The 113,162-nt window shown below is 39.4% G+C and overlaps 6 protein-coding genes across 17 annotated transcripts; 5 read left to right on the plus strand and 1 right to left on the minus strand.

Annotated features, from left to right (window-relative positions):
* Nucleotides 1–8,313: 8,313 nt before the first annotated feature.
* Nucleotides 8,314–15,356, plus strand: susd3 (sushi domain containing 3). The gene is made up of 5 exons (XM_008414074.2): nucleotides 8,314–8,813; nucleotides 12,330–12,524; nucleotides 13,100–13,247; nucleotides 14,345–14,512; nucleotides 14,603–15,356. Exons 1-5 carry the CDS (start codon nucleotides 8,738–8,740, stop codon nucleotides 14,913–14,915), a joined length of 900 nt encoding a protein of 299 aa, XP_008412296.1. The 5' UTR covers nucleotides 8,314–8,737; the 3' UTR covers nucleotides 14,916–15,356.
* Nucleotides 15,357–15,414: 58 nt separating this feature from the next.
* Nucleotides 15,415–20,957, plus strand: LOC103467570 (caspase recruitment domain-containing protein 19). Of its 2 annotated transcripts, none has more exons than XM_008414075.2 (6): nucleotides 15,415–15,600; nucleotides 16,769–16,914; nucleotides 17,625–17,781; nucleotides 18,143–18,211; nucleotides 19,709–19,774; nucleotides 19,858–20,957. In XM_008414075.2, the coding sequence occupies exons 2-6, from the start codon at nucleotides 16,771–16,773 to the stop codon at nucleotides 19,962–19,964; spliced, it is 543 nt and encodes a 180-aa protein (XP_008412297.1). In that variant the 5' UTR covers nucleotides 15,415–15,600; nucleotides 16,769–16,770; the 3' UTR covers nucleotides 19,965–20,957. The 2 variants fall into 2 exon arrangements, with proteins under 2 accessions (XP_008412297.1, XP_008412298.1); XM_008414076.2 differs by having other exon boundaries at nucleotides 15,511–15,600; nucleotides 17,630–17,781.
* Nucleotides 20,958–22,069: 1,112 nt separating this feature from the next.
* LOC103467568 (ninjurin-1) lies at nucleotides 22,070–33,252 on the minus strand. The gene is given in 4 exon segments (XM_008414073.2): nucleotides 22,070–23,615; nucleotides 27,694–27,783; nucleotides 27,786–27,930; nucleotides 33,191–33,252. Coding segments are annotated over 4 exon segments (417 nt in total). The 5' UTR covers nucleotides 33,230–33,252; the 3' UTR covers nucleotides 22,070–23,472.
* Nucleotides 33,253–34,325: 1,073 nt separating this feature from the next.
* Nucleotides 34,326–83,416, plus strand: LOC103467567 (serine/threonine-protein kinase WNK2). 8 transcript variants are annotated; one of them, XM_017305712.1, is made up of 30 exons: nucleotides 34,326–34,910; nucleotides 35,242–36,055; nucleotides 53,010–53,182; nucleotides 53,278–53,498; nucleotides 53,589–53,746; nucleotides 55,820–55,908; nucleotides 56,481–56,700; nucleotides 58,894–59,173; nucleotides 59,291–59,409; nucleotides 60,104–61,021; nucleotides 62,328–63,347; nucleotides 64,190–64,384; nucleotides 64,559–64,957; nucleotides 65,680–66,006; nucleotides 66,190–66,233; nucleotides 67,406–67,562; nucleotides 67,647–67,763; nucleotides 68,296–68,466; nucleotides 69,103–69,145; nucleotides 69,292–69,390; nucleotides 69,783–70,552; nucleotides 71,047–71,101; nucleotides 71,184–71,260; nucleotides 71,395–72,047; nucleotides 73,631–73,860; nucleotides 74,057–74,281; nucleotides 76,625–76,723; nucleotides 79,033–79,077; nucleotides 79,525–79,821; nucleotides 80,907–81,080. In XM_017305712.1, the coding sequence occupies exons 2-30, from the start codon at nucleotides 35,426–35,428 to the stop codon at nucleotides 80,978–80,980; spliced, it is 7,905 nt and encodes a 2,634-aa protein (XP_017161201.1). In that variant the 5' UTR covers nucleotides 34,326–34,910; nucleotides 35,242–35,425; the 3' UTR covers nucleotides 80,981–81,080. The 8 variants fall into 8 exon arrangements, with proteins under 8 accessions (XP_017161201.1, XP_008412287.1, XP_008412293.1 ...); XM_008414065.2 differs by having other exon boundaries at nucleotides 34,328–34,910; nucleotides 79,525–79,826; nucleotides 80,907–83,416; XM_008414071.2 differs by having other exon boundaries at nucleotides 34,328–34,910; nucleotides 59,294–59,409; nucleotides 79,525–79,826; nucleotides 80,907–83,416.
* A 1,504-nt stretch (nucleotides 83,417–84,920) lies between these two features.
* Nucleotides 84,921–97,010, plus strand: brpf1 (bromodomain and PHD finger containing, 1). 4 transcript variants are annotated; one of them, XM_008414061.1, is made up of 16 exons: nucleotides 84,921–85,161; nucleotides 87,034–87,821; nucleotides 88,484–88,673; nucleotides 88,756–89,043; nucleotides 89,133–89,650; nucleotides 90,272–90,461; nucleotides 90,581–90,712; nucleotides 90,824–90,952; nucleotides 91,143–91,524; nucleotides 92,027–92,329; nucleotides 92,441–92,686; nucleotides 92,778–92,925; nucleotides 93,144–93,277; nucleotides 94,558–94,673; nucleotides 94,785–94,939; nucleotides 96,570–97,010. In XM_008414061.1, exons 2-16 carry the CDS (start codon nucleotides 87,079–87,081, stop codon nucleotides 96,751–96,753), a joined length of 3,858 nt encoding a protein of 1,285 aa, XP_008412283.1. In that variant the 5' UTR covers nucleotides 84,921–85,161; nucleotides 87,034–87,078; the 3' UTR covers nucleotides 96,754–97,010. The 4 variants fall into 4 exon arrangements, with proteins under 4 accessions (XP_008412283.1, XP_008412285.1, XP_008412284.1 ...); XM_008414063.2 differs by lacking the exon at nucleotides 84,921–85,161 and adding an exon at nucleotides 85,391–85,534; XM_008414062.2 differs by lacking the exon at nucleotides 84,921–85,161 and adding an exon at nucleotides 85,391–85,529.
* A 4,917-nt stretch (nucleotides 97,011–101,927) lies between these two features.
* On the plus strand, nucleotides 101,928–111,775 carry LOC103467564 (interleukin-17 receptor E). The gene is made up of 17 exons (XM_008414060.2): nucleotides 101,928–102,162; nucleotides 102,357–102,372; nucleotides 103,387–103,509; nucleotides 103,642–103,712; nucleotides 103,813–103,866; nucleotides 103,979–104,078; nucleotides 104,276–104,418; nucleotides 104,507–104,560; nucleotides 104,667–104,733; nucleotides 106,795–106,973; nucleotides 107,068–107,115; nucleotides 107,191–107,236; nucleotides 107,322–107,473; nucleotides 108,999–109,067; nucleotides 109,151–109,202; nucleotides 109,314–109,421; nucleotides 109,519–111,775. The coding sequence occupies exons 1-17, from the start codon at nucleotides 102,088–102,090 to the stop codon at nucleotides 110,418–110,420; spliced, it is 2,259 nt and encodes a 752-aa protein (XP_008412282.1). The 5' UTR covers nucleotides 101,928–102,087; the 3' UTR covers nucleotides 110,421–111,775.
* The last annotated feature ends 1,387 nt before the right edge of the window (nucleotides 111,776–113,162 follow it).

The following is a 113,162-nucleotide window of genomic DNA, read 5'->3' on the forward strand; positions in this document are numbered from 1 at the left end:
TTTTTTTTTACCTATTTTATTTTAATGTAATTCACTGAACACACAGATAATTTTTTCCAGTTGTTTTTGTTCCTCTGTTCTATTGTTGGTTTGGCCACTGACATGACAAACTTCTCCAGGTCAGCCTGAAGCTGCTTTGTTTGTAACACAACCCATCACGAAATGTCACAGAATTCCCTTTTTTTTTTCTTGACATCATTTGTCAAAAAGGGGGATTTCTATAGATTCACAAACTGATCAGTAGTTTAGTGATGTTGGGACTGCCTTCAGTTGTACTCAGTAGAGAGTTTAGTTTTGCCCGTTTACAAGGTGTGTAAAACGAGCTCCGATGTAAAGCCAGGAAGCCTTTACAACTAAAAAGCTGATATTTTCAGAAGGCATATTTATTAAACTCGAACCGACATTTAGTTTTTCTGTGTAGCAGCTAACAAACATGTTAGTATACTAATTCAGACTTGCAGCTCAGCTATGTGGTCACATTAAATCAGGAAGTTGTACAGTTTATGGTAATCCACCCAGCAGTTTATGTCTCAGCTAAGACATCTGAGACATAAAGCAGAAATTTAGTGCAGAGCAAGCTCTCCCAAAAGAAGCATGTTTGTGTTTTCTTTTCTTTAATCTGTCACATAGAATAAAATAGATCTCCGTTAGCTTTTTAAGCAAAAGTGAAAATTGGAATGTAGAGCTCTGTGTACCTGTGGTGTACAACCATATAAAAAGCTTTGACATTCTTTGCTCTGAGCGTGAGGAAACCTGTGATGATCTGATCAAAAGCAAGACAAGGGACTTGCTGAAAAGACTCTGATCAGTGACCTAATGAATTATGTCTTCTGAGGTCAACAAAAGAGACCTGGAAGCTTGTTTTGGGGAGAAGAATTTTTATTCTGAATAAATTTACAACAACGTAGCAAAACAAATAGAAAATTGGGAATTAAAGGAAAATAAAATTACAGCTTGAAAGTGAAAAGTATTAATAGTGGGAAAAGCTAACAGAGTTGAAAGCTGCCTGATTTTCACCTCTCAGATGTGTGTGTGTGTGGAGTTGTGTATTCGCTGCAGAAAAGTTGTTACAGCTAGTTTATGTTCATTTTTTTGGCACCTCTTAGTCTATTTTTCTGCCAATTAATTGTTTTAATATAATGGAGATTTATTTAATGTGCATACGTAGATAAATCATGCACAATGCCCTGCAAAAGTATTCATAATGAACAGAAATGTAAATATTTATATATTTAAATCTGTTGTGACAGTTTTAATAGTTTGTTCTACAGTTTTAATTGAATCCACTTTCACACCACACTTTCCGGGTTGCTGTGGGGTTTTTGTGTGTTTTCTGTAGAGAATTTGAAAGCCACATAGCCATTTCACTTAACAGAGAGAGACCGAAAGAGGAGAGCTTTCATAGATAACATTTTTATTTTCAAAAGTTAACATAAAGTTTTAGAAAGATGACGTGCTTCGCCGGTGTCTGCTGGTGCTGCTATGAGCTATGGTGCAACATCAGAGCAAAATGCTGACCGCTTCCTTCTGTTCAATGTGCTGTACATTCAGAGAGAAGTGGAGCAGGGAGGAAACTGTGTTCGAAGCTGATTGAGGAGCAAACTACTTGCAGAAAACTCCTATTTTGTTTCACTTCTTTGAGAACAAATCTGAGTGGCTTTTCTCTCATCTTCAAAGCTGAAACTTTAGCTAAAAAAAAACTCAGCTTCGCTGTGTTAGCCGTCTGCAGAAGTTCAAAAGGCACCTCTGTATCTTTTGATTTTTCTTTTCCTCTGTAATAGTTGTGAAAATGGGTTGTCCAAAAGTAGCTGACTCTACAAAGGTATTGCTAGAACTGAAAATAGCCGAACTGTCCTCTGCCAGAGGCCCCAAGGCGTTTCTCAGTGGCTTTACAAAACAACATTGACCGCTTTGAGACAGCACAAAAGACAGGGCTGGTTGATTTGAACCAGGTTTGCAAAAGCACATTAAAAGGTCTGAAGAAAATAAGAAAAAACTCAGCTGAAGATGTGTTTTCCGTTTCGTGTTGCAAACGTAATTTGCTGCTGCTCTCACACAACAGCTGAGCAGAACAGATTGAAAGGAGAAGCTGGAGAATAAGCCTCTTAGCAGCTGTTTGTGTGTGATAGTGCACATGCATGTGTGTATTCCAGATATTTCCGTGCTCTGCAGAAAAAGACAAACTTATTTCTCATTCTCTGACATTAAGTCAGACTCAACTTTTCCTGTCTTGGTCAGTTAGAATTAGAAACGTTTTTTGTGCAACTTGCGACATCTCGGCAAACTTGACATGCGTTTTTTTTTTTTTTTTAGGGCATCACCTTCAAAAATTAATGCAAATCTGACAAGATAAAAAGAAGAGAATTGCAGATCTTCACAACTGCCCATCATCCTTTTGTTTAATTTCCAGATGCCTGAAGGTGCAAAGTTTATCTGTCAAACAATAGTTAAGAAGTATGTATAAACACCCATTATATCGTTCAGCATGTAAAAAGGTTCCATGTTCCAGAAATAAACGAATGTAGGTGTGAAAATGTTTATATTGGTTCCAAAACAAAACTGAAAGGCTTTGAAGATGCTGGTTCAAACTGATATTAATCTCATTATTTACTTGGACAGCCAGCGCTTCAAAAGCAATGTAAAAGCTCAACTATAATCTTGAAATACTCGTAGTAACATAAGGTAATGATAATTGGAGATATGTTCTGATAAAACAAAAATTTAAGCGTCCTGCCATGGTGGCCGTTGTTACATTTGAAGGAAAAGCGATGCTTGCAAACCTGAGAAGACCATCCCATCTATGACGTACAGGAGTGGCAGCATCTTGTTGTTTGCTGGGGTTGCTTACTGTAAGAGGAGCTGGTGCACTTCAAAAAATAGATGGTATCATGAGGAAAAAACATTATGTGGAAATATTGAAGCAACATCTACAGACGTCAGCCAGGAAGTTAAAGCTCAGTCACTAATGACGACTGTAGACAGAACCTGAAGTATATCACCAGATTTGTAACAATGTGACAAAATCGCATTGTTTTTGGACTGGCTATTTTCGAAAGGCAAATTCTATTAAATACTAAAGAATGTATGTAAACTTCTGAATTTGAAAGTAGCAGTAAAGAACTCAATTAGCCTGGCATTTAGCAAATAAAAATGTTTTTCCTGGCTGACCTAATCCAAGAAGCGATAAAGTCGGGTAATGTCCGTCAATTTATATCTAAATACAGACACTATTTATGAATATGCATGAAACGGAATCACTTGCATTTTTGCAAGTTAGCAGAATGACTGAGGGACCGCATGCCCTTCTCCTCTGCTGGTTTGTATCCATCTCTATTTAAAGACAGCTATTTGAATCTATTTGCTAAAGAGAAAGGAGAATGTCACTTTTATAATCTACTTCCCTTTAGCACATTATTTGGTTATCTATCTCACGCCAAAAGCAGGGTTTTCTGAGTTTTTTTTTTCTTTGTTTTTATGCTGATGATCATGTGCCGTTTACAGTTCTCTCTCAAAACTTTTCCAGCTGTTACACACATTTTGATAATTTTGTGTGACATCATGTTGTACTTTATCAACACCCACATACAAGTGCAAATGGGGGATGGGGGAAACTCATTTGCATTCTTCTGGTGAAACAGCGAGACAATTCTCCATTCCTGAACAGGAAGTGGTTGTAACTGTTTCCTGTCACTTTCATGTCTCAAGCTGGTATTGTCAGACCATTTCTGAGTTTCATTACCTCTCAATGTGTTGTTGTTGCTTTCAAAACTCTTTGCAACAGAAAAAATATATTCATGTGGGGTTGCTGCTTAAACTGATACACCTTTAGTCGGATGATTTCATCAACCCACAACCAACTGGAGGTCAGACGTACGTGAGATAGTCTGAAATACAAAACCAAAACATGTGTGCTCACAGGAAATACACCGCTATGTCCTTAGGCAGTTCATTTAAAGTCACAGTCACTTGAAAGGTTTGATTGCCATGGTATCTTATTGTTAATAAAAGTCTTTGATATCAATTTAAAGATGATGATTAAATATTAAAACAAAACATATCCAGAACAGATTCGGACTTGCTGTATTTTCAGTCTCCATAGGCTTTCCTCTCCTTCAATTTCTCCTTCTGGTAATCAAAGATGTCATTTTTGTCAGGTTGAGGAAGACTTATACATGGGGATGACGCAGGCAAGATCATAACAAAATGGAAACTTAATGAAAACTTGCAGCCTGAGATGACACAGAGGGAAGGGCGCAATGAGAGGTGAACCAGCAAAAGTAGTACTACAGTTTGGTTCTGGAAAGGATTGAAAGCAAACCAGGATAATAAATCCACGGAGAGTGATTACAAAAAGCAAGACATCAAGCCACTTGAACCCCTCTGCTTGAGGCAGAGACTGACCCTCAGCCGAGAAGGACAGTACATCTATTTTCTGTAGGAAAAAGACGCGTTAGAGTAGATGAGTCTTACTCTGACCGCCTAAATGATTTTATTGCACAGTGAAGGTCATGGTCTTAAGACGTCAATGTTGATTATAAAATACTCTGCGCACTTGCCTCTTTCTGAAAGAAGAGAGAGAAGAGTTCACATTGTAACAACAATGAAACCTAAAAATCCACCCATGGCATCCATACTTATATTATATTCATGCACTCCACCATGCAGTGTCATTGGTGACACGTCATCAGCCTTCTCTTGATAAGAGATCCGTAACCTTTACGATAGAAAGAAACGTTTTTGTCCTCCATCCAGCTAAATAAAAATTGTTTAGAATTGCTAATGTGAAAGAAGCTTGTTCCCTTTGTTAAAACTCCACTTGGAAAGACTATCTATAGGAAGCTGGTTGGCATTTTTAAAGAACCACAATTTTGAGAAACAGTTTCCATGAGAAGAAAATGAGATAAAAAGAAATGATAGAATTTTAGTGTAGGAAATTCAATGCATTTATTCAATAAAAAAAAATAAAACCATTAACAATTTTCAATACATCTATATTTAAAGAGTTGGTTATTTATCAATTTTTTGCCAAAAATATTAAGAGGAAGGTCCAAAAAGCCAGTTCATCCAATTTTAAACCAGCAATCTATTTTTTCACCATCGACCGATCTATTTTCTACTAAAACACGCAAAAGCTTGACTGAGCATGAAGAAAACTGAATATAAAATTTATAAAAGTAAAAAATTTGTTTCAGGCCATGGACACAAAATTATGTAAAACTCCAGGTGAGACATAACAGCCAAGCTTATCGTCAGCCTTTAGGTCACACTGTAAAATGAAAACAAGACGCTTCTGAAGCAGATTGAAGGACATTTGGCAGCAGCTCCTAGTTAAAAAAGTAATATTACTTATGGCGCAGTAGAACAAAATGACCATGTGTAAGTTGCTAAAAGTAACATAAAAGAGCGTTGTAATCTGATATATTATTCTGAAATACACTGATGGAGCAACTCAGTTGCCCTTAAAAAGGAGGGACTCTAGTTTTCACAATGAAAAGGAAAGATTTCTCATCTGCAGAATCAGGTGGCAGGCAAGCAGTGAGTCCCTGAAACCATGTGAGACAAAACAAAACTACTACAGAAGCAAACAACAAGGAACGATCAAGCAGTAGTAACTAATGAAACAAATTACCATTAATGTATCTTTAGAAGCATTAGCCACTTTATAAGAAAGAGTTAATGTATGAATGTGTACATAATTAATTACCTTACATGATTAAATCTAAACAAAAACGTCATTTTTACAGTAGTAAATTTCTTATCCTGCTTCTGTCACAGGAGGATTGTCTGTGTCCACCTTACAAGCTGAGTACATCTGAGGCAGCTCTGCATTTCAAGAAAAGCTTGATCAACCAAACTTCCTCGTGGAATTTCATATTTCATTCTCCGTCAGTGAGTACGTACAGATTGATGGCACAGTCCCATCACACAGTCCAGCCTAAAAAACCAATTCTTTTATAGATTGCAGACATAGACAACAGAAACAGAACCATTAATGAGGCTGTAAAAGGACCATCACTGTGTGAAATGCACACAGAGAGAGAGTGAGAAATAACTGGCATCCTTTCTGAAGTATTCTCCTCTGCCTTTGAGAGGGTTGGTCTGACGCATGCACCACTCAGCGGCAAACAGAGACGGCTCATCTTTAATGAGGCTCTGGCTTCAAGATTAAATGGTTCCTTGGAATACTTCAACGTTCCAGAAAATTCAGTTCATCTAAAAGAAAGTTTGTTTTATGATTCATACTTTTAATCAGAAATCTCTCACTGACACATCAATTCATCTCTTACAAAGAAAAAGACATAAAGGCCATATATTTTATATTTTATAGCCAAAAAAAAGAAAGAAACTTAAATATATCCCAGTTGACTTTTCCATCATTTTTGTAGAAGTGATGTTTAAAATGCTGTTTTCAGACACGAAAAGGGCCTTTTGAGTTGTAACCCTAAACTGGTTATGCGTATTTACATACTGATGACGGAGATTATGTGCATGGTAATATCACAACAGATTGTGAAGATAATATAAATGCATAAAGATACCTTTATGTATTCATATGTTGAATATATGTTGGTGTTCATTGTTGCTTTAATGTATTTTTTGTGAAAGTGTGAATCTGTCTGCATAGAGGATCTCTGTTTGAGAGCATAGCCAACCTGCAGCACACAGACTCTTCACCTGACGGTTCATCTTACTGGCTCTGCATGCGGTTCCTCAAAACATAGCAAAAAGCTTATTGTGCAATTTTGCCAAAAAGTATTTGTAATAAAGATAATAAAGGTTCATTGGTGCTTATAAGTCTCTCAGTAGGATGCCAGTTTGTTGGATCTCCAAACTCCTGTTTGTCTCTCAGACGTCATATGAATACACTGTCAGAATTTAGCATTGTAACATCATGTCTCTTTGGCATCTTTCATCTGCCTTGTACTTCCTTAGTATTTTTTTTACAAAGTCATCAACAAAAACAATAACGTATCACCGTAGTGCTTTATAACAGAGAGAAGCTCAGTATTTGGTATTGTTTAATAGAAAATTGTTGTACAAGGATGGTGTTATGCAACATCATTACTCGAGTGCAGGTATCATAAGCAACCTTTTCTTGTTTTCTAAAAAGTCTGCTCATGACAGACTATACAAATGTAACTTTCCTGAGGTAAAACTAAATTTTTCTACTTTAGCTATTTGAAATCTGGTATTATTTTGTTTACTGACACCATAACATGTTATTTTATCTCTTATCTTATTGCAGCAGGTGGAATGCACTCACAAAATCTTGTTCTAACATGCTGATACCCTCTGTCAAAAGCTGTATCGAAAAACAGTTTCGATACAGTGAGAAAAAGAAAGGGAAGTGACAAAGTTAATACGATAAAATGGTGCATAAACTCATTAACAAAGTAATCTTTGGAGGGAATAGTAGCTTGACACTTCTACTTATTTTCATCAAGCACAATACTTTACAAGATAATTTCTGAAAAAAAACTATTCTGAGGCTAACGTGGTAAAATTTGTGATATACAGCAGCACACTACAGTTTCTAAAAAAAGTATTCATGTTCACTTGTAGTCTCATTTCAACAACAAATTTTATCAATTCATTCATTAATTTCATTTTATTAGGACTTTATGTGATGGTCAAAACAAGAGTGAATAATATGAAGTTGAGTGAAAATGATGTGTGATTTTCTAAATATTTCAAAAAATAAAAATCCTCCATATTTTGTAAACTAAGATGAGCTTAAGGCCTGCTGGAAGGTGAGACTCCACACTTCTGAGCTTCACTGTACTAAAGAGAAGCATCCCTTCACAGCATGATACTACCACCATTATGTTTCACAGTGTGGATGATGTACTCAGTTTATCTTTCTCCACACATTTTTGCACTCTAACCAAAAACCTCTATTTTGTTCTCATCAGACAGTAGCAGGCTTGTGGAAACCTGTTCACTTAGCTTATCACCTTCTTTGATTTCCTGTTGCTCTTTCACTTTTTTGGATAGAAATCTAAGAGTTCTCCTGTCATCTTTGTATTCTGCCTAAGAATACATTTCTTCAGCTCCTCATCATGAGCTTTTTTTTAATTTTAATTTTTTTATTTTAGCTGTTTCTCTTCTTGCCTGGTCTGCCCATTTAGCTTGTGGGTACTGTTTTGTAAGGGGTGGTGTTGTGAAATCTTTATATTTTCAAAGAACAGATTAGAGTTCTTGATCTTTGTGATGCTCATTGTTCACTGATGAACAATGAGGACAGCTGGATTTAGCTTAAAGCAAAAAATACACGTTGGTTAATCATTTTTATTAATCAGGTGACGTCTGAAGGCTGCACTTATTTCAATAAAATGCCGAGGGTGAAGCTCACCTTAAAAGTAGTTCCAGAAATGCAGACAAGAAATGTGTCTTGACTGATATTCTGCTCACTCACGTCCCAACCTGACATAATCCACAGTCTGTACTACTCTGGTTGACAAGGTCTCGACTGTTCATCCGCTCGCGCGACAGCAGTTCCGCAGCCGCGCGCCACCCAGTCTGAAGTTACAACGAGGCGGAGCGGCTCGCAGGGAGGACGCTGTGGCTGAAGAGCTTTATCACCTTCGGGGAAACCGAGGACACTGAAGCTAAAACGCCTCACAAGCAGCGAGTAATTTATTTACTTTGCACCTGAGACAGACGGAGTTCAGGAGCGTTGCCTTTACGCGCGTCAAAAAAGGAGAGCGGAGTGTGGGCACATCTGCCTGCTAGCAACATGTCCGCAGCCACAGCCTCAGTAGCAGATGTGAGGCTAGAGAATAAAGAAGACATCCGTACCCGGAGCAAACAAGGTAAGACAAACTGAAGAGCGCCTTTATGTTTGTAGGATCAAGCCTTTTTGGATTTATTGGAGACTACAGGAGAGGGTTTGGTACTTTGGTGTCAGTTTCTTTCTCATGCTTCTTGATCACAAGTTTCACCCCAAAAAAATGTCTGCTTGCGTGTCAGAGAGAGATAATGAGTTTAAAAGTGAACCTGCATGTTCAATATCCTCAAAACCATCTAGTGTAACTGCATTAGAATTAAAAGAAAGGGAGAAAATTAGAAAGAAAGACAGGAAGAAAGAACTAGGAAGTAAAGGGGTATGAAAAATGATGCACAGCTGGAAATCCTTTACAAAACATCCGTCACAGATGTAACATGAAACCCATACACTTTCTAATTAGGGGCATGCCATAGCAATGCATAAGGAGAGCAGTACTGACTTGCGAAGCAAGTCAGTACTGCCTCCATGCATTGCATGGCAGGCACCTATTGTTCTACACCCAATAGAACGCCTCTTTATTATTTATTATTCTTCCATCACCGTTAATGCGGCTCGTACCGCTGCGTGCCCACCCACAAAAGTGGTATCAAATCGTGCGGCTCGAGGCCGGCATTATTGCTATTATTTTTATTGGGGATCGGAGTTAAAATGATTACATAAATTAATAAAAACGAAAAAATTTGAGATTTTGTGTCTCACAGAATCAGTAATCTTTCTCTATGAAACACACACACAGGACTGTTTATGGCTGACTCAAAAACCCTTTTTAAATCCCCCTCACAGGCATAAATATCGCCCTATTGGTCTGAAAGTTGGTCATAACATAGATACACATGCATGCTCATGTACAATGTTTACAAAAATTTGCTAGGGCTTATGCTTTTTGTCAGGGTCCTTCAGACTGACGCCTGGTGTCTCCCAAGTATAGAAACTGTGTCTGAAGAGGATTTTCCCGCTCTTTGGCTCTCACAGCTGCAGGGGATTAATTACCATAGCAACAGAACAGCGTCTGGAACTGCAGCTCCCCAGGACTGCACTGTAGGGTTTACTGGTATTTACAACTTCTTGTGTTTTCAGCATTATACTACTGATTCAAGACTATAACCATTACACATATGTCCCCCCATGTTAAAATCTGACATAAATAAGAATAAATAGTTGATTAAAAGTCTATGGACAGAAAATAACGTCGCTGCTCCTTTAAGGAACCAGCGGCACAGACGCAGCGCCTGCGATGCTACAGATCACAAACCTGACAGAGAGAGCAGAAGAGGATTCGTAGGAAAAGAGCGGTGATGCTCAGCAAGGCAGGTCATTAGCATTTGTACAAAAGTTAGCATTTCACTGTCTATGACTAGTGCACTAGCACTTTTACCTAAAGTTAGCTTTTACCTAATTTTCTCATTAATTAGACATGTTTAGTATACTGAATAGAGTAGTAAAATTAAAACAACATGGTCGTGTTGCTCCACATGCTACTCCCAGCATTTAAGCTAACATTAGCATATTGGCTAATTTTAGCTTATGCATCAATTCTAACATAATGAATGGTACAACTACAGTTTATTAAACATGCTTCTGCCTCTCCAAAGGTTATTGACTACGTTGCAGCTTTCTTTAGCATTAATGCTAATTTTTAACATCATAGCGCTGCGTCAAAGCCGACGGGCACACTTTGGCATGCCCCTTTAAAATTTCTGCAGGAATTTTCTAGTTTGATCTAAAATGTGTCCATGTGTTGCATAAATGTGGTTGTGATTAGGTAATACTGACAGTGAACATGGGAGTAGCCTTGTTTTGTTTTATCCCAGTTGTCCCATTTTAAGATCTGGTCAGGGGGAGAAAATATGTTCTCGGTTTGTTTCTTACTGTCTTTTCTTTTCTGTTGTTTCCTGACAGTAAATTCAGTTTTTGTGATCAGGTGCACCGCATAATGAGTGCTGCCTAAGTTTTTATACCTCTAGAAACTGTTTACACACAAACTGTAGTGCTTTATTTGGATTTCATGTAATGGAAAACACAAGAACATAAAAAAAAGTGCATAATTGTGCAGTAGGACAATAAAGATGCATCTTTTTTTGTTTTGTTTTTTTACATTGTTTTTCTAAATATTTATGTTTAGTCTCCTTTACCCTGATACCCTTAAAGAAATCCAGGGTACCTGCCACCTGAAGTTATTTAGTAACTGAATAAAGTCAACCTATCTAATGTCATCTCAATATAAATCCAGTTGTGCTTTGTAGGGCTCACAATTTTATTGTAGAACAGAACAAAAAGCATCATAAAGACAAAGGATCTCAACAGGAAGTGGTGAAGTTTGTAGGTTTTGGTTAAAACAAATACTGTTTCACATTATAAATTAGTATGAGCTTGAAACTTCCTGGCCTACATGCTAAATGCAATCTGGAGGAAACTAACACCCCACGTCACCTTTAGCACACCAAGGATCCCCCCCGTCCCCCTGGACCCTTTTCTTCAGGAGCGTCTGGGAAGCTGGTCAGAGTTGATAATGCTAAATCCAGGAAAATTCTGGGGGGAAAAACAAAAAAAAATGTAAGAGGCGTGAAAAAACTAGCTTTGGGTGGACGTTCACCTTTCAGTACGAGAATGACACATATTAGCAAGAACTATAACAAAATGGTTTAAATCATTGCATGTTTATGTCTTAGAATGCACCTGTCAAAGTCCAGGCAAGAGTTAATGTTCATATATTCTACCCATTCGATCTGACACATTAGGAGAATGGGGATTTTTTTTTTCTGGCTCACAGGTGCTAGTTGTTTTCAGTAAAACGAAACCTTAAAACATATGAATAACGTCCTTCCACTTCACCACTATGCAGTATTTATATTGGACTGTCACAGAAGTTTCCAATTAAAATTGATGAAAGTTTGGGGTTTTATTGAGATAAAATGTGGAAAAGGTTGATAGGCTTTCAAAAAAAAAACTCTATTTGTTAGCTGAAAACCGGTTCTTCGCAATAAATAAGATGACTGCTGAAACGAATCCTCCTGCTGTGACATCACTGTTTACCGCTCATAAGCTTGTTTCATGATGAAGTCATACAGTAGGTGGCTCATCATAGCGAATGCCTCGGCAGTCTGCTGAACACCGTGATGTTTGGTATGACATCCAGTTGTTTAGGTTCCAGATGGTGTGTGAGTTTCCATCAACCTCGGGGGCCATGTGTTCAATGATTTATCACACTTCCTGCTTTGATACAGTTGCAGTCGATGCAGCATGCACGAGGCTGCTGGAAGGGGGGCTGCGGTTTTGTCACGTACCACTGTGTCGCCCTGCAGGGCTTCGGTGCTGATCCCGTTCTCCTCTCCAGCGCTTCCTTGTCAGTTTTTGACCATCTGTTTCACCCTGAGTCGTTGTTGTGCAAAGAGAATGAATCATGAATCATTCCTGTCCCTTCCACAGCTATCTAACTTTTGAGTGAACTTCAAGCCCATTTCACATTAGGTTAACATGACCATATCAGAAGCTGCGTCTGTTATTAGTTCCTTACCGACTGACCTCCAACTCTCTTCTCTAGGCCGTCCACAGGCTCAGTGCACACCGAGGCCCCTGCCGGCTGTGGGTACCCAACGGATCATTCGGGGCAATGGGACCAATGTGGGCACAGTCATTTCCCTGCAGTGCCCAGCTAAACACAAGCTGGTGGGCAAAGATTTGACATGTGTCATGGGCACCAACAGCACCCAATGGGACGGGGAGACCTTCTGTCAGCGTAAGTAGAAACAGAGAAGTTAAAATAAAGGCCTAATATGGCAGCTGATGCAGACAGAAAAGGGCTAATAGTTCCCTAAAGATGCAGCCTGCAATATTAGACACGTTTTTAAGGCTACAAGTGAAGCTATGTGATGTTGCAAAAGATTTTTGTGGACAAAAAATAATAAATTAACTCTAGAGTTGCAACAACTTTGTTGCTTCTGTATTATGCTTAGCAGTACTTGTTTTAGGCTGAATTAGCAGAGAGGAAGAGATATGAAAGAGACTCTGATATCACACAGAAAATAAAACTTGAAAATGTGCTTTTAGTTTGTTTTCCCGGTTGATAAACTAGCCTAAACATGGCCTGAAAACGTGTTTAAACCTGCCAGTCTGCAGCTGTAAAAGAATAATGATGTTTACATTTGTAAACGTGTGCAGATTGTGCCTGTTTAGGCAGGCACAATCTGCACACCAAAGACAGGGTGGTGGTGCATGTCAGATTTTTCTCATTCTGAAACTGATCATTTGATTTTCTAAGTGAACAAAACAAACCAAAGTGATAAACTGCTTCAATCTTTTGTCACTGTGCAGCTCTGGCCCCCTATGAGGACTATGGTTACCGTGTGGCTGTCCTGGCATCCATTATAAGCTCGGGAATAATAATGCTCATGTCCGTGGCCTTCATCACCTGCTGTTTGCTTGAATGCATCGAAAAGGATAAACATAAAAAGCAAAGGAGGTAAGATGATTAATTAACATTTTCATCTAGTCCTGCTGTAATAAATGTGTGTAAGTAGTCCACTAAATGCACCTTGGACAAGGTGAAGGTTTTTAAATGGTCACCAATGATACAATGTTTACTTAAAAAGAAAAAGAAAACTGATGAGTGTCGCATGCATTTAAAATGTAATCCAGTGCTGTCAGAAGGCATGCTATTTAGGAAATAGCATGTTTAAGGTTCACCATAACACATGCAGGGAACACAACAGATATTCGGAAGAAGGTGTGTAGCAATCATCAGTGTAATAATGAGCAATAATGTGATACCTGCCATTAACAGCATCATTTTAGCTATTTTAACTTTAATAAAGTGACTAATACAATGACGTTATTTGGGTAGCATATAGAAAATTCTGTGAAGATATAACAGCAGTCAATAATAATATGGTACTTTAATGGGAATTTCAATCAAATAAAAGACTTGTTTTGCTTTTCTGTGAAGTTTATCCATCAAAAATCTTCTATCATTGATGCCATAGACATTCATTCAGGAATACTTTCTATACAACAGTCTCTCTCCGTAAATATGTTTGTAAGACCCAATATGACAACAATCTATGGCACTTTATTTTTTACATATTATTACATTGTCATCTTTTTTTTAATCAGTGCTGCATTAATAATGTAATAACAACCCAAATAACATTACTTCTTCCACTAATAGCAAAAAATTATTTCTTTATGTACTCAAAAATATTTTCATTATTGACTTTAGTGTATTAAAATAAGAATTAGGTTATTGGTTGCTCTTAAATGACTGCTTACCAAATGCCCTGGTTAGATGAGACCAAACTAACTGCATATAGTTAGTTTGAATACTTGAATGCATCTTACACATCATTCTACATAAACCACTCCCAATGCGAAGCTTGATGGTGGCAGTATCTTGCCATAGATATGCATTTTTGTTATTGTAAGACATAATGCTCATGTTAGATTGGCCTAGACAAAGTCCAACCTCGATGTTCCCTGCTTCTGATCTAACTACCAGGGTGTTGTTTAAAAGATTAAAGGTAAAGATCTGACGTTTAAGTCTCAATTCATTTTTGATACCAGAGAGGGTGATGATCTTCCATGGGAGGGTCAGGACCAGCACCAGGAGGACAGCAGGTCTCATTACAGTCATAAAGGCCGGAACAACAACAACAACAACGCAGAGGAGAAGATGCTGCCTTTGTGGGAACCAGCAAACTCAGCACCGTGTAACAGCTTTCCACCCTGCAGGTAAAAGTACATTTCTAGCAAAAATAAATAAAAATCAACCCTAATTTGCTTGACAGCATCAAAGAAACATGAGCATCTCCTCCTTCACAGATGTCAGCAGCAGTACACCCACGGACCCCCTCCACCATCACTTGCAGCTCTTCCTGGACAGGACTACGATCAGCCTCTCTTACCCGAAAACCCGCCAACTCGTCCCCCTGAGTACCCAGGACCTCCTCTCTCCTTCTGTCCAGCTGCCAGCTCCGGACTGGTTCACTTCTCAGCGGCGGGGTCGGGACTGGTGTGGCAGTATGGAGGACAACACTATGATATATCTGACGTCAACCCATCAGTCACGAGGAGTATAAACACAAACGGCAATATAAACCCCAAAGAAGTTTCCATCAGGATCATATCGGTGTGAGAATGCTTTGCTGACAGAGCCATTTTGAGATCTTGTGTGATGTTCACTCATGTTTAACATCATCAGCTCAGATTTTGAGTGAAATCACGTCAGCATGTAATGTGAAAAAAAATAAAAATAAAACCTGGATGTCTGTGGTGCTATGGTCGTTTACAAAACGAACACTGTGCTCTGAAAGGCATTCGGCAAATCAAACTGCGATGGCACACTGCCCCCTGGTGGAAACTCGGAGCTAATACGCTTTTAATACACCTGGTATGTTGTAAATGCAAACTCCTGACACTGAAGAAGAATCTTCTTACCCTTGTGTGTAAGGTTAAAGGTGTGCTTACTGGAAAAAAAAAAAAGTCAACATACTGGAATCAAGTTTGCAAGTGTTCTGATTTTTAATGGATGCAGCCAACATGTAAATAATTCTAATAAATTAAATACTTTTAAGAAGGAGTTGTGCGCTTAAGTATGTGGGGCTTTGATTGTATATTAGATTAACAGTCTGGGTGCCTGGGTGAGTCCGTGTTTGCTGCTGAAAGCGGCAGCCTCCCCGCTGCTTGTCCGGGTGTAATCTACCGTTATCCTGCCGTGGAGGTCAGTCAGGTCGCGGCGTGCGACAGAGACAGTCTCTCCGAGGAATTTAAAGTGAATCCCACATGCCGTTTGTTTGGTGTGGCACAACTGACAATCAAAGGTAAGGTGCTTGGACGTGTGGTTACTTTTTATTAGGTGATTTTATCCGCACGTAGCGCGATCAAACTAGCTGATCACGATCACTTGTTGAGCTGTGTTGCAGGGATGTAATTGTAGAAGGAGAAAATGTTAGCGGTAATATCTGTGTAAACAGTTTAAAAATGGTTCTGAAATGCATTTTTCATGAATTCCTATAAAAAACGATTTGATATTTTTGCCCATAGATAGATAGATAGATAGATAGACAGACAGACAGACAGACAGACAGACAGACAGATAGATAGATAGATAGATAGATAGATAGATAGATAGATAGATAGATAGGTTGGTGAAACTGAAACAAAAGCTATATTTGTTGCATCTGTATTCACTTTGCTAAATGTGGTAATAAACCTCTTAGTAATTTATTTCCAGAGCAGGGATAATGCCAGGCCAGATTAACTATTTAAGTTGAGACATAAAATCTGCACTATCCAGTTAGCTGCACGCTATCAATGGATGGGAATCTAGTATTTTTAGTTTAGAGCAGTAGTTCTCAAGCACTTCACACTGTGGACCACTAATACGACAAGCAATAAAGTGTGCAAATTACTTAACACGGCTGACATTAAAGGGAAACGGTTATGCAAATTGGGATAGATCCATGGGTTGCTAGCAGTACCCACTGACTGTGACTTAATAATCGGGGGATTTTGGAAACGGCTCGTTTTCTTTGTGTCTGCAAACAGTTTCTATTATTTCTAGGAGCTGTAGGGAGCCACACGGAAGTACAAAAACCTGCTAAATGGAATTTTGCATAACATGCCTCCTTTAGGAAGTAAACCAATAAGATCTGTGGGTGAAAACAGTGTTTTTTTCTCTTTTTTATAAGTGTTGAAAGTGTTTACTTAGCAAAGCCGCGTAAAATATAAGTAAATGCAGGTTGCAACACGACCTAAAAATAGCTAAACCTTAATGTATAATAATTAATATAAGAAAGTGGTTTAGAATCAGTCACTTTTGTAGAATTAACCTTCAACAAAATACTGAAAGAGGAGAAGCACAGAGTTCAGTTTCTGAATTACAGACTGGAACTGAGCTTTGTAAACCTGTTAAAGCACAAAGTTAGCCTTGCTCTGCTTTCATGTTGAATAAATTATATTTATGTTTTCTTAATCTGTGCTGTCTAGACATGGAGGGCTATGAAGAGCAGCTCCAGAGCGACACCCAGTTTCTGTGCTCTAGCCAGAGGATGGACACTGAACTGGTTGACAGTCTGGTGCTGCAACTCAACAGGATCTACCCCCAGATACTCAGTGACAAGGAAGCCTGCAAGGTCACTATATTTATTGTTAAGCACAAATAAACATTCAGAAGTCTTTGCACTTAAATTACAAAATCCAACTGTTTTAGGTTTTGCACGATTCATCTGGTTTTAGGCAAATACATTTGTAAAAAAACACTGACGGTGTTAATGTGCTGTGGTGGCCACCAAGTGATTCAAATCTTACAAATGACAAATATTGATATAATACTCAGGTATTTCAAAGCCTCCGTTGTGTTGTACACTTTCAAGGTACAATAGCAGGCTTTTAAAAGTAAAAAGCCCGTAGCATCACAGATCTTCCACCATACAATGAGCATTAGGTACTTTTCTGCACTTTTTGCTAGTAATTTCTCTAATCCATTGTTCAAATCATCTGCACCTACCTGTGGCCAACACTTGGGTCCTTCCTTATAAATGCCATTATGACAGAAAAGCTCAATCTTTGTCAGTTTAGAAAACTTTTAATGGTAAGATAAAAAAGGCTTTTTCCTGGTACGCCAGTTGAGCAACAACTAGCTCCTGGATAGCTTCTAAAGTTAGTTACAGAGATTTAGTGACCATGAAGAGGCATTCAGAAATCTTACTTCCATAATACATTGACATAGAAGTAGCAGACATATTTATTTTTGCCTCAAAAGAAATGCATTATTAACAGTGCGGGAGTTCTGCCACCTCAAAGAGGTCACAGATATTTCCTCTGATTGTCTGCCTCTCTGCAGTTCAGAAGCCTGAGAGTCCCCACAACGGAGCGGCTACGTGAGCTGCTGCAGCACCTGCGTGAGAAAGGAGACGATGCATGCTACGAGTTCTACAGAGCACTCCACATCCAAGCGGAGGATGTTTACTTCAGTCTGCCCACTAGAATTAGGCAAAGAGGTAAAGCACTGAGCTTGAGTGAGAATCCTTCTCAAAGTTGTGGCTTTATCAAATCAGACACTGCGTTTTTTATAAACTGGAGCAGACATGTTGCAGCAGAATGTGGCTGTGACATCAGTTTCCTGACAAAGCCAAATGTCCTGTGCGTCACAGCGATGTGTTCAGACACATCATCTTGTGACTTTTAAAGGCTGACTGTTTGAAAAGAAATGCTTCTGTGCTGTAGTAAGGTCCATGTTTATTTCTGTAGGCGGATCGTGTTTAAGATACACACCAGAGTCAGAGAGCTGTCGCCTTCAGCTTGAAGTTTCTAGCTGAAGCGTGGCTGGTGCCGTTTAACCTTTATGATCCTTTGTTTCAGAGATGACTGAGTCAAGAAGTGCAATCAATGTGGCTGTCATCCCAGAGCGATGTGTGCTTAACGACAGAGGTGAATCCAGTTACAAGCTTTATGCTAATTGCAGGAGGTGTTTTATACAGAATCATGCAACAGAACCTTGAACTTTTTTACATTTGTTACATTACAACCACAAACTAGAATATACTGCACACAGCTAAATGGCAGGCAGTTTTTTTTACCTAACCTGTTGCAAAACAATGTCCCAGTCTTTGAAGATTTCATAGGAAACTTTTCATTCACCTGCCAGTTTACCAAGACATGGCAGCCCACTTAGTCTGGCAAGCTGGACATGGAAAGCATTACTCAAAAATGCAGCCAAGAAGCCGGTAACTCTGGAGGAACTGCAGAGGTTGGGGAATTGGCACTTATTATTATTATTCTAAAGTTTATTTGATAGGGACAGACACACATCAACATAGACAAACTGAATAAAACAGTTTGCATCATGGTGCAATAGCAACAGCTAATTCGCAGCACTTGTCCCTAGTTGGGCTTTAAAAAAGTAACTCTAAAAATTGAAGCGATAATCATTTAATCATTTAAAATAGCACAACATAATGTATCCATTATTAGTCATGCACTTCAAAATCTGACCTTTATCGAAATCTGGCAGGATAAAGACATTGTTGCAGAAACCATTCAGACTCTTTCCAGTCTGACCTATTTTACAAAAAAACAAGTTAACTTTCATTCTCGTTATCTGAAAAGCTAGTAGACATACCTGAAAGGACCTGCAGTCATACCTGTAGTGAACACCACGTCTTAGATTTGTTTTTTGAAAAACGGTAATTCATGTATGCTGCTTTCTTTCACTTTATAAATTTGCACTACTTGACCTGTCACACAAAATCTCAAATGCATCAAAGTTTGTCCTTGTAACTTTACAAAATGAGTAGTTCTGAGGTGTAAATACTCTTACAAAGGTTTGCATCCTGGCGATTAATAATAAATGAACCAATACTGAATTTTATTCCTGTTATTCACTGAGATTAACTCAATCCAGAAGTACAGGAGCTCCAAAAATAGACAGGCACAGCACAGACTCCTGGTAGACTTAAAAACAAGACATTACTGTTAATTAGCCAAGAAAATACTTTAAATCTGTCTTTGGACTCCTGCTGTGGGAATAAAACTCGACTACTTGCCTGATGGCATGTTTTGTTAAAGTAATGTCCTTACAGTTTGTGTTGGTGTGGATTCTGCTTCACTTCATTGATGCACACTTAAGCTCTGTGAGCTCCTGAACCCTTTAACCCCTGAAGTATTAGAATGTGGGGCCCACTGCACTATTCTGCCCCACCATTCATCATCCTATTACATCCAGGGCTCTGGTTTTGTGGGTGAGTTAAGTTCATGTTTAAAGGGGGCTTCCTCTGCCCTGCAATGTCTCAGTCATCATAAACAGTTCAAATGTGGCTCTGAAAACAATGATGGCGCTCCCACCTCGTGATATCTTTTTTTTACCCTTGTAATTGAAATATTTTTTTGTAAAAGCTGAGTAATTTTTTCTTTCTTTCCTTTGTGAAGGATCAATTTTCTTTCTGAGCTGTTTTAGCGTTGCGGTTGGCATTGCATTTTTCTATTATTACGGAGGTGAGTCATGCAACATGAAAACTTATTTCCACTCACTTTATGTATATGTCTGTAACCCTTTTCTCCTTTCTTTCTGCTAACAGAGGGTCAGAGAGTCAGATGCACGGAAGCATTCCTTCACTGCTCTGCGGTGAGACTTAGTAAAGATGCCAAGGACGTGTTCGTTTCCTATGTGGAGGTCGGGAAATAACAAGACTGAAATATTTCAGAAGAACAAGCTGTGCTACTTTACTCTACTGTGCCAAATCAGTTTTACATCTCCCTCTGTAGAGAACTCTTGCGTCGTTTCTGCATGTATTTGTATTTATTTATTTTTTTTAAATGCCTTGGTCTTATCACAGGCATCTTTGTTCTGCTCATTGTCTATGTCCAGTGATATGGTGCTGCTATTGTCCTAGTGTGGAAAACTTTTTCAGGGAGAAACCCAGTAATTTACTTGAGACGTAACAATAAGCCAATATTACCTTTGACTTGATCAGATATCAGCGTGATAAGTACCTGAGAAAAAGAAGCCTGTTTATTAAAACCATCAAGTCTACGAACTTTCACAATTTCCTGGATCGCATCAACCAACAGCATGTACCTTGATCATTTTTATATTTTATTTTACTAAAAGGTTGGGGACATGTCATTCAAAACTACTACTAGCCTGCAGCACATCTATAGTTTATTTGTTATTGTCCCAGGATCAGAACAGATTCAGCACGTCAGACGCCAAAGAAAATCAGAAAGATATTGGCCAGGACATGCATGATCGCTGCATCTCTAGATCTTACAAAATACTTTTAGATTTCTTTGTGCGCACCTATAAAATCCCATTCTTTAGGTTAAACATAGCATAACCATATCAACATACAGCTGCACATCTTCAAAACTGTTTTCGGTTCTTCTCATTCAATAGTGCCAAACTCCAGTGCTTGTGAAAGGCTCTGCAACTTCAAGATTTTTCCTTCCAGATGTTATTTTCCAGTCTTAAAAGTGGAAGACACCCATCAACCTCATTGGGCAGGAGTTTGACAGCCATGCTGTAATTTGTTTCATTTAGACTCAGACTACCAGATTGTTTGGTTGATTGTCCGTTTTCTTGAATGCACAATATCTGGCCTGTTAATAGTAGTGCCTTTTAATGACGTTGGAACATGCTTAAAATTAGGAAATAAAATAAAAAGAAGCAAAAACCATTGATTTTTATTTATTTATTTATCAGCAATTACATAACTGTTTCTGTACTGAGCCTAAAACAAGTGTGGTATTTTAGGAGGCTACGGTTATGTATGTTTCCACTAGAGGGCGCTCCTTTTTCATTCATAACCTTTTGTGAGACAATGTTCTAGTCTTCCATATTGATGACAATAAAAAGCAGCAAACAGCTCTCATGAATTAATAATAACAAAGTGGATGAGTAAAGTTAAGTTAATGTAAGGTAGCATTAAATACATTCACTTGCAAGCACAAGAGAGTTCTGTGTGCATGACACAAGCATATAAAGCTGGATTTAAACATTTATAAATAAATTCTGCAGAAATATTGCTACATCAGGGGTGTGGAAGGCTATTTATCTGCAAGCAGTGTTGATGTGTTGCTTAAAATAAATAGTTAATTCAGTTCAGTTCCTGTATTGTCCACAGAGGGGGAAATTTGGTCTATAGCCACAAATTTCAAACATACAAACAAACTTCTAAGCACCACAAATCTGGAACAAACTTCCATAAAACTGCAAAACAGCTGAAACACTGAGCTCCTTTAAATCAAGCTCTAAAAACCCACCTGTTTAGAGCTTATTTTGAAACCTAATCATGAAACATTAATCAATAATCTGATGGGCAAAATGCACATCAGATTAAAATGACTGTGTGTTCTACGATTTTGTATTTTTGTGTTTTTATGATGTAAAGCACTTTGAAATACCTTGTTGCTGAAAGGTGCTATACAAATAAAATTTGATTGATTGATTGATTGCCTGTTGCCTTGCAGCAAGAAGGTTCTGGGTTCGATTCCCGGCCCCGGTCTTTCTGCATGGAGTTTGCATGTTCTCCCTGTGCATGCGTGGGTTTTCTCTGGGTACTCCGGTTTCCTCCCACAGTCCAAAAACATGACCGTCAGGTTAATTAGCCTCTCCAAATTGTCCCTAGGTGTGAGTGTGTGTGTGCATGGTTGTGTGTCTCTGTGTTGCCCTGCGACAGACTGGCGACCTGTCCAGGGTGTACCCTGCCTCTCGCCCAGAACGTTAGCTGGAGATAGGCACCAGCAACCCTCCTGACCCCACTAAGGGACAAGGGAGTAAAGAAAATGGATGATTGATTGATTGATTGATTGAAAATGGCATAAAAATGGAATAGTAGAGACAGAGGGCTGCCTCTAAATTTTTCAGCTTCTCTTCAAATCAACAGATAGATGCTGACACTTGGACGTAGTTTAGTGTTTGAAGAGAAAAATGACACCATAAATAAATTGAAATTGTTTTTGGAAATATTAAGACCCCCACTAGGAAACCAGTCAATTTAAACAGGTGTTATTTGGTCTGATAAGACGTGTGGTCAAATAAACTACCAGACCTTTAGAAGAAGTATACTTTTTGGGCCAAATAATGTCTTAAAGTGTAACATGTAATCAAATATTCAACAATGTTTGTATCTGTTTATAAAGTGTCCGCCTTGTGCTCCATAAAGAAAATCAACAACACATAATCATTGCACTCAACAGCTGAAAGATTCCAATCCAAAAATACTTTATCGATCCCAAAGGGAAATTAAATAACATGAAAGTCATTTGATTAACGAGCTATGTACAAGAAAAACTGTGCATAACTATTATTCAGATAATGATGTAGAAAATATGCAAAATTGATTATTCCTCTCTGTTTCAGTCTCCGCAGTGCATAAAATGGACTCTGACTTGGTCACTTATTGTGCTGTTGGTGACATAGATGAAACAACCTAATTAGAGCCTCCACTTTAACAAGCAGTTCTGCTGGGGTCTGATTCGTGTTGACTGTGACTCACCAGCTGCTGCCGGCCCAGAGAACCACACACACACAGTCCATCTTTGATCACAGCAGATGGATTCTGGGTAAAGCCAAATATTTGTTTCGACTGAATATTTTGGCCAAATGACTGTTGGACAACAACATAATGATGAAGGTGAGTCTGAACTTTGATGCATATCAGACACACTCTGCACAGATGTCTTTATTTTATTGATCGTACTTCTGGATCTGAGCCATAAGCTCAATTAAAATTGAAATCTGTTCAGTTTTTGGGGTTTGAGAGGGTTCATCGGCTCTGCGTGGGTCACTGCAGGACAGGTGGGGAGACAGACAGAGCACAGTCACATGTGCCTTACTGTTGTTGTGTTCACTTTTCTGTTTGTCCACCAGCAACAAATATGTTGTTGATGCACCAGCCCACCTTTGCCACCATGGTCGTTTCTGTTTGGTTCGCTGTTCTCTCGCTGTGCTTGCAGCAGGGCAGGACAATGATTTTCTGGTAAACGACCAGAGGCTGAATTTTGTTTTGGTTTGTTGGTGGAAACTTCCACAGCAGTCTGGAGGGATTGGTATGTATTTAGGTCAGGTAGACTGGTGGAAGTTAGTTCAGAGGAGCAGAAGACCAAAAATATGCTGACAGTTTGGGTGTAATGACCATACAGGCTTAACGTGACAATAATGTGATCAAACAAACATACTTATGTGTTCTTGGTCAGCTGCTGTGGTTTGGTTGATGGACTCCCAGGGCAGTGATAAAGATGTTGACAACCACGATGATAAAAACCAGGCCAGTGGCCAGGTTCTCCATTAAGTTGAGCCTCCAGTGTTTTTGCTCATCGTCGAGGTTCCATCGTACTGCAGACAAAGTCAGGACACAGAAACACTCACAAGCTACTTATTCAGGGAGTAAAGCCAAGTCATTAGGAGAATTTACTGTAAGTCATTAATAAATGTATGCTTCTGTTTTAGCACTCTACGGACTTTCTTTCTTTAAATGACAACAAAATGATTAATGATTAAAGTTTTACTTACATCTGAGAAAAATAACATCGTCTCTGAGCTAAAACAAAAATAATATGTCTAACTTGACTTTTATGTAAGTTATATATCACTTCTTGTTTCAGTTTTTGCTGCTTATCTCACCTGAAGGACCTCGCAAATGTATTTGCGAGGTCCTTCAGGTGTACAAATGTATTTGTAACATTGAAATTTGTCAAAATGTTACAAAATGTAACGTCATTTTGTAATATTGCATAGCATTTATGCATGGCATTCAGCTCTATGATTAGCAACATTTGCTATCAGAATTGTGTTATCCTCAGCAAATATATGTGCTGGATATGTTCTATGAATTTGTACATCATAAGAAACAGTCAAAAAAGAACACCTTCTTTTAACTGTCAGGTGATATGCAAAACAATCTGCAATTTATCAGGTCTGCAATAGGCTTTAAAGACAGATGGACAACGAAACATGACAAAGTTTATTATGCATTTAGCAATACGATTTTAAAAACTTGCTCTAAGTGCAGAAGGTGTGATAGAAAAGCTAAATACAGGTTATGATTCAACAGCTTGCAGAACCACTTTTACCAGTAAGAACTTGAATTGTCTCCAGCAGGATCTTATCTGTGTCTTACATCGGCAGGGAGGAATTCTGGCCCCCTCGTCTTCAGAAAGTTACTTTAGTTCAGTAGAGAAATTGGTTTGTGCACAGTTTTAGTCATTTTAATTTGGACACACTGATTCTATTGTTTTACAGACATAGTTTGATTCAACTTCATCAGTCTGACTGACGCCCTCACATTTGATTCTAGTGGCACTAAGATGAGTTGAGGATTGGCTCAATGAGAACAAAGTGCTTAAGGAAAAAGGCCACTATTACTGTGCTTAGGAGTGAGATGTGCTTTCAGAGCCTTGCAGCAGAATCCAAACTCTTTAAACTTTTCTATTTTGTCATGTCACAACAACTTTATTGCATGATATTAATAATATTAAATCATCAAACTCAGTTGCTGAATCCACCTCTCTGTGTTTGGGTCCACACCATAACAACCACAAATTATGACAGCAGTCAGTTCTGATCATCTAGGGATAGATTTTTTTTTTATCCATTCTTCTTTGCAACATGGTAGATGGTTTCTCACTTGGGTAATGACCCTCCTTACATTTAATATCTATGCACAAATTCAAGTATGTAACAAACATTTTGTGAAAGATTCAGGAGCCTTTGCAAAACATTGTTTTTGTCACTAAAGTTAGCAGGTGACTCTTTTGGTCAAAGAAAATTCCTCCAGAATTGTTCTGGGTTGATAAGATGAAAACGTGTAAACCTTAAATATGGTATTTTATGAGGAGGAAAAAAACACAATTCTTTAAAAAAAAAAAAGGGAATGATACGTCACATTTTGGTATACAAGTTTCAAGTGCTAGTATGGACCAAATAACTTGTGATGTACCCTACCAGATAAAATCTAGCTCTTGATGAAGGCTGCATTACACCTTAAGTGACTGTAAATGTGATGTTCGCAATGCAGCTATTGAGATACTCTTTGTACATGTAGCAGAGGCAGAACCGTGGAACCAATTATGTCAATCGTGCAAATAAAACAAGATTCACTTTTATGATGCACAGGCAGAACAATGCAGAGGAAGAACAGAAACCGGCTATGGGAAGCTTGCATTTCCTATCTCACAAATATTCTTTCATGGTTGTTTTTGAGGACCTTGAATGAGCCTGTAAAACTTAAACTATGTTACAATGACGTAGCAGCATTGTTATCTTTCTCCTCACAGGGAAAGATAACAGGCTTGTGAATAATGCTGAAATTAATGAGAAATGAATCTGCCCATAGATAAAGACGGAGTGAGCATGCATTTGTAATATGTTACTGACCGTCAAAGGTCAAGCGGTGCACAAACCCTGCTTGACTGTGTTCTGTCTGATGCAACTGGGAGGAGGCAGACAGGGGCTGTGGGAGCGGTATGTAGGCCACTCATATCATGCACCGCTGGCTCTATTAGTCTGGCTTTACACATGGGTAAAAGAGGGGAAGGATGGAAAGGGAAGGCATGCCAGGGTTCAGAATAGTTAAGGTAAAGGAAAAAGAAAAGAAATAAAAAAAGATCTGAATGGGCAAAGCATAAGGATCAAAGCATCAAAAAACATCTGATAATTCTCATGTGCCAACATTTTTCCCCATTTAGACTTCAGTTTTACGATATAGATCAACAGTTTCTGTCACTCTAAATATTGAGCAAATTCTAAACCTAAAAATAAAGTATAGTGTCTGAGGTTCGCAGAAATTCAATAAAAGAGTCAACTGCATCTGCCCTACTACTATTTTTAGGTCATCACAGACTCAGAGGGAGGAAGATAAAGTAGTTTTTCTTATATGGAAAATGACAGCATGCCTCCCTTTATGAGCTCATTCTGGTGGAGCTGAGGTGATTCAGTGTGACCTCACGAAAGTTCATCAACCTGCAGTTTGATTTGGTGGAGCCTGTCAAGTCTAACCTGTAATCCAATGACTTTTCTTTATTTTATCTAGCCTATAAATGCCAACTATTGAGTTGTGGTTGTTAAAAGCAAACAATGCCAAAATACCTCAATGAATGTCTCTTACAGGTGCATATCAACTGTGTTAAGTAAGTAAAATTGCAAAGGCAATTTATCTTAGTAATTCAGAAGTATATATATATATATACATCAATATTTCGACGCATATTGATGAATATGAGTCGTCGCTAATGAAAATTCCTAAGATTCCTTCTCAGAAAATTAGGTTGTGGCAAAAGATGAAAAAATTACTCTTTTTCATTAGACTTTACAAAATGATGGAAAACTGGCTTAACACTTGTACAGTTTGTCATTCACACCCTTCACAAGGAGGGTAAGCCACAAAGGTCAAGTCTAATGAAGGTGACCAATCACAGATTGATTTATCCAAGCATATTAAAAGTATGTTAGGTTGAAGGAAGAAGTGCAATTAAGGAATCAACACTGACATCTGGGATAATAGCCACCTCGAAACGATTGTGAAGCAATGCCCATTAGCATTTAGAGGAGATTTCAAAGCAGGCAACTCCAGATGAAGTCAGTTCTTCAAGAAGAGCCATAGAACATGGGTGGTCGCTGACTACATGCCCTTGGTGTTGGTTGTTTAAAAGCAAATTACGGATATGTATTTTTGATGTGCATCATAGCATTAAGTGAACTAAAATGAGGAACTTTTAGAGCACTTCTTGCTTTTCTCTAGAAAATAGCCTTTTGCAGATGCTGATTTGATTTCATAGCAGGAGTGGTTCATGTCCTGGTAAAACGGTAAAGTACTGATCCCAGCTGTGCTCCTCCGCACTGAAATTTCCCCCAAACTCTCAAATGGTCTTTGCTTCACAATCCTTTCAAGGATTGGCACTTTTATTAAATTATATGCGATGTCCTAACTCTTGCAGCAAATGAAAACCTAAATTTTCTCCTTCACTATCATCAAAATTAACAGTAATAAATACCTGAAATATCTGATTGTGGTTAATTAATCTATATAATAAATGTTTTCTATGCAGATGATAGTGTATGCTATGTTTTCTTATGGTAAATTCTGTTGATTTCAGCTCATTTCCACACAATTATTGACACATTTTAACACATATCCCAAAAGGAACAGAAGCGACCTCGCTCCTTTGACTCCCACATTTGCTGACAGACTAAAAACCTTGTGAACCCTGACTTGGTTACCATGGTCACGACAAAAGACTGGTTGCTAATGGGTTATTTGTCAGTCACTGTGGACTTGATGTTGATGCGGGGCAAAAACCAGTAAAATAATAGGCATTGATTTTGCTGAGGTGTACAATAAAGACCATATAAAGCGGAGGAATGTAGAAAAAACAAAAACACCTCCGAAAAGCTCAGGCTTTATCTGTTTTCTTACCTGTGAAGATTAATAGGATCCCAACCGTGACTTGCAGACAAAGAGATATGGTGATTAGGGTGACGACGGGGGTGTAAAAGGTACTTTTTGCCCCTGCTCCATCACGGCTTTCAGCTGGGAGGCGTTGGCCATCAGTAGAGCCAAATCCAGCATGCTCTCAGCTGCACTCTTCTTATTGGCATAGTGGTTCATGTTCAGGAGGGGTGGTCCACCGGGCTGAGCATCAGGACGGGTGACCTAATAATGAAACCAAAGCAGAAATGACTTGGATATGACGAATCTGAAAAGAATGCGTGGAAATGAACGGAAAAGCAAACTTTGATGTTTTGCTCAATCAACAGAGGAAAACTGCGCGGCGATGGGACAAGCAGTAATGCTGCGCTTCCTGGGCATGGACGTCAGGGGATCTTGTTGCTGTTCTGAACTAATTGGAAAAACAAGCAGCCATTATTGAAGAGTGACTCTTAAAAACAGAGCCATTAGTGTAGCAAGAAGGGTAAATCTTGTTCACAAGCAGTTTAAGCATCCGAGGATTTAAAAAAATCAGTTCTACTTCAACATTTCTCCATTTCTCTATCTTATTTTCTTTCTTTCTTTCTTTCTTTCTTTCTTTCTTTCTTTCTTTCTTTCTTTCTTTCTTTCTTTCTTTCTTTCTTTCTTTCTTTCTTTCTTTCTTTNTCTTTCTTTCTTTCTTTCTTTCTTTCTTTCTTTCTTTCTTTCTTTCTTTCTTTCTTTCTTTCTTTCTTTCTTTCTTTCTTTCTTTCTTTCTTTCTCTTTCTTTCTTTCTTTCTTTCGATCTCTATTTTTTTCCTGTTTCTGTTACCCTGAGTTGAACTATTCTGTTCCGTAATCTGTTGACTTTACAAATCAAAGCAATGATGACTGACTGTCCTGTGCCTCTAATTAAGATGGTAGCGTGAAGACACATACTGACCTTTCAGTCATAAACCACTCTAACTGAATATAATTACAGAGTTAAGAGTCTGGACTGAATAAAACATGGAACTATATTTTAAGGAAAATACATAATTTTAAATATTTTAGTTGTACTTAATACAAAGGAGAAAAATTGTGGTATTAAACAAAACTTTTTATGCCATAATAAATATATACAGTGCCACAATAACCACTTCACAATTTGTCCCATATTAACCACAAACGTAATTGTGAGCATTTTGTGTGACTCTCCAACAGAAATTGGTGCAAAATTGTTGAGTGACAGGAAAACAATACTTGCATGTTGAAACACCTTTAATAAATAAAATCAGAGATCATCTATCTCAGCTGACTAGTTTATAATACCTCAAGCTTTGCTATGAATATCTCAAAGAGCACTGATCAGGCCACCCCCTGAAAATGGCAAGAGCAGAGAGTTGATTGGAAGATGGATGGAGTTGAATGTAGGACAAAGGTGGGCGAAAACCCTGGGGTTCACCTTCCAGCAGGACAACCACCCTGAACATACAAACAGAGATATAGAGTCAAAGTCCAGATCTGAATCCAATTAAGAATCTGAGGCAGGACTAAAAGATTCCTGAAGATCTAATCTGATTTAGTTTGACCTATTTTGAAAAAAACAGAATGGGTGAGAGGCTTACGCAGAAAGACTTGCAGCTGTAAATACAGCAAAATGCCACACTTTTTCCAAATACCTGTTCTTAAAAAACCCCCAAAGCAAACATGTATCATCTTCCCTCCACTTCATGATAACTCACTATTTTATTTAGCTGTATCATATTAAATATAATAATAAATATAAATAATAAATATATATAAATATATAATATATATATAAATATAATATTCTGATATTTGCGGTTTCTGTGTGACAAATGATGTGAAAAGGTTTATGGGGTATGAATACTTCTGCTAGGCCCTCATCCTCTCTATGAATGATCAGCATGTATCCTGAGATATGTTAAGTTTCCACTGAATTGATTCTTGTGTGGGCAGTGATTATGTAACAGATGATTAGCTTGCCTTTTGTTGTGAGTCCACTCCATCCTAGTGGACTTTGCACTCCAAAGAAGAAAATGTACTGAGTCGGCAGGCCTGGATTAGCTTGTTTATTAGCTGAAAGCTCAAAAATTATCTTCCTTCTTAAAACAGTAAAAATGAAGCAGAGTTTCTTGAAAAATTTCCAGTAAGATCCTCTGTTTGCTGACATATAGCTGACCCCAATCCAACCACTCTGCAGATTGGAGATTCAACACTTTCAAGGCACAGGCCTTTCAGTAATTAGCAGCCTCTTCCGGACCGCCAAACCACCCGCATTCTTTTTTCCCATAACAAACCCCTGCAGCTGCAGAATGATCATCTTGTCAGAGATTAGCCAAACCACTGCACTGGAACAACTATCTTCCCTCTGCTCCAAGGACAAAGAGACAAGAAGAGCAGCACCCTCTAATTTGCCACAGATCAGGCTACAGCTGAATAACAGTGCCTTCCAGATATTCACAATAATCAGCTTGCACTGGTTGAGTTGATGTCTGAGTGGAGACTACAAACTAAGAGGTGGTTGGATTTTTGGAGCTGGAGAAAACATCGTGCTACATTTGCGATCAAGTTTTACCCTGGTCCTTAAATAGGCCATCAAGTTTTTATTGCTTTATCCTTCAAACCATCACATCACCCACAGAATGTTTCCCTGCATTCAACTGGAAACAGTGGGAGGCAGTGTGGAGTGCTTGTTACTGTGAATTTAGGGCAAATGCCACAAACGGCTTGCTGTCGTGACGCGTCAGGGTCAGCCATTCTGCTCTAAAACACTGACACAGGTTTTTCAAAGACAGGGCTTTATCCCAGAGTCAACAGACCACTGGTTGATAATACCTGTTGTGAGACCAGAGCTAAGAAAACATGGAGCCAATGTGTCTAAAAGCACAGTAGCAAAGGGGTTTTTTTCTCAGAAAATACAAATAAAGCCACGTCCCTGTTACCATTCTCTTTTTGTTTTACATTTGAACGTTAAAGACCGAGAGAGAGGCATGTTCTCACGAGCTGTTAGTCGTAGGGGTTTTTTTTCTTTCTCAAAACAGCATTTAAAGATTCTAACTAACTGAAACCATATTGTGATGAAGGCAGTTTGACATTGCATTGAATAAGCATTTCATATTTTGTAATAGTACCCTATCTGTTTTATATTTTTTTCTGTTTTATATTTCTTTTGACAGTCCCAAGACCGTCAAAGGTTGGCCCTCAATAAGGACAGCAAGCCCAAATGTACAATGAAAAACTTCATCTTCATGTGTGTATGTATGGCCCAGTCAAAGTCTACTCAAAACTTTGTTGCTTGACAACACTCTCTAAACTTATGTTTTCATAGAAGAATGGGCAAAAACCTAAACTCCACATGTACAGAGTCGTGCGGCAATAATTTGACACCTTTATCTAAAAAAAAGAGAGAAAATATGCATTGTTTTCCTTCTACTTCACTTTGATACAATACTTTGTGTTGTTCTAACCCCTAATATCCAACATAAAGAAACTGAAGTTTCACTTCTGATTAAATTAAGCTGCGTAAAGTCATAAATCTGAAACTGAGACAATAATTCAGAGTGCACAATAGTGGGGAAGGTTGAAGCATTTAAATTCCAGAAACTGAGCCCAAACCCTAAATTTAATGAAACAACTTCTTCTTTGTTTGTTGAGATCCCACCCAGGTTTTGGCTGACTTCCCCTCAATAGAGCTGAACTCACAAACTTACACACTTGATCCCAAACTTTTTTTTACCTTTTCCCATGTTGTCACACAGATTAACACGGTCTGACCTAAATACCTGCATGTCGAACTCTCAGAAACTATATGCTTCAGGTATTACTTTGTACCACTAAGCTGTGCTTGACGTGCAAGAACAATATCCATCACTTTAGACACTGTAAGACCCCTGAATTTATTATTTAGTTAATTCAACCAGCTGCTGAAAGACCAAATTAACCTAACTGTTCTGTTGTGTCTTCCCCTCACTTTTCCCTCATGCATAAGCACTTCTTTGGTTTCCATCCATCATGTTGCGTCAGCAGCCCTCTCTTTTCACTCACCTCAAGCTCTGGCCTGTCTCCAGAAGAAGATCGACCCAGCTGTAAATCTAATTTCCATGATTCTCTGTAGAGCTTTTATTTTTACAGCCTCGCACAGAGCAAAGCAAACATGGCCTTCTCAAAATGTGACCCATCCAGCTACTGTTAGAGTAAAATATGAACTTATTCCAGAGGATGCATGAAATAAAAAAAATAAAAAAAGCATTTGGGGGCGATAAGACAAAAGCCTTTGTGTCTGCTTGCTCTGACTCAGAATGTGATTGGTATTAGATTTCAGTGCAAAACAGTCCCGGATATTAAAAGCCTGTGGAAAGTCCGCATGTAGGATCTCCGCCCCAGAAAACAGCCACGGATTTGTTCTTTCTTTCTAGATCAATGCGGGTGGGAGACACTTTATAAATGAGATCAGTTGTTCATTTTCTCGAGCGCAAGGGTATTACATTTTTGCATCTGCTGGCTGAGCTCTGACAGACAGACGGAAGTATCTCTGGCAACCAGGGTCTTCCTCCTGCCTTGTTCCTCAATCAAAAGTGCACAGAGCAACACACACACACACACGCACACACGCACACACACAAACACACACGCAGACACACATCCATATGAAATTAAATTGACCCACAGAGATTGAGTCTGCAGAGATGGCATAGAGAAGTCTGTTTCCCTGCCTTGTCAAATTGGATGCAGCTTTGGACTTCAGCGCATTGTTATTACTTGTCAAATGGACGCTTTAATTGCCTTATAAACCATAAGGCTAATAAACATTTTGTTAGATGCACAGTTTTACTACCACGTCCAAGTGTGGCTGGAGGAATCACGGCCTTTTAAAGTGAGTGTGTGAGCCTTTTTTATGTGTGCATTTAGGTCAATGAAGTGGTAACAAAGCAGGGTGCTCATTATTTATAAGGTCACTTAGTGTCGCAATGACCATGAATGTCACCTGAGCTATCACGCTTGCAGATCTCAGGTGAATTGCTTCAGGGATGGACTCATGTGGGGACATGAGTCCATATACGCCATTGCATACGTACGTCACGGTTATATACTGTAGCTTGCAGAACGTTGGCTAATATAGAGAAAGGAACAAAGTATATTCAAATAACAGAGGCCACATGTAGCGGATACCTTTTCATTGCAATCTAATAATAGAAGGCAAAAGAAGAAAAACTATGGTTAAAAAGGTGAACTGACAATCTTGCTTGCATTAAGCAAGATTGCATACTGCTGCAATTACTTTAGCCCCATTTCCTCACAATCTAAGCATTGGTTCAGTTCTTTTATATATTTTATTATTTTATGCGTCATTAAATCTACAGAGTCTAACATTGCTTTTGTCTTTATTTTGCAATTGTGCAGTTTGCAAGAAAGACCAATACTTATGTACAGCCTGAAAACGAAGCTCAGTGCAGGATAATCTGGGATCTTTTCTTATGAAAAATGATTTCAGATATCTTACCTCGGCTCCACTTCCCCTGCTGCTGTTGTCGTTCATCATGTTCCAGCGAGCAAGCTGCTGCAAACTGAACTGTAAACTATCCTGTTAAAAGAGAGGAGAGGACCGTACCTGTAACCATATCCTTGGCAGGGCAAACAGCTGCACATTTAGTTTTACTGATATAGTGACACAGCATCGTAAATTTGTGTAAATACACCCTCTACAATAGTCTGTCTCTATGATGGGGGTAGGAAATATTTCACAACTATTAGCCTTTTGCAACAAACCTTTGTGAGGATATTATAATCAGACCTGCCTACAAAACGGGCTAACTATTATGTTAGAAGCATAAGAAACTTGTGCTAAAACCACACAAAATGTTATTTTTCAATGGTCAATGATATAGGTTAATAAAAAAAAAACATCAAGTACAATGCTTTGGAAAGTATTTACATCCCTACCAGTAGGTGGACTCTTTTTACTAAGTCTTCAGATGGCATTGGTAAGATTAGATCTTTATAGAAGAAACGAGATCTATTATTTTTGACATACAGTTGCCTGAGGTTTGTGCCATTTGTTTTTCTTGATTCCCAATTGCTGCCCCAATTTAGTTGCAAAAGTATATAAGCAAGAAAAAGATATGGGAATTTAAAAGTTGCTTGATGTCACTGCATACACATGTGAGTTGAAACCTGGCTTTAACTTTATTAATTCTGCTTTTCAACAAAGCAAGGAAACAAACAGGACAACTGACTATCACGTGTGGTGCTATAAGTTGATAAATTATAGTGAGCTTGATGAGTTTACAAAACGTCTGTCTAGAAGCTTTTAATTACATCTATTGTCATTAAATTCACATTTTACTGCTTTTTTTATGTCTGAACTTTCACGCTGTCCTTTAACAAACAAAATCAGTAGTTTTTGACTGTTTTTTTGTGCTTACTTTCTGTCTCTATAGAGCTTAATTCGCTTTTATACGAATGAGATAGGCTTGCATCGCGTTATAGTTAGTATTTCAAATTCAAAATGAATTTCACTGTCTCCCAGCCAACCAGTCGTTGTCCTTTCTCGTCAAATTTGTGTCTGTCTCTGCTGGAAGGTGCAACAATGTGATGAGTCGGCTGTCTCTGTGGTAGTCCCAGCGTGCTGCGTGATTGGACCGTTCCTGCGGTCGTTACTAGGGGCGTGGAGCCAAGCAAAGTGAATGGGAAACACATTTTTACTGCCTCAGCAGCGCTTGAACCCAACGTTGAACAGAGGCGATGACAAGGGAATACAGTTGCGTGCTGAAATTACCTGCCGGGGAGATTACAGAAGAGCTGAAAAAAATCCCGTGGCGTGAACCGAGCTGTGTGTTAATTCACCCACAGCCTCAGCGTGCAGCAGCTACAGACAAACAGTCGGTCGGTGAGCTCTCCAAATATTAAAGGATGCGAGGACTTGTCATTTGATAAATACATCACATTCGTCATTTTTCCACCCTCGGCAGTGGGGAGGGAATGTGCTGCCCGGACTGAATCTGGATTTGCTGGTGTTTCGGTGTGACTCCCGTGCGTGAAAATGGGCTTAATATTGAGATAGGGCGTTCAGAAAGTCCACCCTCTTCTCGCCGTGGACAGTCGGCTAACGTTAGCGAGGTTTTTCTAACTGCGGACCTGACAGGTTCGGTTCGGACTGTTGTGTAAGGTGTAGTACCGGTGCTGTGTTCGCCTTTCAGCGTTTTCTTTTTCTTCTTAAAGAGGTAAGCTATTTAGTTTTCGTGTACATATTTGCTTGTGTCGGTTCAAGGGGTTCATATGATGCGTGGGGTGAGTATATTCAGCGCGTGTAAACGGTTAGCTTGGTTAAACTTAAGTTGTAGCTTGCTAGTTTTGCTGCACCTGAACGAAGATGGCCTCTGCAAACAATATGGTTTTGTTTAAATAATTTGCTTATATTTGAATCAGACCTGCAGACTTTGTCTCGAGTTTTTTTTAAAGGTAAAATGCAGGAGATGGCTTAATTTTTTTTAGTTGGTTTAAATATATTTTTTTGTATTTTTACTTTACTAAGTGTCAGTATTTCTTTTGCAGCTCTTTATCTGATGAAATCTCGCCTGTGTCATCCATCCCAGCGCTGTTTAGGGCCTCTGCTGACAAACTGCGTCACCGGGTGGGCGCTGCAGGTATTCATCTGCAAAAAAAGATCTGCATTTGGAAATTGAAGCCATGCCTGGAAGAACCTGGAAACCAAAGTGACTGAACTTTTTAAGTCACCATGGAGCCGGAGGCTAGCTGTGGGACTCTCCAAGAGCCTAAACATTCATCTGTACCCAATTCTCAATGTAATCTCGCCATAAATATGCATGGGCCCATGGGTGATGCAAATGTGAATCTTGTGGACTCTCTAGTGAGAGGAGGAAGTGATCCTTCTTCTGTTTACCAGAGGAATGGGCATCAGAGATTCATCAGGAGAAGTCTGTGGTTTTCAGACACGGATGAGCAATCCTACGAAGCCCCCGAAACTGAAAACCGGAGCAAAATCCTGAACATAAACTTGAGATCAATTGTGGACAGGACACGAGGGACTAGCTGTGGGGTTCAAGAGAGCTCCAGCACTGAAAGCCAGTGTGGGCAAAAAGACAGCGCAACAGAGAGCACCAGTGCGGATGAGGACAAGGAGAGAGTTGGACATCCTTTGAATGTTACTTGCAGCGAAGGTGGTAAAGTTGCTACTAAGGCGGTGAGTGAGGAAAATGAAGAGGAAGCAGAGATGAAAGCGGTCTCCACATCTCCAGGAGGAAGGTTCCTTAAATTTGACATAGAGCTCGGGAGAGGGTCTTTCAAAACGGTCTACAAAGGCCTGGATACCGACACCTGGGTGGAGGTGGCCTGGTGTGAGCTGCAGGTAAAGGAACACAAATGTTCCATTTCATTCATATGTTCTGTATGTCTTGTTAAGAATGTAAAAAATAAAAAAAAAACAGGTCTTTATTTTTAGAAAGTTTTATTTTTTCTATATTTGAACATTTTACAGGTCTTTACAGGTTTCAGCAGTCTAGAAAAGTTGAATCAAGTATTTTCCTGAACTGGTTAAGTTTGGTTTAAAAAAAAAAGGAAAATATTCAAATATGATCCATCAATTCCAGTATGAAAATGTTCATGATTTTGATGGTTTTGAAATATTTATTTCTCTGTCTTTTGTGGCAGTTTTCCCCTATAGAATGGCACCTCCATTTATCCATTAAATCATCTTCTAAATCTTATTAGGTTTAAACATGTGATGTGCTTATAGACTGGAAGTGGTGGGATTTTTGAAAAAATTATTTTATACGTTTAATGATTTGGAAAAACAAATCGGACTGCTTTTTTTACAGTATAATTTGATCAGAGATGACAGAGCGAAAAATTCTTAATTGTTTATCCACTTTATTTGTTATTTTCTTTGTTCATCATACTAAGCAGAACTACATTAAAGATGCATTAAAAATAAATATGTCTTTAGGGAGAACTAAAAGAGAATCTTAAATGTTTTTAAAAACTATAGGTTAATGTGTTTTGAATATTCACTTAAGACTTTTATGTTCTTCATTTATACAAATGGGGGAAAATCTCCAGCTTAATGCTTTACAAAGGTATTAACTAATTATTTCCGTCCTTTGGAGACTGTAACAGGGATTATCTCTCTCTCCCTCAATCTCCCAGGAGGCTTACTGGGGACTGTAGTAGGCACGACTGACCCCTTAAAGAAAGCAAACCTGTACAGGGTTTGTTTTCTACAATCTCACAAAATTGCTGACGATTAATTCAAATCATATTCCACCAACCTTCATTTTTGGCTGTTACAGTTTTTCAAGGTAACTCTGTGACACCACAGAGCGGTTACTGAACTGGACAGTGCTGGTCTTGCATGTTGTGACTGGTTCTATGCCCCTAAATCCCTCCCTCTGTGCAACAGGAGGTGGATAGACACGCAGCAGCTGAGGTGCGCTGTGGCCTGCTGGGAACTGTGCAGCAGCTAGTGGCCTCAGCGCTGTGACTGAGGAGATAAAACATGCTACAGCAGCAGCAGCTACAAGGGAGCGTGCAAGCCAAACCTGTTGTGTGTGACTGCATTGCTGCGATGCGCTGTGGCATTTGATCTTTCAGCGGGACTCTAAAGATAGGAATGAGTAACGTAGCATCATGCTGACTGAATTTGAGTGTCTCTGTGTCTTCCTGAAGCTGACAAGCAGAGCAGCTGTTGGGTTCACTTGTTGATACAAAGTTGAACAGGAAGCAGTTTGCTGCTTTTTCCCCTTTTGACATATTTACTAACAGACACTCAGGAGTAGATGTCCAGTTTTAAAAAAGTACTGTGGTCTTTACACCTGCCACATGTTTTGCATAGTTGCCTAGTGCCTATTTTGCTTGATAACTGTCTTTTGCATTTGTATGAGCTTCTTCTAACTAACAGAAAATAAACTGTCATAATACAATTTTCAGTTTCAACTTTTACAGCAACCAACTCCACCAACTGTTTTTACAATTATTTTTTTTTTTACATTGTTTGATATCGACACTAGCTATTTCTTATATACCAGGTAGTATTTTTGTAGTTATTGCACGAGCAACTAAAATTTGAAAGATATTTTATAAACCTCTATTTTCTTCCGTTACTTTGTAGATCATTAGTCTAGATTGAAACTTTGCTTTTGAGATTTTACTTGGAAGGGAAACCGAAGTCTAAAACAAGGCCTTTGTGTTATGTAACTCTGGTTGGTAAATTTGAACTTCCTGACAGTTTTTGATAAGTGGTTTAGTTGGCAATTTTTCTTTTTGGTGTTGTGAGAGAGATGGATACGTTTTAGGCTGATGAGGAAATTATGACCGTCAAAATGACCATCACATCTTCCTTAAATCTACGATGTATCTCCAGATACAACAGCCAACCATTTATAAGTTGAAAGAAATTTGTCTTGGATGTAGTCATTGAGTCTAAGATAATCTCTGAAATTTATTTTATTCAAATTTTATACACATTTTTATAGTTTTTTTTTTTTCTAACAAAAACTACATAAGAAAAATCTATGGAAAGAATGGATTTGAAAATATAGAAATGTTCTAAAAGATGCACTGTCGGACTGTTTACTGTTGGTTTTTTGACTTTGCTTAATTTGGATTGGATCAGATTTTTTTTTCCACAGTAAACCCACTCAGTTGGTAAAATCAGAAGCAGAGTTTACGCATTAAATTACAAAGAAAATACTTGAATCACAGCTTGAGATGCTGTCAAATCACACGACCTATATGAGAGATTGCATGCAGAGATTGCATAACCAGAACTCCTGTTGTGTGGGGTCTCTTCTTTTTGGAGTAAGACATAAAGCCACATCCTTAGCATGAAATACTCTGCTGCCCCATTGATCTGTGCTTGTGTAAAACTCCTGGTTGGTAAATGTCAATTGTCCGAGTGAGAGCAGTCTGAGGTCTACATTGTACCGGTTTAATTTGATCAAATGGATCAGGGGAAACATCGTCAGCTGTCTCCTTATAACTGCTTTATATTGTGGTAACTGAAGCCAGCACTGTGGCTGCAGCAGAGTAATCACTGCAAATTCTGTCAGGGTTTTAAAGTCAGGAAATACTTATCGCAGAAAAGTGATCATGGCTTGGCAGGACTTCTCGAAAGCTTAATTTATTTTTTTCCCGTCTGTAAGCACTCGCTGTATTGGGAGGAAATTCCGCAGTGTGCAGTCCTTCTGCACCAAGGGTGGTGTCAGGATCACAAACCTGCAGTCCAGTAGCTCTTCAAAGAAGTGTCAGCACTTGGACAGCAAGATTTATGGTGCATGTTTTGGTCCGGAGGTCAGCGACGTTGCCCCACGCCGTGAGGGGATTTGTGTTTTGATAGTGTCTGCCATGATGATGGTCTCTGTACACTAAATGCCTCTCTGCCTGTGGGTTTGACATCAAAGAGCTTGAAAAATGAGCCTAAACTTTGCTAATTAATCATGGAGACTCATCTGTACCTGAAAATAGATGCTAGGGTCTCCATTAAGATTAGGATGGTGAACTGCAATTTTCAGGGTTCATTGCCTCTGTATTCTAACCTCCTATAATATGTCTTTATGATTTTAATTTCAATAAGAAATGTATTTGGCTTAGGGCTGATAGTTTTATAAACAATATATAGTGATGATATTTTTGTTTACTGTTGTGATTGTATCGTTAGTGCAATGATTGAGTTTTTAAAAGCAATTCATTTATTTTACTTAATTGTTGCATGTGTAAAACAGTTCCCCAATCTCTGGATGCATTCAAAAATCGCCAGAGGTAAAACTAAATTACAAACTATAAGAAAAAATCATACTAAAACACAGTTATTTTGAATAAAAAAAAATCCTGATATTTTCATGTGGCAACCTAACAAAAGATACACAAAATATGTTACCATTTCTGGTAACTTTCTCTATTTGCTCAAAAAACCATTTACATTTTACATTAACCATTTACATTGCATTTACATTTAACATTTACCATTTAAATTAAKTTACATTGACGTTATTTACATTTACATTGCATTACCATTTACCTTTTACATTTCGGTTGAACAGATTTGCTGTTTTGCAGAGTGGTGCTGACACCATCTAGCAGCGGATCTTCTTGTGTTTTTGATGCGTCTTTAAATAAAAAGCATTCCTAAGCTGACTTTACCTGTTCTTGTTTGCTCAATGCTGCTTTTTCTGGCATTACCGGGTGCTGGCCATTTTGCCTCTTCACCATTTTGAACGTTTGCAGTATGGTTGTTGCATTCCCGACTTCTTCAGGTCTGAGATATACAAGGTGCATTTCCACCATGCGTCAGTTCATACCTGCTAGTGTGATGTTGCTGCTGGTGCTTTTCCTTTTCCTGCTATTTTTACTTGACCGTCCTAAGCACGTTGTTTCAGCCTTTGAAACCTACGTAAGTCTGCATAAGATGAAAGAAATTCTAAAATAATTGTAATGGTAATAAGATGATATTGCACACATTAAAAATTCAAGGATGAGTAAGATTCAATGTTTTCTTGTTCATCATAATCTTGCTACTCCAGAGATAATCTTACTACTGTAGAGATGTACTTCATTGCATTTAATGAAGGGTATTAGTTTAGGTTTGTATTTTATATAATCTACATTGTGTGTTTGTTTAGATAGAAACTATATTTTGACACCTAAAATTAGGTAGTGTGTTTTGATTTATCACTGTCCTTTATGGTATCTGGCTCACGGCTGTCATCTGAAGATCTCTTGGTAGCCCATAAAGTCTATGTAGAGACTAGTTGTCTGAGCCAAGAACAACCCACACTGCCCACAATATCTCCACATCTTGGTCACATTCAACAACATTTTTAAGCACATGCATCAACAAGCCAAGAAGTCAACTCCCAATGAAAATATCATTCCTGTCATGCATGTTTCTTGAAAGGTTTTGACAATGCCAGTTTTACCGTTCCCAGCCTTATTAGAAGAAATTAGACTTTCTGGTTTAGAAATGCAAGTCTGCTGTGGTATTCTGCATTTTATATTCTTTTACTTTGAACACAACCCTTTGATGCATTTGATGCATATCTTCCTCTCCTTGAGGTGTGAGAGAAGACTGTTTTTTGTGCCAGTCTTTTATGTAACACAGATGGCCTTGACACAAGCTGTGATGTTAATCTGCGAGGAAGACGCATGAGTCTCCAATTGTTCTGAAGAAACATTTCCTATGCTGCTGTTTCCCTTTCCTTATTCCGTCTTTGCTCACTGGAATTTGTTTAAAACCTTAAGAACTTCCTGCTTCTGCCAGTTGGGACTCCGCATGTAGATTTTTATCTTGGTGTTGAACGCTGTGTGCACTCTTCCAGACACAGTTTACCTCTGACTCTGCTGACATTTCTCTGGTATTTGGCTGGGAGCTTGTTTTCATTCGGAATCAATCAGATTCTTGGCTTGTAAATGAGGAGCTGTTGAAGATGCCATGATGGCGATATCTGACTGTCCGCCTGGGATGGTTTGGCAATGTTGTGGCAAATAAACAAAAGCCTTGACCTCAAGATCAACTTGGTATATCTTGATTACAAGTTCTTGATTTCACCGTTACCTGAGATCAGATTAAAGGTCTGTCTACACAGTGCAGCTTTATTTATTTTTTCCTTTTGAAAAATGCTTTCCGCTGATTTTCTGTATCTTGCACAAACAGACAGCTTAAATCTGAGACTTTTTTTTCTGTCAAAAATATTATTAAAGCCAAAGCATTAAAGCACTGTGCAGCTTGTGGTGTAACTGTAAATTTTCACAGTTGCAGAATCAAATGTGAAAGAGAAGTGTAGGTTGCATAAAACGACAGTATAAATAATTAAATGACACTTACCAGCCATTTTATTGGGTATTTGTAAACCCAAAGTCTCAGTCAGTCATATGGCAGAAACTGAATGCATTTAGACATTTAGATGACTTGCTGAAGTTCAAACCGAGCAACAGAATGGGAAAGAAAATATTTTAGATGTTAAATAATTGCTATTGCAGACTTGGTCTGAGTATTTTTTTAAAAATAATTATTTTACTGGGATTTCTGTACCCCCATCTCTATGGTTTGTAGAAAATGGTCAGAAAAAGTGAAAATACATGTGTCTTGATGACAAAACAACATGGATTCTTTCTGTTTGGTATTAGCAGTTTACTAGTGGTGGTGGTTTAATGGTACAGGAGAGAATGGCACACATTGGGTTTTGCTTCTAGTGACCAGTAATTGCATATTACACAATTCAGTCAGTGTAAGAATTTTTTTCACAAATAACTCTGAGTTGTGTAGAGGAATATACAGTTTCCTGTGAACACATTTAACAACTCCAACTCATTCATAGATACCCCAAAGCAAAAGTTTAACCAAGTGTCTATTTGTTTACAGACAAGGCAGCAGGATATCAATGTAGATCAGACTTGGTGACTGTAGCTAGTGCCATTTCAGAATCTCCCATGTTCAGTTACTGTGTCACTCAGCCAACCAGAGTTTAGGGACAAACCTGTTGGAAAACTACAGCAATCTTGCCTGATGTGTTGCTCCAACAGGGATAATGGAAAATGTACCACTTAAAAACACAGAAAAAGAATCTCTGTTACATGTTCAGCATGGTGTTTAAATGACATGTTGTTTTAATTCGGAATTCACATAAACAAATTTTATGACTGACGTTTTCGTTTTTTACTTTTTGGGAATATTTCATCCCCTACCAGTTGAACACACAAACGTTTAATTTTGGCTATGAATATTTTATTTGCCAGCTTAGAAGTGTCATCAGTAGTGAAAGTTGTTATCAGGCCTGGCATGAGAAGTGATGGGAGAAGAAGTTGTTTTTGCATTATTGGACGACTGCGATAGATAAGTGATGGAGGTTTAGTTGGGCTGGACAATGTATAGCAGATTTATTATTTTTGCTCTATCCTTGCTCACTGTTGGGAATTAAACATATTTGCTAATTACATAACTACTGCAAGGAACCAATTTGGTGGTGCCTGTTTAATCCGGCAGAAAATGTTTAGAAGGGTTTAGAGATGTTCCGGTAAAACCATTAAGAAACCACAACAAGGTTATTTCATTGCCAAAACAACAGAAGTAGCCAAATATGGAAATGTTTACAGAGTTTTTTGTCTGTTTTTTTTGTCAGTAAGTGAAACTACTAGTAAAAAACATTAAGACTGCTTAGTTATGCATTATTGCATACTCCATGTTCTCCGTACTGCTGTACTTGTCAGGTTTTATAATGTTTTGTTTGTTTGTTTGTTTATGACCTTAATCTTAACTGCTGATCTGACTACTTTACATTACTGGTCAATATATAAATTACTTCTGTGTAGGCTTTCCAGCAGTATATCTCAGGTTTACCAAATTACAAATGACACTCTTGATTATTTTTTTACAAGTAGGTTTAGATTTAATCTTCCCTTTTTTAAGAAGCTTTTTGTAAAAGGTTTTTAGTTGCAGTCACTCAACTTGTAAACAGTCTTTTAAAGGTGATATGCTGATTGTTGAAATACATTTCCTCTTTTATGTATATAGTTGTTTTGTTTTTAAAAAAAGGCAATTAAAAATTTTGCTACCTTGAGCTGAAAAGGGTTTTAATTACAAAATATTTGCATTTTTTAATAACTTTTCTAAAAATTCTTATTATTTCTGTATGCAGCCTGTTAATCCATTAAGATACACAATTTATTGCACATTGAATAATAATTCCCGTTATTTTTGAATCAGTTAAAGTCAAATGCACATCTGCTTTATTGGATAACTAAAATTTACCATCAGTTTTTACTGTGTCTTACAATTTGTGTTGCTCATTGTTTTACATTGAATGGCAAATTTATCAGACTTTTTTTTCCAACTTGCACACAGCGTTAAATAACCACTGACCTCTCCGTTTCATCTCCCTGTAATAGGAAGTCTGACTACAGCTCATTAAGAGTAATTATCCTGTCTGGAATTGAGTTGGTTGTTTGTGTGAACAAACCTGTTGCAACATTGTTTCCTGTTCAGACCACCTGATTATGTTCTTGGAGTAAAAACAATTAACAATTTCAATACAATGTCTGCTTGACCTCCGTATACTGAGTTGTTTATGTAATGACGACAAAAAAGCCTGCACTTGAGCATTCCTGTCTTTTTATATCCGTTTCGGTCATATGAAACAGTCATTTTTAAACGTTTATTTATTCCCCCTTATTTTAGAAAATATTGAATATTTTTGTCTCTCCTTGTATATAGAATTACTGTGGCAATGTAGAGCTTGTTGTAGCTGTAGCACTTAAGGTTTAGTTCCATAATATGTCCTCTTCTTTTATTTTAGTGGAATCCTAAAATCTCCCCACTATTACATCAATTAATATTTAGGATACATTTATTATTTTATCTTTAGATTTTCTATATTCAATAATTTACATGTAAATCAGTGAATATAAATAAATGATAATTTGCATATTACAATTTTTTTTAATGTATAGTTAAAAATATATTTCCTGTACAGTATAATATGGGCTTATAATTGGGGCACAGTTTCAGGAAAACATGATGCTACTTTTTGAAAGCTGCCTGATCTCCAAGCTCTAAATTAGTTGTGGGCAATAAAAGGCTCATTGTTCGACATGAAGCTCCATCCAAATGGCTCAGTGCACTGTTGGAAAAACAGTTTCAATGCCTGGTGCCTGAAAAGCCATAACCTAACAAAAACTACATTCTGCATTCAAACAGTTCTTTGCAGTCAAGCTAGTCCACATATTGATATTGCACTGATGATTCTGATTACATATATTGTACTGCTAATGTAATTAATTTTTAAATGATTGCTGTGCATAAATGTTACAGTGAACCTGGATGAAAATAGTTGTTAGCTCTCAATTACATACTTATTTATGTATGTGAATTAGGGCTGTACAATAAACTGTGTGAGGGTATCACTATCGCAGTATCTCTGTATGCAGTCTTCCTATTGTGAGGAACTGCCTAGACTGCAATTAATGTTGGCTATTTATTTAAGTGCCATGCATTTAATCACTTTGTAATAGCTGAAAGTATTTAATGCAGCATTACATTTTTTAGAAGGAAAAGACTTGGACAGGTGGTTATGTCATTAAGAAGCTAGAACTGAATTATTTCTTTGCCAAAACGGTAGATGCTGACCATCGGCATTTCTTTTCTATAAAATCTTGTTGCCAAGATGAAAATAATGCATTTTATTTTATTTTTCCCAGCAGCTTCATCAATATTGCTTGCTGTGAGCTCAAAGCAAAGTAAAAAACATTTGACTTTTTAACGCAAGTTTCACAACATTAACCAATGTTATTTCACGTCACATGTTTTCCTAGTAGTTCTGACATGTTTCCATAAGCATCTACACGTCACTCAACATCTTAGGTCTTTTAGTTGGACTGGGAATTTTCAAATTCCTGTTAAAATGACTTCCTTAATATATTTCATAGAAGTTCCCTGTGAACAAGGAAACACCAGTACAATTCATAATCACAGAAAGTACCTACTGGTTTTAGTCCTCAAGGCAGGTGTGATGCAACCTGAAGATTCCTTCACTATTATGAGGTTTCACTTGGATCTGAAGTCCCTGGAAGTTGAGTTCAAGTGAAAAGATAAAAGCAAAAATAGCCTGCCATCCTGCTTGAACAGGCCTTCCCACAAGGCTGGCTGGAGAGTGGGTATGTTTGCTTTTATTCATTTTGGCTCTGGAACGCATTGACTGTTAAACAGTTCCAGATCAACATGTATATTAACTGTTGCTTTCACATAATTGCTGCTTACTCACATGGCTGATATCTAAACCTTCCTAGCTTTCTACATGCTGTGACTTCTCAGGAACAACCAGCCTTCTGAAGTGGTGACGGATACCATTTTAAAAGCTGTAGCAGAGATTTTCTGCAGGTTTATGTAGAAACAAATCATTCTTGAATTGTTCAGGGGAACAGTTTCATAGAAGGCAGGGTTATCCAAAATGTATTTTCAGTAGTTGTGGTAGAGGCTTTTACTTTAGAGTCCTACAGCTATCTTTGTTTACTACCTGGTCGTGGAAGGCGTTGATCTCTTACTATTTAATAAATGATTGCATAATTTGAAAGGAGGTCAACCAGGTCACCAAGTTGAGCTTGGGGCATTTTCACATAACACTCCTCACATTTTATGAGCCCTTTATATGACGGTTTACCTGTAAAATTAAATGCTCCTAACCCTCACTTTATGCTTTTTCCTGCCTGTGCTGGCTTACTGAGGCTTTCGACTTTTATGAGAATCAAGCATTTGTAAATATTTGTCTCAAGCTAGGCCAAGTCAGGTGAAACTGCCACCGTGTGTATGACAACACCATAGCTAATTGTATCTCCTAGCCAGTGATTTTTACAGTAGGTCTGAGTGCCTGTGATGCCTTTCAGCTTGATGCTGGGTGTGTGTTGAGGATGTCACCACCAGCTGTCACGTCTCACGCTCTGCTGAAAACCCAAACGTATGCTTCCTTTTCTCAAATTTAGGCCTCTAATATTTTTGCAACATATTTTAGTCTTTCAGCTCATGACTTCAATGGCTCCGTTTCACCTTTTCCTCTTAGGTTTTACTGTCATTAGCTCACATTTGAAGTTTAATGTAAGTCGAAGTTGGGACAAAGTGAAACGGATTGGAAATAAACAATAGAAATTGCTCTATTGGTTTGGTTTCATGGAAAAAGAAACTGTCAACATGTGCAAAGTAGATCTCTCTTGCTTTCTCTGTATAGCTAGTTAACCAAATTAGTTTCTTAAAAACCTCCAATTAGGAAAAAAACATTTTATTTGTTTTTCATCTCCAGAAACTACTGTTTGCATGAAAACGGCGAATATAAATACAGGAAGCTATGCAAACACTCAATGATTATCAAGGCATAACCTCAAAGAAGGGGAAAATTGTGAAGTTGGTGAAGTTTAAAATGTTAACTTGACTGTGTAAATATAACTGTCCTCGTATTCCTATAAAGGAGATGAACAGTGACCAGTTTGCAGACTTTTTTTTTTAAAGATCCTTCAAAAGAAATATTTCTCTATTATAAGTGGGTAGAACACAGAACATTACATTAAATTCTCAGCTATCAAAGTGGGAATAAAATGTCTTGCTGGTCCTGAAATGTCCCACAGCAGACGGCAGCTTTTGTATCCAGAAAAGTGGGCAAGTAGCAAACATAAGTCCAAAGATACAAAATGGCAAAAGGGTGCAATGTCCAGCTCCAGCTGAAGTGTGTTCATAACTGTATGCCAAACTCTCTTTCTTTAGCACACCCATGCTGCCACACATTGGTACGTTGTACATTTTTAATCTGGCTAATTTTTTTTCTTAAATGATCTACTTGTATTTTTGTCAGTGTTTTTGTTAGCTCATGAATTGAATTCTTTAACTGGAAAGCAGTCATTATATATTGTATATATTTTTTTCTCTGTTTCATTGATGATGTTGCTGTAGTTGGTTTATTCTTGGTGAGGATATGCGATACATATTTAGCCCTCTTAAGGTATTTCTCCTTATGAAGATGCTCGGTTGCTGCCCTGAATGCTAGTGTTCCTCCTTGCACAGCCTTTGCTGTAGAACTTAAACAGGTGTAATAGCTGCAGGCACATCTGCTGATCAAAAGCCTCCTGCATTCAAGTACGATCGGATACAATTCATCTGCTGGCAGTCTGCTGGCTCAAGGCTCGCCCTGCGCCAGCTTCTGTTACAGTGCACTGCAGCAGTCACCTATTAAACATGGGCAGTAGCTGTGGCTAAGCAAATTATCATACACACATTCAGCCGTGTAAGCAGGTTTTGTTTTCCATCAAGGAAAACATCCGCAGTTAACAAACTGAGTAAGATGTAGCAATGTCTTTTTCCAGCACTCTGATCTCCAGTAAAGAGACCAGATTGCAAATGGATCAATAAAGCATCACATTGTTATGAGTTTTTCATTGCAGAGTTAAGGTGCTTTCACAGGCATTTGTTCAGTGCAAGTATGAGTGCCTCGCAAGGTGATTCAAAAAAATATAGTACATTGAATGAGGAAATGATTTTCTTAAGCAAATGTAAACATTCAATGTTCTTCCTTTGTTTTTCCATATTTAAAGTAGAACAGAATGAGAAGTTGAAAAATCCCTGTCACGCTAACATTATTTAAGCCAGGCTTCCAGGTTTTGTTAATCTGCTTGTTGCTAATGATGTGATCCAGATCGGTTCACAAATTCTGTGAAAAGCTTGTTCTGGAACAGAAAGTTGTGTGGAAGGATTAATCAAATAGGTACATAGTGTCTCTGACATAATTGGAGCGCTGGAGAGCTTTGCTGGAACTCCTAACAAATCAGTGTCTCAGATCTCGTATATTTAAATATTGCAATAAAACTTGTGGATTTTATCCATTTGAGGTTCTGTGAAAGTAGTCATAGCTCTAGGATTTTTAGCTGTACTGTAGATGTATCTTAAGCCATCTACTTTATTACGTTTCAGGTTTATTTGAAGATATGCAGTCAAACTCTGAGATACTGTGTTAAAGAAAGACGTTCTGGCATAGATGGAGCAGCACCTAGTTCTGTGTATATATGCACTGACTTTCTTTTTCCAGACACAGAAATAATTTATAAGAGTTTTCCTGTGTTTGTTTGTTTGTTTGTTTGTTTTTATGGCTGCTGTCCATTTAAGTAACTGGAACTCCCTCTACCAGCGATCTGAATTTTTATGTTTTATTTATTTTTTTAATAATTGAAGTTAAGAGACATCATCGCTCTACTGAGTATGGCTGAACAGTTGGGGAGATCTACTCTCCACATCAATCAATTTTGGCCTCCCACAATCAAATCAGCACAAGTGACCAACATTGGTCTGCACCTATAGAATGCAAATCAATCCTCTACTGAGCCAGTGGTTGGCTTACTCTGTGTCCATTACAATATCAGAGAAGATGAACATGACCCACTGTGACCCAGACTGACCCTAATATATATATATAATTTTTTTATTTTATTTTTTCTTTTCAAAAATGCCACTTACATCTTTCTTAATCTCAGACTGACCAATGTGCCTTTCTGCACCCTTTGGGATGAATCCATTTCTTTTGAACCACTTTGTCTCACAGCTTATTCAGCACAGTGTCTTAAATTTATGCAAAACAGAAAACAAGAGGTGATTATAACTGTTAAAGCCCTAATCTAGAATGAAACATGGTGTTAGACTTTTAGCAATGCTCAGATTTCTTTATTCTTTTTCTTTTTACATATAGAAATCCATTAGAACAATAGGATAATTAAAATAATTAACATTCCCAGAATCCCATTGTACTCTTCCTCATCTTCCTTTAATATGATAAAGACTCTTTAACAGTACACCAGATTACATGGAGCTAGATTATCATTGCATAAAACGAGAATATCTCCTCCAATAAAGGTTAATGAAAAAGAAATGCTTTTTGGAACTGAACGACACGATAACTCTGGATCCAGAGAGGTCTAGTTATGCCCTAAGTATAATAGTTTTGAACAATACTGAAAGAGCAGTTCAATGGAAAATGTATCTGACTCTAAATGATCACTTTTTTAACTCCTGAGAAACATTAAACATGGGTCCACTGCTTACTTGGATGGTGACGTTTATCAGAACATGCTTTACCTTTGTTATCAAAGTAACAAAAGTAACTACAATTTTTATATTTAGAGAAGTAATTTCACCGTTAATGTGAGGTCACCTCTCTTTAAGGCAATTTGGGTGTTTTGTTTTTAAACTGTCAGTTCATGTACAGTAATTAGGAAATTCCTTTTTTTTCCACATTATACTGGTTACTCTTATTTTATGTAATTTCTTTTACAATAATGTTTCAATTTGGGGCTGCACAGTGGCGCAGTTGGTAGAGCTGTTGCCTTGCAGCAAGAAGGTTCTGGGTTCAATTCCCGGCCCCGGTCTTTCTGCATGGAGTTTGCATGTTCTCCCTGTGCATGCGTGGGTTTTCTCCGGGTACTCCGGTTTCCTCCCACAGTCCAAAAACATGACTGTCGGGTTAATTGGTCTGTCTAAATTGTCCCTAGGTGTGTGTGTGTGTGTGCCTGGTTGTTTGTCCTGTGTGTCTCTGTGTTGCCCTGCGACAGACTGGCGACCTGTCCAGGGTGTATCCCGCCTCTCACCCGGAATGTTAGCTGGAGATGGGCACCAGCACCCCCCCCCCCGACCCCACTGAGGGACAAGGGTGTTAAGAAAATGGATGGATGTTTCAATTTGGTTTATTTATATTATGCCATGCCACCACAAATGGTATCTCGAGACACTTTACAAAAAAAATCATTTAAATTCGGTCATACATTCCAATTGATCCTAGTTATTGAACAGTACCGTGAGCTCAGTTAATTGTTCAAAGTAGCTTAGAAAGTTTCTATCCATTTTAATATTTGTGCAGTAAAGGCCACATGTGATATTAGGCGAAACATTTACTTTCAGCACAGATTCCTCTAAAATGTATCCCATTTGGATTTATAATTCTTTCTAACAGAGGTGTCAAACTAATGGAGCTGAACACACAAGCGCAGTGTGTGTCAGCAGTGCAAAGCTCAGCTTTGGGGATCATTTTCTCTTGATGTCACCATTTTTTCCACCCACATGCAGCTCATTTTTGCTTGTTAAACCTCATCTCTACTGCTAAATACTGTTATTGTAATGTGAACCTGTGTAACTTGTTCTGTAGCATAAAACATTGTTGGTAATAATACGTAAACACAAACACTATAAGGTAAAAACACTTCCTGCTTAAACACAATATAATGTCTGCAGCTCTACTTTTGGTAACCCTACATGGCTTTGAGCAGCAATAAAACAATGTCACCTTTTATATAAGCCACTTTATCTGATGGTTTTTATGACGGCAATCTGGAGATGTATTTGTATTTTTCGACATGCAGCGAGCAACACCTCTGAGCTCACAGTGCATGTGGCTTCTGAATAATGGAGAAGCCCCAGTGTCTGCTAAGAGGGAAATAGAAGTGAGGAAGCAAATGCAGGGGTGTGAGGAGAGTGTGAATGGGACTCGGGAAGCGCTCTGCTCTGAATCTGCCGTTATTTAAAGCAGCGTGATTCCTGGGAGATGAGCGGTGAGACTAGGAGGGGAGGCGAGGGACCAGGAGAACCGAAGGAGGGTATTGCCTTAAAGGATCAAAGCTGCATTTCTCATGGGTTAATCATGCTTCAAGCTGTGTTTTACATTCTTTACCGTTGGCCCTTTAAGACATGTCTCAGATAAACCTCGCGCTGTGTGATGTTCCTGTGGAAGGAAAGAGCGCTTTGGGATAACCCAGCCCTCTTTTGCTCAGCTTGCCTCGACGGAAAGAGTTCTCTGCAGAACTGAATAATTCATGGGGCTTCAGAAGAGTGCGGTGAAAATCCCCACCCCCCACACACTCACACACAAAACATGATATGCCACATTCTCTCACACATACTCAATGCTTTACCATCACACCACTCAACTCCTATCGCAGTTCATCTTCACAGTTAATTGTAGGTTGTGCAGACTGATATACTCTTATTTTTTCTGTTTTAGATGAGTTAACGCTACTTGAATAATTAACTCGACTGCGCTGGGTTTCATTCCGGCGTCATTGTCGCTGATCTTTGTCTGGGGTGGGGGTCTGGCTTTCCCTCAGTGATTGCGTCTCTGTTATGCAAGGTAATTTTGTTTATTTTTGAAGGAAATGCACAACGCAAGCAAAGTTCTGTCAAAATCCTCCCTGCAGAGAAATGCAGTGACTGTATTGGAGACGGGGATTCTGGAGGATGCTTCAGTGCCTGGTTGGGGATGAAAAAGGGAGTGGTTGATGTGAAGGGTGCAGGGAAGAGGATGTGCCGCTCAGTGGGGGCAGGAGAGATGGGAGCAGAAGATGGTTAAGAGAGAGTGAGTGCACATGTGAAACAGGCTGAGAAAGATGGAAAAGATTAGTGACATAACCTTTAAGACTGCAGCATGATGTGGGTGTGACAGCGATCACGTCTAGTTTGTTCTACTTGTAGCGTCTGTGGGTTGTCACGTTTCACTGTCTAGATTCTTTAACACTTCTTAAGATTTGATATGGCAATTTGTAGAGCAGATGGATGTGCTGTTAAAAAGTATACAAAGACAGGGAAAGTTATTTTTTCCCTCATAACGTTTCAAAATGTCTCCTAATGGAGATGTCTTTCTTGGATCATCAGCTGACTCTGGGTCTGGTTGTAGATGTGCAAGTGAACTGGCAGAAACTCTGTTTTTACAACTGTACTTCCAGAAGCATACACGTCCATCGCAGTAAGTCATACGATGCCAATGAGCCGATGGCTGGTTTAAAGTAACACAGGCTTCCTTTATTCCTTACCAAAGCCACAGGATCATTGTCTCTTTGCCATGCTGCTCTGCTACTGAAGTTTATGCATAAGGAGCCCCAACCAATTAGAGTTGGCAGCAGTTAATTTGGTCTAATTTAGTGCCTCTCCATTATTTCTTGTCATGTCCCACTTCCCCCAAGTTGAAATTTTGTTGAGAACCTGATCATCTTTAACTGTTTCTGTCCAAAACTGGCCCCAGCATTCTCAATCCCCTACTTATCAAAGATGATTAGTAAAATGAACTGCAAAACATCAATTTAAGCTATTGCAACTCATTTATTGTTTTAGATCTTAAAACAATGTTCAAGTTCAGTTTATTAACTCAGTGTGTAACATTTAATCAAGACTGCTCAGTCTGTGTGATTCTCAAAAGAGAAAAAGTTCAAATGGTTCACTGGGATGTGCATTTCAAGGTTAAACACATTGTAAATATTGGCTTCTTATCAGCTTCATCAGCTTATTCCTTTTTCAAAAACGTATATAGCTTTTTAAATATTTTTTGTGCAAAATTTGCAACAATATTGCATGTATTTAAGCAAGTATTTTAGCTTATCAGAATAGATAAAAAAAGGCCATAACATTTTCCATTCACAGTAAATCCCAGGGCTTTTTAGGCCTTTCTGTATTCCCTGGTCTTTTTCATCTGCCTACCTAGTTTAGGTTTGGGCAATTGCACTTTTTAGAGTTTGTATTGAGCACATGTGAGCCTGTCAAGTAACGTGGCTATAGTGTTTTTCTTTTGACTGTCACAAACTTTTCCATCTACTCTGTGTACCGGTGTGTTTATTGTTCAAGCATGAATAAAAGACATGGATACGGATGTCGTCCCAGGCACCCCACCATTCCAATATTTGAGAAATACTGGAGAAAAATGATGAGCTCTTATATCTTTTTCGTTGCTTTGAAGCAACATTATACATGACACTTTGACCATTTTACTGTTTGAGTATTGATTATTTATTTTGCTTTGTTTTTCCACCAGGACCGTAAGCTGTCAAAAATGGAACGCCAGCGCTTTAAGGAGGAGGCAGAGATGTTGAAGGGTCTGCAGCATCCCAACATTGTTCGTTTCTATGACTTCTGGGAATCTCCTCTAAAAGGAAAGAAGTACATTGTTTTAGTGACGGAGCTCATGACATCAGGAACGCTAAAAACGTAAGTATTTATAAAGGGCTTTTTTTCATTAGAAGTGGAAATGAATGGTCATGTACACTTCAACACTTATACAAATTTCTCACTCCTTCTCTTAGTTACCTAAAGCGTTTCAAAGTCATGAAACCCAAAGTCCTGAGAAGCTGGTGCAGACAGATTCTGAAAGGCCTTCACTTTCTCCACACCAGAACGCCACCGATTATCCACAGAGACCTCAAATGTGACAACATCTTCATTACTGGACCCACAGGGTCAGTCAAGATAGGGGATTTAGGACTGGCGACACTCAAAGCTGCCTCCTTTGCAAAAAGCGTCATAGGTATGAGATTTGGATATTGGACTTAACTATGAGGCTGGAAATGGTGGTGATTCTGTCCAATTACGAGGGACTCTGTCGTTCTTTTTCTAGGTACTCCAGAGTTCATGGCTCCAGAGATGTACGAAGAGCACTATGACGAGGCCGTGGATGTCTATGCATTTGGCATGTGCATGCTAGAGATGGCCACCTCAGAGTATCCCTATTCAGAGTGTCAAAATGCTGCTCAGATTTATCGTAAAGTTACTAGTGTAAGTGGACCTACTGTTAAGATTTATTTTCTAACTTTTGAGAGTTAGAAAAGAACTCTCAAAAGTTTGCCACCTCAGAAAGGTGGCAAAGAGGAAACAAAGCTAACAAAATAGAGTGGTATTATGTAGTGTAGTCTGTGGCATTTCTAGTGAATTTAGTAGATAATACAGTAAGGATTCAGTAGAGAGCAAATATCAAGCAGTGTTATAGGTGTCTCAGAATAATCAATATTTCAATGTAATTGTTACAAAAATTATGTAAATGAGCTGCTTCTGGAAATTTAAAACTCCAGGAAAATGACAAGTATATGAAGAGAGTCTGAGCATTTGAAGAAGTTTTGCCCACAAGGCAGAGGAACATGAAAAACTGAATGATGCAGACAAAGTGAAATTTTAAAGCAGATTAAAAATGTCAGTACAGCTCCTGCATCTCAAAAACAGGAGTATTAAATATACCAGACAATGTACTTACAGTGTTGTTGTGTCTTTGAGTTCCACCTTCAAGCTGTTTCTCAGGAATGAAGTTGGTGCAGCAGATTGCTCTTTTCTGCTGTAGCTACAATGTAACACAAACAAATCTCAATCAGCTGGCGGCTAGATCGGCTACTAAAAGTGATGAAATGACCAACCCCTCTGTTCTGTAGTGAAAGAATTAGCATGTGGCTAAATATAAAACGAGTAAACATAAATATATGCTGCACACATAGTGTAGCTGACAATATAAGCATAAAGTAATTAGAATCAGTAGCAACCAGGCCGTCCTGAGTGGAGTTGATCATCAAAGAAAATATGATGCTAAATTACCCGAAACATAAAAACTGAACAGCTGCTGCTGAATACATTACAATTCACGAGACTCTTGTCTACACTGTAAAAAAATTTGCATGCACCAGATCCATGTTCTGGATCCACATTTTGAATACAAGAATCCAAAGCAAATGGAAGCACAAAGTATCCAATGATATTTAATTGCCGTATATGCTTTCATAACAAATAAACACTTCCTGTTCTGCAGTAAGGAGAAGTGACTCTTGAATAGTTTTCTTTCTAAATGGGAGCTTAGTAGCTTTCTACCTGACTTTAACTAATTACTCTAATACAAATACTGTCATATATGACTTCAAAAAAGGTTGCAGTGGTTTTATAAATTGTATCACATATTTTACTAAGCATCACTATCGAGTCTGAATTTTTACTGTTGTGACAATACAAAATAATAGATTATACTATTATGATTATTATTACATGTTATGTAATTTTATCAAACTTTTTACAGAATTTCTGTTAAGAGTTTCATGCTGTATAAACTGGGATTCATAAAAATAAGACACGTTGAGGTTAAAAGTTGTTGGGTTTTATTCCATATGTGGTGATACATCATGATTTAATAGAACAGTGCGTCCATCTCTTGGCGTGGCATACTCCAAATTGTCATTTAGTTTGGGGGTTGTCTTTAGTCATGATGGACTTCCATATTTGATAAAAGGTATTGATTTTTCAGCTCTCGACGTCTCAAGATAAGCCAAGACATGATTACTGTATATGCAGTTAATGCAGAAAGGCTCTCTGCTCCCATTGATGGATGAGAAACACTAGAGAAGCTGTCTCTAGATGCTGCTTGCACCAGACCAAAGTGGGATATTAATTTGCAATTGATCAAAAGCGATACTGATAACATTTTACTTCCCCAATAAAAAGATGATCTAAAAGATGTGTATACTTGACTTTTAAATTTTACTCTTGGCACATTCAATGCCTGATTAATTCAAAAATATTATTACAAAAGTGTGATGTATGGTGTAAAATGCCTTAGTTCAGCAGTAATGTTTGATTTTAACAAAGTCAGATTTGACCTTATTCAAATTCTTGTTTAATTTGACTATTAACTATTTGAACTGTTAGGAATTTGTTACAGCTGCAATCTGACCTAAGGGTGTGTGTAAAGACGAGACCTGTTAGGTGGAAAACCAAAAAAGAACAACCTTCACACAATTTGGCTTTCTTTCTGCTTTTATCAGGAAAACCTTTTCATCTCTTTTCATGTCCTCTGTATTCATGTTCCTTTACTTTCAGGGTGTAAAGCCAGCCAGCTACAACAAGGTTGTGGATCCTGAAATCAAAGAGATCATTGGCGAGTGTATATGTCAAAAGAAAGAGGAACGGTAAGGGATTTTTTTTTCTCTTGTCCAACAAAGGCCAGAGGTACTCCTGCATTTGATGACTTTTGCTGTTTCAATGACACTAAAGATTTCAACAGCACAGTAGTCTTCCTCCTAAAGTGTCTTAAAGTTCTGTGATGTAATGAGTTTCCCTACAATTAGGCCAAATGAGCCTTGAATACCATGTGGTGGTAATGCACATTACTACATTACTACATTACTTCGTGAACCTAAGTCATGCCTTCACTGCGTTCAATTTCTGCTACTGCAGTTTCTTATCGACATATATATTTATATATATATATATATATCAGTTTTTGCTTTAAAAAAGCTGATGTAAACATTAGGCAAACTGTAAGATTTGCACTTCAGTATATGTATAGAGTACTACCTCTTGTATAATAAAAGTAAAATCACTAGCTACAAAACTCAACAAATATGAATAAATAAAAAAAATATTATAGCTGAAAATACTGCTGTTGACTTACTACTGTCACTGTGTTACCCATTGTCAGGCCACCAAATCTTAGCCCAAATTGTTTAGTCTGAGTTTTATTTCTTTTTTTCTTTTTCAGGTATACCATTAAGGACCTGTTGAACCATGCTTTCTTTGCCGAGGACACAGGTGTGAGGGTGGAGCTTGCAGAAGAAGACGATGGGAAAAAACCCACCATAGCTCTCAAACTGTGGGTGGAGGACCATAAGAAGTTAAAAGGAAAGTACAAGGAGAGTGGAGCTATTGAGTTCACATTTGACGTGGAGAAGGAGGTTCCTGAGGTTGTGGCACAAGAAATGGTTAGTTAATTATTTAGTACACATTACTTAAAAGAGCTGTGACTTAGTTTGTGTTTCTCATGCAGACAATCTTCATATTTTTCAAACTGTTTCACTTTTAGAAGCCTAATCTATTTAGATTCTTCAAGGCTCAGTAGTTTTATATGTATTGAGCCTGAATGCCAACAGTGGAGATAAGTTGCGTTGTTGTTCTAGGAACATGTTTATTGCATTTTATGTATTTATCTATTTTTAGTGTTTCATCAGATTACGCTCCCAGTGGATGAAAGATTAAAAAGAGTGTTTTTCTCCATGTGGGAGCCACCACAACTTCCTCAAGTCTCTACAATCTGTCATCTAACATTTGCTTAAACCACAGAAATGTTTTTTAAAATGGCTGTGGTATTTTTACCTTTGATAAAACTACATATAGAGAATGAAACATTGTCATTTAGAGCCTTTGGAATTTTTTTCATTACAAAAAAAAAACAATGACCAACATGTATTTGTATCTCTTCCTTTCTTGTCTGCTCCCCCCTATTCATTTCTGATTTTGGTTTGTCGGCTTTGACATGCTAAATCAATAGCAGACATGTACAGTGGTTCATCTGCACCCGTGTTTAGGACCTAATGCCACTACATTAGGCAGTTGTAGATTCAGATTTCAAGCCCAATTCTTTATTAAAGTTTAGTACTGTTTCTACCTTTTTCAGTCATTTCTTATCATGCTTTAGGGATGAGGAAGCAGTTTGCTTGAAAAGGGTGATAGGCTACTATTAACAAGTTCTCTCGCTTTTAGTGTAGTTCCAGTTGGTCTTGTGCAGAAAACATTTTATTAAAAAAAACATACAGCTTTTTTGTTGTCAGTGCGACTTGAAACTTATGTCAAGAACTGTCGAGGAATATTTGAGCTAGGATTGCAGCAATTTGGGAACAAACTTTTAGAATTGGTAACGTATAAAACGTGTAAAATAAATAAATGATATAGAAAGATGGCTGGGCAACACGTTGAGGAATAATGGTTGGTGGCTAGATGTGCTCTTCCCTTATGTTTCAGCAAGTTTGTGCTTTGCGTACACAACCATTTGTCAATGTTTGAACTGTTATGTTTTATATAATTTTAAGCAAGCCATAATAAATGATGGTTGCTCAGGATATACCTTTTCAGTTCTGTTTGGTAACTAGAGATCACATGACAGTGCATCCGATTTAGTCCGTTAATAAAGTGCTGTTTGAATGGACTGTCTGCTTCAGCTTCAAAATGACTAGACTGGTAATACAGACTGAATTAATGTTTACCAAACTTCATAATGCTTAAAACTGTTTTTTGATGATGCTCAAATAAGAAAAGCAATGAAATCACATATTGTCAAACTATAATCACTGAAAAATAAATTACTTCAGATTTGCCTTCTCTTTAATATTTACAGTTTTGTGTTGACTCTGATCGTATATAAACATTCCAATTACTTGCTCAACAGGTTTTTAATTTAATTTACTATGAGAATGAATGATCGTGTGGAGACCTGCACACCTCTGCAGGCTGGAATGGGTGTCGTAAAACATGTGTGCTGATACTAAAACAGAAGCTGAGCCAGTAAAAATTAAAAGTGGATTGAAATATTTGTTGGAAAATGAGGGATTAGTTGACAACTAAACTAATCATTAGTTGTGTCCATAATCTGAGCATGGTGTGAAGCAGGTCACGTGGCACAGCAGACAGGAAGCAGCAGCACAATGAATGTCACTGAAATAGTCAAACAGCTGACGTTTATAACTCAATTTACAGTTTTGCACACTTTATAAGCACAGTAGGCTGATTGTTAAAAATTTTCTGAGCGATCCCAAGTATTTTATGCTGCATAGTAATTTAATATAAATGACGTGCTTTTTTTATACACAATTAGGACCCTCCTGATATTTTTAACAGTAAATTTGTTTCTAACGTCATCCTGACGCAGCTTCATCTATATTTGTAGATGTAAAAATTCTGCCAGCTCTGATGTGAGCAATGAGCCAGACACTAACAAAGGGAATCATTTCCCGCAGCTCTGACCCCTTTAAATAGCTCTTCTATTCCTTCCTTTTCTTCCTTTGCTTGTTCTTTCCGTCTGCCTCCCACTCTCCCATTTTTAATGCACTCTGTCTCATCTCACGTGCTCAGCGCTAAAAATATCTTGGAAAATCATTCTTTCCCCCTTTTTTTTTCGTCAGGTGGAGTCGGGTTTCTTCCATGAGAGCGACGCAAAAACTGTGGGAAAGTCGATCAGAGACCGTGTGACGCTGATAAAATGGAGAAGAGGGAGGACGGCGGCTATAGTAGCTCCGGTGGATCAGGGTGACAGAGGCCAGAGGTTTAATGTGACATCATCTGAGGGCGTCTCAGGTGCAGTACCACATGTTGTACAGCCTCTTGTGGTTGAACCTGAAGACACAGACGCAGATCAGCACAGCAGGCTGCACAACTTGCCAACCAGCACCACTTCAGTGACATGTAGGATTTTTCACTCTCTCTGCCCAGAAACAACGCATACATTTTTCACTTTTTTATTTTTTATTTTTTCCACAATAAAGACCCTCCCTCATAGAAGTGCATTTTTGTGTGTCTCAGCAGCAGACGGCACACTTGACAGTGGCATGGGCTCTACTGTGTACTCAGACTCTCACAGCAGCCAGCAGAGTGTCCTCTACCAGTCCCTACTGGAGCCTATTACTATGGCAACACAGCAGGTTTGTATCACATCACCCTAGTGAAACGTATACGTTCAGACTTATTGAAGCACATGCCAACTTTCAGACCAATCCCTGCTCACATATCCCCTCATATGAACACTGATGCTATATTTTCACTCTGATATTTGCTCAGTAAAGATGAATCTCACTAAATTAGATTATTATTTTTATTTCAGTCAATTAAAAAAGGGAAATCCATATGTTTCATGGATTCATTACACACACCAATGGATTTCAAGAACATGTTTCTTGTGCGGGATGTGAGAGCAAGAGTTTAAGCATCCCCGATATTCAAGGATTTCTTTAACATGCCTGAAAGAATCAAAGCATAGCCTTAATAGTCTTCATTGCATGTGCTTCGTTGGTCTTATGCAGCATAAAATTGATCTACAAAATGTAATTTTGAGTTATTCAAATCAATTTTGTGTTGTTGTTTTTTTTAGCTGGCAGCCATAATGATCCAAATGAACAGAAAAAAAATCACTTTTATCACTATTTGAATGAATCTGTTTGAGTTTCACTCTTTTAATTGACATGTTGAAATAAAGGAACTTTTATTTTATGTATTGAAATGCACACTGCAAACATTACTCTTCATAATCTTATATATGCATCTTCATACACTTTTTTTCTGGTTTTGTTCTGTTGATTTTTGAGTAACACGTTTTGCTTTTGGGTTGTTCTTTATCAGTGCCAGAGCTGCAGCCATTTTCTGACAGACCGACCTCATTCCTCTGAAATCAGTGAAGTTTGGCAGACACCACTGAGCCCGCAGCTCAGGGCTCGACTGGGAAGTGCAGAACGAAGGGGAAGTGCCCCTGTTATTGACATTCAAAGGGCAAGCCAAATTGCTCAGCTTCATGCTTTCATTCAGGCCCAGAGATCAGTCAGTCCCATCCCCGTTGTAAGGGAGAACCTTGTGGAAACCAGCCCCAGGGAAACCCATCCTCAGCCTGTCTCTGAAGCTGAGGGCAGGCTTACCTCCCCAACCACTCTGCCGATGTTTCATCTCTCCCCTCTCTCTTCACCTACCGAGTTCCGCCGCCTTAGTGACACCGGTGTCAGATCGCCGTCACCAACAACCAGCGAGACTTTGGCTCTCCCAGTGCAGAGTCCACGCCGACACTCCGACCTTAGTAGTCTTCTTAGTCTAGCGTCTAACGAAAACCATCTTTCCGCACTGCATAGAAGCTCAGAGTGCCACGCCTGCCTTTCTCTGCTTCGGTTAAAGTCCCAAAATGGGAACCATCGTCCCTTTACTGCCGTCTCACCTACACATCACTGTCTATCTGACATTCGCCACCATCCTTTATCTGGAAAACTACCTCCCTCTGGCTATGGACAGACAAAAGGATCAAGCGATTATTCAAATTTTTCCATGCTGCAGCAGTCCCTGTTTAATATAATCAGCCGTAAATCAGTTCCTTCTGCCGTCACACCGTCCCAAACTTTCCCACTGCACTCCTCAACAGCTGGGAGGCCGTCTCTCAGTGATGGAGAATGTGTCCCAACTAGTCCTCCGCAGAGCGACGGCTTATTTGAAGAGCATGAACACTGGAAGGAGAAATATTTTTCCAGAGAGCAACAAGCTACCAGTTCTTTGGAAGTGGTAGGTTACAGCAGCAGACAAGTAAATCAGTTTCCCTGTAATGGAGCCAACTCCTGCTTTGCAGATTTCTCCCAGCCTGTACGAACTAAATCTTTCACTCTGCATGAAGCTGGACTGGTCTCCTTGTCTACTCTTAGGCTTGCTGCCTTCATAGACCTTCAGCTGCAATCATAAGCTTGCTTCTGTCGGAGGAGAATGATGTAACCTCTAACACACTACCCTTCTGATTAACCTTTACAAAGCCCCTTTGCAAATGCCCTAGATTTTAACATTTTCCTTTCTACTTTACCAAGGTAATACAGCATCTGTCTATCCTTAGACTGCCATGGATAGCTGGGTTTTACCTCGGGGAGAAGGGATGGTTATCTAATTTCCATCCTCTCAGTTTATCCCATTTCTCCTTTGTGCCGTCATTTTACCCCACACCTTTCTGCTCTTGCTTTTTATTATAAAAGGTCTATGAATTAACTTACCTTTGTCTTCTTTTCCCTCAAACTTGCAGTTTCTTGCAAACTTTTTTAAACTCATTGAATATTTGAAACATTTTATCACGTTACTGACAGGTTTCATTCGATAGTCCACCAAAACATTGTGGATTATTGTGAAATGGAAGATAAAGCATTTTGCTTCAAATAAAAATCAGAAATGATTTTGCTGTGCATTTGTATTCAGCTCCCCTAAGTCAGTTCTTTGTGGAACCTCCTCTCACTGTAATTCGTGCTGGAAGTCTTCTAGAATATTTTGCCAGTCTTGTTAGATCACTCTACCTCAGTCACATTGAATGGAGAGTATCCAGAGACAGAAGCTTTCAACTTGTGCCACTAATTCTTAATTGGATTTAGGTCTTGACTTTTACTTTTCCACTCCAAAACATATAAATGCATTTCAAACCAATCAATGTTGCGTATTTAACATCATCCTGTTGGAAAGTGAACCTCTGGCCAGGTCTCAAGTCTTTTATAGCCTGCAACAGGTTTTCTTCCAGAACTGAACTGTTTAGGACAGTCTATTTTCAGTCAACTCAAGGATAAAGTAGGGTGAATGCAAATGCAGTGCACGTTTTTCAAGTTTTTATTTAGGAAAAAAAACAACAATATTTCGTTTTCTCTTTTCTTCAGTTTTGTTCTCCTTTGTCTTCATCTGTCATGTAAAACTGCAACAAAAAAAATTTCTTTGAAGTTTGCTTTTGTAACGTGACAAAACATGAAGAAGTTCAATGAGCATGAATATTTTTGCAAGGCACTGCACTTCTGTAGGAAACAACCTCTGATTAATTTTTAACTTGGAATTGTGTTTTTGTCTTTAGGCCAGTTCTGCAGGTAATCAACACCAGCCGTCTGTCCAGGGCTTGCCCTCGTCCAGCGCAGCCATGCCCGCTTCACAGCAGCCAGCTCAACCTGGACACAGCTACCCCGCTGCCCTGTATGCTGCTCAACCCGGCAGCACTACACCCATCCCAACCAGTCTAGGCTCATTAAATATCCAGCAGCAAACATCAGTTGCAGTTACTAATGCAGCATCGGCTGTGCCACAACATTTTGCACAGAGCTATCAAACTGCCGGACACCAACATCAGCCGGCAGCATCAGGCTCTCCAACTTTTACCCTCCAAGCCCATCAGGTTTCTCAGAACCTTGTCGCCTCAACTCAGCAACAGACTGCATCAAGCTACCCTGCAGCCCATCATCAGACTGCAGCAGCCATCTTTGCAGCACACCAGCCAACGCAAAGCTGCCCTCTTGGCACAGTTTCCTCAGCAATGGCAGCAACGACCCATGGCCAATCCGCACACTCTACTAGCACACCTCAGCAGGCCTCAGCCAATCAGCAGCCTGGCCAGATGGCTTCCACACCAGCACTTTACAGTCAGATAATTTCTGCTCAACAAAACACCCAGTCAAACATACAACACACACTAAACGCTGGACAAGTTTACAATCATAGCCAAGAATCTGTGCATACCATCAGCCATCCAGCGGCTCAGCCACCCACGCTTTCTTCTCAACGACTCCAGTCTCCTACTCACCAGTTGGACGCTCCAGTTCTTTTGCAAAATGCAGTTCCAGAACAGAGTCAGAATGAGCCGCATCCCAAAGGAACCCCAGTTCGACAGATTCCAGCTGGCAGTCAAAGTTTCTTTGCGTCAGCTGTGCCTGATGCGTCCTCTCATGGCTACGCGCATTCTACCATCCAGCAGGCCTTGCCAGCACAGAACCAGTACCAGCTAGCACCGTGCGTCACTGGGGAAGGAGCTAATCAAGCGGCATCATCTCAGACCTTTCCAGTTTCCACCCAGCAGAACCACAGCACACACATCCACCAGGAAGTGAGTGGCCAGTTTGTTTGAATTAATACATTTTCATGGTGACACTCCCTTTTTACTTTAGTTGAAAATATTTGATACATTTCAGATATTAACAAAAGGAATTAAAGTAAATATATATATATATATATATATATATATTTTTTAATCCAAATCTATGAAGAAAAGGTATTTACCTATTTTGTGGCACTTAACTCACTCATCAGGTGTATTCTTAATGATGTGGCCTCTCATCCAATTTTTCTGACGGCAATAAACAAGATGTTCTGCAGATCAGTATGACTGCTGCTCCACTAAGAGGTTAAATCTGTTTAGCAAAGCTGCTATAATGCTCTAACAATGCGTCTTCTAAAACTAAAAAAAACTTAACATGTAAGTTTACAGTAAACTCACTTCTTGCTCCTACTTCTGAAATTTTGATGTAATGATTGCCATTTGGTGATTAATTAGTCTGGCAACATTGTAAGACACTGTTCTAAATTTATTGTTTGTTGGTGAACACTAACAAGTTACTCTACATCAACAAGCTTAGATTTGTTTTTTTTTGCTTTCAACCTCATAAAATGTAATGACTTGTGTTTCAACTGCTTTTGTGTGGGGTTTCCTGCTCCTTCTATTACATTGTAAATGGAAGGAAAAAAATCACAGTTTATATGCAGTTTTTCAAGCCATAAGCATAAAAGGCCTTGATGTCAGCAACTTCTGATGTTGATCTAAATTCTGTGTAGGGCATGCTGAAGAATCGATCAGAGCCCCAATACCATGGGGTCACATTGGGTTATTGCTAAAGTGTTTCCATGCCTTCACTAAGGTTTCTCTGATCTTTGTGTATTACTGTTTGTTAGAATGTTTCAGCTGGTCAGAGCATTTCAAAGTCTGGACAAGATGAAAAAAGCAATGGACAGAGTCTCAGCCAATCGACTTCCATTGGATCAAGTCAGACACCAGCTCATCAGGAATCAGTTCCCCAGACTGCTGTCCACCAACACCTCCAGTCTCTGCAGATGTCAGCCTCGCTCCCATCATCACAAACATCACTGGTAATCCTATGCTGTCTGGATATTTTATTTTATTTATTTTAATGTCTATACAGTTTTGCTGGTTTCATTTATGGTTGAACAGCAGTGGCAATAGTTAAAATTACCTTGATTCACTCCTCTTCATTTGAACTTTTTAGATCCTGTAATTGTCTTCTTTCTTCCTGTTTCCTTTAGTTTCCTTCACAATACCCCACAGTCCAGGTGGTGACAGCTGTGACTGATTCTGAGTCCGTCTACCTTCCCCTCTGCACTTCTCCTCACCCTTCATCTTCTTCCCTTACTCACATCTTCCTCTCTCCTGGATATGCTGTCCCTGTAACCCCCTCCGTCTCTCCCCTGTCCCCTCTGCACATTGAAAACACATTAATTTCTCCCACCCCAGTGTCTCTTACTGTACCATCCCCCTCATCTGTGCTGGGTATGGTGCAACCTACCTCACCGCATCACCAACCTGCAGCTGCTAGATCTGAGGCTTCTCAGATGCAGGCTTCGTTTATATCAACACTAACTAGCCATCCCATGCACACAAACACACACCTCCCTGCAAATGGCAGCTCTCAGCCTCTCATACAGGTAATTGTGACAGGTGCAGCGAAGCAAATTATTGTGTTTTTACTGAAAGGGTGTGCACTGACTTTAAGTTATTGTGTGCTTAAGGTTATTTTTTTTCTAGGGTGCTCATGTAGCTTTTATTTTTAGAATAGGGGTGCCTGTGCATCCTTAAAAAGTCTTAGATTTGTGTACCTAAAAGTAAGGCCTAAAATGTATTAAATTAATTTTTAAAATGTCATTTTTACTATAAGTAGAGCTATTTAACCTTGTATTTTCTATGTAGTTTTTAATTGGTTTTATTTCCGGACTTTTCTGTCATCTTCGTTGTGTTCTGTGACTTGAGGTGGTTGCAGCTATTGCTAACTAGCTGCTAAAATTTACTGGTTAGTAAGCTAATTTTGCGTTTTTCCTGGTTAAGTGAGTTCATCTTTGCCATTCTCACTTCCCTTACCTACCGATACAGAGCTAGGTGCATTCTGTTCAAAAAAGCTTGGCACTACAGTGGTAAAGCTGTAAAGAACATCACAAAATATGCAATTTTCTGCTGCAAATTTCTGATACAAATCTTACATTTAATTCATAGTGGTCTTGGTGAAACCTGCAGAAATCCTGAGACTAATTCTACAGAATAAAATAGTTTTACATTCCCATTAGATCAGGTTATGCAAATGTAAAAATCCAAAATATCATTATTAATCAAGAAAAAGTATAACGGCAAAAGCATTTTTAAATGAAATTCACAGGTTCCGCAGCAGACGCAGGACGGCCTCAGTACACAGCAGGTTCAGCAAACTCAGCTCAAGCAGCCTGCAGTCTTCTCCTCACCTGCGCAGAATGAGGCGGATCTGGGCGCAGCCACTGCGGCTAGCCAGCTGGACAGCACAAAGTCCTGCCAGATGCCCCCACAGAGCCAACCTCAGAGTCTGGGACAGGGCCAAATTCCTGTGCTGCAGTCTTCTGACTCACAGAAGGCGTCCTCCAGGCCCGCCACTGGTCCTGCTTCCCAGCAGAAAATCCCAGCCACCGTCACAGGAGCGGCAGGTCAAGGGTCATCAGAGAATTACGTGGAGGTATGGCCGCATGACACGTAGTATTGTTCTGTAATTATTGTTCCTTGTTAATTGTGCTTTCCAAAGAGTTTTAAACATAACTGTACTGAACTAACTTTGCTGTTCATATTAAATCAGGAATGGAGACTGGTTTCTGCATTGTCATCTCCTGGGTGTTTTATTTCTGTGTTCTGTTGCCTGCAGGAGCAAGCGTCAGAGAAACGCACTGGAGGACAGAGCTGTGACAGGTAAAAGCTTATTACTATTCAACTTGATCAGTTAAAGTTTGTCACAATTTGATCAATTTTCACTTATTAAATATGCAGAGAGATAAAAATAAATATATTGACATTCTGTTGTTTTTCTTTTACCCTACTTTTGCTTTTATTTCTTTTTACTTTACTTTTTATTCAATCACATAATTACACAAAGATTAAAAGCATTTTTATAGAGACATGGCAAAAGTTGTTAGCAGAACATAAAATTACAATTGGCAAAGCTTTGCAATTAAAACCAAAATGGCAATAACGATGGTGATATAAACAAGAAATGGTAACGGATAAGTACAAGCAAGTACATGAATTGGAAATTACTTCAAATAAGGGTATTTTTAATTCAAAGTGTAACTTTTCCATCAGTCTGCTGCATTTTGTAAAATAAATTGAATACAGAGGAGCATTTTACAAATTTTAGTGCAGATATATCAAACCCAAAGCAATAACCTATCAAATCATAAATACAAAACCAGGAATTGTCCAAAAGAGAAAGAAGCATCAGTGGCTCATGGCTGAGCTTTGAGGTGGCCAGGAAATGCAGTCCACCCTTTGCTATTCACGATGATGTGTCAAAGGCTTACAAATTGTAATCAACCTCAGTAAAGCATAGTAAGAAGAGTTCATTATACAGAGACATCTAAGTAGACTATTTACATATGAAACATCCCAAGAATTCAGGCCAGATAAAGGTGCAACAAGTCACTGCTTTTACTCTAAAAGAAAAACACAGTTTAATAAAAAAAAAAAAAAAGTAAAAACCCAGTTTCAGTTTCAAAGTTTCAACTTTTTTGAAAGGTTAAGGTGGACCTCCATGTCTTGGTAGGTTTTTTTTATTCTGGCCATATTCTTCCCATTTTCGAACATTAAATTATATATATATATATATATATATATTTTTTTTTTTTTTTTTATATATATATAGCTGACCTCATATAACCTCGCTCTGCCAGTGTCTCACATTCAAGCATTTCAGCCATGCTTGTGACATGTTTAGTCCTGCTTCGTCTTGTTCTTCTGGGTAGAATAAAATCTTGAAGTCATGGCTCCAATGATGATTATGTTTCCTATTTAGGTATTCAGAGAATTTTACCTCTAGAGAATTTTTGCAAATGTCCATTTTTATTTTATTTTTTTCTCTTAATCAGCATCAACTCTGATGTGACATCGGGAAGAGAAATGAGCGATGGCAATGAAGGGACACATGGAGGCAGAGGTGAAGGAAAACAGCGTAGACACCGCAAGTCATCACGCACGCGTTCTCGACAGGAAAAGTGTGGCAAACCAAAGCTGAGCATGCTCAACGTGAGTGACCTAAATACTTTATAAAAGTGCAGACATCTTGTGGTTGTTAAAGAAGTTGAAATTATGTTTTGCCCCTTCTTGCAGGTGTGTAACACCGGAGATAAGATGGTAGAGTGCCAACTAGAAACTCACAATCACAAAATGGTAACATTCAAGTTTGACCTGGATGGAGATGCTCCAGAGGAGATTGCTACGTACATGGTACGTGAGCGGCAGAGTCTGGCCCCTTGAGTTGTTGCAGAGGTTTTTGATTCATGCTTTGCCTTAGACTCCATCGTCCTGGAAACTCCTAGCTGGTTTCAGCTGGAATGCAGCAAAAAATAAAACGACAAACATATATTTGGATGCCGCTTGCTTTTACTCTCTTCTCCAAAGCTTTCCTTACACATTCATATTGGCCATATAAAGCAATAAATAAGAATTTATTTGATTAGATGAATAAATCACTAATATGGTTATTTAGATTGAAGACTCCTGAAAGCAAAAATAAAAAGCCTTTTCAGCAATTTATTGGTACTTATCCAAACACAGAAGTAAACATTTCATTTTGTGTAGTTATAACTTGTAGGGATTTATTTTACTTAGGCAGCACACGAGAAGAACGTTATTCCGGAGGGTTTCTTTGCTGTTTTCTCTTTATTTATTTTTAGAAACTTCATCAGAATCAGAACCACTCATATTTTTTTTACATCACATCTGTATAAGTTTTTTTTGTCTTATTTATTCTCTTCAGGTGGACAATGATTTCATTCTGCTCCTGGAAAAAGAGATCTTTATTGAACAACTGAAAGACATTGTAGATAAAGCCGAAGACATGCTGAGTGAGGACACAGAGGGTGAGAGGAACTCCGACCAGGGGTGTAACTTCAGACAGAATGAAGGATGTTGTGCACTGGGAACAGAGGTGAGAAAGAAACTGTTGAGCCAGGGGAAATTTTTACTTAATCGTCTGGGTTTTTTTTGTATATATATATATATATGCAAAGAAATCAGCATTCTGGTTTTTATGGCAGCGAAAACTAAAAAACGGAAAGAAAAATCAATAAAATTGAGTTAAGAGACTGATTCCTGCGCATAATATGTCTCTGAATATTATGAAGAACCGCTTGATGAGCAGTAAAACGAGAAGATCCGTTTTATGTGGTTGGTCACCAGGAGAAACATCTCTGGAGAAATTTTAGCACATTACTCTGTATATAAACTCCATAAATCTTCAAGGTTTCCAGCCTGACTCTCAACTCTTTGGCTCCCGCAACAGATTTCCATTAGGACTGAGGTCTTAGAATGATTTGCCCCCTCCGTGACCCTAATGTGATCCATTTTTAACCATTCTTTTGCTGCCTTGTCATTAGGCCTTAACTTCCAACGCTGCCCACAGAAGCCAGAAATACTAGTTGTTGAAATCCTGATCCAATTAAATTTATTCTTTGAGCTTATTGCGCTATTAAAATAAAAGTTTTACAGATGTCTTTTAAGCTGTTTTCCATCCAGTTACACTGTGTTCCCTCTGTTTTTTTGTTGTTTTTTTTTATCTGTAAAGGCTTCAGAACCCACCACTCCACAGCTGGTGTATCAACAAAATGGTAAGGCTTTTAACATGCAGCACACACACTTATTCAGTTAAGAATTCAGTACTTGTATTGGTTTATAGATCAACCTGCATCTTAAAAATTTCTCACTGAGCATATTTTAGAGGATCTATGAGTTTTCCCATCTTTCCCTGTGACAGTCCTGCACACTGGAAAACGCTGGTTCATTATTTGCCCTGTGGATGAAACACTCATGCAGGATAAAGACAACACATCAACACACACCTTTACAGCACAGGGTATGTCCTGCATTTTTCTATTTTCTCTCCCATCTTCTGTACAATTTACCTACATTAGCTTCTTACCTTTTTGCAAGATTAACTAAATATGTTGCACTTTTTTTTTTTTGCTCTTCTTGATTTAAAACACTGTGTATGCAGTTTTAGTGCGACTTTTTGTTACCCCCCTCTCCTCCATTGGGGTCAGTTATATAAGACTTGGTCTGCAGTGGTTCTAGCCAGAAACGAAGTGCAGGCTTTTATGCCGGCACACAGAGGCTGATGGAGGGGAATCGAGTGATGATGTAACACTTTGGCAGCTACAGCACATAGCTACATCTTCTTTGTAGCTTGGCTGTTAAGTTCACAATCTGCTTCCTTTCTGATGAACTCTGCCCCTTTTCTTTCTCCAGAGTATGAAACGTCTGGCTCCCTGTCAGTCGGGTCCAGCAGCGCCGCAACTACTTTGACGACCCCGGTCACATCTTTACCTTCCCAAAGCCCCACTGCCTCTTCTGCCCCCACCTTGGTGCAACCTCCAGACCAGGTTATCGGAGAATCCGAGGTCCAGCAGAGCCAGCCCAGTGTTTCCAAACGTACCGGCACAACTGGGATCGTTAACCATGACGGCTCATTTCCTGTGGAGGAATCGTCTCTCTCTGCTGTGTCTATGGTAGCAGATATGCCATGTTGTGCTATTGTGCCCCCCGTCTCTGTGGATGCTAATGTCACTGATAAAGAAGCGAGAGCCGCCGGTGTTCTGATCTCGTCGCTGAATAATCAAGCGAATCAGACGGCCAGCCCGACTGAAGAACAAGCTCCTCAGCTGGCCAGCCAGCAGCCCGTTGTCCTGCAGCAGCCTTACGCCACGCCTATCCAGCCTGGGACCGTGACCTCTCAGCCCCAAAGCCCTGCACATCAGAACCCAACTTTAAGTCAGCAGCAGTGTGGCGGGCAAGGTGAGTCGGACGGGGAGGGCCCTCCTAGGGGGGAGTTTGTTGATCGGACCATCAAGACTTTGGATGAGAAGCTCAGAAACCTGCTGTACCAGGAGCACCCCCCCTCACAGCCCTCCAGCACAGCCTCTGAGCCTCAGTCCTCCAGCTCAGACAGACTGAGCTCCCCTCCGGTCTCAGATGGGCACAGCACAGAGGCCGTCACAAAGAAGAAGATGGAACCAATGGTAAAATACGTTACTCCTCTTTATGATTCAATTGAATGTCAACATTTGCTGACACACACTGTGATCTTGGAATAGAGTTTATATATAGGAAAACTGTATAAACAATTGTCCCTTTCACGCATAAATTATGATTACCTCGCTCTGGATTTTCACCAGTGTTTTTACTCAGAGTAGGGCTGCATGATATTAGAAAATCATGCGATGACGATAATATTGATAAATGTTGCGATGAGGTAATCAGGTGCAATATATGCTTATTTTCTTCTGTAAAAAGCTCAAAAGCCTTCTTTTTTAATAAAAGGGAACATAACAAAATTTCTAGAGTCATAATACAGTTTGAATGTTGTCAATTTATGAGCTTGTGACTCATTTAAGAAGCTACAGTACCAAACCATTTCTCTCTGATCAAGTGTTTGTAATGTTTTAAATGTGCTGCTACTTGAATTAATTCAACCTCTCACACTCCCACAACTTTTTCTTTCCTTCTCGGTTAGCCGCAGATTCCTGAGCGGACAGATTGTGTGGGTGCGTCAAGCGACTCGGCAACAGGTTGGTAGATTTGATTGCGTAATGTACCGTCACATAATAGTTTGAATGATCTCTCATTTACTCCGAGTTATTCCTCCTTTAGCCGCCGGCCGAACAAAAGACACAAAAACCGATGTGTCTGCAAGCTCCAGTTCATATAAATCCAAAAGTCGTTTTCAAGTAAGAATCTACTAATTTAGATTGCAGTGCTATTCAATATGTGTCGCTGTTATGGCTTTAAGATAATATTACTTAATAGGGATACTAAACTTTGATTTTGTAACACTGACAACTTGGATTTCATGACCTTTTAGATCATTCCCACACCACCCGATGCCATTTGCTGTTCAGATAAAAGCAAAGCGAGCTGCAGCTCTGCAGCACCCTCCAGTGGTTCTGAAGGGTCTCGCAGCCAGACTCAGAGCACTGAAAGAAAAGAAAGCAGCTGTGGGGTGGCTTGCAGGACCTCTGCCACACCTGCTCCTGATAATGATAGCACAAGATTTTCCAAGCCCCAAAGCGGTAGCCGCTACTCTGCCCCTCCTGAGTTCGCTTACACCACTCCCACCTCAAGTCCCGACGCCACCCCACGTCACATCCCACGAGCCCAAACTGTTGACACGGCATCCCATCGCCACTGTCGGTCCTCGTCTCAGCTTTACTCCGACTCAGCTGACGAAGACAGCAGCAGCATGGCGGTTCCTCCAGCACCGGCTGCTCCGTCAGCTCACAATCTGACTGAGCACAGCGGAAGCGACCTCGTCAAGAGGGCGGTCGCCTTCTTGCGGCGCTCCGGACGAAGCAAAAGTGAGCAGAGCTCTGAATCACCAAGCTGCCAGACTGTTGCAATAAATGGCCACACTCCTTCACCTTCTGTTGGACATTTCCCCCCCAACATCAGCAGTGACAATGACTCAGAGTTTGAGGATGCGGATATGAAGAAGGAGCTTCAGAAACTTAGAGAAAAGTAAAGCATCACACTCACCCACAGATAGACACCTCTTTTAATCTCCTCCACACTCTGAGTGTCTTTCTTCAGCTAAGAATTACATGTAAACAATATGTATTATCTCTAGCTGACCCACAATAAGTTTGCTTTTTCAAGAAAACAGATTGATGTTTTCTTTGTTTTGTTTTTTACCATGTTAAAATAAATCCTCTCCTATTGGGGCTATCTGACATCAGGAGCGCCATGCCTGCTTGTAGAGATAACATCATGGCTGCATGGAACTGATTTAATCTGAAAATGATTGTAAACAGATGGACCTCCTCAACTAACTCCAACCATACCCTTTAAATAACAATAATTGCTCTATGATTTAGTTTAATGTCTACTAGATTAAATGCAGAAAATTTGATTTCAGATTAAACTTGAGGTTTATTTAGTTTAACAAACCATTTTAAAAGCTGATTCTAGGTTTTCTTAAATTGAATTTGGGTTTCTTCTATCCTTTGATATAACTTGCATGAAAACGCATGAAAAGTTTTCATAAAATAATTACAATGGTTGTTGTTTTTTTTTAGGTTTTGGAAAGAGTAATGGTCAATTTTAAAAGGCTTGTAGAAAGTATTCCAGACAATCATTTTTTTGTGATAATTATTTACTTAACAAGAGGAAGCATTATTTATTTTTCTGGCAGGTATATTTGTATTTCAGTCCTGTACTTTTTAAAATAATTTTTTGTAAAACTCAGGATGATTAATGTTTGATTTGGACCATCTTAAAAAAATTTATGTGGTAAAAGTAGCATTACAGCAGAAAATCCTTGTCCAGAACAGGAGTAATATCTTTTTAATCCCTTTATTGATCATTCAAATAATTCTTTATATTTGGACAAATTAAGCCAATAGTGACACCATAAAAATCAATAATTTCCAATAACTTACATTCGATACAGTTAGTAACTTGTTGTTGCTTTCACCTTCCAAATGCAAATATTCAGTGTTATAACAAATAAAATAGCCACTTTTATGCATCTACACCATGCACATTTCAATAAATTTAAATATTATTTACAAGTAAAAAAAGATTTTAATTCAAAAATGTTAGAAATCAGACCCACACCATCAGGGGGAAAAGTATTGACTGAGGTCAGTGTTTGAGAAACTGGCTTTTACAGCAATGTATCATAGCATATTAATTCAAATTGTGTGGAAGGAAAATCTGTGATGGAAAAGAATGAGAAGCAGCAGAGATAGTCAAGCCCTGAGAGGATTGTGAAATAAAACCCATTAATAGAGTTTGGGGGAATTTCTTAAGGCTTGAATCACGACTAGCTTAAAAGCTATCGGATAATTTAAGGACATAAACTTTTTAAAGTGGTCTTATGTATTTATTCCCCAAGAAACTGTTTTTTTGTTTTGCTTTTAGTGGTTGTACGCCTCAACCTTAACTTTCTACCTTTTCAGAACAAAATTATTCAAAGAAATAATTTTTTCAATAATGGTCATATTTATTGAAATGCATCTTCTAATACTACTTTGTTTAATTATATTTTTTTTATTATTTTGGGAGCATTTGTACCTTATTTCTTTGTGTTTTCACAATAGACACATGAAGGAGATCTCTGAGCTGCAGGCATTCCAGAGGAGTGAGATCGAAAGTCTATACAAAGACCTGGGAAAGTCCGTCCCCCCCAAGGTTAGCCTGCTCCATGCTGTTCCTCCAATGGGTCGAAGGCGCAAAACCAGCAAACACAAACTGAAAGCTGGGAGACTGCTCAATCCGATGGTGCAACAACTCAGAAATAATCCCAACAGCACCAGTGTGGAGAGGAAAGGTGTGTGGGTAGAGATGGTAGGATGATAAACAGTTTGGATGTTTTTAGTCTAGTAGAACACGTTTTGTATTAAAAAAAAAACCAAAAAAACAACTGAAGTGGTTTTGATTTTATAAAGGGAAAAAGGTAGGAGTGTGTGAAGCAGTGATTCAGTCTGACTCATCCATTTTATTTTTATTTTGTTTTATTTTTCAAGGAGAAAGTGCTACCAGTTCATCCAGCTCTCCAGCTAAAAGTTCCCTTTTGTCAGATGGCTCTGCCCACTCCAGCTGCAGCTCCTCCTCCAACAGCCAGCCCAGCAGAGTCCAGGAGCAGGTTCACACACAGCAACCCTGTTCTTTGAAAGGCTCTTTCTCCTCAGACAACATCTACGCTGGAAGACACGGGGATGGGATGGCCAACCAAGCTGGTCCTGGCCAAGGTACTCTTCATGTTAGTCTTTGCTCAGGCAAACAAAACAAGACGTACAAATAAAACTGAAATCAAGTGGAAATATAAACTTCTAAAAATGTTCATCAGATTAGCTTTAGACAAACTGAACAAAGAAATTACCACTATATGTGTAAATAATTCATTATTTCCTCCACAGATTTATAATAATTCAGTAAAAGAGAAAAAAGTGTGCTATGAAGCATTTACCGTATTTTCCGCACTATAAGGCGCACCTAAAAACCTTCAATTTCCTCAAAAGCCGACGGTGCGCCTTATATATGGACCAATATTGAGCCACAACAGGTCTAGCRACTACGGTAAGCAGCCGCCAACTTCATTTTCGCCCGTAGAAGAAGCGCGCAGTGCATGCTGGGATAGTTGTCAGAACGCTGGTTTGTAATCTATTAATAAAGTTTGACTGACCTATCTACCTACCGACCGTCTAGAATCATGTCGTCTGCAGGTCATTTAGCACCACGTTCTCCACGAACATGCTGTGCGCGAACAGAGAAGGGTGACCATCGTCCGGCCACGCCCTGGCCCAGTCGCGGAAGGCTCTCCTCGCCGACCGGAGTCGGACTGTTTTGTTGACATTCCTTTTAGTGCAGCTCCAACTAGTGGATGCATAATGTAACTCCAGCCTCTACTGTAGCGTCTACTCTATGCGAATTATAATGCGGTGCGCCTTATATATGAAAAAAGTTTTAAAATAGACCATTCATTGAAGGTGCGCCTTATATATGAAAAAAGTTTTAAAATAGACCATTCATTGAAGGTGCGCCTTATAATCCGCCCTATAGTGCGGAAAATACGCTACTCTTTATAGTGCCAGAAAGAGGCTTACGACAAACCAAACACATTGAACAAGGCAAAGTGTTGGTGTGGTACAGATTTTATTACACAGACATTAACAGCGTATTATCCAACGTGTATTAACAGTATCAATGATTAATCCTTGAAGAAGCTCATCGGTGTAGGATGTTTCCAGATTACATGACTGTGGCAAAAATATGCCGGAACCTTAACTGAAAACTTTATCTGCAACTATTGATCAGCTATCCACATATTCTTGATCCAAGTTTAGCTCCTTCTTCTGTACATAACAGGTGACGATGGTTTGGTTTCCTCATGTGAGTTCAGGAGTTGTGTGCCGACAGTCACTCAGCTTCATCACCCACCTTCTAATTTGCCATTTCACAGTGAAACATACAACAGCAAATAGTTTCTGTTATTTGCTGTTTTGGAGAGCATTGGCTGTTTTGTGTATTCTACCATGCTCACATCATCTCCTGTTGTTGTTGTAATGGACTAATGACCAATGAGAAATGGGTCTATAAATGCTCCACATAGTATTTCTTCTATCTTTTAGTCAGTTAATTTCAGACCCCCGTCACATGAGTTAAATCTGTCTTACAGTCGCCAAGAACATCCAATTGTTGCTGGATTGTGACAGACTTTTTTTTAGCTTGATGACAGACGTGTCATCAAGCCCTAAGCTCAATTCTTGAGCTTAGGGCAACAGATAAGCCAGAAATAATTCACATTTTTTGTCAGATTTTAATCTGAAATAAAGAGAAACACAGAAGTGAGAATGCTAAATGCATTGTCACTAGATTATTTTTAGTCAACCAACAAGTTTGTTTCTGATAGGAAATGAGACCAGCATCTCTCAAAGATGATTTCTGTTAAATTCAGATCAGCTATGGTTCCAGAAGCTTTACAATAAATTACTTCAGGCACTGCCAGTGTATTGGGTATGATAAGATTATCCTGATGAGAACTTCAACATTCTGATCAACTTTTTAAGATGTCCACTTAAGCAGATTTGTCTGCGTAGGCAGAAGTGTTGGTTATATGTTTTCTAATTTTCTAGTTTAGAATTAAGTGATAGTAGGTAGTATAAAACATTGGATGAACAATAGCATTTTTTTTTATTCTTTCTTCCTCATATGTGACATGATGCACTTCTACGAAAAGATGTTTCACTTATTTGAACTCTTTTCTATGAATGGACCAGAACACAGCCCCTTTCACTTAGTTATGACAACAATCAAACATCCAAATTGAATTTTACTTTTAACAGTTTATCCATGCATCCATTTTTAAGCTCAATATTATTAGTTATGTTTGTTTAAACAAGTGGTTATTCTTTCTTTTCTATTGTCTTTGATTATTTGCATCTTTGAATGCTGTAGTTGGTTCCAACAACCCACTCGGTGTCCTTTTCTGATGCTTTTCATGTGGGGGTTTCTCATACCAGTCTTTGTTCACTTTTTCAAAGTGTTTCTCTTGTTTCTTCTCTTCTTCTTCCCTCCTTTATTCATCTTTACAGGCTGGACGGTTTACCACCAAACGTCAGAGAGAGTCACCTATAAATCTAGTAGCAAACCACGCACTAGATTCCTCAGTGGACCTGTGTCTCTGTCCATCTGTTTGTATTTGTTCTTTTCTATTCCCCTTTGCTCATTTTTTCCACACACTTTATTTAACTTGCTTTTGTTGTCACTCCTCTTTTAAAGAAAATAAGTTCAGTAGTTTTTTTTTCCCACCCTTCTTGCAGGCTTTCTCACCTGATGTGTATCACTGTTTTCCTTTTTAATTTTATTCTCGCATATTTACACTCAGCGTCAAAACTTTTAAAGATTGTGCATAGATTGTTTTAATTGATCAGTAAAATTAGTTGAACCCAACAGTATATAAGGCGGCCAAATGTTTGTGTTTCAGTTGCTGAGAGAAGGAAGTGACCCCTTTGTTTTTAGTTATTGCCTTTCTACTAGATCTTCTAATTTGGTTAGGTGGGTCTGTGGAAAACATCAATGGTGATTGATATAGCTCTTTTCTTTTTAAAATGATAATCTGTTCAAGTAGCTTTAAAATGCAATTGGAAAAAGTATGTTATTTTTCATCAGTATTATATTGTCTACGTTGGTGGTGTGACTGTGTCCCAGCTTTACTTGCTCACCAACGTGGATGCTACAAGAGTTGTTTTCATGGCAGCAACAGATATTTTTTTGCCCAACTGGAGCTTCTGCAGAACAGAATGCTGCTTCAACCTGGTGTCAACTGCTGCTGCAATTTTCTGACATTACAGCATAACTTAATTTGTTTCTTCAAAACATACCATAGCTAAATTATCTAAACTTTTGATAACTAGATTATTAGTAGAAACCAGTTTAGTGACGAATAGGCTAAAGTTAACTCACTGTTTTGATAAGATTCATTGACGATTAGGCTCATTAGGCATTTTTATTGCGGTACCATTGTTTTTTGCTTTAAAAAAACGTTGTGCTTTTATTTGAACATTGTAAATTGTAGCCAGTGGTGTTTCTACAGCTGCAGCAGTAAATGCTGTTTAACTTTTACTGTGAATTAGGAGGTAATTAGCAAAAAAATGTGGTTCTCATATCTACAGATGTGGTTGTAAAAAAGTGTGCAGACATGCCAAGATTATAGTTCAAAACATGAGTTGGTTAAGTTTAAAATCTCCACTATCAGGACATCCATTGTGCCTTCAGCCCTGAAATATGTTTTTAGTCTTTTGTCATAATATTAGGTCTAATTTCACCACTAAGCTACTGTTTCTAAGCGCCAACTTCCTTGCAGCTTCCTTATTAGCTTTAAAGCTAATAACTTCAATATAATAAGTAATCTTATAGGTAAATGTTTGGGGGGTTTTTTGGTGCTCTTACAGTCATCCAGCAGTTAATCATTCATAATCATTATAACTTGGCTATGTTGCCTCCTTTTCTCCATACTGTTGCTTAACGCAGCGCTTCTGGCTTAGATCAAAACATCTCACAGACACTCTGGCTTGGGAACAGCTAATCCTGTCCAAACATGGGTTGTAGGTCAGACCTAATGCAAAATAGTGGGACTTTGTCTAAAAGTATCCATGTGTGCAAGAGAAACGACCCGTTTTTATACCCTCTTAATTTCTTCTGTATGTCCATCCACTGTTGATTTTGATTGTTTAACATCCCCTAAGTAAAGGCACCCCGGTGCATACAGTTCCCTAGTGTTGGCAGGGCCCTTTGCTCTCTCTGTCCCTCATGTTTGGATGGAGAAGACGTGCATGGTGCAGGCGCCAGACAGGGCACTGATGGAGACATGCTTCGCCACATAAAGGGCTGTATCATTGATATTGTTGTTTTTTTTTGTTTTGTTTTTTTTGTCACTTTTTCCTGAGTTATTTGCATGTTTATTTGTGCTGACGAGTTTCAAATATTAGCAATGTGCTTTGTTAGCTTGTGACATTTTATTTAGGTTTCACACTTTGTTCTACAGGCGTTCTCACATGGGCAGTGATTCTTTTTTCTCCAGTAATCTTTCTTTTGGTAGTAAACAGTGTTTTCTCTCACCTTCTGCCTACCAACCAATAAAATCGTTTGTATATACACATTTTTATCTAGTTTATATGAGCAAATAAACAGTTTATCATTTCAGTCTGAAACTTAAATGTCTTCGTCCTGACTAGAAGCACTGACAGTCTAACTTTTGCCAGCTAGGTCTAGCAGTAGGCAGTTTATTTTGTTTTTTTTCCCCCAAATGATCAAGTTGGGACAAGTTGGTTCTGTCTTCCAGTTTTACCCCCAGATTTATTTTAAATCCCCTTTTCCTCCTTTTCTCTCCCTAATTGTTTTAAGAGCTGATTGTGCTTTTGAAGCAGCTTGTCCAAATCTTTGTGGCGTTCAGTGTCTTGGCCTAACTGTTTCTGTCTTGTGCTGTTTTACCTTTTTATAGGGTCCACTCTGAAACGACTATGTCTAGGCAAAGAGCGCAGTAGTAGTAACTATCTTATTTACTTCCTTTCTCTGTATTTCTTATTGTCCCCACAAACTTAGTCCTTATATTGTTTATGTACACTTTTTTGTCCTTGTTATTGTTTTGGATCTTGGAAATGTGGTACTGTGTATTTAAGACATGGACATTCTGACTACATATTGTTTAACTGACTTTTCTTTTGCATGACAATATCCATTGATTACGTTTTCCTGTCACTGCTTGCATATCAAACATTTCATTTTTATGTTATTTGGTTGCCAGGGAGGCAAATTAAATGTCTATGGCTCTATATGCCTGTCTGGCTTCACCAAAAACTGTCTTAGCTGATTGTGACACAAGTTCCTTTTACTGCAGCTGCTTTTAAATTTTGCCATGCCGCAGCCAACCGATTTACCTGTCAATTTTAATGCTTTCTGTGTGGGAAGATTTAAGAGTTTTGTCTCTTTTCAGGGTCCCCTCTCAACACCACCACGACACAGACCACCACGAGTCAAATGCAGCCTTCGCTCACCACGGCAGCACAGTCGACCTCTCCTCAGCCGTTCACGAGGCTCGCTCAGGTCCAGACCAACAACAGCAACAACAAGAGAGGCACTTTCACCGAGGACCTTCATAAACTGGTGGATGACTGGACGAAGGAGACTCTAGCGGCAGCCAATCAGCCACGAACCTCCCTAAACAGGATGAGACGGCAGACCCGCCAGCAGGCCACTGAATGCAGACCTACACAGATGGGTGCAGTTGCATGTGAGGTATTTGGGTTTGAGATGTGGAAGTAGTGGTGAGGGGAGTTTTTGCAGCTCTTATACACCAAACCAGACAATTCAGGCTTTCAGAAAAGCTTGTAGAGTCTGAATGTCCGCTACCTTTGATGCGGACAGCAAAGGAAGAGATTTGAGACAATTTTCAGATCTTTAGTGTACGAACCTTGACCTAGGAGCTATAATTAATAACACTTAGAATGTTTTTTCTTACCCATTACGAAACATTTTTTCTTAAGCATTATTAAACATTATGTTAGGAAAAGACACAACTTAACTTGTTGGGTGTAAAAGTGGAGCGTTTGCTTCCTCCGACTTTTTTCTTTAACACCGATACTGAAAATGGGCAACTTTGAGTCGTTTTCCTTCAGTAAGCATATCTACACCAAAGACTGTTTCCAGAGTGACCTTTTTGAGAATGAGTCTGGTGAGTTCGCAAATTTAAAAAGATCAGATTTTTGAGTTTCCATGAGGTCGGTCACACAGATTAAAGTGAAAATTGGCCAGTGCAAAACACCTTCTGATTTCCCAAAGCAACTCTAGTATATTGGAAGATTTCGTAAGTTAACCCCAATTATTTCAATAGTTTTCCATCCACGTTTAACCTGCTGGAGTTGTAAAAGGAGATAAGTTTAAATGAGTTGCTCTATAATGCTGAAAATAAACTTAAATGTGCTTATATTGTTATTTTTAAATGCATGATGCGTGGAAATGGGTATTACATTAGCTGCTAAAATCTGAATTAATACAACCATTTTTCTTTTTTTTCCTACTTATTCCCTAAAAGCTCCATGTTCACTTCTTTTCTGCAAAGTAGATTTTTCGCACAGGTCTAGATTATGCATATTGATTAGCAACCAGTATGTTAATCTTTCTGGTGTCTATAAGTGGAATCCCCCCGCCCCGATGCTAACTATTTGAGCAAACATCAAAACAGGTCTTTTGTCTTACAGAGGTTTGGTGTATAAGTGTCCTGAGACCCTGTGGTAGTACATTTGGGGGGTTTCTTACATTTTTAACTCTAAATCAAACCTGTGTAATATTCTCTAAAATACCTCCATTCTATTCCAGATGAAATGCCGTGTTGTTCCCAACAGCTTGCGGCTACCTCTCTCATGCCCAAAGACCGCCGTTTTAGGCCCTAATATGCCTGCAAATCTAGCACTAAACTCATCCACAGTGCATCCTCCTGGCTACCTTGTGCAATCAGGCTCCTATGGTGTGATGGCTCCCACTCCTCTTTATTCGCAGCAGTGGCCTGGCATGCCTAGTCCTGTAGCGTCTGTGGTTCCTGTAGGATTGCTTGGTGCTCCAAGAGCGATTCACTACGCCACATTGTCAAACCCAGGGATCCAGCCCTACTCTTTTGTTGTCCACAACCCTGAGAATGGGCCTTTCCCGAAAACCACAAGGACTACCCGATCCACTAATTAATGTGTTGGTGTGCGCTCAGGACAGACTGATTTTACTCTGCTTTGTGCACCAGAGCCACACATGTGCATAGTTTTATCCTGTAAATTGTAAATAACACGCTATGGTGTTGCTATTCTTTCTGCAATGTGTCGTAAATTGTGTATTTGTATGTGTGTATATTATACATTATGTGTTATGTCTGAATACTTACTGCTTTTTGGCTTTGTTCTTAGCTAAACTCAGCCATATAAGACATTTTATCTGCACTCACGGTAACTGACTTCACTCTGTTCTTCATCACGTTTGCCTTTCTGTTGAAACACTACATTGGAATCCAAATATTAGTGGCTTAAGATTCAGTGAGATGACAGTATTTTGAACAAATGAACAGTTTTGCAGGAATGTAGTGCCTTGAACATTTATTTATGTATATATTTTCTTTAAACAAAGCATTTCTGCATCCAAGTTATTTTATTTAAAATGGTAGCTTGAGTGTGTTTTTTGGTTTACATACAAATGCCCTTATTGTAATGCACTAATAACACAGTATATAATCTTATTTTTAAAAATTCAAATATGGTTTAACCTTATTTACGTATCACCCCATTGATAAATGGAATGCCATAGCAGAGAGGTGATCTGATGCCTTCAGAAACAAATGACCAACGTATGAATGATGAGGTTAGGTAAGGGGAAAGGGTAGAAGCCAGCGTCCAAATCCACTTAATTCAGGTCAAATGGTTCAGCTGGGCAAAGCCTCTTTATTTATTTTTCGATTGGAGAACCAACTCATTGGACAGCACGAGAGCTTCCAGTGTTGCAGAGGAAAGCCAGTGTCCAGAGCCATATAATACTGTACATAAATCTTTCTACAGTAGATGTCTCTGGTAGTTTTGTGAATCAGAATGTAGCAAATAATGTGAATTTTTTTTTTTTTTTTTTTTTTTTTTGAGGCTCAAAAGTGCAATTGAACCCCTTTCCACAAAGCTTTGATCGTAGCCTTGCCACAAGCCTTACCTTTAATGTGTGCAAGAGGAGCAAGCTGAACGGTTGAACAAAGTTACAATTCACCAAACCACAGACGTTACCAGACACAAGAATCAATATTACAAACTACCCAGTAAACAGTTTATCACAGCTTATTGTTCTTTCAATTTGCCTAGTACTCAACATACACTGTATGTAAAATATTTTGTGTGATTAATAGTTTAATCTGAGGTCTTAAGTTTCTTTCCTTTTTTTTAGTGCTGCTATTTATCAAAGTGTTTTTTGCTGTACAGTTAAGCCTTTCTTTCTTGTTTGATGGTACAAAGCAGATGCTCATAAAGCAGTGTTATAGCCTTGTTAAAGGACTGGTGTGTTTATTTTTGATGACAGCCAATTTAATTTTGCCTTTTTGCATTTATTTTCAGTGACATATTGCAACATTAAACTGAAACTTGATGTCAGAGATTTGCACAACATATGGGCTCCTTTTATCCTTCTACGTGAGGAGTTCCTACACTGTATATATTTGGTGGGGTTTCATCACTGACGAGCATGGCCAATATTTCATCTTTCCACAAAACGTAGAAACAATACAGATATAAGGTTAGAAATATGACATCTGCACAACCCCAGTCCTGCCAAAGCTGTGAATCGTAAAGTTTTCTTCTTGTAGCTCGTATTTGTACATTTTATTTTGACTCTTAAAAGTGGCGGGGGGTTTGGGGGAGAGGTTGCTTTAATGTATATTAACTCCATCAATTCGGTTTGAATTGGATTTTTCTAAGATATTATGCAGAGTCTTCTGCTTTGGTGAAATACTTCCAATAGTAAGAGATTTCTGTTCTCTGTCACGTGTATCTTGTATGTTCTACTTTTCCTAGCTGCTAACTCATGGAGAGCATGGGAGGAGGTAACCAATACCGGTATATACGATAAACTGGGGTAGTTGAAAGTGCACAGAGGAGAAGAAGCATCCTGACACTTTTTCCTCGGCACATCTCTCTTTTGTCTGGGAGAAACTGCTCCTCAAGATTATGCTCCAGTTGTGACTGGCCTGTGTTTGAACTGTGTGAGATTGCTTTGCCTGCTGTATGTCCCATTGCATTACCCCACCCTGTCCTGATGCACTCTTATCACAGACTGTATGTTGAGAGAGAAATAAATATTTTGTGCTTGATTAATTGCGTCTTTGTTATTTCCACATGAAAAACCTGGACAGTAAAACAAACTGACATATTTGACATTTAGTGTGGTTAAAAAAAATCTTCAGTGACGAGCTAGAATTCTTATTTGGTTTGTATATTTGTGTAGTTGAGCTGCATAACATTAGGAAAACATGCAATATGCAATAAGACAAATAAGCCAGGAATTTGAATGATGTTCATACCAAAGACTCCAGATAACGATTCATTTATGTAGCTACTGGGTGGAAATTCTGTTTCCAATCAAGATTTTGTTGCAAAAAGTTGAATCGAGCCAGGTATTATTACAGCAAACACATTTTGTTATAATTGAACTGTTTTTTTTTTATAATTACTCATTGCCATTACCTTATTTTTTTTATTGGCCTTCACAGAAGCCCTTAAATGAGATACCACTCCAAAACAATAATGGTAATTGCACTCAGAAGAAATGCACTTAAAATTGAAAGATTACTTTAAATCTGAATCTTCCAACTACTTTACTTGTTTCCTTCCCTGTTTAGACAAATTAGAATTACCAAATGCATTTCTTTTTACTAAGTACAACAATAAGTTTACCTTTTTTCCTACAATATAAGAAATGGATGTGCCTTGAACATACTATAGTGTCACATAGCGTTTACATTTTTTTGACAGGTTATCCCACAACATCTGAGACTATGGGAGGCACATCTGTGAATTTTAGGGCAACTCCTCAAATACTGTTTCTTTGTGGGAGTGAGGGTGTAGAAAAAATGTGGACCTTCACAAGTATTTGCCTTTCTCGGGTACAAACAATAATATCCTTGTATAAACCCTGTGGAGATGTCAGCATCTTACTGTTACATTAAGAGACAGGCTCTGGGACTTAGACGTGTGTGTTTTGATGCAAGACCTGCATCTACCTAAAAATAAAAGGAAAACACCTTGGGAATTTGCTGGCTGAAATGGTGTCAATATCCGCAATGAAATGAGTACCAACAAGGGCTGAAAGAAGCCATTATTAATCCAAATCAGATTAGATTTCACATGGAGTCTGCATATTTTATCCAGGTACTCCATCTTCCTCCCACAGTCTAAAAACGTGGCTATTAATTTAATTGGTATTTCTCAATTGCCCTCGGATACAGTATGCGTATTCACGGTTGCTTGTTCTGTGATCGAATGGCAACCTGTTTAAGGGTACCCCACCTTTCACCCAATGGCCGATGGTAACATGTACCAGCCACCGTGCGACCCTGTAAAAAAAATCAGGGGGTATAGAAAATAGATTACACATATATCAGTTATGTGAGCAGGAATGGACGGTGCAAAGATAGACTCATTAAGCAGCAAAGGTAGCTCATTACTATGTGTGTGCAAACTAGTTTGATTCTATCAACCAATCACGACACGCATTCCAATTCCTCCGACCAATCACAGAAGAAACCTCCGCCCATTGCGTCCCTATGTCTCGTCCAATGTAAAATCGTTCTGGTTTGCGTAGTGAATGTGTCAACCCGCGTCTACGGCGAAGCAGCGTTACAGCAATGGTTGTCCCCCCCTTTTGTTCATCAGAGTTCCTCCATTATTGCACAAACAATGAAACTATCTGGATGTTATGCCGTTTCATGAAACATTTTACTGCATGTACGCCTTCCACGCTCTCCTCTGGGATTATCTAATGAATTAAAAGCGACCTGCAACCCTCTTGACCTGCTGTGAGGTGTCCGAAGCACGCAGTATTTCCTGAAGAACGTGGAGTAGTAAGTGTTGAAAATAAAGTATCAGTCTGGAAGTGTTGTGTTGGTGTTTAAGGGTTACTTTTGGTCACATTTTCACGGTCAGGAACTTGCTGAAGTTGTGATCCTGTGCTAATTATTGTAATCCATCATAACCCACTGTGCCCTGAAAAGACAGTGACGCGGGTAGCTCCCCTTATTATGCAAAATAAGCACGCCAGCCTTTTTTCTACATCACAATACCAAAGCATATTAATGCCGAAATGAAAATCTCACATGAATGTAGTTGTGGCGCTTGGTAAGATTCGGCATTGGACCCAACCACACTTACTGTTGCAGTTCGCTAACTTCATGAAATCGAACGTTTGCTGTTATTTTCTGGAATCCACAGGGTGAGGTGATTATGGAGGGAAACGCTGGGTCTGAATGTTTACAACGAGAACAGTTCAGACACTGTTCTTGGATTTAGTCCTTACTATTTCTTACAGACACGGTCTGTAATGGCTGTGGAACGGCTACCTTTGTTTAGCTAACATTTATTCCGTGAGTTTAGCTAACGCACGAGCCTTAAACGTTACCAATGGGAATAAGGTATTGAGCTAAAGTTTAAACGCTTTTTAATGTCTGGATTGTTTGTTTGTAAAGACTGTAAAGTATTTATTCCTCTGTTCCTTTGGAAGTTTGTAGAAATCGTGGTTTGCTAACTGTTGTTAGCAGGTTGGCTAATGCCCCCTGCTACTGTAGTTCATTGTTGGAGAGAAGCAACACCAGAATGCTAATGTTAGCATGCATTTAGATGGTTGTGTTGCCGAGTTACTGTATATTTCGCGGTGTACAATTGAATTAAGTTGATTTTGAAGTTTTTTTTTCTTAGCCAAACCGAACCACATGTCCTAATTCACAGTCAGACGTTTTCCTGATTGTTTTATTGCTTAAACGTTTTATTTGTTGACCTGAATGGCACCTGTCACCGGGTAAAAGGGAAACAAGTTGTTTCCCTGTTGGGGTGTGTTTACATTTTTAGAGGGTTATATCCTGGTCATGTGACAGCAGTATAGATTAGTTATTAGATAGTATTTGATTGGTATTCATGTATGTTACATACTGTAAAGAAAATTACAAAATGACAAAATGGGGAAGCTTCATTTTTTAGCATTACTATAAACCTCTGTTTCCATGGTTACTGGAGCCTATTCCAGCTGTCAGTGGGCTCTAGATCAGATCATCTGTGCATCACAGACCCAACCTCAGTTAATTCTGACAACTCATGTAATTTCTATCCTAATCGCTTGACTAAAATGGGATATTTGTTTTCAGTCACAGTGTGATCAGATGTAGTCATTTCAGTTTTAGTCAACCAAACATTACTACATATGAATTGACTAAAGGTACTGTAAATTTAGTTGACTGAATTAAGTAGTCATAGAGAAATGTATTTTTTAGACCCTCGTATCTATAAGGGTTCCCTTACATCAAGGTTTCACCTATTGATCTGAGAATGCACCTGAGTTAGATTTATATTTTTTAATACACAAACATGCACACGAAGATCAAGTTTCTAATTGCTGTTCCATGCTATGTTTCCACTGCATCAAAATGCTTGATTAAAATAGTTTTTGTCATAAAAAAAAATATAGATATTTGCTGCCCAAAAAAATGGCATCAGTTTTTGTTAGAATATACTCTAAAACACAATGGTTCATGCACAACAAAGATAATTTTGATTCCCTCAGTTAACCAAACATCATACGATGATAATGGAAACAGTGGAAAAGACTGAGGAAAACAATATCGGCCAATTGCAACCCAACCCATAGCTCATATTGATGTAGTGCAGCTCTATATTCCATTTATTTTGAAGTCATAGTTTCAAATTGTTTTTTTCTCTTTCTTCAGATGTAAAGCTGAACTTCAGTTGTCCCTGAAGAGGTTGTTGGCACCATGGGACTAGATTTTGATGTGAAGACATTCTGTCATAATCTTCGGGCCACAAAGCCGCCGTATGAGTGTCCAGTGGAGACTTGTCGTAAGGTTTACAAGAGTTACAGCGGCATAGAGTATCACCTCTACCACTATGACCATGACAACCCAACTCCTGCTCCCGCTGTGCCCCAGAAGAAGAGGAAGGGCCGCCCTCCTCGTGCCTCGCTGACCGCCTCGGGGGACCCGGACGACATGGGAGGCAGCGGAGGTGGAGGACCTAGTCCTGAAGCAAACGCACCTGGGAGCCCCAACCGGTCAGACCATTCTCACTCCCCTGGCAGGGAGACGATGACCTACGCTCAGGCGCAGCGCATGGTGGAGCTGGAGATTCAGGGACGCATTCACCGCATCAGTATCTTTGAGAACATTGATGTGGTGTCCGAGGAAGACAGCGATGCCGAGGACGCACCGCCGTCTGGCGCAGGCAGTTTTGGAGGAGGGGTTTGTAACGGCAGTGACAGTGGGGCCGGGGGCAGTGAAGTCGGAGGAAGCGGGAAGGACCGCTCTGATATCCCGTCCTCTAACGGCGGTAAAGCCACGCCAAAGACCGGGAAGCACAAAAGTAAAGATAAGAAGAAGGACGGTTCATCTCACCATCACAACCCGCAGTCCGGTCTTGCTGTCAAGCTTCCAGAAGCAGTGTTTAGAGAACTGGACCAAGAAAGACCTGACGCCCCTGCTCGGACTTTATCCTACTACAGGTGTGCAACTAGGATTGTAATTTGATTCATTAATTTTTAAATAGCTTAGGTGGGTTAGTTTTTTTAACTGTCTAAAAATAAAATTAGTCTTAACTTTTCATTTTCAGTTAGGTTTCCTCAAAAGAATTCAGTTTATCAAATGTCAGAATAAGGAGGGTGACTTTAAATGGAATTCAGATGTTTAAATACATTTCCCTAATATTTGGTAGAATTGCCCTTTGAACCATGTAGTTTATGTGGGATGTCCATTTGTGACCAAGCTGATGTCTTGAGATGCTGCTTGACTCTCCTAGAAAACGCTTTTTCTTCACAATCCCATCTATTATGTGAAGTGTGCTAGTTCCTACTGCAGCAAAACGCCCCCTCAAAGTGACGCTGACACCACCTTACACCCACATGTGGTAGGCTGTGGGCTTGCGAGCGCGATGATCATTATGACCAACACTACAAGTAACTTTTGTAATCATTTTAGTAATCCTAACTGGCCTAAAATAGGAAACGTTTAGTCTGATTTCACGTAAGTGAAGAAAAACAAGTTATGGGTTTGTTATTTAATACAATGTGTTTAAATATTTAGTAATTCCATTTAGAAGCTTTAAACATTTTGTGATAGATTTTTCTTTCTGCCCACATTTCCTCCTCTGTCTGCCTCCGGGCTTCAGGTACATTGAGAAGTCTGTGGAAGAGCTGGACGAAGAGGTTGAGTACGACATGGACGAGGAGGACTACATCTGGCTCGGCATCATGAACGACAAACGGCGACGTGACGGAGTGACACCGATCCCTCAGGAGGTCTTTGAATACCTCATGGACCGCTTAGAAAAGGAGTCCTACTTTGAGAGCCACAACAAGGTACCTAAACTCACATACTAAATACATTACAGACATTCACCCGCAAATTTGAACTCTGACCTGTTCTGTTTGCCCCCCCCAGGCAGACCCCAGTACGCTGATCGACGAGGACGCCGTCTGCTGCATCTGCAATGACGGCGAGTGTCAGAACAGCAACGTCATCCTATTCTGTGACATGTGCAACCTGGCGGTGCACCAGGAGTGCTACGGCGTTCCCTACATCCCAGAGGGTCAGTGGTTGTGTCGGCGATGCCTGCAGTCGCCGAGCAGAGCGGTGGACTGTGCTCTGTGTCCTAATAAGGGCGGGGCTTTCAAACAGACGGATGACGGGCGCTGGGCTCATGTAGTCTGTGCGCTTTGGATTCCGGAGGTGAAGCGATTTTGTTTTTTTTTTTTTAGATTTTGATTGGTTTCTCATGTTGTCCCAAAAATAAAAAAATGTTTTCTCCCATTTTATAGGTCTGCTTTGCAAACACGGTCTTTCTGGAGCCTATCGACAGCATCGAGCACATCCCTGCCGCCCGCTGGAAGCTCACCTGCTATATCTGCAAGCAGCGTGGCTCAGGCGCCTGCATCCAGTGTCACAAAGCCAACTGTTACACAGCCTTCCACGTCACCTGTGCCCAGCAGGCAGGCCTCTACATGAAGATGGAGCCGGTCAGAGAAACGGGGGCTAACGGCACGTCGTTCAGCGTGCGCAAGACGGCGTACTGCGACATCCACACGCCGCCGGGGTCGGCCAGGCCTCTCGCTGGAGTGGGCGGGGCCAGCATGGGCTCGTCCAACAGCGAAGGGGAGCTGGAGGATGACGACGAGCCCGTCCTCGGCCAGGACGAGGACTCCAAGGGCTGGAGCTCTGAGCGGGCAAAGAGGGCGAAGGCCAAATCCAGGCTGAAGATGAAGAGAGCGAGGAAGATCCTGGCAGAGAGGAGAGCTGCTGCACCAGTGGTGTCTGTGCCCTGCATACCTCCCCACAGGTAGATGTGCAATTCACCTGCACAGGCAGAAATATATTTGTCACTGTATATTCTGTCTTACAAAAGTATACATATGTTTTTTTTACATTTTATCAAATTAAAGCCACAAAGTTTCAACTTATTTTATTGGAATTTTATGAGGTAGACCAGAGGTCAGCAACTTTCACAACCCTAAGAGTTGGTAAGAAGATTGAAGGAGCTAAAAACAGGAGGAAATCTGCAAGAGAATGTAGGCCGTGGTGAAAGTTTACCTTCTCCCAGAACATCAGTGATTTAGATCAAAGCACAGAGAAGTATAAGCAAAAAAATCCCAGATTTACAAATCTGGTTGGGGCGTATGCCCACGAAACTACTTTAACAAGGTTGTTCGATTAAAACATTTATCCGGAGGAGCCGACTACAGATGTCACACTTTTCATTTTGTTTCATTTTAATTTCTATATAAAATTGGAAATCATCTTTCATTTTCCTTCCACTTCACAGTGAAGCTTTCTTTTCTGTCGGTTTGCAACAAAAACTCCCAGTAAAGTGTTTGCAGTGGTAACGTCACAAACCGATAAAGTTCAAGGGAGCGTGAATACTCCTGCGTGACGCTGTAAATTAATGTTTGCTTCTTTGCAGACTCAGCAAAATCACAAGTAATCTGACGGTGCCCAGGAAGAGTCAGTTCATGCAACGACTCCACAGCTACTGGACGCTGAAGAGGCAAAGTCGAAACGGCGTTCCTCTTCTGCGGCGGCTCCAGACCCACCTGCCATCTCAGCGCCACGTGGAGCCACATCCACCGCAGCCCGCAGCGCAGCTTCCCCCTGTAAACATGTCCACCTCTTGCTATTTGTTTGGGTGGGGGGGGGGAGGTTTGTCCAATTAACTAAAATGGATACTGCTTTTGTTATTTGTTTAATATTTTCCATCACATTTGTGTTTCAGAGGGACACCGAGGAGAAGCAGACAGCCTTAAAGGAGCAGCTGAAAGCCTGGCAGAGACTGAGACACGACCTGGAGAGAGCCAGGCTGCTGGTGGAGCTCATCCGCAAGAGGGAGAAACTCAAGAGGGAGACGGTGAGGCTCAGAACGGATATTTTTTTTACACTATTGTGATAATAAAATTGTGTATGCGCGAATGTCGGTTTATCCGCCGCAGCTGACAGGTGTACAACTGTGCCTGTTTAGATTAAAGTGCAGCAGATGGCGCTGGAGATGCAGCTCACTCCCTTCCTGGTGCTTCTCAGGAGTACGTTGGAGCAGTTACAGGAAAGAGACACAAACAACTTTTTCACTGAGCCTGTTCCCCTCGAAGAGGTAAATGTGCTGACAGAAGAAAAAAAAAAAACATTCAAAGTTTTCCCTCTTTATTTGCACATATTAAATTAGACCATGCTGCTGCACTGAGTTGCAAGCACAGAGGTTAGAATTGTACGTGTAAATGACGCTGGTGGAGACTTTTCCATCAGGCTGTTCCTCAGTCCGAGCCTTTCCCTCCGCTCAACAGGTGCCGGACTACCTGGAGCACATTGACACTCCTATGGACTTCCAGACCATGTGGAACCTGCTGGAGTCCCATCGCTACCTCACGTTCGAGGCCTTCGAGGCCGACTTTGGCCTCATTGTCAACAACTGCCTCAAGTACAACGCCAAGGACACAGTGTTTTACCGAGCCGCCCTGCGGCTCAGGGAGATGGGTGCCGTCGTCCTCAGAGCAGCCAGGCGCCAGGCCGAACGGATCGGCTTTGATTATGAGTCGGGCATGCATCTTCATCGAGACTCGAGCCCAGAAAGCCAACGTGAGCCGGAGAGAGACAGAGACAGAGACCGAGAGCGGGACAGGGAACAGGACAGAGACAGAGACAGACCTTTGTCCTCTAATGAAGATGGTAAGCTCCCACCTTTTGCTTTAATTGGTTAGCTTACTGTGATCAGGAGAATTGGCAAAGCGCTGAATATTTTAAGAAGACATGCTTTTCTTATAGATCTATTATTGTCTTGTGAACATATAAAAAAAAAATTCTTGTTCATTAAAATATATATGCTATATAATATATACTTCATTTAAAAGTTTTTTGCTTATCATAAAATAAAGCTAAATGGTTCAGATGGAGATATTGTTCACGTAGCTTAGAGAAATGTCCAGCAGATGGCGCCTCTGTCATTGATGTGCTGAATTTCACTGGTTCGAAAACATTAAAGATTCTGGGCTATCGACACTGCTTCTGTTCTCCACATGAGCCTCATCAACAACATTTTCTATTAACAAGCGTGTTCAAGTACAATTAGAGATGATTCACATGACAGCTCTAGTCCTGTGCTGTTGAACTTGAGCGTTTTCTTGCCTGTTGGTGGACGAGCTGTAAGTGTTGCTCTCCCTGTCCCTCCCAGACTTGCTGCTGCCAGAGAACAGGCGACGGCTGCCGCTGGACGAGCAGCTGCATTACCTGCAGGCGCGCCTTGATGAGGTCAACTCAGGGAAGCACAGCATCGGCCAGTCTCGCAGGGCCAAAGCCCTGAAGAAGGAGATCAGTGTGATCCGGAGGAAGCTGGCGCACCAGCGGGAGATGGGCTCCCTCATGGGGGGCCGTGAGTCAGCGGGGGATCGCAGTTCTTCTCTCCCGCATCACTCTTCATCTGCAGGACACCATGACGAGGGGGGAGAGAGCAGCAGCCAGGAGATTGGAGGAAAGGGTGTGTCTATAGGAATGTTGAAATATTAATATGATGAGTAATACGATTCTCCTGACAAAATGTTTATTGTCATCTTTTACCATTTTTATCTGGTGTCTTTATCTTCCGCAGCTCCCGAGGTTGGCCGGCGGACATCTGTGCTTTTCTCCAAGAAGAACCAAAAAATGGCCGGACCTCCCAAAAGACCGGGGCGCCCGCCGAAGAACCGAGACATGGGCTACGCCGGGCCAGGGGTGAGCCAGAGCCCCATCGGGCCCCCGCAGCTGCCCCTGCTGTCCAGCAGCAGGCCCAGGAAGAGACCCCGCACCCCGCACAGCACCTCCAGCTCCGACAGCGACAGCGATGACCTCCTGCCAGGTGCGGCGCACCGTGGCCGCCACTGCGCCTTTAATCATGTGACAGTTCCCGCGTCACAGAGTGACTCACCGTCTCCGTGTGTTACCCTCAGGTTTACCGAGCAACGGCTTCGATACAGGAAACCAGCCTGTGACTGAAAGCTTCCGTGTGTACAGAAACGAGCCTCGTCTGCCTCGATCCAGCTCCGACTCCGAGTCCACAACCAGCAGCAGCAGCAGCGCCGCTTCTGACAGGACCAGGTGATTGATGCGTGAGCGCTTCTGATCTAAAGTACCCACAATCCCATATGTTGCTGTTGGTTCATGAACAACAGCATAGAAAGTGAAAACCAAAACCACAAATCGTATAGTGTTTTCTTCTCAAAAAAAGAAGGAAACGCTAACAGAGCCTTTCGTTGAAAGGCTCATTGAAGAAAGGCTCTGTTAGATTTAGCTTTTCCTGCCTTTTCCTCCCCCAGCACTACGCCCTCAAAGCAAGGCAGAGGAAAGGCGTCGTTCTCTCGTTCCACCTTCCATGAGGACAGCAGTGAGGAAACGTCGGGCACAGAAAATGATTCCTACTCAGTTGGAGGATCACGGAGCGTTTCACACTGTAAGCACATCCACACACACACGCTGTGAAACCCTGCAAAGAGCACATGAAGGCGTTAAACGTTTCAAACGTTGTTTCAGTTCATTTCCTTTGAGAGTCAGATTATTGTAAGACTTGATGGAGACATTAATCTGAGTCTTGATCAAATTTCTAATTTAATTATTCTAAACCTAAACTAGTAGTTTGCTTTAGAGTTTAATGCTTCACCACCATTAGAGTACGTGCATAATTGGCCTGCATTTGAGTTCCCCATCTCTTCACCTCTACACTCAAATAAAATTCTTTTGAACTCACCTATTGGTGAATAAAGTGATCCTGTATGTAATTACCTTCTGTATAAATGGAGCTGATCTGGGAAGGACTCAGTTTGGTTCGAGAACACCTGGGACACTGGTAGTTTATAAAAACCAGCAAGAAAAGGTCATTCACTCTTCTCAACAGACTTGTAGATGATCTGCAGTATCTTGCTGCAAGCACAGATTCTTGAAGAAATAAAGTCTGCTCTGCCCTTCCTTCCAGACATCTATACTGTTTCATCTCCAGTCTGGTTGTGCGCTTTGATTTTTAAATATCTGTTCAGTCTGACTGAGCTCAAGCTGTTTTGTAAATAAAAATGTTAAAAAATGTTAGAAATAATTTATTATTTTCCTACTGCTGTCACATAAAATCCCAAGTTCAAGGGATATTCATACTTTTACCAAGAATGTGACCACAAAGTTTTATTCTGATCTAATCTGAGTAGCAATAAAAAGAAAAGTTCTGACTCTTTTTAATCAAATAATCTAAGCTAGTTGGTTTATATCTAAACCTGGGGATTTCTGCAGTGATACATTTTTTTTTTTAAAGCAGGAAACGGTTCAACGGCAAGAGTCAACCTGTCTTATTTAGTTTTCTTGGGCTAAAGAAGTGTTGGGTGTACAGGAAACAAGATTTAACACATCTTGTTCCTGTTTTTGATTGCTACATTTAAGTATGGCAGCTGCTGCAGTTGTTGCCTGAATGAAGGAAACGTAACATGCTCCACCAAAAAACAAGACATTTTTCTCACCTTGAGAAAGACTGAATTGTGCCGCTTCCAAAAAATAAACAATTTTTATCTGGTTACACAACTTTTTTTAATCCCTGTTATTGCTGCACATTTCACAATGAGAAGGTGATTCACTCCTTTTGACCAGAAAATTCTTGTTTTGTAGCAAACGTTGAAAATAATGATAACATATGAGCCCATTGTACTGAGAAAATAAAAATGGCGTAACGCTGGCTTTTCTTGCTGCTGTCAGTGGTGCGTGGCCGGGACCGGTCAGGATGCTGGATGACGTCTGACGACTACTCCTCTCTGGAAGCTCTGGATCTGGTCTGGGCCAAGTGCAGAGGCTATCCTTCGTATCCTGCTCTGGTGAGATAGAAACGTTGTGTTAACCCTGAGAACTGCATCAAAACAACCTGATTTCACCCATCTATAGTGAATGCGCGTTTAATCATCATTCACGCCACCGTTCGCCTGCAGATCATCGACCCAAAGATGCCCAGGGAGGGCGTGTTCCACCGCGGGGTCCCAATACCCGTACCGCCTTTAGACGTGCTGAAACTCGGGGAGCAAATGACCCAAGAAGCCCGGGAGCACCTGTTCCTCGTCCTCTTCTTCGACAACAAAAGAACCTGGTCAGTGTTCTGAATCCAGCGGTTTTTAACGTTTTCGCTGACATTTGCAGTCTTTATACGGGTCAAACTTTGTTTTGCAAGCGAATCGGGCCTGGCTGTGACTGGGCGTAGAATCGTGCATGACTCTGCTGCAGAAACTTCAAAGCGGCGCTGCAGCGCTCGCGCTGCGAAGCACGAGCCGACGGAACGCATAGCAGATATAGGCCAAACGTGGTTCTTGAGAATACAAGACAAGGGAAAGAGCACCTGCTCTTCTAGGTCATCGTGTACACTGCTTTAATTCAGGAGGAAAAAAGAAGCGTGAGAAGGTTGACGGCTTCGTGCGCTGAAATCCTTCCTCATTCTTATCTTAAAAGGTTAGCTGAAGTTCTTTCAGGTCACACCCTGCAAAGAATCAGGAAGTCCGTCCGCTGAAGGAGACAAAGAGCCTGTTTGTTTGAAGAGGAATTTTAATTACATTAATATTGATTCTAGCACAATCAATATTCATGCACGTACATCTGCATCTCAATAGAAATGCTCATTTATTTCAGTATTGAGACAGTAAAAATGAAACTCGTAGTCAATATAGTGCGCTCAGAATGACAAATGTGCAGCTTTTATTTCTGTTCATTATGATGGCTTAGAGCTAAGAAATTCTGAATTTCAGTTATTCTGAAACCCCAGAATATTTTGACAGAATGGGGTTGTTATTATCATATTGTCAGCTTATTGACTAAAATATGCCCATGCAACAAACAATACTTGGTCAAGTCTCCTTTTACATGAATTGTGGTATCAGTGCTACATGATCTTTGGCAGTGTGGGCAGCTAAGTCCTATTAGAACAGGAAGTTGGTATCTCTAGCATGAAATGCTCTAAAATGTCAAATGTCTTAATATGAGCCTTGATGAAACTCAGTGAACCAACACCAGCAGCAAATCATCTCTGATTGTGGAAACTTCACACTTTACCTTTTGAACCACAGAGCAACAGTCAATCCATGCAACCATTTGCTTCTAAATCCCTCCTTTTAGACCTTCTGTCGATTCTTCCATCCTTTCCTCTTACAGCTGGTGATTTTTTTGCAGGTTCCATATGTAAAGGTGGTCCACTGTAAATGTATTTGTCATAAATTTACTGGAAAGTATTTGATGTGCGCTTTAGAAATGTAGGGAATTTTGAAATGAAAAATTATCTAGAACCCAATTTACAATGATCTCCTTCTTGCTTGAGCACATTTTGAAACACAATTTGTCCCTTCCTCTCTGAACTTTGTCAGGTATTTTTTAATGACTTTGCTGAGCTGGAATAAATAAATAGATCAATATTTTTTCATTACTATTTGTTTTTGAAAACCGCTATTTTTTACCTTTCACTTTTTGGATTTCCCTCCTTGTGGCACGAATGTAAAATCATAAAATAACATTTCCGGATTAAAAACCATCTTTTCTTCTTGTCATACCTAATTTATTTTGTGAAAGTAAATTTAGGGATTGTTATTAGCTATGAATGACTAAAAAAATAAATACTTGAAAAATATCTGTTTAATTAAAAAGTTTCATTTAAAAACAACATAAATGAATGACATTTTTTAAAACTGATTTTTCAGTTGGATTGAGATGCACCTGTGTGTTTGTGTGTTTCGCAGGCAGTGGCTGCCACGATCCAAGCTGGTGCCGCTTGGTGTGGACCAAGAACTTGACAAGGAGAAGATGCTTGAGGGCAGGAAATCCAACATTCGTAAATCCGTTTCGGTGGCCTACAGTCGTGCCATGCAACACCGGAGCAAAGTCCAGGGAGACCCCAGCAGCGAAACCAGCGACAGTGACTGATTGCAAACAGACACGCAGTCTAAATCTGCAAAACTTGTGGATTTTCATGCATCCCTTAAGGGAGCACAGCCCTTTGTCACGGATTACAAAGACAACAAAGCAAGCAGGAAAATTAGTAGGAAGGAAAAATTCCACTACTTTGGCCCCAAAACACATTCACTCACACTAAGCCATATTTAATCAGACATGTAAAAAAAAAAAATATTGTATTTAAGAAGATTAAAAATAAGGATATTGCTAATAATGATGATGAAAAAGAAATGTTCCAAATCATGAATCAAAATGTTTAATGTACGTGGTCTGTATATGTTTAAAACAAATATGAAATAATGGTTTACAGACTTAAAATGTAGGCATAATATCACACTATGGTCCATACACAGTTCTGCCTCCCCCTGTCCTTTCTCCACATTCAGTCACAAAGGTAATCTTACACTCAAACAGGTAAATGCATGTTCTATGTGTAGAGTAAATTTACACACACCTCACCTTCCAAAAGACAAAAGCATACCTGTGTGCGTGTGTGTGTGTGTGGAGTCGGAGGAGCAGAAGAAGGGTCTGTTGCAGCCTGTTTTTAGGCAAATCAACGTTACTGTAATTTATTCTTTGAACTTTTTGTTTGTCACTCCAGCAGCTGCACATCTCTGTCTTTTTTTTTTTCTTTTTTTTTTTTACAGATTTGTAAACAAGTATTTCTGTCACGTTGACCTGTAGAATCAGTCAATAATGAGGACTAAACTGAAACATGATCGTCTCCATGTCTCTTAGTCTCAGGCCGACGGCTGTAGAACTTTTATATAACACAGATTGCATAAAAAAATACAAGTTTAATAAAAAAAAAGTAAAAGGAATAATGTTCTTTTTTAATTTGGGTCTTGTGTTGTGGTTACTGTTACTAATACCTCTGTTTCCTCTTACATAAGAAGGAGACCGTTGTGTGGACCTTTGGTTTTTCTTTAGTGGAAGGGTGAGTCAGTAATTTATTGGACTTTCACATCCTTTCACATAGGTTTCTATTTAGGGTGCCATATTCGACATGATCACAAAGGCTTTAAAGTTTGTTTTTTTTTTACAAAAATATGGCCATTAGGACCATGATAATCTTTCCCATCTCAGGGAACGATTACCTAAGACAGACCTTTTTCATTTCTATCAAAGACCTTTACTGTTTATGACCTGAAATCTGATGCCCTGCGGTTGGCTAATGCTGTATCCAGCCTTCAATCTGGCATGTAAAGAGACTCAAACATGTTCAACTCTGCTAAACAGCTTTTAACCTAATATGACCCAGACAAATTTAAAGGTTTGTCCAAGCATACGTGACAATGTCCTTACTGTGGCTCTGCAGATGTTTTTTGCTTTTACGTACAGTTGAAACCAGATACTTGTATTCACTGTACACAAAGACACACCTTCTTTTTCTGACTGTCTGACATTAAATCTCACTAAATTTGACAGCTTTGATCGGGTAAGGATTACAAAAACGATTTCTGGTTACTAATTGTCAAAATATTGAGGGCATTTGTTGCCTACGTTCTTATTTCCCTCAAATCACAAAGTTCTCAGACAGAAGATTATACAACGTTTTCATACAAGATCATACAAAAGATTACAATGCCTTAGCATGTCATTTGAGAGGTTCATTCGCAACATTTGAGTTTACTGAAAGCATGTCTGGGTGTACGTTAAGGCAACACCTAGAACATACTGCTTCGTGGTGTGACCTCATGAAAAATCTAGATATCGAGCAAGATATGAAGAAGACAATTGTGAACCTCCAAAAGTCTGCTTCCTCCTTGAGTTCAATTCATCAGCCTTAACAAGTATAAACAGTATTGGAACTTTATGAAAGGAGATCAATAAGTTGAAATGTAGGAGCAACATCTCAAGACATCGTCTTGGGTGCAGATATGTCTTCAATATCAAGGGCGATCCCAACTTCTCTTCTGAATTGGTTATGAAGTGGCTTAAGAACAACGAAGTCAATGTTTTTGAGTGGCAGCTGCACAGTTTAAAAGGCATTTCTGCCAAATACTAATTGAATACATATAAACTTTATATAAAAAGTGCATTATTCTGGAATGTCAGGCAGTGAAGGAAAAATAAAGTGGTTATTTTGTCTTTATACAGTGTGTAAACATTTGACTTCAACTGTTTTTTAACAATAGAAATCTGGATCTTCTTGTCAGGGCACTTTAAGAAAACAATGTCCCATTATGGCATCTTTAAATCACTCACAGCCCTCTGAAAGGTTGTTGCAGGTTGGTGCAATGTGAGAATATGTTGAAATCCATGTTGAAACATGGTAAGGCATTGTACATGAAAGAGTTAAAATAACCTCACTGCTGCATTTGTTTTAGGATTCATGCTTCGTGACTTTCAGTGACTGAACGCCTATTTAAAACACCCAGTCCATAGGACGTCTACTCTGGCGCAATACAATCTCAAGTGGTTGCGATGACAAAGATTTTGTGCAAACGCACGCTCCTTGAAGCCGAGGCTTTTTCATAAGATTTTCCGCAAATGATAGTGATCACCCACCCCAAAGGAGGAGCCTCATGCCACAAATTCTGCCTTTAGATGAGCAAGTGTGATAAATTACCCCAATGATCAGTTAAAGCCTCTGTTTGTTTCGTGACACTCAAGATGCGTTGAAACATCTGATAAGAATTATGATGTGGTTTTAACAGGATGCACCTGATATAGGAGGTGACTTTGCGATGGCGAGGAAACACAGTCCCTCTTTTATCTTTTTTTTTTCTAGACCCGTTTTAGGTTTTAGCTGTCTTATTCATTTCCTCTCCCTAATCTAATGCGGTGGTCTGCATTAGATTAAAAGACAAAGTTAGATGATTCTTTCTTTCTTTTTTTTAAATCACTCCACCAAAAAGTAAGAGCTTTTAATCTTTATTTAAAGCACCTAATCTCATGTACACAGTTTTTCTCACTACAACCTTTAAACTTTTTCCATCACCTCCTATTTAAACGGGGAGAACGATTGTTTTTGAGGAATGTTTTCACTACCAGAAACCTTTTTTGCTAATACAGTCACCGTTATGTTTACAAGTTGAATATTTGCGAGGCAAATGCATTCATGTCTTGGCAAACAAGAGAAATTTACTCACACTTCTGTTGTTGACTCAGAGTGCTGGTTGATTGAACCGTGTCACTCTGTTTGGGACATGCAAATCTGGTTATGTTGAGAGGCGTGTAGTGGACCACAAGTTAACTAAATTCCACTACATTTCTTGCTCTGTAGTTTCTTTAGGTCAATGGTGGTCCACGGTTTGTTACTAGGATCTAGGATGAAACATCTCTCCGGTCAGGATGGGGTTGACCAAACAAAAATGCATATAGTCAGTCACACAGTCATTAATGGTGTCGATGTCCTTTGCATGTGGCTGGCACAGTGCGTCACAGTCTTTAATCTCAAAACAAAGCTGTTTTTTTTCCAACTTTCTGCGACCACCTCAAAGGTCTCTTCTTTACAGGTTGCCTCTGAACAAGAGGTCTATATTCTGAGTGGAGAAAAATAAAATTGGGATCTGATTTTTCCAGAGGAGGTCTTGCTTTGAAAATATTTGAATCCTTGACATTTGTATAAGGCTGCACAGTGGCGCAGTTGGTAGAGCTGTTGCCTTGCAGTAAGAAGGTCCTAGGTTTGATTCCCGGCCCGGGATCTTTCCGCACTGAGTGTTCATGTTCTCCCTGTGCATGCGTGGGTTTTCTCTGGGTACTCTGGCTCCCTCTCACAGTCCAAAAACATGACGGTCAGGTTAATTGGTCTCTCTAAATTCTCCCTAGGGACCAACTTAAGTGAGATAGAGTCATATTATTATTACTATTTTTTTTACCACACCACCACAGTTCTGAGTGACATGACTATGTTTTTATTAAGATGTGCATGTGTTCATTTTGTATTAAAAGCTGTCTTAGTCACTCACATACTTTTGTGCAAATTAAATTAGACATGAGCGGCAAACTTTTACACAACAAGTCTTTCATATCAAGCCAACGGCCTAGTCAAACTTGCAATGAAATATGTCTATAGCCTCTGGGAGAAACTTGAGATTCACCGTCTTTCCCAGAAACTGACATTTAGATAAAGTGTTCCTCCGATGAACCCTGAAAGTTTGGCAGCAAAGACAAAACACACCAATGCATACATCTTTTTGTTTTGTTTTGGTTACCCTTTGTCTAAATTTTTCTCAGGAAGAGTTTTTATATATGGCTGTATTCAGTATTTGTTTCTGCAGAAATGTTGTCATGTGAGGGTTCACTGAGCAGCAACACTGCAATCAAAACCTTCCTAGGATGTACATGAAAACACATCTTGTTGTTTTTTTGTATGTTAAGAGGTAAAACAGTTATTGCAAAACTTAAATGGAAAGTGGATACAACAACTGCAAACCGTTTAAGACAAGGCCAATATGGCACGACTGTAAACCGGATATGATGTGCAAGGAAAGGATTCATAAGAGAAGCAGCCAGAAAGACCATGGAAACTCTGGAGGAGCTGCAGAAATCTACGGCTCAGAACAATTCCTCAACAGGAAAACTCATATCCGTGCTCTCCGTGAAAACGATACGAAATCGATTTGAAATCGATACTTGAAAGAACGGGGAGAAATACCCGTAACGGGTTCAACCTGCGGTTTGCTATAGGGGACACAAGTACGGATGGAAACAAAGTTGAGCTTTCTAGTCGGCATGCAAAACGCATGCAGAAAAAAAGAGTTTTCATGTTCAAGATCAAAGCTCATTCATATGCAGCAATTTGACTGTGATCGAATTGAAATGATTTTCACAGTCATTTGAAAATGACTGTGAAAATCATTTCACAGTCATTTACTTGTTTGACAAGTGGTCAAACAACACTTGTTATTTGACCATATAAATAAAACTGAACTGAATTAAATCACAATCAGTACTATAATGTCCTTTAAAAACTTAATGAAATACTTAAGGCATAAAGAAATCAAGAGGGGTGAATATTTTATAAAGCACTGTAAAAGTAATGTCGAGAATTTTATGGAGAGGGAACTAAAAGAAATAGCGAAAGAAAATAAGAAAAAAAAAACGGTGGTGGGAAGAGGATGGAGGGGGGAGAGAGGGGGGAAAATGACGCCTCCGAGTTTAGTCATTCAGCGCCACAGTAGCCTGGGAAATAAAGCCTCAGCACAGCGGAGGAGTTAGAAAACCCCCAGAGAGGCAGCCGCTCTGACGGCTGTTACCAGAAGCAGCCTGCGACGGCGGCCAGCGGAAAGCCTCGCAGCTTCATGCAGGAGCGTGTTTAACCCCGCGTCTGTTTCTTCGGGTTTCAGTCGGTATAACATGACTTTTAGCGCCGTGTTGACGCTGCTGCTTGCCGCCTTGTGCTGCCAGCAGGTGGGCTCCGCCAAATGCTGGGTGAGTGTAGACACAGTCCTGACCTGAGAGGCTGCACGGATTTAATGAGCGCGTCCTGATTTTAATCACTACTGGGTTCATTTTAGGCGTAAATATCTAGATAATATGTTTACGAATGGCCCTTTTCTTTATACATTTACTCATAACTTTATACTTAAATGTTGTGAACCGATTTTCTGTTTGTCTAATTTCAGACGGTACGTCAAACTGGTGAGTATATTATTATTATTATTATTATTATTATTATAAATACATTTTTCACATTAAGTGTTCTTAAAGTTCAACAATCATGGTTATTTTAGACGCCATTTGATTCATAATAGATTAAAATGGATGAGTTGAAATTTAAATTGTTTTTTTTTTTTTTGTTTTTTGTTATTTGCTGATGCAAACAGCTCACAGGTTAAGGGCAAGTACGTTTTTCCATATTCCTAAGCTGCCATCCATCCTTTACTGAGCGCTGTTTCCTCTGTACACCTCAGATACACATAGCATTTTTCGCCACCAAACCGATACAGATGAATGATGACACATAGGCTCCAATAAAAGTATGACCTACGTAAGTTTCGAGGTTAAGTAAGGCGGATCCGTCACATTCCAGTTAGGAGTACTCCAGGTGCAAGTTGGAAAGATGTTGGATTTGCTGTCTGTTCTGTCACAAACTACTATTAGCGACACAACATTTTGTTTTCCTTCTATTTTATGGGCATTTTAACGCACTAAATCAAAACGTTTACTAATAAATATGCTACATTGCTACGACACAGTTAAGGAGATCCAAACTGTCTGAAGTGGAATATAATAAATGCCAGCAGCCTCCACTACAGTCTGCAAATGCCGCCGCCTTATTGGAACTTCAGGGCTGCATCTGTATAAGTCACAGCTCAGAGGACGCCCTTTATGTACTGATTAAAAGGATGTACCATATTTTCCCTGCACTTGAAGAGTTGCAGGTGGTGCAAAAATATAAGAACAAAGAGTATGTTTATGTTTTCATTGTTTTACGTTATATTTTTTTAAAAAAATGACAACTTTAATTTCTTCTTATTCAGTTTTGATCACAAATTAGAAAAAAATATATATTGTTTTTTAATGAAATATTTTGCATTTTTAAAAGAAATTAAAAAAGACACACTTTGTTGTATTTCATAGCTGGTTTCTGACAGAAAAATCCAATTTCAAAAACATTAACAGATTCTTTGTTGGCCCCATGTTGCACTACAGCTGTCTCAGATGTTGTTCAGGGACATTGTCCCATAAACTTGACCTCCGACCCGCCCCAAGCAATAGAGACTGGCAGTGGATATTATGAAACGATAAGAGTCCAGGTCTGGATTAATTCTACTGGTACGTTCTGTAACTTAACCTTTAATTATTTGTGCTGCCGTACATTTATCTGTAAATGTTTTTATCATCAACCTTTCATTGTGGTTTATCTGACAAAGTTACTGGAAGGTTTCTCAAACTGCTGTCTTCCAGACTTTCTTCAGATTGAAATGGAAGGAAACTATAAAGATGTTCTCAGGCCGTACACGAACTGCAAAATACAGGTTCTCATTGCCTCTGAATATTGTTTACATTGTCATAATATCACAGTTTGTGATGTTTTATATACTGTTTACAATGATGACATCTTTCTTTGCACCCTAGAATCATATGAATCAGAAAATCAGGTGTTGCAAGAATTCGACGAACTCTCACCGGGTAACTACTTAAAGATTTTTATGGACTAAAATGTAATACAAACATGATTATGCAAATATAAAAACATTTTTTGGTACTTATCGTTTTGGGGATTTTAAAACATTTTTTCCAGTGGAAGCTGGAGTCTGACTTCAAAGCTGCCTCTAGAAAGAACGCTTCTGTGTCGTACAGCTCAAAGTCGATAAACTGCAGTGTTCATTATGTTGTTCCAGGTGAGGTATTTTGAATTTGACGCTACATAGTAAGAATGACTTCATAACAAACAAATGTTTGTTTTCCTTCTATTTTATGGGATGTATTAATACATTCCTTTACATAAGATCTATTTAGGTTTTCCTTCATTTTCAGCCATTATCCCACCATTTTGGCTCACATCCTGCTGCTGTTTTGTTTTTCTCGTCTGACTTAGCTCCTCAGCCAGACTTCAGGCTGTCTGTGAATAAGTCGTCCAAAACCATTTCAGTCCATGTGGATTCTGGAGACCCGGTGAAAGTCAGATGGTGTTATGAAAAAGATTCTGGCTGCTACAGTGACGGTCAACCACTAAGCACAGTGAGCGCTCGAGGCCCGTTCATCACAATAAAAATGTAATTTATGTTATTTACGTCCTCTTTCTGCATGTGCATTCTTTTCGCTTCAGAGCCGCTCAGCTGTTATCGCCATCCCCCACCTGCTGCCCTGTGTGTGTGTAGAGGTGAACGTCATTCAGATTTAAAAAAAAAATGCTTTTTTTTTTGGTGGTATTTTTGCTGATGTTTCTGTGGTTTTCATGTTTCTATATTCGTTGTATTTACTGGCAGGTGTACTACACCTACGAAGATGCCTCACGACGTAGAAAGTGCCCATTTCGAAATGAAAGTCTTATTGGTGAGTGTGGCTGATGAATCATCTTAATTTCACAGAGGGGAAACATCTAAGCCTCTTGTAACTCAAATTGAGTGTAGTCAGTTTGGGAAATTCAAAACATGCATGCGAGTAATCATGTTTGAGCTCGCTTAAAAACAAGTCTTTATTTCTGTGAGCATTTTGAAAGTGAGCACAGTTTCCAGCAATGCTTCTGCTGAGATGGAGGTTGTTATTTGAAGGGGGATGTGTCACAGGAAACACAGGAAGCTGCTTGTGAACTCAGCTGAGAGTATGAAAAAGTTAGCTCTGGCCTATTTTTGTTGTTTCTCTGAAAGTATGGGTAGATATTTCTTTGCAAACTAGGAAATAATAGCCAAATAGTTTAGTCTCAGTTATTGCTCATAAACACCTGCCATATAAGGATTGGGTATTAAAATAACAAGAAGTGGAGGGATAAGTGAGCTGTCTGACATTTTCAAACAGCTCACTCTGCACACAGAGTACAGAAATAATGACAGACAACGTCTCTCTGACACTTAAGAGTTAATTAACAAAAAATTCTCATTAGATTTTTGATTTTTCACAACTTTCCCCTATATGCTCATGGCATGCGTAAGCTGCGAAGATGAGAGTTGATCATTTTGTGCAAAGGTAAAAACAAAACGGATCATTTCAAAAACAATCACTACAAAAGTTGATGCCGTAAAATTTGCTAAACATTTGTTTTACGGCCAAGAATGCCAAACATTCAACATACATCATTTTAAAGATTTGAGACTGGATCATGGCCAAAGCAAAGCAGGTTTTCTTGTTGCCCTTATTAACTTGCAACAACTGAACAATCCGTCGCAAAGGCGGTAATAAGCAATGGGAAAAAAAAAGAAAAAGTCCAAGAATCCGATTTTTACTGACGTATTAGAAATCTACACCAGAGATACCGCTCTGCGTCACCCAAGTTATTCATAGCGTGCCACATCTTTTTAAAGCTTCTGATCAAAACTGTCAAAATTATGCAAGATTTGTGGGTGGGTGACGGCACCCACAATCTCTCTTTAATCTACAGAGATTAAAGAAGAATTGCATCAGTAGGGCTGCTTCTCTGAAGCTTGATTAAAATGAATAATTTCTTGAGTTTCTTCATAAATGCCAGCACTGAGCTCCGTCCAGTCTCTTAGATTTATTTATGGACACATTCTGTGAATAAGGTTAAGATGCCGCTCTAACTCTCTGGATGAGTCTACTTGCACTTCATAAACAAGTAATTTAAATAAATGTAATGAGTGCATTTGGACAAACCTCAGAAACCTTTATCTTAGACCTCACTCTACACTGTGACAGGGGCATTGAATTATACCGTCAATGCCAGGCTGTTGCTAATTAAAACTCTATTGCCATGTTATACAGCCAAATATTAAACACAAGACACTTTGTTCTTGTTCTTAACCAATTACATTGTTAATTATTTAGAGACTGTGCCATGATGTTGTACTGTAAATGTAGGCACAGGAGTTTAGGAGTCACAGCGCACAGGTGGGAAAAAAAAAGCCTTAAACTGTGTTACACATTGAGGCAGTCGCATGTGAACTCTGTGTAAACTGAGCAAAACTGTTCTGGCATGAGCTCGTCTTTGATTTAAAAGACCGCAGGAAAGAGAGCTTCTTGGTTTGCTTTTGAAGTACTCTGGTGTAACAGGTGGGTCACCTGTACGAAGGTTCACTGACGCATTGAAGCTGAAGGGTAAACTGGAGATTTGTGGAGTCAAAAGTCGCAGTCTGTTTTGGTGATGGATGTTTACAAGCAGACTGTCGTGCTTCGGGGCAAAAAAATGTGTGCTTACTTTTGGGTTTTATTTTGCGTTAGATCCAAGGTTGTGTGATATCTACATGGATACAGTGTGTGTTCCTCTCAGGGTGAAACGGGTGGTGGAGGCTGGTGGAGAGACATCGCCACCTAGAAATATCTGACAGGCTCCAACTCAAACCTCCAAAATGTATTTTCTGAAGTAAACTGCTTATGAAACAGAAAATCAAATTTTTGACCGGGTAAATCTAAAATCTGTGTTTATTTTAAATGATTCACCAGACAACAGAGAAATCCTGCAGACCTCTGAGGTGACGATGTACGATTCCCACTTGTTGTGGGTCCCGCTGTGTCCTGAATGCAGAAAGAAAGTCTCTGCTGCCCTCTGCTGGAAGATGCATAAAAACGTCTGCATACCTATTCCCAACTCCACTCTGGAGACGAGCAATGACCCTGCCCTGGTAATAATCTGCACCATTTGAAAATATATAACTGATTTATTTTCTGTAACAAGCTATTTTTTATTTTATTTTATTTATTTATTTTTTTTTACAGCAAATTAAAACATCCACAGTGGATAAACACCCCCAGATATGTGTGCAGGTGAGATCACCTCTGGAAAATAGCCTCTGTACTTTTTTTTTTTGCAATAATAACATTTATTTATTTATTTTACAGTTTTTCATTCAAGATAGCCACTCCATCTTTTGTCTCTTCGAGAACGGTGAGTCAGAGCTGTTTATACATGAGTGGTGACGCATCAGAGCTTATCTTAATGTTTTCACTTTCTCTTCTTTTGACCCTTCCAGATAAACCTTCTTGGGAAACACATATCACGCCCGTCAGACAGAGCATGTTGGTGCATATTACCTTCACTCTGTCCGCAAGGTTTTCAGCTCAACTCTGTCTTCTTACTGAGGCAGGATGTGTGCCTCGGGGACAAATCCACTCAGAAACACTGGTTAGTTCAGATGTTTACCATGAAAATATGCGCAAATGAGCAAATTTACTTTCATCTAGTAAACAATTTATTGCGGTAGGACTTAAAAGTGCGACATCTTGTCATTGAATTTAAATTCCCAATGCCTTGGTTTGTTGGAAAGTGATCTCATGAAGCGTAGAGTTGTGATAGGATACGTTAAAGTACCTGAGGTCAGCCGCCTTACTTGACTGGAGTAAAAACGATGAATGGTGACATGCAAGACCGATAGGCACAGAGCAAGAATAGCAGATATGTTGGAGAAAGGATTTATTTATTTTTTTAAGGATCTCTGAGCAGGAGGAGGAAAAGAAGAAGAACATGGTGACGGCTCATGACAGTAGCAAAGGAAGATTTGATGTCAGAAGCACAAAACCTCCTGTTTGGAAAACAGTGGCTGTTGTGTCTCAACATGTCCCAATGAACTTGGGTGTAGATTTTTTTTATCTAGTTGCTTTTTCTTTATTTTCTAGCAGGCAGAGTGATTGTGAGCAGCTTTACTTGTTTTGAAAGTTTTGTTTGGTTCTTGACCAAACAAAACTGATGCTTGTTTTGAGCATCAGCATCCAGAGGGTTGGTGAGGAGGAAGAGGATGTTTGGGACAGATTGAGATAGAAGCATGTGAGCTCCCCCTAGAGGGAGTAGCTGGGAGAACAAATAAAAGACAGCGAGTCTGTTTTCAACATGCACTCACTCACTGTCGACTTTATTAAGTACATCTTTCCAATAGAAATTTGAATTCCTTTTGACTTTTCAGACTTTCCAGCGAGGTCTTCTGCTGCTGTAGCTCAGCTTCCTCTGGTTTTATCAAGTGGTTATTTGAGCTACAATTGCCTTTCTATCATTTTGAACCAGCCACCCGAATCTCCTATGTCAAGGCTACTGGATATTTTCTTTGTCAGATGATTATGTAGACCACTTGATACCTAAATGCATCGCTGCCTTTTGGGAGAAGCACGATTGTTGCTGTAATTTCTTAAATTGAGATTTACTGGTTGAAAAGAAAATGTTTGTGCAAAACAGCAAAAGAAGTTCTTAGTGAAAAATTTGGTGGGGTAATGTATCTCAAGCGCTATGCATCAATATGCAGCATGGCAATAATCAAATTCATCAGTTGGGTGGAGTTTTTCTGTCCTTCAGCTTTGCGCTTTTAATTTATTTATTAATGCTAACAGAAGGCTCTGAGGACATCACATGAAAAAGAAAGAGAAAGAAAAGGAAAATGTAGGCTATTTGTAACATCATTGTGGGAATATTCCATAATAAAATTATATGTTTACCTGACTGATTAAACAATTTAAATTAATTTAAAATGCTTTTTACAAATGAAAAAAATAAATATTGTGCTAACTGTAGCTGTCGTTCGTTCTGTAGGCATATATGTGGAGGGTCAACTGCTGCACCATTAATAGCTGTTATGTCTGCATTTCAGTTTTTTCTTTCATTTGGAATGCATTAATTATATTTTCATGCTACTAAAAGTTGTGACCTTTCTCTCCCGTTACAGGCCACCAATAACCAATCAGTCGGGATAAATGTACCCATTCAGGACATTACTGAGAGGTTATGTGTGCAGGTAGAGAAAATACTGCCTGGATGAATTTCTGGTTCTGTGTGTTGTATTTTCATTATCCGGTTTTTCACTTGTTTTTTCTACAGGTGTGGCAATCATATCCGGCTCTTAGTGGGAGAAGAATCCTGTGCCCGGACTGTAAGGAATTACACACCCGGCCCTCTTTGCGTGTCTTTGGGTTATGCATGAATGCACATGTACCTCTTAATTAAAAACAAACCTCGACTTGCTGTTGTTTGTTCTTTCTAGACACACACAACAGGCGGGGTGTGTACGCAGCTGGAGTTTTGCTACTTGTTATCATCTGCATGCTACTTGGGTGCTTCATTCACCGTGCCACCAAAAGCGGAATGGCAGGTCGGTTCTGTGCTTTCGTTTCATTCGTTTTGCGCAACGATTGTGCCGGCAGGTCTTAGTGGTGTGAACACATTTTCTGTGTTTTCCTTACACCCAGGATGGCTGACCATTCAGAGGCCGGTGCTGCTGGTGTGCTCGTCGGATCAGTCGGCCCACGTCTCTGCTGTGTGCGCCTTGGCCTCCATACTGCATGAGGAACTGGATGCACCAGTGCACACTGCTCTTTGGACCCAAAGCTCTCAAACGCAGGCTCAGAACGGGGCTAGTGTGGCGGATCTGGGTCCGCTTCCTTGGCTGTACGGGCAGTGGGAAGCTGTCCGTAAGGCGCAGGGAAAAATGCTGATCATGTGGAGTCCTGAAGCTAAAAGGACTTATCAGAGATGGAGAGTCAATAGGGTGGATATGGATAATAGTTGGAGAACTGACAAAATCAGGGCACCAGTGCATGACCATTTAAAGGTGACTGGGTCAAGGGTTGAAAAAGATATCAATGAGAAATGTATAGAAAGCGAAAGAGCTAATTGTTTTGAGGATGAAGATTCACAAAAGGAGCCATCTACTGTTATAAAGCCCGTGTTTGTGGCTGCTCTGGCTTCTCTGGAAGCAGCACTGCTGGAGGGCAAAGGTAAAGATGTTGCCATTGTTTACTTCCAGGGCCTTTGCCACAGCCGGGACATCCCGCATGCCTTCAAAGGGGTGCCTCGCTTCTGTTTACCCCAAGAATTCAGTGGACTCATACAGGAGCTGGCAGAGGTGAGAGAAGGGACAAAAAGCGCAGAGGTCAGATGGCGCTGCTGGCCCAGACTCCTGTCTAAAGTTCTGTCTGTGTGGCTGGCTCGCCAGCTGACCCAAAGGCTACAAACCGTTCTGCCTCAGACACGAGCACAGCGTGTCCCATCAGCAATAAAAACGTCATTGGATCAGACAAAGAGCAAGTGGAAGCTGCCTGTCGTTGGCTCGCCTGGAAGCAAACAGGAGCGGGAGCTTCTGCACAGGTAGCTATGGGGAACTGGGAAGCTTTGATCTCAGGTTTCACACTCCAGAAATTTGCCCTGCGGTAAACATGATCCTTGAGATTCTGTGAGGTAACATGTCACTGTTGAGCCTTTGGGAGCGGCTCACTAAAACCGTTTGTTGCTTGCTCTCACTTGTTTTGCATATCAAGGAGAGGCAAACCCTCTGTCTTGTTCCCCCATATTTCACTACTCAAAACAGAGGCAGCTTTATGCTAACCTCTCGTGATAGAGGCGGAGAGCGAACACCTGCCTTATCTCTGAAAGTATGCTAACCACTATGAAAATGGACTTGCAAATTATTACTTCACTTTCTTCGTATACTCGCTCAGTGTTTTCGCATGCTGTGACAACGCAGGTGACGAACTGTATGGGTGCTGTTCGCTGTGGCAGACACATTTGCATAGGATTTTCTAAACACATGCACATAGCCACGACAGTCTCAGGATTTCCTTTGTTAGAATGCAGCAGTGTTGAAAGATGAAGATGACTGACTTACTTGCAAGTTTTGATTGTTTTCATGTTATGACCCTGCAAGTTCAGCCATGTTTGCTTTTGGCAATTCTGATTATACTGCAGACATACTACCTCAAATTCCAGGTAATGCATCTTGTTTACGAAACTTTATTTGTATAATTTGTCGCCGGGAGTCATTTGATGAAGATAAATCTAATCCAGTGTTAGTTACTTAAACGTAAGCTCTTACCTCAAAAATCTCAGAGCATTAGAGCAAGAAAAGCATGACTGAGGTACTTTCCCACATCTGTCCCCTTTGTACAAAAGAGACCCATCAAAGGTCAACGGTTAAATTTATGCAAAGCAACTTTAAACTGTAAGCTTAAACTGTAGACACGACAGGATATCTGCAGATGGATATGATTGCCACTGTAGGAAATGTTTGTGCAGCTCTTTTATGTTTGTTTTCCCTGCTTCAGTAAACCATGTTTAGCGTTAGCCTTGCACTGCTGGCATTATACAACAATGTAGAATAATAAAATGCCTTTGATAGAAAAAAAAAAAGTGTACTTTGTGAAAATCTCATCACATGCACCCTGTGTTATATGACATTCGTGCGGGATAACGTTTTTACTCTACAGAACCTTGCAAAAATTCACACACCTTGAACATTTTCATATACTTTCATGATCTCTATATTTGGATTTTAAATTAACAGAACAACACAGAATAGTGCGCAGTGGTGAAGTGGAAGCAATTGCAGCTGAAAATCTTTTAGCTGGCAATGGCTTTCTTCCTATCACTCTTCTGTCTGTAAAGGACAGATTTATCTAGTCCATTACTTATAATTTCATTGTTTACAGATTCTCCCTCCCGAGCAGTGAATCTTTGCAGCTCCTCCAGAGTTACCATAAGAGTAAGGTTTTTGGCCTCTTTCCTAAATAAAAAAGCTTTCCTAACCAGCTTGTTAGTTTAGCTTTGCCCCATATTTTAGTACGTTTCGTTATATTGTTCTCTTTCTTTCCATTTTCAAAAAAAAAAATATATATATATATATATAATAATAATAAAATAATTGTGACAGATGCAACTGTTGGGATATGGTTTTAAAACTTTTCCTGCTTTTAACTTCTCCGCAGCATAATCTCTGACCTTTCGACTGGGTTTTTTAGTTGTTTGTTCACTTACATTTCCTATTAAACCTTTGAGATCTTCCAGGTTACACAAAGGCAAATTGTAATTATTTTTTGCTTACATTGGAATTTACTTGAACATATCAGAGTTAAGGCGATCCTTACAAATGCTCAATATGTGCTGCTTGACGGAGATCAAATATAATCCTTGTAAAACACTCTGTGGTTTGTGGTTGTAACAGAACAAATGCAAAAAGTTTGGGTAGTGTGAATACTTTTGCAAACATAGTATGCAGATTTTAATTGTCAAGTGATTCACCTTCCTTGCTGATCGCATTCAGACATGATTTAACTGTATCGCCGCGATCAAAGGCCACAGTCATAGAATATAAACAAAAGCCTATACCACCACCCACAGCTTGATGTTGGTGCATTTTTCAGTATATTATGAAGGTTGGCTGCGCTTCCCTGGCAGGCCAGTTTACTCTCACGTGTACAAAGGTGTTTAATGTGGAGTTGAGCCAAACCTACTATTTGAAAACTCAACAAACTGTATGCATTTATGAACCAAACGCTGCAGGCATGTCTGCCAGTTAGAAAAGCAAGGACACAATCAGTGGACCTAACTGATCTGAGCACTTAAGGAGGAGGCAAGTCATTAAATGTTGGCACCCAACTGAAACAACCAGACATGTGGTTCCTGCAGAAAAATTCAAGGCCTCAACTAAACTGTCAAAGATTTAGTACAGACTGTAAAGTTGTTTGAGATGTTTGCTGTTCAACTACCTTTGTGGGCTGAACAGCTGTGAGAAAGATGGTTAATTAAATTTGCTCTTCTCCCTTTTTTCTTTTTTATCTCAGCTCTGGATGCGAGCTTTAATATCCTTGTGCTTATTGTTATGATTAAACATGCTTGACTCTTCAAACCTTCAATTATTTTGCAACAAAGAGAGAGCAAGGTACATTTTCCACTGACTCCTTTATTCATATAATCAAAAAGAAAGAAAAACTGATAGGATTGCTGGAAATTTCAAAATAGAACCTATAAATAAAAGAAGTGCATGATTGATGCTGGAATAAGGTTCTGTTTTGATTCTGTCTCTCTCTCTCTCTCTCTCTCTCTCTCTCTCTCTCTCTAT

This window comes from Poecilia reticulata, linkage group LG7, assembly GCF_000633615.1.
Source record: "Poecilia reticulata strain Guanapo linkage group LG7, Guppy_female_1.0+MT, whole genome shotgun sequence".
NCBI lineage: Eukaryota > Metazoa > Chordata > Actinopteri > Cyprinodontiformes > Poeciliidae > Poecilia > Poecilia reticulata.

What these genes read in the sequence shown, in the direction of transcription:
- LOC103467564 (XM_008414060.2), top strand. Translation starts at nt 102,088, where the DNA reads ATGACTTTTAGCGCCGTGTTGACGCTGCTGCTTGCCGCCTTGTGCTGC. An exon ending in GGTCTGGATTAATTCTACTG is followed by an intron (nt 103,510 to 103,641) that starts GTACGTTCTGTA and finishes GCTGTCTTCCAG; the next exon opens with ACTTTCTTCAGATTGAAATG. An exon ending in CGAGCAATGACCCTGCCCTG is followed by an intron (nt 106,974 to 107,067) that starts GTAATAATCTGC and finishes TTTTTTTTACAG; the next exon opens with CAAATTAAAACATCCACAGT.
- susd3 (XM_008414074.2), top strand. Translation starts at nt 8,738, where the DNA reads ATGTCCGCAGCCACAGCCTCAGTAGCAGATGTGAGGCTAGAGAATAAA. An exon ending in CCGTACCCGGAGCAAACAAG is followed by an intron (nt 8,814 to 12,329) that starts GTAAGACAAACT and finishes TCTCTTCTCTAG; the next exon opens with GCCGTCCACAGGCTCAGTGC. An exon ending in CGGGGAGACCTTCTGTCAGC is followed by an intron (nt 12,525 to 13,099) that starts GTAAGTAGAAAC and finishes GTCACTGTGCAG; the next exon opens with CTCTGGCCCCCTATGAGGAC.
- brpf1 (XM_008414061.1), top strand. Translation starts at nt 87,079, where the DNA reads ATGGGACTAGATTTTGATGTGAAGACATTCTGTCATAATCTTCGGGCC. An exon ending in AGAAACTCAAGAGGGAGACG is followed by an intron (nt 90,713 to 90,823) that starts GTGAGGCTCAGA and finishes GTGCCTGTTTAG; the next exon opens with ATTAAAGTGCAGCAGATGGC. An exon ending in TTTGTCCTCTAATGAAGATG is followed by an intron (nt 91,525 to 92,026) that starts GTAAGCTCCCAC and finishes TGTCCCTCCCAG; the next exon opens with ACTTGCTGCTGCCAGAGAAC.
- LOC103467567 (XM_008414065.2), top strand. Translation starts at nt 35,426, where the DNA reads ATGGAGCCGGAGGCTAGCTGTGGGACTCTCCAAGAGCCTAAACATTCA. An exon ending in CAGCACCACTTCAGTGACAT is followed by an intron (nt 59,174 to 59,290) that starts GTAGGATTTTTC and finishes TGTGTGTCTCAG; the next exon opens with CAGCAGACGGCACACTTGAC. An exon ending in CATCAGAGAATTACGTGGAG is followed by an intron (nt 66,007 to 66,189) that starts GTATGGCCGCAT and finishes TGTTGCCTGCAG; the next exon opens with GAGCAAGCGTCAGAGAAACG.
- LOC103467570 (XM_008414075.2), top strand. Translation starts at nt 16,771, where the DNA reads ATGGAGGGCTATGAAGAGCAGCTCCAGAGCGACACCCAGTTTCTGTGC. An exon ending in ATGTGTGCTTAACGACAGAG is followed by an intron (nt 18,212 to 19,708) that starts GTGAATCCAGTT and finishes TCCTTTGTGAAG; the next exon opens with GATCAATTTTCTTTCTGAGC. An exon ending in ATTTTTCTATTATTACGGAG is followed by an intron (nt 19,775 to 19,857) that starts GTGAGTCATGCA and finishes TTCTGCTAACAG; the next exon opens with AGGGTCAGAGAGTCAGATGC.